Raw genomic sequence first — 127,776 nt, 5'->3', positions numbered from 1 at the left:
AGATTGCTTTTGTTTTGTTTTTTTTCCACCAGCATCATCAGTGCTATCATCATTCACAGCATGATTGTGCAAGCACTTTTAATGCTGGTTTTAGTGTAATATGTAACACGTATACGGTGATTATGTTGGATGAACCTGTGATAGTGATAGTTTACTTGGTCAAGAGATTTTGTATTTATGTCTTAGACTTACACTTCTGTGAAATCCTGTCATATCAAAAGATGTTGGAAGGAGGGATTCCCTTTGTGTTTTGGTCTTCTACTTAGAAAATACCTATGTACAGTCAGAGTTTAATTTCTCTTGGAAAATTCGTCTTTGTATTTTGGAGAGGATGAGCCTTGAATTGATCCACATAGAGGGGGCCGTAACTTCCCGACGAGCGTGTATTATTAGACAGATGAGACCCATGGTGGTTTTTCATTGTGGAGATGAATATGAAAGATGTATTTTTCTCCGATTTGGCTGTCCTTTAAAAGTGCTATAATCGTAGCCTCACCTCTGCTATCACTCCCTCTTTTCCAAAGGAAAAGAAAATGATACATTGTTTTCTGTTGCACGTTCTTCTTTTTAAATAAGAGTGACTGCAGGCACTGTGTACCTGGAATTTTACAAGGTTTCTACTTGTCTTTCTATTTAGTATGCTAGTATTTAAAAGCAATTTCAAGGTATGATGCCCCCTGTACTTTGATTGTTTTGAAAATAGAGTGGTAGAAGTAGTGAAGTAAGCTCCATGGAGTACGTTTCTGAAATTAGGAGGAGGTTGATTCAGGTTCTAAGCCTTTTGCTGTACACAAGCAGGAAGAAGTACATCTGTCAGAGACGAGAAAGCTGTGTGCTGATCAGCATGCCTCTTTGAGATACTCAGCATATAAGCTTGCTGTTGAGCTTGCCAGTGTTCTTTCTGTTAATGCGTGTTCTCTTTCATCAAAATCAGTGTGTGTGCTGTGAATAGCTCAAGACCAGTAGCTTTTGAATTCCTCGTTTAATTTACTTAACTATACATTATCTACAGCATTCTAACACTGCAAATATTACCATAAAGGGTAAAAGTAAAATTGGTCTTCTGAAAATCTGTCCTGTGCTTTTAGACTTTGAGGTTCCGCAAATACAAAATAAGTCCATTTTCATAGAAACAGCATCACTTCTAAAACCAGAAAAGTTTTTTTCTCACGTTAATATAAAGGAAAAGAAAAGATTTTTTTCCCCCTGCTTAAAAATATATAGTTATTGGATATTTCTGGCTACATTAAAAATAAAAGTATGGTTTCAAGCTGGATATTGATTTTTATCCTCCTTTTTTAGTACATGCTCTACTTGCTTTATAACATCTCTAGTGCTCATCTCTTTAAGCTAGTTACTAGTTATAATAGGCTGTAGGTTATAAAATGCTGTTAGCAAAAATCAGACCAATTGCTTCAAGTCTTCCGACTGGGTTGTAGAAAGAACTGAGCTCTATAGGGTTTTTGAGGCCGTGACCTCTTGGAAGCAGGTTGCCAGGACTTTCTTCTGAGGTACCTCTAGGTGAGATTGAACTGCCAGCCTTAACAAGGATCCCTAAAAATGTGTTAAAGTAAAATAGCTTTATTTTCAGGTAGCAGGCAATTCAAACATAGCAAGTTCAGGACTGGTTGGTAGGCCAACTTCCTGCCGTACTCAAAGGGTGATTTCCATCTCTGGGTCAGAGGTATTTGCTCCAGTGATTATCACCTAGCCTAAGGAAGCAGGGGCCAGTGAAGCATCTGCTGGAACTGTTAGTGCCCACAAGTCAATTCCAACTTGTGGCGACCTTACGTACAACAGAAAACACTGTCTGATCCTGTGCCATCCTCACAGTTGTTACGGGTCAGTCCATTGTTGCAGCCACTGAGTCAGTCTACCTCATTGAGGGTCCTCCTCTTTCGATGACCCTCTACTTTCCCAAGCATGATGTCCTTCTCCAAGGACTGGTCCCTCCTGATATGTCTAAAATATGTGAGATAAAGTCTTGCCATCCTTCTAAAGAGCATTCTGGCTATACTTTTTCTAAGACAGATTGTTCTTCAGGCAGTACACGGTATTTTCAGTGTTCTTTGCCAACACCATAATTCAAAGGCATCAATTCTTTGGTCTTCTTTATTCATTATCTAGCTGTTCACACACAGATGAGGTGTGGTCAGGCACACCTTAGTCCTTAAAGTGACATTTTTACTTTTGACCATTGAAAGATTTTTTACAGCAGATATGCCCAATGGAATGAGTGATTTCTTGCGCTTCTTCCATGGATGTTGATTGTGGATCCAAGTAAAATGAAATCCATGACAACTTCAGTCTGTTCTCCATTTATCATGGTGGTCCTTATTGGTCCAGTTGTGAAAATTTTTTTCTTTATGATGAGGTGTAATCCATACTGAAGGCTGTGGTCTTTGATCTTCATCAGTAAGTGCTTCAAGTCCTCTGTCAGCAAGCAAGGTTGTGTCATCTGCATAACGCAGGTTGTTAGTCTTCCTCCGATCTTGCTGCCCGTACTACTACATATAGTCCAGCTTCTCAGATTATTTGTTCAGCATACGGATTGAACAAGTATGGTGAAAGGATATAACCCTGACGCACACCTTTTTTGACTTTAAACCATGTGACATTCCCTCATTCTGTTCAAACAAGTGCCTTTTGATCTATGTACAGGTTCCTCATGAGCACAATTATGTGTTCTGGAATTCCCATTCTTTGCAATGTTACCCATAATTTATGATCCACACAGTCAAATACCTTCGCATAGTCAATAAAACACATGTAAACATCTTCCTGGTATTCACTGCTTTCATCCAAGATTGATCTGATAACAGCAATGATACACCTTGTTCCACGTCCTCTTCGGAATCCAGCTTGGATTTCTGGCAGTTCGCTGTTGGTGTACTGCTGAGACTGCTTTTGAATGGTTTTCAGCAAAATTTTAGTTGTGTGTGATATTAATGATACTGTTAATTTCTGCATTTTCTTGGACTTTCTTTGGAATGGGTACAAATATGGATCTCATCCAGTTGGTTGACCCAGGTAGCTGTCTTCCAAATTTCTTGGTGTAGATGAGTGATCTCTTCCAGTGCTTCATCTGTTTGTTGAAACATCAAAATGGGTATTCTGTGAATTCCTGGAGTCTTGTCTTTCGCCAATGCCTTCAGCTCAGCTTGGACTGTTGCTTCAGTACCCTTGACTCTTGATCATGTGCTACCTCCTGAAACGGTTCAATGTCAGCCAATTCTTTTTGGTACAGTGACTGTGTATTCCATCTTTTGATGCTTCTTGAATCTTTTTTTTTTCCTGTAGAATGCTTCAATATTGCAACTTGAGGCTTGAATTTTTTCTTCAGTGCTTACAGCTTGGAGAAATGCTGAGCATGTTCTTCCTTTGGGTTTTCAGACTCCAGCTCTTTGCACATTTCGTTATACTACTTTGTCTTCTTGAGCTGCCCTTTGAAATCTTCTGTTAGCTCTTTTACTTCGTTTTTTCCTTTTCCTTGAGCAACTCGATGTTCAAGAGCAAGTTTCAGAGTCTCTTCTGACATCCATTTTGGTCTTTTCTTTCTTTCCGGTCATCTTAATGACATTTTCATGTATGATGTCCTTGATGTTATTCCACAACTCGTCTGGCTTTTCAGTCATTAGTGTTCAGTGCATCAAATCTATTCTTGATTTGGTCTCTAAATTAGGTGGGATATTCTCAAGGTCATACTTTGGCTCTCATGGACTTGGTCTAATTTTCTCCCACTTCAGCAGATGGTCTGTGCTGCAGGCAGCCCCGGCCTTGTTCCCAGTGTTACTGAGCCTTTCCATGGTCTCTTTCCACAGATGCAGTCGATCTGTGATTGCTGTATACTCGGCTGGTGGGGTCCACGTGTATAGTAGCTGTTACGCTGAAAAAAGGTATTTGCAATGAAGAAGTCGTCTTGCAAAATTCTATCATGCGATCCTCTGGCATCGTTCCTATCACCAGGGCCATGTTTTCCAACCTCTGATCCTTCTTTGGTTTCAACTTTTGCATTTCAATTACCAGTAATTATCAGTACCTCTTGATTGCATGTTTGATCAATTTCAGACTGCAGCAGTTGATAAAAATCTTGAATTTCTTCCTCTTTGGCCTTAGTGGTTGGTGTGTATGTTTGAATAATGGTTGTATTTATTGGTCTTCCTTGTAGACATAGGAAACCCTGGTGGCGTAGTAGTTAAAGAGTTTGGCTGCTAACCAAAAGGTCAACAGTTGGAATACACCAGGTGCTCCTTGGCAACCCTACAGGGCAGTTCTACTCTGTTCTTTAGGGTATGAGTCAGAAGTGACTCAACGGTATGGGTTTTTTTTTTTTTTTTTTGTAGGTATATGAATATTATCACTGACAAGTGTTATACTTCAGGATATATCTTGAAATGTTCTTTTTTGATAATGAATACAGTGTTATTCTTCTTCAATTTGTCATTCCTGGCATAGTAGACCATATGGTTGTCTGATTCAGAATGGCCAATGCCAGTCTATTTCAGCTCACTAATACCTGGGATATCAATATTTATGCGTTCCACTTCGTCGTTTTTTTTTTTTGTAATTTTATTGTGCTTTAAGTGAAAGTTTACAAATCAAGTCAGTTTCTCACACCAAAACCTATATACACCTTACGACACACTCCCAATTGCTCTCCCCCTAATGAGACAACCTGCTCTCTCCCTCCACTCTCTCTTTTTGTGTCCTTTTCACCAGCTTCTAACCCCCTCCACCCTCTCATCTCCCCTCCAGGTAGGAGATGCCAACATAGTCTCAAGTGTCCACCTGATCCAAGAAGCTCACTCCTCACCAGCATCCCTCTTCAACCCATTGTCCAGTCCAATCCCTGTCTGAAGAGTTGGCTTCGGGAGTGGTTCCTGTCCTGGGCAACAGAGGGTCTGTGGGCCATGACCACCGGGGTCCTTCCAGTCTCAGTGAGACCATTAAGTCTGGTCTTAAGAGAATTTGGGGTCTGCATCCCACTGCTCTCCTGCTCCCTCAGGGGTTCTCTGTTGTGTTCCCTGTCAGGGCAGTCATCGGTTGTAGCTGTGCACCATCTAGTTCTTCTGGTCTGAGGAAGATGTAGTCTTTGGGTCATGTGGCCCTTTCTGTTTTTTGGACTCGTAATCGCCTTGTGTCCTTGATGTTCTTCATTCTCCTTTGATCCAGGTGGGTTGAGACCAATTGATCCATCTTAGATGGCTGCTTGCTAGCATTTAAGACCCCAGACGCCACTCTTCAAAGTGGGATGCAGAATGTTTTGTTGATAGGTTTTATTATGCCAATTGACTTAGATGTCCCCTGAAACCATGGTCCCCAGGCCCCTGCCCCTGCTACGCTGGCCTTCGAAGCATTCAGTTTATCCAGGAAACTTATTTGCTTTTGGTTTAGTCCAATTGTGCTGACCTCCCCTGTATTGTGTGCTGTCTTTCCCTTTACCTAAAGAGTTCTTATCTACTAATTATCCACTTCATTTTTGACACCTTCCAATTATCTCAGATTCATACTTCATACATTCTATGTTCTGATTATTAATGGATGTTTGCGGCTGTTTCTTCTAAAATTTTTAGTCGTGCCACATCAGCAAATGAAGGTCCTGAAAGCTTGTCTGCATCCACGTCATTAAAGTCGACTCTACTTGGAGGAGGCATCTCTTCCGCAGTCGTCTTTCGAGTGCCTTCCAACCTGAGGGGCTCCTCTTACCGACAATATATCAGTGTTCCACTGCTATTCATTCATAAGATTTTTGCTGGCCAGTTTTTTTTTTTTTTTTTTCCAGAAATGGACTGCTAGATTCTTCCTAGTCTTAGTCTGGAAGCTCTGCTTTAAACCTGTCCACCAAGGATCACCCAGCTGGCAGCTGAAATACCAGTGGCAGAGCTTCCAGTGTCACAGCAATACACAAGTCACTGCAGTGTGATAAACTGACAGGCACGTGGCAGTCTTCTGCAATACACTGATGGATAGAATTGATATTTCTTCTACCCATATCCTATTGGTCAGCTTTAGCATCAAGGAGAGCCGGAAAATACCCGTAGCTATGTGGTCTTGTGCCCAACAAAAAAGTTACTGAAGAAATGGAGAAAAGACTTGGGTGACAGCTAGTTGTCTGCTACACTAGGAAATAGTAGCTTGATGAGGAAGAAAGAACTTCATTTTACGGATTGTATGATGTCTGAAACTAATGCATCCGAGTAGGTATATATATCAGCAAAGTAGTACTCGTTCTGTGCCAGGCAAACTTGGGATCAATTCACAAGTATTAACTCTATTTTGGTAATGACCATGAGGGTTAGTACGCTTATCTCCATCCCATACATGAAGAAACTGAAGCTCTTAATGTAAGTAAAGTGCCCAGAATAACAGCTGATTGTGGAGCTGGGATTTTCATTCAAATATATGATGCTATAGATCTTCCTCTTAAACACTGTGCTACCCCTTTCTGTGTAAAAGTTTGCTGCTTGCACAATTAATTGTTCGTTGCTTCAAGAAATTGAAAACAATAAAAACGTACATAAGAGAGGCATTGAGTAAGTAAAGCAAGGAGTATCTTGCATCATAGCTGTGTTAATGCACATAGCCAACGTGAGTTTCTCCTAACAGTTAAGGACATAAGTGTAATTGAAGCCCTTAGTCCACTCATGTCAAGTCCAAAAATAAGGACAAGAAAAAAAAAATTTTAAAGATTGTTAGTCAAGTTAGTTTCAACTCATGGTGACCTTATGTATAACAAGAAAATGTTGCCTGGTCCTGTGCCATCCTTACGGCTGTTGGTATGTTTGGGTTCGTCCATCTCATTGAGCGTTTCACTGCCCACTATCAACCATGATGTCCTTTTCTAGCAATCGACCTTTGCTGATGAAGTGCCCAAAATAATCAAGTAATTTTAAGGGTTCAATATGTACCGATATTTGCAACCAATATAGCAAACTTAATAGAGCTTATAAATTTTGAGTAGGAAAATAGCTTTAAGTAGATAGCAACTAGACAATTAACAGAATAATAGCCTTTAGGCTTTAGTGTAAACTTACGTATGATGCTCTGAAAATCTAAGTGGCCAGTATTAGCTAGAATGTCTTAAAAGTTCACTCACCTGTATCAGAACATTTTCAGGTTGTGGCATAAGTAACCTGACTCCTAACTAGGCAAGTGTAGAAGTAACACATAATGGCCAGTCCTGGCTAGCTTCCTTTAACTCATTTGTACTGATGGCATGGATGTGCATAAAATGGTGCTAAATTTGTTATCAGGCAGACCAGTTTTTTGTGAGGCCTTATGCTTATATAACTCGGAGGACCCTATTTTAGAAAAAAATATATATACAATAACTACTTGTTAAGGAGCGTTGGTGACTCAACTGGTCAAGCACTCTGCCGCTAACCTAAAGTTTGGCAGTTTTAACCCACCCGGTGGCTCTGCCGGACAAAGACCTGAGGATCTGCTTCCGTGAAGATTACGAGAAAATCCAGAGAGGCAGTTCTCTTACATGCATTTGCCATGGGTGGATCCACTGGATGGCGCCTAACAACAATATGAATACTTGTTAGTTGCTGTCAGATCGGCTCCAATTCTAGGACCTTATGTATAACCGAACAAAACGTCGCCCAGTCCTATGCCATTTTCGTGATCATTGCTATGTTTGAATCCATCATCTTGGCCACTGTGTCACTACATCTCAGAGGGCCTCCCTCGTTTTTGCTGACCCTACCAAACATGATGTCCTTTTCTAGCTATTGGTGTTTCCTAATGATTCGTCCAAAGTAAGCAAGCCAAAGTTGCCATCCTTGCTTCTAAGGAGCATTCTTTTAAGACTGATTTGTTTGCTCTTCTGGCAGTTGGTGATATATTCAGTATTCACCAATACAACAATTTTAGTGCTTGAGTTCTTCCGTCTTCCTTTTTCATTGTCCAGCTGTTACATGCAGATGAGGTGGTTGAAAGAACCATGGCTTGGGTCAGGCACATCTTACTCATCAAAGCAACATCTTTTCTTTTTATAAAGAGATCCCTTGCAGCAAATCTGCTCAATGCAATATGTCGTTTCATTTTCTTTCTGCTGCTTCCAAGGACATTGATTGTTGATCCAAGTAAGATGAAATCATTGACAACATGAAATCATTGACAACATCAGTGAATTCTAAATTAGATATAACAACAAAAACAAAAAACCCATTGCTGTCAAGTTGATTCTGATCATAGGGACCCTATAGGACAGAGTAGAACTGCCCCATAGAGTTTCCAAGGAGCGCCTGATGGATTCGAAATGCCAACCTTTTGGTTAGCAGCTGTAGCTCTTAACCGCTACGCCACAAGGGTTTCCAAATTAGATATAGAAGTGAATATTTGTTTAGAATGAGAAAGGAAACATTTAAAAATCTGAACGATCTTAAACATCACAACTATCATTAGTTGCCATCGAGTTGGCTCCAACGCATGGCAACCTTATGTATGACAGAACAAAGTGTTGCCCAGTCCTCTGTCGCTATCCATAGTTTCGCTAATTTTCAGAAGCAGATCACCAGGCTTTTCTTCCTAGTCTGTCTTAGTCTAGAAGCTCTGCTGAAACCTGTCCACCACGGGTGACCCTGCTGGTATTTGAAATACTGGTGGCATGGCTTCCAGCATTGTAGCAACATGCAAAAAAAAAAAACCCAGCAACATGCAAGCCACCACTATATAACAAACTGACCAAAATCATAACTACAGAGATCTATTTAACTGGCTGATGTGCTTCTTACTTTTTTTTTTTTTCTTTTGCTGCATACTCTGATTCTGATATATGACGATGATTTTGTAGTGCTTTCAGTAAACTAGAAAGTAAAGAAAGGGAGGCATTAGTGGTTCCATGGTAGAATGCTCACCTTCCGTTTGGGAGACTCAGGTTTGCTTCCTGGCCGATGCAGCTCATGCGCAGCGTCCGTGGACGCTTGCATGTTGCTGTGATCCTGAACTGGTTTCAGCAGAGCTTCCAGACTAAGACAGACTAGGAAGACAGGCCAGATGACGTACTTCCAAAAATCAGCCAAAGAAAATCCTATGGATCACAACGGTCTGATCTGCAGCCAATGGTGTGGATGTCCCAGGACCAGGCAGTGTTTCTGACCACTGTACGTGGGGTCTCCATGAATCAGGGACAGATTGGGCGGCAACTTTAAATAGTTAATCAAATGGTTTCCGGCAGCTGAGATAACAGGGAAAAAAAAAAAGAACTCACAGATGTACATTCTATCTACTGCAGGTTTATGCCCAACCCCAACATGCCTAGAAATAAGAATTCTGGATATTGCATGCAATTACCATTAAGAAAGAAAAATATTCACACGGTGTGTTTATAATTGTGTGTAATGCATAATCCAGTGTATTCCTGACAAGAGAGCTTCCAGTTAGGAGTCAGTAAACTAATATCCTAAGTTTATTAGGCCCTTGCTTACCATTTTTCCAAGGACCCACTTCTGTCTCTACATTCCAGTGCCAAGATCATCTCCGTTTGACTTTCGGTCCTGTGCTTTCACGTCATGACTCCACGGGGTAGTGGAAGTATTCCTGGAAGTCATTCCTAGACAGAATGCCTAGAAGTAATTCAAACATACATATAAATATATGTCACTAAACAACTAAAAGGACCCATGGTGGTGCAGTGGTGAAGCACTCAGCTGCTAACTGAAAGGTTGGTGGTTTGAACCCACCAACCACTCCTAGGGTGAAAGATGTGGCACTCTGCTTTTGTAAAGATTATAGCCTTGGAAACCGTATGGGGCAGTTCTGTGTTGTCCTGTAGGGTCACTGAGTTGGAATCAACTCAATGGATGTGGAGTTTAAACACAACTAAGGTCCTCAGGTGGCACAAACGTTTTGCACCCAACTACCAACCTAAAGGCTGGCAGTTGGAATCCACCTAGTGGTACTGTGGGCGAAAAGGCTTGGCGATTTGCTTCTGTTAGGACTACAGCTAAGAAAACCCTATGCAGCAGTTCTACTGTGTAACACCTTGGGTTGCCATGAGTCAGAATTGAGTCAGTGGCAGCTAAGTGTGTCCCATACTCACTTTTCCCTTTCTATGTGGTCACTGCAACACCACTCTAAATGAAGGACGGTTGAAGTGGGAAAAAGATCTTAGCTGATGACAGTTAAAACATCTACAAATATTGCAAAAATATGTTCAGGTAAACACTGTGAGAAGCCCTCTCCTAGAGATTAAGTGTGATAATGGGCTTTAAACACCGAGTGTGGCATGTAGTAAGCACTCAATCAGGGATTATCACCGAGGGTATTATAGAAGAACTTACTGGTACCGAACCTGGCAAACAGCAGACAATGATGCCCCAGGAGAGAAGTACAACTGGGAGTCCATGAGCAATATTCCAAAAGATCGGCATGTCTCAAAATATGACTGCGTCAAACGGTTTGCGCTTGACTATAGACCTAAAGGTTGGAGTTTGAATCCACTCCGTGGTATCTGGGAAGGGAGGCTTGGCTAAGATTACAGCCAAAAAAACCTTACGGAGAAGTTCCACTCTGTAACACACGGGGTCGCCACGAGTCGGAATTGACTCTGACAACACGAAGTTGAATGTGATTTCTTTAATTTTATGTAGTTTGGTTATTCACTTTGCAACACGAAGTAACATTTTTTTCTCAGTATTTTTTAAAGTACGTCTACATAAATTAGCTTTTGTGATCCTCAAAGCACATGAGGTTGTTGGTACTAAGATTGTCATTTCATAAAGGAGGACGCCATCAAGGTTAATCGCCTGGGCAAGTTTGCCAACGAGTAGGTGTGGGGCGCGATTGCGGGTCCCGGGAACGCGACGGTACCGCACGCAGCCCCAGCACCCAAGCGCCAATGCCGGCTCCTTGGCCCCGGCCCCGGCCCCGGCCCCGCCCCGGCCCCGCCCCGCCCCGCGCACGCCCCAGGGGCCAATCAGCGCCCAGAGGCGTTCCCAGGCCTGCCTGACCCCTTTTCCCCGCCCCGGCGGTGGCTCTCAGTGGGAGACAATACGCGCGGAGAGCGTCCTGCGACCCGGAAGTGGTTGTCTTGTAGGAGGCTGGCGAAGCTGAGGGGGTGGGGCGTGCGGCACTCAAGCCCGGGAGTCCGTCCCGCATTCCATTCCTCTCACGCCGCAGGCTGCGGCTCCTGTGGGAGAAGTGCGGCTCCGTCAGCGGGGATCAGCGCCATGGCTTCGGTGCTGTCCTACGAGAGCCTGGTCCACGCCGTTGCCGGAGCCGTGGTGAGGCGGGGTCTTCACGCCTGGGGTGTGGGGCTTCTCCGGGGCCGGTGCTGGCTATGGATGGGGGATGGGGACGACGGGAGCGCTTGTGGGTTGAGGTCGCTTGCCGTGGTGGTGGGACAGAGAGAAGGGCCATAGGCGGAAAGTCGCTGGAAGAATTTGTTGGGGTGAGGACCGACACTCGCCTCTTGCCCGGTCACCGCTCTGTCCTCTTGGAGAGCATCTGCCTTCGGTGTGACTTCAGAGGACCACCACTAAGCGGTGGTCACACATACCCAGAGGGGAGTCAGGAAGAAGTAAATTGTATTTTTCCTGCTCCTCCTCACCGTCACCCACAAACTTTGTCTCAGTCGACTGGAGAAACTAACTGTGAAGTTGTGCTGCTTAATCATATGCTTCGCTACCGCCTATTTTCACACACTTGCCTCAGGCAGGTGGCAGTGCCTAGTAGAATATCTTGGCCAACCTTATTTGGCAGGGGAAGAGAGTCATTTTTTTTCCCCCTTTAATCAAGATCAAGGTTGCTATCTGTGGAAAGGTGTGGTATGCGCTTAGGTTTTGGGCTTCTGGAAGTCTCAGTTCCATGTGACACTGTCGACACACCCCTCCTCTCTTTTCCTTGAAACTTTCCACTCATGGCTTCGATACATCTTGTCTTCTGGTTCTCCCCTTATCTCTCTGACTGCCCTTTCTCTTACCCTTTACTAGCTGTCAACACCCACTTTTAGTAGTTGGAATCACTGTGACTTCAGAGGAACATCACTAAGTCCTCTTTTTGGCCCCCCACTGCCCCAAACTTCATTGAGAGCTCATGTTTTGTGTAGACTAGGAGCCCTGGTTGCACCGTGGTTTAGAGTTTGGCTGCTAAAGAAGTTTCCTGAATACAACAAAACGCTTTGAAGGCCAGAGTAGCAGGGAAGGGGGTCCAGGGACCATGGTTTCAGTGGACATCTAGGTCAATTGGCATAACAAAATGTATTGAAAACGTTCTGCATCCCACTTTGGTGAGTGGTGTCTGGGGCCTTAAACGCTAGCAAGTGGCCATCTAAGATGCATCAATTGGTCTCAACCTATCTGGAGCAAAGGAAAATAAAGAACACGAAAGACATATGGTAAAAATGAGCCCGAGAGACTCCATCAGTCAGAGACCAGAAGAACTAGATGGTGCCTGACTACAACGGGTGACTACCCTGACAGGGAACACAACAGAGAATCCCTGAAGGAGCAGGAGAACAGTGGGATATAGATCTCAAATTCTTATAAAAAGACCAGGCTTAATGGTCTGACTGAGACTAGAGGGACCCTGTTGGTCATGGTCCCTGGACCCTTTTTTAGCCCAAGATTGGAACCATTCCCGAAGCCAACTCTCCAGACAGGGATTGGACTGGACTATAAGATAGACGGTGATACTGGTGAGGAGTGAGCTTCTTGGTTCAAGTAAACACATGAGACTATGTGGGTAACTCCTATCTGGTGGTGAGATGAGAAGACAGAGGGGGACAAGAGCTGGTTGAATGGACACGGGGAATACAGGGTAGAGAGGAGGAATGTGCTGTCTCATTAGGAGGAGAGCAGCTAGGAGTACATAGCAAAGTATGTGTAACTTTTTGTATGAGAGACTGATTTCATTTGTAAACTTTTACCTAAAGCACAATAAATAAATAATTTGGCTGCTAACCAAAGGGTCGGTAGTTCGAATCCACCAGCAGCTCCTTGGAAACCGTGTGGAGCAGTTCTACACTGCCCTGAAAGGTAACTATGAGTCGGAATTGACTTGACAAATACAGGTTTGTTTGTCTGGTTTCATATAGATTGAACCCCAACTCTGTTATTTATTAGAGGGCTGTGAACCTCACTCTCCTAATTTGTAAAGTGAAGATAATGATACCTACCTCACAGAGTTGTGAGAAGTAGGTGACATGATATTTCATGGAAATGTCTGAATCAGAAGGCTAGATTCATTCATGTCAGCCACTGTAAAAGGCACTGAGTTGAGCACATGGCTTGACATGCTTTAGGTTGGGCATGGAGCCCTGTGTATCTAGAGTGGAGGAAACAAGGAGGCAAATAGATTTCAAGGGACGAAATTTTGTGAAGCTTTAACTCTTAGTGGGGAAGGGTGGTAGCTGTTGGAGGTTTTGAGAATGGAATGACTGATTTACATTTTAAACGTGGTGGTCGCGTTGGCTCTTCTGTTCAGAGTAGACTATGAAGGAGCAAGGATCAGGATGGTAACAGTGGAGGTGGTGAGAAGTGATCATGAACCTGGACTATAAGATAGAGCCACTAGGGGTTGATGGTAGATTGGATGTGAGGTTTAACAGAATGAGGGTTGGTTTATCCCAAGAGTTTTTTTGTGTGTTTATGTGCACTTTAGATGAAGGTTTACAGAGCAAATTGTTGTAGTTGTTAGGTGCCGTCGAGTCGATTCTGACTCGTAGTGACCCTACGCACAACAGAATGAAACACTGCCTGGTCCTGCGCCATCCTTACGATTGTCGTTATGCTCGAGCTCAATGTTGCAGACACTGTGTCAGTCCACCTCGTTGAGGGTCTTCGTCTTTTCCACTGATCCTGTACTTTGCCAAGGATAATGTTCTTCTCCAGGGACTGATCCCCCCTGACAACATGTCCAAAGTGTGTTAAGACGCAATCTCGCCATCCCTGTGTCTAAGGAGCATTCTGGTCATACTTCCTCCAAGACAGATTTATTCGTTCTTTTGGCAGTCCGTGGTATATTCAATATTCTTCGCCAACACAACAATTCAAAGGCATCAATTCTTCTTCAGTCTCCCTTATTCTTTGTCCAGCTTTCACATGCGTATGATGTGATTGAAAATACCATGGCTTGGGTCAGGCGCACTTAGTCTTCAGGGTGTCATCTTTGCTTTTCAACACTTTAAAGAAGTCCTTTGCAGCAGATTTACCCAATGCAATGCGTCGTTTGATTTCTTGACTGCTGTTTCCATGGCTGTTGATCGTGGATCCAAGTAAAATGAAATCCTTGACAGCTTCAGTCTTTTCTCCATTTATCATGATGTTGCTCATTTGTCCAGTTGTGAGGATTTTTGTTTTCTTTATGTTGAGGTGCAAGGCATACTGAAGTCTGTGGGCTGTGAGCAAATTAGTTTCTCATTAAACAATTAATACACACACTGTTTTGTGACATTGGTTGCCAACCCCGCAACATGTCAACACATTCACCTCTTTTCGACCTTGAATTCCCCATTTTCATTCATTCAGCTTTCCTGTCCCCTTATGCCCTCTTGTCCTTGCCCTGGGTTGGTGTACCCATTTAGTCTTGTATACATGGTTGAGCTTCGTGTATTATTGTTTGTTTCATGGGCCTGTCTAATCTTTGGCTAAAGGATGAACTTCAGGAGTGACCTCAGTACTGCATTAAAAGAGTGTCTGGGCCCATACTCTCAGGATTCCTCCAGTCTCTGTCACGCCAGTAAATCTGGTCTTTTTTGTGAGTTTGAATTTTGTTCTATGTTTTTCTCCAGCTCTGTCTGTCTGTTGTGATCCTTATTGACTCCTAACGTTTTTGACTTGAGCTTCTGGAAAAATAAAACCAAAAAACCAAACCCATTCTAGTCATTTCGATTCCGACTCATAGTGACCCTACAGGACAGAGTAGAACTGCCCTGTAGGGTTTCCAGAGTTTCATAATCTTCATGAAAGCAGACTGCCACATCTTTCTCCTGCAGAGTGGCTGGTGGGTTCAAAATGCCAGCCTTCTGGATAGCAACCAAGTGGTTTAACCACTGCACCACCAGGGGGCTCCTCCTGGAACAATGGTGTTCTCATTTACTGAGATGGTGAAGCCTGAAGGAGACGGTGTTGGGGGAAAGATGTGTTTGATTTTGGACTTGAGTTTGAAATGCCTAAGAATAGTCATGAGACTAGACATGCTCAGCCAGGAAGTGAGTGTAGATTGAGAGAAAAGTCTCAATGACTGATCCTTGGAACACACCAGACACTGGCATTGAGAGGTTGGGGAAATGAGATAGGATTAGCAAAGGAGATTAAGGAGGGGCCAGTAAGGTAGGAGGAGAACTGAGAGGGTATGGTGTTTGGAAAGCCATATGAAAACGTGTTTCAGGGAAGATGGTTAGACCAGCAGGATCAGATGCTGCTGATGGGTCAAGTAAAATGAGGACTGAGAATTAGCCTTTGTATTTATCAAGTTGGAGGTCATTAGTGGCCTCGAGAAGACTAATTTTGGTAGAATAGTGGGGTGAACATTTGATTGGAGTACATCTAAGAGATAATGGGAAGATGTTTGTTCTCCTTTCCTTCTCTCAGTAAATGCCATTCTTTCATTCAGCGTCTGTATTGAATGCTTTCTATGTGCCATGCACTGTTCTAGGTGCTAGGAATATAATGGAGAACAACACACTGTCAGTGTGCTGTCCACACACACACACACACACACACACACACGTCATGAAGAATATCCTTTTTTCATAAAGTTTGCATTCCAGTGGGGAAGCTGGATAATAAATAGGTAAACAAGTAAATAAAATGATTTTATTTTATGTATTAATTGTGCTTTAAGTGACAGTTTACAGCTTAAGTTAATTTCTCATGCAAAAATTTATACATATACTGTTCCGTGACATTAGTTCTAATCTCCACTATGTGACAGCACACTCCGCCTTTTCACCCAGGGTTTCTGGTGTCCACTCAACCAGCTCCTCTCCCTTCCTGCCTTCTCATCCTCCCTCTGGACAGGAGCTGCCCATTTGGTCTTGTGTATCTGATTAAACTAAGAAGTATACTTCTCACAACTATTATTTTTTCTTTATTAGTTCAGTCTTTGAAGAGTGGACTTTGGGAATGGATTTATTTCTGGGTTAACAGAGCATCCAGGGGCCATAGTTTCAGGGGTTCCTCCAGTCTCTGTGAGACCATTAAGTCTGGTCTTTTTACATGAATACAAGTTCTGCTCCGCACTTGTCTCCTGCTCCATCTGGGACTCTTCGTTGAGGTCCCTGTCAGGGCGGTCTTTGGTTGTAGCCAGGCACCATCTAGTTCTTCTGGTCTTAGACTGGTGGAGTCTCTGGTTTATGTGGACCGTTTATCTCTTGGGCTCATATTTTCCTTGTGTCTTTGGTGTTCTTCATTCTCCTTTGCTGCAAGTGGGTTGGGACCAATTAATGCATCCTAGATGGCTGCTCACTAGCTTTTAAGACCCCAGATGCCACTCACCAAAGTGGGGTGCAGAACATTTTCTTAATAAACTTTGTTATACCAGTTGACATAGATGTCTCCCCTGAAACCATGGTCTCCAGGCCCCAGCCTCAGCTACTCTGTCCTTCAAAGTGTTTGAATGTGTTCAGGAAACTTGGTAGTTCTTGCTTTGGCCCAGTTGTGCTTACTTTCTCTGTATCATGTGTTGTCCTTCCCTTCACCAAAGATGATCCTTGTCTACTATCTAGCTAGTGAATTCCCCTCCCTCTCCCTGCCTACCCTCATAATCATCAAAGATTTCCCCTGTGTCTAAACCTTTTCTTGAGTTCTTACGGTAGTGGCCTCATACAATATTTGTTCTTTTCGACTGACTAATTTCACTCAGCATAACGCCCTCCAGATTCATCCATGTCATGAGATATTTCGCAGATTCATCATTGTTCTTTATTGTTGCATAGCATTCCATTGTGTGTATATACCATAATTTATTTATCCATTCATCTGTTGATGGGCACCTAGGTTGTTTCCATCTTTATGCTGTTGTGAACAGTGCCGCAGTGAACATGGGTGTGCATGTATCTATCGGTGTGACAGCTCTGATTTCTCTGGGATATATTCCAAGGAATAAAATGATTTTAGGTAGTGTTAAGTTATATAAGAGAAATAAAATAGGGCTTGGCAAACTTCTTCTGCAGAGGGCCAGATGATAAGTATTTTAGGCTTTGCATAAGATCTTTGTCACAGCTACTCAACAATGTCATGGTATTGTGAACGCGGCCATAGACAGTGAGTAAACTAATGGGCACATCTATGTTCCCATCAAGCTATTTACAAAAACAAGCAATGGGTTGGATTTGGACCATGGGCTGACTGCTGATACAGAGTGACGGGGTAGAGGTGATACATCTGTTAATCTATGAAGACATTTCTAATTTTTCTTCTCTCCTGGTACTTGTTGCCTATTTTTCTCTTGTTAAAATTCTTCTTGAAATTATACACCCTGAATATACTATGTTTTTTCTTTCTCTCATAAGCTGTATTAGCTAAATGATATTTTCTGCATAGTAAAGCTATATTATGTCTCCATAAGCTAATATCTACTTTTGTAAGAAAACTTCTTTCCTATTGCTTTCTCTCAGGGCAGTACTTTTCTTAACACATCTGAGAGAGAAGTTGCTTTGGGTCCTGTTATCCTTTTGAACTAGCATGCTGAAAACTGGTTCTCAAACTTGTTTCGTAAACCTCTTTATTTAGGTTAAACCACACAACATGGGCCCAACTTTCTTTTGGTTGCTACCAAAGGAAAAAATTTCACCACCAAAATATGCCTACAGTCGTTGAGAGGAATGGCATTGCTTTTAAGGGTATTATACTGAGGTAGTAGCTGGTGTTTAGTCAGATTTCCCAAGCATGATGTTTAGCCAAAGCTTACAGATGATCATGGGGAGTCTACTTAGCATAGTGGTTAACAGCCTCTGAGTGCTTGAGTGCCTGATTTGAGCTGGGCAGACTGGGTTAGAACCCTGACTGTGCCTTTCTAGCCATGTGATCTTATTATGAACTCCACAGCTACCTTGAGTGTTTGCTTCTATGTAAAGGATTGTTGAATCATTGTAAGATGTTGAATTACAAACTTCGAATTGAGATTTTATGTTTGTTTATTCATTCCTTCCTAAGTTCTATACCTTCTCACATCAAGTGTGATATTTATGCATATGTACACACACATTTAAAAAATTAAAATAAATTAGTGGTTTTGGTGTTCTGTGGCATGCCTCATGCGGTACAATGGATTGCTTTTGTGTGCCCTTTCTAGCCATGGTCTTATAACTCCTACCTGAGTGATTGGGTGGAACTGTGCAAATAAGGTAATTGTGGCTCACCAAAGAGATTGGTCAGTTTTGCCATCCTGCTAGGCTTAAAATGAGCCATCCCAGATGTGAGAGGAGAGAATCTCACCACCACGAAGGAAGAAGAGCCAGGAGCGGAGCACATCCTTTGGACCTGGGATCCCTGTGCTAAGACCCTTCTAGGTCCAGGAGACGAGAGAGCTGTAACACTGAAGACAGTAAGATGCTGAGAAGCAGCAGTAAGAAACAGCAGCAAAAGAGGCAGCAGAACCAGGAGACTGGCAGGAGATGACATGTTGGGCTTCCCAGCCCACAAAGCAAGAAAGCTGAGTGCCTCTAGGCACTTGGTATAGGTAGGTTTGCCAACCCACAGAGCTAGAGTTGAGCCCTTCAGGCTGAAGCTTACTGGCAGAGTGGGGTGCCTCCAGGTACTTATCAGCAGAGCTAAAAGAGCTTTGTAGCACTTGTGTGAGCAGGGCAGAGGCCAGGGGCCAGAGAGAGGCGTGCCTGTGGACATGGCTGGGAAGAGACTGTCCTGATGATGGAAGAACTGTATCCTGAGCATACCTGAATGTGAATTGTGACCAGTTGTCGTTGTTGTTAGGTGCTGTCGAGTCGGTTCCGACTCATAGCGACCCTATGCACAACAGAATGAAACACTGCCCGGTCTTGAGCCATCCTTACAATCGTTGTTATGCTTGAGCTCATTGTTGCAGCCACTGTGTCAATCCATCTCATTGAGGGTCTTCCTCTTTTCCGCTGACCCTGTACTCTGCCAAGCATGATGTCCTTCTCCAGGGACTGATCCCTCGTGACAACATGCCCAAAGTATGTAAGACGCAGTCTCGCCATCCTTGCCTTTAAGGAGCATTCTGGCCGCACTTCTTCCAAAACAGATTTGTTCATTCTTTTGGCAGTCCATGGTATATTCAATATTCTTCACCAACGCCACAATTCGAAGGCGTCAACTCTTCTTCGGTCTTCCTTATTCACTGTCCAGCTTTCACATGCATATGATGTGATTGAAAATACCATGGCTTGGGTCAGGCACTCACCTTCGTCTTCAAGGTGCGCCTGACCCATCTTTGCTCTTCAACACTTTGAAAAGGTCCTTTGCAGCAGATTTATCCAATGCAACGTGTCTTTTGATTTCTTGACTGCTGTTTCCATGGCTGTTGATTGTGGATCCAAGTAAAATGAAATCCTTGACAACTTCAATCTTTTCTCCGTTTATCATGATGTTGCTTACTGGTCCAGTTGTGAGGATTTTTGTTTTCTTTATGTTGAGGTGCAATCCATACTGAAGGCTGTGATCTTTGATCTTCATTAGTAAGTGCTTCAAGTCCTCTTCACTTTCAGCAAGCAAGGTTCTGTCATCTGCATAACGCAGGCTGTTAATGAGTCTTCCTCCAATCCTGATGCCCCGTTCTTCATATAGTCCAGTTTCTTGGATTATTTGTTTAGCATACAGAGTAATAGGTATGCTGAAAGAATACAACCCTGATGCACACCTTTCCTGACTTTAAACCAATCAGTATCCCCTTGTTCTGTTCAAACAACTGCCTCTTGATCTATGTAAAGGTTCCTCATGAGCACAATTAAGTGTTCTGGAATTCCCATTCTTTGCAGTGTTATCCATAATTTGTTATTATCCATACGTCAAATGCCTTTGCATAGTCAATAAAACACAGGTAAACATCCTTCTGGTATTCTCTGCTTTCAGCCAGGATCCATCTGACATCAGCAATGATATCCCTGGTTCCACGTCCTCTTCTGAAACCAGCCTGAATTTCTGGCAGTTCCCTGTTGATATACTGCTGCAGCTGTTTTTGAATGATCTTCAGCAAGATTTTGCTTGTGTGTGATATTAATGATATTGTTCTATAATTTCCACATTCAGTGGGATCACCTTTCTTGGGAATAGGCATAAATAGGGATCTCTTCCAGTCAGTTGGCCAAGAAACTGTCTTCCATATTTCTTGGCATAGATGAGTGATCACCTCCAGTGCTGCATCTGTTTGTTGAAACATCTCAATTGATATTCTGTAAGTTCCCGGAGCCTTATTTTTTACCAATGCCTTCAGTGCAGTTTGGACTTCTTCCTTCAGTACCATCGGTTTCTGATCGTATGCTGCCTCTTGCAATGGTTGAATATCGACTAATTCTTTTTGATATAATGACTGTGTGTATTCCTTCCATCTTTTGATGCTTCCTGCGTCGTTTAATATTTTCCCCATGGAATCCTTCACTATTGCAACTCGAGGCTTGAATTTTTTCTTCAGTTCTTTCAGCTTGAGAAATGCCGAGCGTGTTTTTCCCTTTTGGTTTTCCATCTCCAGCTCTTTTCACAAGTCATTATAATACTTTGTCTTCTTGAGAGGCCCTTTGAAATCTTCCGTTCAGTTCTTTTACTTCATCAATTCTTCCTTTTGCTTTAGCTGCTTGACATTCGAGAGCAAGTTTCAGAGTCTCCTCTGGTATCCATCTTGGTCTTTTCTTTCTTTTCTGTCTTTTCAGTGACCTCTTGCTTTCTTCATGGATGATGTCCTTGACGTCATTCCACAACTCATGTGGTCTTCGGTCACTAGTGTTCAGTGGGTCAAATCTGTTCTTGAGATGGACTCTAAATTCAGGTGGGATATACTCAAGGTCATATTTTGGCTCTCGTGGTCTTGCTCTGATTTTCTTCAGTTTCAGCTTGAACTTGCATATGAGCAATTGATGGTCTGTTCCACAGTCGGCCCCTGGCCTTGTTCTGACTGATGATATTGAGCTTTTCCATCATCTCTTGCCACAGATGTAGTCGATTTGACTTCTGTGTGTTCCATCTGGCGAGGACCATGTGTATGTAGTCGGTATTTATGTTGGTGAAAGAAGGTATTTGCAATGAAGAAGTCATTGGTCTTGCAAAATTCTATCATTTGATCTCCGGCATTGTTTCTGTCACCAAGGCCACATTTTCCAACTACTGATCCTTCTTTGTTTCCAACTTTTGCGTTACAATCACCAGTAATTATCAGTGCATCTTGATTGCATGTTCGATTAATTTCATACTGCAGCGGCTGATAAAAATCTTCTATTTCTTCATCTTCAGCCCAAGTGGTTGCCGCATAAATTTGAATAATAGTCATATTAACCGGTCTTCCTTGTAGGTGAATAAATATTATCCTATCACTGACAGTGTTGTACTTCAGGATAGATTTTGAAACGTTCTTTTTGACGATGAATGCAACACCATTCCTCTTCAAGTTGTCATTCCCAGCATAGTAGACTATATGATTGTCTGATTCAAAATGGCCAATACCAGTCCATTTCAGCTCACTAATGCCTAGGATATCGATGCTTATGCGTTCCATTTCATTTTTGATGATTTCCAATTTTCCTGGATTCATACTTCGTACATTCCAGGTTCCAATTATTAATGGACGTTTGCAGCTGTTTCTTCTTATTTTGAGTTGTGCCACATCAGCAAATGAAGGTCCCGAAAGCTTTACTCCATCCATGTCATTAAGATCGACTCTACTTTGAGGAGGCAGCTCTTCCCGAGTTATCTTTTGAGTGCCTTCCAACCTGGGGGGCTCATCTTCCAGCACTATATCAGACCCCCACGTGTCTGTCAGTTTGTCATACTGTGGGGGCTTGCGTGTTGCAGTGATGCTGGAAGCTATGCCACCGATATTCAGATACCAGCAGGATCCACCCACTGAGGACAGGTTTCAGCTGAGCTTCCAGACTAAGACAGACTAGGAAGAAGGACCCAGCAGTCTACTTCTGAAAAGCATTAGCCAGTGAAAACCTTATAAATAGCAGCAGAACGTTGTCTGATATAGTGGTATAGTGTAACCAGTTACTTCCTTAACAAACTCCATAATCTTGAGTATTATCTGTGAGTTCTGTGTGGCCATTGCAATGAATTTTTGAACCCAGCAGAGAAGTAAGAGTGCTGAGGGAGGGACGATTGGTGTCAAAATTGGTAAAAAGGTTGGAGAATTGAGGCATCTGAACTCCGCTTCATAGGAGTCCCCCTTGGGCTGTTGATCTTGATCCCCTTTCTCCCCTGTGAAATTAGAGGAGGCCAGATGCCTCAGCCATGCCATTTTTCACCTTGGGATAATTGCAGATAATCTTCTCAAGTGTCTCAAAACCAGAATTGCACTGTCTGAGGAGAATATTATATCTCCAATTGATGACTTTTATGTGATACAATTAATAGCCTCATATATAAAAATTCCCAGAATTTTAAGTATAATTAGATTTATAATTTTATATTTTGGTTCTCATTAGATTAATTTTGAAAGATTTCATTTGTAGAAATGGGCATTTGTAATTTTAAAAGCATTTTCTTAGTCTAGAATTTGAAAAGTCTTGTTTGTTGGAATTGCCTAGGGTGGTTTTGACGTAGAAACAGACATTGGAATTGTAATGCTAATGATTAATCGGTAACTTTCAGGGGGACTCTTTTTTTCCCTTATTGTTTATACGTAATTTATATTTAAAAGAATCGCATCATTTATATTTAAAAGAATTACATGCCATTGAATACATGCTGACTATTAAAAAGTTCAGATCACACAGAAATATGAAAGAGTCCTCCTTTATCTTGCCTCCCTCCCGAGCTATCATTGGCTTGGGACTCAGGGCCCAGGCACATGGATCCTTAGAACTGTGTAACAAAGCTTACTTGGTGCACTTTTCTCCAGTTGGTACCCGAAGAGAATATTAGACTCAGCTGTCTGATTCCATAGCTGATATACTTAACACTGCCATTTAGAATTAGAAAGCAAGTACAGAAACTTGCTGATTTGCTGTGTGAAGCCTTCTGGATATCATTCACTCTTCTCACAGCAATTTTGACAGTTAGATATTAGCCCCAGTTTGACAAATGAGGAAATTGAGGCGTGGAGAGTTGAAGTTACATGCCACAACATATGTACTACAGCTGGGATCTGATTCCAACTTTGTTTTATCCCAGAGCCATGCTCTTTCCAGTAGACACTCGTATGTTATCTTACTAGGCTTTTTATTTAACTTGTATGTCTGTGTATATGTGTGAGAGTTAGCGTGATTGTTACAGCAGGAAAAATAATTAACATTCGGGGAATAACATTTTTGAATACTTAGAGTAAGTGACTTTTAATCTTGGGAATTCCAATAGCTCAAGGTCTACCACAGAAAATGTATCTTAGTTGTTTTTTTAATCATTATTTTTTATTTTGTTGTTGTTTTAATAATCTTTCTATCTATTAGTGCCGTGTACTCTATCAGGAGATGCTGGCTTTCACTGTTGCTGCTTTGACTGAACCATTTCTGGACTTTTCTCTGGAAATTGACTTTGGAACTGGCATTGCATTCTTGGCTATTTTTCATCCTTCAAGGGTGAAATTAGCATTTTGGAAACAGTCGTATTTGGTGACTAGGTTGGTAGGCCAACCCAAACATCGTTCTGTGCTTAAAAGGCATGATATTCTTATTCTGTATTTATGTGTGTCCCTGTCTACCATTCCCATAAGATTACACACCCTTAGGCGGACAAGCCTTGATCAGGTTCACCCAAGTATTTCATTCTGACTGTGGTGTTAAGTACTTCAGCCCAACTCCGTATGTGATTTGTGTTGGCGAATTAAAAAGTAGACTTGGGATGCTTATATTTTTTGCAAATAATACCCACATGCAAATAACATACCCATACATATAACGCACATAGGAAGATAATGTGCAAGGAGATTGCATGGTTGGCAGAAAAAGTATAACTTTTATGTTATTTGCATAAAAATATAGTATTGTTCTTTTATAGGAGAGATATAACCGATAAAATGAATAAACCACCTGTGTTTTGGATATGTAACCTGAAATGTAGATGCTCACATGTTCTTCAGGAATCTAGATGTTGACTGTGAAACTCTTAGCTGCAGAGAGGGAGCCAAAAATTCATGTGAACTTAGGCTGAAAACAATTTATGTGACTTTGTTCTCCATTTTTATCTCTAGTTGTGGTCTGTCTCCTAGGCCGCAGTCTGGTATTGCCAGTTGCCTAAAGATTTTTTTCCCCATTTAGTCATGTATTAATTCATTCAAAAAATGTTGGGTTCCTGCCCTTGAGATGCCCATAGTCTAGTAAGGAAGGCAAACTCATGAAAACTAAATTCAGTATAGTGGGGTTATTGCTGTAATAGAATTTTATACACAGGACACATGATACCATTAGAGCCCAGATGAGAGAGCAGTTAATTCAACTCCATCTCAAATTCACTGTGTTCCAGATTGAACTAGTAATTTCCTAAAACTAGGTCCCTCTTTTTACTTTCATATTTCCGTCAATGGTATTTCCATTCCTGCAACTCACTTCTCTCTTTTCCCTTGCAATCCATGTTCAATAAGTCAGCAAATCCTATTGATTGCCCCTTTCATATTTCTTCTGGCTGAGATCCCTTCTTTACTTTTCCAGCTACCACTCAAAACTGATTCAAGACCTTAGTGTTTCAAGCCAGATGAACTTTTGCTAAAGCAGTGTTTGTGTTTTGGTATTTCATGTCGAAAGCTCTTGAGGTTCCTGGGATGGCCCCTGAAAGTTGTTTGGTCTGTCTTTTAGTTAGATATCTGTGTACAGAGGGCCTAACTTCCAATTTCTGGGTTTTCCCCTGATTTTGTCGTAATATCCAGTGCAAAAAGGTAGCTATTTTATGCTTTTTTTTTTTTTTTTTTGCTTTTGTTTAGCATTTGTCATTCTACTAAATTAAAAAAAAAAAAATTGGTGGGGTGAGGAGGATTAAGTTCAGAATGTATTTCTTAGCTCACTCACTAAATATCCAGGGTACCTAGAAGAGTGGTGTTAGATGCAGTCAGATAATAGATTTGAAACATGAATATGTTACCACTCTGCCCTTACAGAATTTACCATGGAACAAGACAAAATAGATTAGATACAAAGAAATAAACTCAGAAAGATTTCTGATTATGTGTTTGCCAATTTAAAATACTGAAAAATATTTTAAATGGGATTTCCGTTTCTCACTAAGGAGCTAGTCAAACCTTCTGAAGACTTCGATTTATAATACAGTAAGTCCTGTGAAATTCAGAGACTATGTAAGGTAGAACCTCAGAGAAGGAAAACTCAAAAATTTTCCACTAAAACGAGTGATAGAAAAGTGGTAAGACTGCACCCTGTCAAAGGTGGAAAACCTGTGAGACCTAGGAAAATAAGGCAGACCCTTTGAGGTCCGGTTCTCACAGGTTTCACTGTGAAAGAAAACTGTGTAAAATATTTTCTAAAAACTTCTTACAACGATTAATGAGGTGGCAAGAATGTAAGGAGTTCTCAGACTAGAGACTGAATGAAGACAGGACCCAGAGGCCAGGAGAGCAGATTTCAGGAATTGTTGAACCAGGTAAACAGGAGTTTTAGAATTGTAGCTTCCAGAGGTACAGGGTAAGGACAAAGAACCCAGTCTGTCCAAGATGAGAAGTCCAGTAGATCACCACCCACCAATAAGGATGAAATATATTCTCAAGGTGAATGGGAAATAGTCTTGCTTCTCCTAAGGAAAATCTTCAACCTTGGCACTGAGCTGTAAAAAAAAAAAAAAAAAAATTGGGGGGAGGGGGCGGGGCAGGAAATCACCAGTGATTTTTTGGAACCACAAGCTTGCATCCCAGTTCTCATTACTTGCATGGTTTGTAAACCTAAAGCCAATAATTTAACTTGCAGGCATTTCAGGCTGGTAGAGTCCTGAAGCACCTGTCAGAAAGCAACCCAGTTCTTTACAAAGGTATTCATCTTTATCCCAGGTCTAAAAGAATGCCCTAAAAATAAAATTCTTAGGGAAATGAACAGCTCAGGCAAACTTAACTAAGCTCACAGAGAAACAAGGCATTGTAAAGGAAAAAAACAGGTAGCACCAACAATCCTGCATGGAATCGAAAGATGGAATTTTCAGTAGTCACAATCTAAAAAAGGCATTTGATATATATAAGAAAATAAAAGCTGGAAAATATGTGTAGGGAGCAAGAAACTAAGATTTATCAAGCACATATGAAAATTAACTAAGTAGAACATTTAGAATTGAAAAATAAAACAACTGAAATTTAAAAATTAATGCATGATAATCATGGGAACACTGAATATTGATTTAAGCAAAAAATACAAGTATTAGGAGAATAGAGAGAGGAAGCAGAAGGGATGTGGTATCAGAAAGCTAAATTCTTATGTCCCCTCCCCCAAAAATAGAAGTAGTGTCTAAAATTGATGAATCAAAATATATCAGTATAAGTTTACTGTTTAGTTACATGGATATGTGTACATTTCAAAAGAGACAATTAGAAGAATCTAAAGTAGTTGCTTCCAAAGAGGAAGACTGGGTAAAAAGGGAGTGTGTCAGGAACCACTATATTTTGTCATTCTGTCCTACATAACTTTTTGAACTATTCGCATGCTATGCTTTGATCAAATAAAGATTAAAAACTAGAACTTTTAATGCATGGCTGTGAATTGATAATTGTTGAACCTGAGTGATGGGTTCAAATTCAACAAGTTTAACAGAATATTAAGCACAACTGAAGATAGAATTAGTGAACTGAAAGATAGATCTGAAGAAATATCCATATATAGGTAAATAGAGAGGTAGAAGATCTGAAGAAGAGGGTAAAATGTAGAGGATAAAGTAAGACATTCTAACTTACGTCTAAACGGAGAGTCAGAAGAAGAGAATGAGGCAGAACTCACAAAAGGACATCAACCACAGATTCAAGAAGACTAACAAATCCCAAACAAGATAAAGCAATATGTACAACCACAGAATGCCAGAAAACACAGAGAAGATAAAGCAGTCAAAGAAAAAAGATTATTTTCAGAAGAGCCACAAATTATACTGCCACCTGATTCTTATCTGAAGTGATTGTAGTCAGAAAACTGGCATGTTCTCATTTTGCTGAGAACAAGTAACTTTCTACTTAAAATGCTGTATTCATTGAAAATATTTTTAAAACATAGGTGAAATAGAATCATTTTGAGACTACCTAAAACAGTTTGACACTAGCGAGACCCTCACTGGGAGAAATTCTGAAGGAAGTGCGTCATGTAGAAGGAAGGTGACCCCAGATGGAAGATACGCAATAGAAGAAAGAATGAAGACTGGAAAAAGTGGTAAACAGTGTATGTAGATAAATCTAAACAAATATGAACTGTGAGATAATATTGTTTTTGTAAAGATTAAAGAGAAAAGAAGTTAGAATTAAAACACTGTAGGTTAAAAGCATGATATTGAGAGGTGAAAGGAGTTAAATTTGTATTGTTTTGAAAGAGGTTAAATATTGAATATTTTTAGAATTGGTAGGTTAGGAATGTATGTTGTAATTACTAGGATAACATGTACAAAAATTTTTAGTTGCCATAGAGTCAATTCCTACTCATGGTGACCCCATGTATGCAGAGTAGAGCTGTACTGCATAGGGTTTTCAAGGCTGTGACCTTTTGGAATCAGATCGTCAGGCCTTACTTCGAGGCATCTCTGGGTGGGCTTGAACCACCAACCTTTCGGTTAGTAGTCTAGTGTTTAACCATTCGCACCACCCAGGGATACCACATCCAAGGTTAGGACCTACATATATAACTATACGTGCACTTCCAGACTAAAAAACTAGCGAAGGTAAAACTGCCAGAGTAGCAGAGGTAAAAATTTATTTAAAAAAAAAGCAAAAAACAAAACTCCAGTAAAATAAGAAAGCAGGAAAGGGCAGCAGAAAAAGAAACATAGACTAGATATGACACCTAGCACAAAATAGCTATAAATCCACATAAATGCTGATGAACTAAATGCTTTGATTACAAGAGAATGTGATAGACTGGTTTAAAAGGAGGAGAGGGTGCTGTTTATGAAAAATAAATCTAAAAGATAAGCATACAAAAAGGTTGAAAGTAAAAATATGCTTTTTAATACGCTTTTTAAAGATCTTTGCATTTGCTCACTTTAATACTTGCTTACTGTAAAAAAAAAAATTATATAGCGATACATAACGTGTGAAATGGAAGCCACCTTTAATTCCTTCCTGCCTGTATAATCACTGTTAATAGTTTCTTGTTGGCTTTTCCCAGATTTTCTTTTTTCCTTGTGGATTATGTACACTTCTTGTGAGGTGAAGAGAAGGCTAAAGTTAAAAGTCATGTGTGTCTTGATTGAAAAAGATTGAGAACTGAGGTAGAAGAATGAATAGAACTGGGAGTTAGATCTTGGTTCTTTCCCTGCCTCTGCCACTGTGTGGCTTTTGGGGACAAGCCTCTTAACCACCCTGCCCGTCTCCTCATTTCTTGGGTGAAGAGTCTTCACTGCTGAGAGTCTCTAAAGCCTTTTCCAGCTCCAAGTGCCAATGCTGGGGGAGGAATTATTTTCCCAACTTGTTATTATATGAGAGGGGGATGGTAGAATTTTGTGACTATAAATAATTTGTTCTTGATGAGATACAAGAAGGATGTTTCTCTGGAAATGGATTCTTTTTAGTTCTAGTTGTCACCAGCAGAACTCCTACTCAGATGATTAGAATTTTGTGGGACTCAGAATAAGGGGTTTATTTATATGCTTCTCTGGCACAACAGTATTGTACATTGTGGTTATCTTCTGGGTATTTTGTGCCATCTAATTTTATATAACTGAACAGACTGTCATTGCAGGGGTGGTGGGGGGGATACTGAGTATTTGTGTTAAGAGGAATTTGGTTCTAATTCTGAAAAATCATGTACTTATGCAACTGGCTTGTGTATATAATAGATATTTTGCTTCAGGTAACATCCGTTTATGAAAACAGTCATCTTTTTGCTTGGCTAGGAGACAAAAATATCAAGTTCCCACCGTACAGAATAGGTGTGTTTTAAATTTAACTTTAGGATTTCGGACACGTTTTCCCATGGATATTAAGTTTGTTTCAGGTAACAGCTGAAACAATGAATGTAGGTTCATACATTCACTTCACAGACATTTGAGGGATTATGCTGTGCCAGGCTGTATGCTGGGTTTCTAGACTAATTTGCAAAAAAAAAAAAAGACACAAAATAGGTTAGACAAAATACATTTACAATTCTGTTTGTCATTTTTTCTAAGTTTTAATTACAAAAATATAATGAATATAATGGTTAAGAGTATGTGAACTCTGGAGGCAGACTGCGTGTGTTCAGATCTTAACTCTGCCACTTACAAACTGTATGACATTAGAAAAGTTGCTGAACTGCTTGGTGTTTGTTTCCTCATCTGCAAAATGGGGAGAGTGACAGTATCTACCTTGGGTTGTTGTGTGGATTAAATGTTTTAATCTTCTCGAGTGCTTAGAACAAAACAAAAAAACCAAACCCAGTGCCGTCAAGTCGATTCTGACTCATAGTGACCCTATAGGACAGAGTAGAACTGCCCCATAGAGTTTGCAAGGAGCACCTGGCGTATTCGAACTGCCGACCCTTTGGTTAACAGCTGTAACCACTTACCACCAGGGTTTCTGCTTAGAACAAGTGGCTGGCATATAGAAATATATATGTTAGCAGCTATTGTTGTTAGGTGCCATCGAGTTGGTTCCGACTCATAGTGACCCTATGTACCACAGAATGAAACACTGTGCGGTCCTGTGCCAACTTCACAGTAGTTATGTTTGAGCCTATTGCTTCAGCCACTGCATCAATCCAGCTTGTTGAGGGTCTTTCTCTTTTTCCCTGACCCTCTACTTTACCAAGCATGATGTCCTTCTCCAGGGACAGATCCCTCCTGATAACATGTCCAAAGCATGCGAGACGTAGTCTTGCCATCCTTGCTTCTAAGGAGCGTTTTAGTCGTACTTCTTCCATGACACTTTAAAGAGGGCTTTTGCAGCGGATTTGCCCAATGCAATGTGCCTTTTGATCTCTTGACTAGCAGATGTTAGTAGTAGTGGGTACTACTCTATTTCTGCTGCTGCTACTTTTCTGGTTATTTTTTTAAAATGCCTATATTGCAGATGGGGGATTGTGTCGCTCTTGACCATTACCCTTGATCTTTGTCCATTTCTTAGAGGCAATCAGCTTGAAGTGTAATTTCCCAGACGTTTTTTGCGTATTTGCGTACACAAATGAACACATGAGAATATATAGTTCTCTGAGTTTTTAAAAATAAGTGGCTGTAAAGATCAATCCAGTAATTCTGTTAGTAGTTCTGTTCTGCATCTGTTGTGACACCAGCTGGATGTGCAGCACTTCCTCTGATCCTAAATACCTGGAGTTAGTCAGCTCTGACAAATTAAAGGACACAGCCCTCTGGGACTGCCAAGTAGGCCCAGTAGTTCAGATGGCAACCACAAGCTTGGGAGTCTCCAAGGCTCCCCTCACTTCTGACCTGCTGCTACAAATTTGGGGGTTCCCTCTACCCTCTCAGGAGACCAGCCACAAGCTCAGGGCTCCGCAGTCCCTTCACTTCTGACTTATTGGCTCCCCTTACTCCCTCAGTTTTGATAATTTGTTAGAACGACTCACGAAAGTACTATATTTACGATTACAGTTTTATTGTAGGAAAAAGGATACAAACTAGCGGCATAGGCAAGGTCTGGGAAGGTTCCCAACGTGAAGCTTTCATGCCCCAAAGGTTACCCTCCCACGTGCATTGATGTCTTTCACCAACCAGGAAGCCCATGGAGATGCCGTGTCCAGAGCCTTTACTGGGGCCTCATTACTTGCTCATGATTCATTGACTCAGCCCTCCTCCACTGAGGTCAGCTGATATCAGGAGGTGGTCTTTCTGGTCTGGCCAGCCCCCACCTGAGTCACCTAATTAGCATAAACTTTCAACTGTAATTTTGGAGTCCTTAGCAAAGACGCTTAAACTAACATTAGGGAAATTGCAAGGTTTTAGAGACTGTCTCTCAACGAGATTATTCCTCAGCAAGAGGCTGCAACAGCGGGCTCAAACGTACCAACTGTTGTGAGAATGGCACAGGACCAGGCAACCTTTGTTCTGTTATAGGTGGGGTTGCTATTAGTCAAAATTCATGGCACCTAACAACAACAACAACAAAAGATTATCTCTCAGGAACTGAGGATAAAGACCAAATTCTTTCTAAATCCCATAGTAGCATATTGTATCTACCTGGAGAAACAGACCTGGTTGCACAGTGGTTAAGAGCTACCCAAAAGGTCGACAGTTTGAATCCACCAAATGCCCCTTGGAAACCCTGTGGGACAGTTCTGCTCTGCCCCTGTAGGGTCGCTATGCATTGGAACTGACTCAACGGCAACAGGTTTGGTTTTGGTTTGGAGAAGCAGAGTTGCTGTATAGAAGGTTATACTTATTTTTAATCCTACTAGCACTGCCATATCTCCCACCATCTTTCCATTGTTTAATATCGGTCTTTTTAATTTTTGCCAATGTGATGGGTGAGAAAGATTTCTTACTGGTTTTTAAAAATGTTTTGCCGGGATATTACATTGACATAGTCCAGTGTTCAAAAGTATAAAAAAAGTGCAAGGAAAATCCCATCCACATCTTTCCCCTAGCTACATGGTTTCTTTTCCTTTAGGCAACCAATGTTACTAGTTTTTTTGAATCTTTCTAGAATTAGTTTATGTGTATACAGGCAATTTTTTATATACTTTTTTTCTCCTTTTTAACATGAGTAGTAGTATATAATGTACAGTGTTCTACACCTTTTAAAATTAACAGTATCCCTTAGAAGATAGTTCCTTATTAGTATGTAGAGTCTCTTGTTTTTTCTTTAGCAGCTACATGTTATTTCTTTGTGTGACTGTAATATAATTTATTTAATCAGTTCCCTATTGAAGGACATCTGAGTTGTTCCCTAGTTTCTACCAATACTAATAATCCTGCAGTGAGTAAGCTTTTATATATATATATATATATATAATTCCACATGATTTTATCTGAAGGACAAATTCCCAGAAGTGGAATTGCCAGGTCAGAGCAAATGTGTGTTGCAGTTTAGATAGGTATTGCCAAATTGCCCTCCACTGTAGAAGAGTACCTGTTGCCCAGTCCTCTTGCCAATACCATATTACATGCCTGAGATTGTGTGTGTGTGTGTGTGTGTGTGTGTGCGTGCGTGCACGTGAGAGAGGGGAGAGATGCTATACTTTGGGATTTATAAGGCAGTATAAAGTCAGACCCAGAACACATTTGAGGTAGGCCCTATGGTTACACATTCCTAAGGGAATTTATTTTCCCCACATAAAACTCCTAGTCTTTTTCTTTTTTTAAAGAGCAGGTGGCTTTTGTGGTGGTGGTATGGGGTGAGTGCTGCTGAGATCAGTTTTTCCCTTTGGGTGGAGGGGATGATGGTAACCTTGTTATCCCAGAGATTTGTGTCAGAACTAGATGAACAGTGCAAAAGGAGGCAAGAAGATGGGAGAAAGTTTGAAAACTTTAGGTTTCAGAAGACTGTCCAGAGGTTTATGACCCTTGGTCTCTATATGAAGGCAGAAGCAGAAAGACAGGAAGGATCAGTAAGATGAGGAGTGGTTCAAATTAAAAAACATGGTGAGAGGCTTAGATGAAGATGAGACCAACTTCTTGATGAGGTTTCTCGGCAGCAGGACCTAACAGAAAAGCAATGAAGAGAAGAACTAAAAGAAGTGAAGGAATACAGAAGTAATCTCAGGAAAGCTGGAATTTCTCCAGAAAACAAGAAGAAAATATGGAAGAAACTGGCCATGAAACCTAAAAAAAATATATATATATATATAAAACCAAAAAACCAAACCAATTGCCATCGAGTCGATTCCAACTCATAGTGACCCTATAGGACAGAGTAGAACTGCCCCAAAGGATTTCCAAGGAGCGCCTGGCGGATTCAAACTGCCGACCTTTTGGTTAGCAGCCATGGCTCTTAACCACTATGCCACCACGGTTTAGAAATCAAGAACAAGTTCTCCCAGGCAAAGCTGTTGGCAGGAGCTGTGAAGCTAAGAGCTCAGAGATGCAACAGTGTGGAGAGACTGAAACTAGACCCAGACTCAGATGAGAAGAATCTAGGGACACTGTTGTGCATAGCTCTTGGAAGCACTTTTTTGAGTGGTCCCTTCATCCCTGTGCCTTCCCTGCAGTCTGTATCGGCATCCTCCTGGGCTTAGGGCTCTTCTCTGGGAGCAGCGACTCAGAGTCCACCTCAGATGGGGGAAGGCATCATCGACACCACTGGGAAGATTGTCTCCTCCATCTTCCGAACCAATACCTTCCTTGAGGTCTCCTGTCTCCTGTCTCTACCACAGGGGCCTCTCCCTAAGAGTAGATCAGTCCACTCATTCTGCTTACAGGCATTACCTCCCACAAAAAAAAAAAAAAAAAACTGCCTCCTGTACTCACAGTGACATCTCTAACCTAGTGTAAAAATGCTCCAGAATCCACTTTGTGACTCAAATTTGTGTTTGGCTTGTTTTTCCATTCCAGTGCAGATAACCAGACCTGCTCTACTGCCTCCCACCCATGTGATAGGGTGAGGGGCAGGGCCCAGCAGAAATTCCACAAACACGCCCTGGAAGAATAGGTACCAGCTGGCTTGCAAAGGGTTATGGTTTTATTATGTTCTTTTTTATTTTTATTTTTTTTCCTTTTTTCTCCTTTAACAGCACAAAAAAGCAAGGGCAGTTAATGGACAGATTTTAAACATTCCTTTATACATGGTTTGGTCACACTGCACGTTGGAGCAGATGGGGAGGGGAGGATTAACCCAGGTGATGAGATGGAGCACTCCCTGGAACTAATTCTTTTTTTTTTTTTAAGAATATTTTATTATATTTTTGGTGAAAGTTTACACAGCAAATTTGGTTGCCCTTTAACAATTTTTGTACAGATTGTTCCATGCCATTGGTTACAGTTTTTACAAGGTGTCAACATTCTCATTATTTCCTTTTTTTTTTTTTCCTGTTTCTATTGATCTAGCTTCCTTTCCCCTACTTGTCATCTCGTCTTTGCTTTTGGGTAACGTTGACCGTTTGGTCTCATAAAGCTAATTGCTTAAGAGAGCACATTACTCACAGGTGGTATTGTTTATTTTATAAGCCAGTTCATGTGGCTGAAAGGTGACCTGCAGAAATAGCTTCAGTTCCAAGCTCAAAGAGTATCTTAGGGTGATAGTCTTGGGGGTTCCTCTAGTCTCTATCCATCTAATAGGTCTGGCCTTTTTTAGGAATTTGAATTTTGTTCTATATTTTTCTCCCATTCTATCTGGGACTTTATATTATGTCCCTGGGCAGAACAGTCAGTAGTGGTAGATGGGTACCATCTAGCTCCCCTGGTCTCAGGTTTGAAGAGGTTATGGTTCAGGTGAGCTATTAGTCCCGTGGACTAGTTTCTTCTTTGAGCCTTTAATTTCCGTCATTCTCTTTTGCTCCAGACGAGTAGAGACCAATAGTTGTTTCTTAGATGGCTGCTCACAAGCTTTTAAGACCCCAGACACTACTCACCAAACTTGGATGTAGAAGATTATCTTTGTGAACTATGTTATGCCAATTAACTAACTTGTCTCCTAAGACTGTAGTCCCAAGCCTTTTGACCCGATAAACCAATCCCACGAGTTGTTTGGGTATGTCTAGGAAGCCTCAAAACTGTGCCCCTCCCTATGTGGTCTGTTATATGTGGACATATGTGCAGCACACACAAACATGTATATACATGTGCCTACGGATACAGCCATACATGCATGTGCATTTACTCACACATGCCTTCCTATACACATATATGCATCCATATCTACCTAAATAACCACACACATATTTTTTGGTTGTTTTTACTATTATTGCAAAATTGTGTATGTTACAGCATTTACCAAATTTGTCTCTCTTTCTCGTGTACTTCTTAGTATCTTCATTTACCTTGGTCAAGTTGTGCTGACTTCACTCATATCTGGGATTGCCTTTCCATCACCAAAAGTAACAAAATGTCTATTATCTAGAAAGTGATTCCCCTTCCTTTCCCTCTCATCCTGGTAACCATCAAAGAACTTTGCTTTTTGTGTGTATATCTATTCTTGACTTTTTATAATAGTGGGACCATGCAATATTTGTCTTTTTTGTGATTGACTTATTTCACTCAGCGTAATGACTCCCAGACTCATCCATGTTATGAGATGTTTTGCGGCCTCCCCTGTCATTCTTAAGAGTTGTGTAATATTCCATTGTATGTATGTACCACAATTTATCCATTCATCCATTGAGGGGCACTGAGGTTGTTTCCATCTTTTTGTTGTTGTGAATAATGATGCAATGAACATAGGTGTACATATGTTTATTCGTGTCACTGCTCTTGTATCTCCAGGGTATATATCTAGGAGTAGGATTGCTGGATCATAAGGTATTTCTATTTCTAGCTTTTTGAGAAAGCACCATACTGTTTTCCATAGCGGTTGTACCATTTTCAGTACCACTAGTAATGTATAAGAATTCCAGTCCCCCCACAACCTCCCCAGCATTTGTTACTTTCTTTTTTTATGATCATTCCCTTTTTTGCAGAGGTAAGATGGTATCTCATTGTAGTTTTGATTTGCATCTCTCTAATGGCTAATGATTGCGAACATCTTTTCATGTATTTCTTGGCCTCCTGAGTGTAGAACTAACGAATTCTTGGTGTTGTGTGACTAAGTAAAGATTATAAAATATATCTGCAGGCACTGTCGCTTAACACTCATCATTCATTGTGAAGTATTTTCTGACTGTTGGCCATTCCTTCTCTTCCTCCTTCTATCCAGCCTCACTGATGTGGGTTGACAGAAAAGGCTCTATTGACAAGAAAATTTTGTCTTCTACTCAGGCCTTTCCTCTGAATGGCAAATTATTTTGTTTTGTTTTTAAATAAAGGACTTAGTTTAAGGCTGTAAATTTTAGAGAACCAAGAACAAAAACTCTTAGTCCTCCCCCTTTGCTGATAGCAGGATTTTTTTCTAATGTACCATGTCACTGAGTATGAACCTTTGGAAGGTCTTTACTTTATAGAAGGGATGGCGGTGCCTCATTTCATCTCCCTATTGAGGCTATCAAAACCCAAGTCCTAGAGAAATGTAAATAAAAGTCAGCAATGTGTTATTCCTCAGTATGCCACCAGAATGGCTAAATTGAAAAAGACTGATAATACGAAGCAATGACAAGGATGCAAAACATCTAGAACTCTCACATACTCTTTTAAAAAATAGTTTTTTTGTTGTCGAAAATATACAGTAAAACACGTACCAGTTCAACAGTTTCTGCATGTGCAATTGACACTGATTACATTCTTCAAATTGTGCAACCATTCTCACCCTCCTTTTCTGAGTTGTTCCTACCCCATTAACATAAACTCACTGCCCCCAAGCTTCCTATCAGCCTTTCCAGTTGCTGTTGTCAGTTTGATCCCATATAGATAGTTCTTTAAAAGAGCACAGTGATCAAGGCAGACATTCTTAACTAATTAAGCTAAACTCTTGCTTGGTTTAAAGAAGACTTCAGGGGATATTTTTGGTTTAAGGTTTACAGATTATCTCAGGGCAATAGTTTAGGGGCTCTATCCAGGCTTAATGGCTCCAGAAAGCCTAGATTCCATAAGAATTTGAAATTCTGTGGAACTCTCATATACTCTTGACAGGCATGGTAAATTGGTACTAGTTTGGCAATATTTATTACAGCCATACATGTGCTTATCTTATGACCCAGCAGTTCTACTCCAAAGTGTATACACAATAGAAGTACATACATTCACCAAAAGACATAACCAGAATACTTATAGCAATGCTTCTCATCAGAGCTGAGTCGTTAGAAACCACCGAAATGTCCATCTACAATAGAAAGGGTAAATAAGGACCTACAATGAAAACTAAAAAAGAGCAGTTCTCAAAATGTAGTTTGCAGACATTTGGGGGTCTCCAAGACCCTTTCAGAGGTTCCATGAGGGCAAAGCTATTAAAAGATAAATTTTAAAAAGGGTAAAATCATGATTCTGATGCAGATATAAGAGCATGTGTTAAAGATTCTGTTTAACTCGTTAATGCGGAATCCGGGGAGACTGTTGCAGCCAGTTTAAAGGAGAGGTCTAAACACAAATTTACATGAAGTGAAGGAATGTTGAAATGAACGTGCAAATGAAGGTAAAACTAGCTTCTTCTCTTGGGGGGGGAAGAGAGAAATCAAACTTCTGCTGGACAAGACAGAATTTGCGTTACTAGTTTGCATCCCTGTCAGTTATCTACAGCTTACAGAGTTGCAAGATAGCGCCCATAGAGTCAGAATAAATAACCTGGAGGTATATCCTCCAGACAGGGCATAATTTTCGTTGGAGCACAGATTTTCCCACACGAAACTATACTTGTAAGAATATTAACACCATTTTCTTTTTTCACTCATTCGCTCATGAATGTCTTGTTTAGCAGTGTGGTATTGTCATGGATTGAATTGTGTCCCCAAAAAGTATGTGTCCACTTCGTTAGGCCGTAATTCCCAGTAGTGTGTGGTTGTCTCCATGTCGTGATTTTCCTGTGTGTTATAAATCATAATCTCTGCCTGTGGTTAAAGAGGATTAGGGTGGGATGTAACACCCTTGCTCAGGTCACATCCCTGATCCAGTGTAATGAGAGTTTCCCTGCCCTTGCTCAGGTCACATCCTTGATCCAGTGTAATGAGAGTTTCCCTGAAGTGTGGCCTGCACCACCTTTTATCTTACAAGAGATAAAAGGAAAGAGAAGCAAGCAGAGAGTTGGGGGCCTCATACCACCAAGAAAGAAGCACTGGGAGCAGAGCACATCCTTTGGACCTGGGGTTCCTGCGTGGAGAAGTTCCTAGTCCAGGGGAAGATTGAGGAGAAGGACCTTCCTCCAGAGCCAAGAGAGAGAAAGCCTCCCCTGGAGCTGACGCTCTGAACTTGATCTTCTAGCCTCCTAGACTGTGAGAGAATAAATTTCTCTTTCTTAAAGCCCTCCACTTGTGGTATTTCTGTTAGAGCAGCACCAGATGACTAAGGTATTATAATGCTGAAGTAGATTGGAGAATTCAGCTGCTTTTTGTTAAACCTAGACATTAAAGTGATTTGTAAAAATAAAAAACAATCACTTTTCCTACTATTTCAAATTTGGGAAATACGGTTATTTTTCACAAAAACATTATTTACGTTAACATGACATAGGCTTATTGTTACTTTTAAATGAGTAAGCTGAAAATTTTCTCTCAGCTTTAATTTTTAGTACAGTAAATATAGCTGGATACGTACAGTCCACATAAACAAAGGCTCTGTAGGATCCTCAGTCGTTTCTAGGAGCGTAAAGGAACCTGAAACCAAAAACCAAGCCTGTTGCCATCAAGGTGATGCTGACTCAAGGCAACCCCACGTGTGTCACAGATTTCTGCTCCATAGGGTTTTCAATAGCTGACTTTTTGGAAGTAGATTGCCAGGCTTTTCTTCAGAGAAAGGGACCCTAGGAACATAGGATTTGAAAACTGCTGCTATAAAGCAATGAAAATGAATGAACTATAATTACATGTAATGAAATAGATTAATCTTAAAAATATAACATTGAGAGAAAGAAGCCACACTATATCTGTCTATGTATATAGAGACCATTTATATAAAATTCGAAAGAGGCAAAACTCATTTATAGAAGTCAGGTGACCTTGGGGAGGGGGTAGTGACTGGAAGGAGGTGCAGGGGGGTTCCTGGGATTTAAGTAGCCTGTGTTTTGGTCTAAGTCCTGGGCCTACTGGTGTGTGCGCTTTGTGGAATTAATTGATTTGTGCACTTTTCTGTATGTATGAATTAGATTAGAATTGACAAAAAGCCCCTTGATCACGTAGACTGGCAAAAAAATCCTCAGGTAACCAAAGCAGAAGAGCCTTCTTAACCCTTTGGGTTTCTTCCTCTTGCTGGCCCCAGTAGATTTCCTGTGCTTTCTTGTGAGCTCAGCTAAGCATTTAAAGGGGGTTTGTAGATTTTTTCAGCATTTCTAAGTAACATCTACTATATGTCTATGTAGTTGAATGGTATGTGATCGGATGTTATACGAACACCATTTTATATACAGGCTGTACCTGTGTTACCACAACCCCCGTGAAGCCTATTCTATTAAAACCTTATCGGAGTGCACTTCTAGTCGTCTCTGTTGAAGCTGCTTCCACTGTTGCTGCTGCTGGCTTTTGCTGGAGCTGCTGGCAGAGGCTGGAGAAAAGGACAGCAACAGTGGCTTAGGGGGTTACCTCGGGAGTGGAGCTAGAGGAAGTGAGTGAGGAGGCAGCAGAGCGTGCTCAGCCCTACCTGCTGTTCCTCTCACCTGAGAAGCAGGAGCAGCCAGGGCCCCCAAAGCCGCTGCCCACCTGCCGCCAGACAAAACCCAAGAGCAGGCACCCAGAGCCATGTCCTCATCTGAGGGCAGCAACCACCAGCCCAGCTAAAGCCGCACCATCCCTGCCCTTGCCATGCCCATCAGTGGGTTTGTGGTCTTTTGAAACCATTAGGCGAAATAATAAACAAAAGGAGAGCTGATTTCTCTTTAAAAAAAAAAAAGAAAGGAAAAAAAAAAAACTTATGGGACCACGAACTATATGTGGCCGGATGCTACCCAAAAGGACATTATGCGATGCTTGACTGTATTTTGTTGCAGGTTGTCTAGTCACCATATTGGTGGAATGGAAGTCCCCTGTCCACCCTTAAATATTTAATCCTTACATTTAAACTTAGCTTTAAACCATCTTCACTCAGTCTTTCCAGTTATAATAAATTTTTAAAACTCTTACTTAGTTTAACTGACTTTACAGTTTCGAGTTTAGTGCTGAGGAGGTAAGAGAACCAGTGGGCTCTTTGGGCTAACTGTTCTTTTTATCTTGATATAAGATGTGCTTCACTTTTTAAATTTCTAGGTAGATAGAGCAGGGGCTTCTAAGTTAGGAAACTTCAGGTGTTATTTAAAACTGTCAGAGCAGAGGGATGGGGGTGTCCCGGAGGTGATTCGGTTGTTGGAAAAAGTAGTTTCTAGATAAGACTTTGCTGCAGTACCACATACAGACATGTACCATGCGATGGGCAGTGAATGCCACAGACATAATGAGCCGTCTCCAGCTCTCCTGTCCGCATTTTTCTTGGAAAATGCCTGAAGAGTGAGCAAGAATGCTGAGTGCATGGATCTGTAGACTGTAAAGCTTTGTGAGTCTGGCGTTCCTTAAGACATTGAATATCTTCCAGTCCTTATTAAAAAAGAACATTTATGTATGTCATCAACAGAGCATAACCGATGGTAGAATGAATTTAATAAACATTTAATTGAGAGTCCATGATGTGCAAAGATAATGAATATTCTCACAATCTAGTGGAAGCGTTGGATCTCACCACACAAGTGCTTGTTTAGCAGTAGTAGTGGTGTCAGAATTTGTCCAGATGCCTTAGGGATAAGAACCAGGATCAGCCCAAGGCTGGTTTCTGTGAGGTGGAGGTCATACCTACCTCCACTCTTCAACCTTTTTACCAGTTCTGGTACCAGCCACTCCTCCTGCGGTACTCTCTACTTCTGTTCTGGATTTGATAATCCATTGCAGTGTCCACACAGAGCTCACAGACCATACTGACAGTTAAGTGGTTTATTAATGAAGTAACAGGGAACAGCTTCGGATCAGGATCAACAGGCTACAACTCAGGACCAGGAAGTATGTAGGCAAAGTCTGGAAGGCTCCCTCAAAGTGGAGAGCACATCCCTCCAGTGCAGGACAGCTCTCTGAGCTCCTCTTGGCTTGTGCAAGCAAGCAGGCCCTTCACTCTACCATGCACACACCCTCTCAGCCATGCAGGTCTCCTTTCAGGCCCCTCAGGACAGACCTTTTGACTGTGCACCTCCCCTCTCAGCCGTGTAGGCATCTCTGCTTTTGCCTCCCTGCTGTCAGCCCCTATTGCTAGATGACCCAGCTCACAGCCAGTGTAGCAGCTTCGTTCAGTTCTCCTAGCGGCGTTCCTAGCAGCAGGTTTCTGCTGTCACTGCCGGCTTTGCCACACGGCCCCTTCCAGGCCTCTTGTTGTTACAGCCCTTGACCCGTGTTACAGCTATTTTAGGAGTTTCCTTACCTCTCTCCCTGCTGCTGCTCTCTTCTTTTCTGTCTTGACTTTTCTCCTTTTCCCTTCTTCTTGAAACTTCTATTGCTCTGGCTGCATATATAAGCGAAGTCCTTGTCAATTTCAAGGCATGGCCCTTGTCAATTTCAAAGCAGGGCCGTGGACTGACCAATCCCCTTGGTGGACCATAGTTGCTTCGTTTGCATAGTCTGTAGTGTATTGAACAATCCCTGCAAGTTGTGTAAAATAGACCAATCACAGGGCAGGCTGCAGCTCTGGGCCAGACAAAAAGTATCAAGCCATCAAGTTGTTCATGGCTTACCCAGGAAATGTCAATCAACCTGAATGTAAGTTAAGAAACCCTCTGGGCTAGAAAACTAAGGCAAAGATAACTCCTTGAGGCTTAGGGGGAAAATCTCTCAAGCCAGTTTTCCGAGGAACCAATGCAGAAGGCCACATAAAGGAACTTGTTTCACCACAGTGCTATAAGAGAGAGAGAAACAAGTAGAATGGTAACATAGGGGAATGAACAAATAATTGCAGACTCACAGGTAGGGAGGCAATACTTAATCTGCGTTTTGAAGAATACTGATGGTACAATACACTGTTGTTCCTTGTCAAGCAGGCTAACCCATTTAAGTTGATAAGAGGCCTGGCAAATTTTTGTACATATCTTTAAAATTGACCTACTTCCCAGTTGTTATCATGATTAAAATATTGTCTGTAACCATCATGGGATCAGTAGCCTAACACTTGGATCTGCTGCCTGAGAATATACCCCAGTGGGCCTGCATCTGTGTTGAGAACTGTAAACCCAACTGTGGGTCTCGTGCATATAATTTCATCCCTAAATGTTATGTTTATAGTTTTTTATCTGTCATAGGGTCTTATGAATGCAAAGACTGGTTGTTTGCTTCTTTCCCCCTGAATAATTTTTGTTTGTCACTGTGTTATCTTGGATGAAATTTTTATAGAATTTTTAGCAAAGAGATTGTCCCTATTTTATTAAAAAGGCAAGTAAAAGTCTATTTTCAACAATAATTATTACAGTGCCCTTTCATTTTGCAGTAAATGTACTGATTAAGCACAGGGAGTAGAAGTTTGTGTCTTTCTAGTTACTGGATATTTTGATTTCTAAGTGAGCATGTTGGCAGTGGCTGACCTATAAAAGATGAAAAGCTATATACCTGCTGTCTTTGACATGTGTGGTAGGTTGCAAACCCCTAAGTTTGTCATTTCCAGGGACCTACGATACTTTCTTTTTCAAAATCAATAGAGAAGAATTTTTTTTTTCTGGGAAATTAAATATTTCTGTTGAGGTCCATACAGTAGGTGTTTGAACAATACTAATCCCAGTAGACTAAAACATCGTATGTATTTGTTCCCTGAAAAGCCGGTTTGATGCGTTGTTAATATTGCAGTCTTATTCATTTACAAGTTATGACTCGTTATTTGTGTGGTATTATAATGGCTAACAGCTTTTTAAACTTTTCAGGGAAGCATGACAGCAATGACAGTGTTTTTTCCTTTGGACACAGCTCGACTTCGACTTCAGGGTGAGTATTTATCTTTTGTAGTAATCACAATCCCGTCCACTTGGTGTCAGGAAGCAAACACGTTTTTCTATTAAACTCTAAATTAACGTAAGGGTATCGTTTCTTTAGCAACTCACAGTTGCCTGTTTTCACAGGCTTTAACGTTAGTCATCACTGCTGTCTCCTGCTTACCAGAGTCATTCACGGACGAGTCATGGCCTCAGCCATTTTCTAATCTGAGAGAACCTGAGTGGGCTGGCACTAATAATGTTGAATCCCTGCAGTTCTTTCTAATAAGCCATGTGACTTATTCTTAGGCACAAAGTGAAGAGGTTTTTTGTTTTGTTTTTGGTTGAGGGGAGGTTCTCAGAAGAGAAGGGAGAATAGGAAACATTTTTTAAAAAGCAGCTTGCGTTGAGTCGATTCCGATTCATGGTGACTCTGTGTGTGTCAGAGTAGAACTGCGCTCCATTGGGTTTTCAGTGGCTGATTTTTCAGAAGTAGATCACCAGACCTTTCTTCTGAGGTTCCTCTGGGTGAACTCTAACCTCCAACCATTTGATTAGAAGCCAAGCCTGTTAACTGTTTACACCACCCAGGGACTCTATAGGAAACATCCCCCCCCACCCCCGTTGTCATGGAGCAGATTCTGATCCTTGTATAGCAGAGTACGAAACACACCCCTGTTACCCATTGCCATCGAGTCGATTCTAACTCATATTGACCCTATAGGACAGAGTAGAACTGCCCCATAAAGTTTCCAAGGAACGCCTGGTGGATTTGAACTGCCAACCTTTGGGTTAGCAGCTGTAGCACTTAACCACTGTACCACCAGGGTTTCCGTAGTGGAGCGAAATACCCACTGTCATTGCTAATCTGGATGATATTCAGTGTTTCATTGCGAATCCAGGCACGAGTCCTGATTTGCCCCTTTAGCTTTGCAGGACTATGCAACTCTCTACTTGTTGTTTGTTTCCTCAGTATTTTTCAGCTTGAAATTATAAACCTATATCAAGCTTACATGAAGACATAAGGGTAAGGTTAGCTCTGAATAAATTAATCCCTGTGTTAAAACCCTCATGTCTACTGTTTTAAATTAATTTTAACTTTTTGAATAGGTAATACTTCAACACGATTCAAAAACAAAATATATACAAAGGTTCAGTGAAAAGTCTCACTCTTGTGTGCCCCCTTCCCCCTTCCTCTCCCCGGTGGGTAATGTTTTTATTAGTTTCTCAGATAGCCTTGCAGAGTTTCTTTAGGACATTACAAGCAAATAAGAATAAAAAAATAAGAATATATATTCTTAATTCTCTCTCTTACACAAAAAGCGTACTTTAAAGAGACAGAAAGGGCCACATGAACCAGAGACTACATCATCCTGAGACCAGAAGAACTAGATGGTGCCCAGCTACAACTGATGACTGCCCTGACAGGGAACACAACAGAGAACCCCTGAGGGAGAAGGAGAGCAGTGGGATGCAGACCCCAGATTCTCATAAAAAGACCAGACTTAATGGTCTGACTGAGACTAGAAGGACCCCGGTGGTCATGGCCCCCAGACCTTCTGTTGCCCCAGGACAGGAACCATTCCCGAAGCCAACTCTTCAGACAGGGATTGGACTGGACAATGGGTTGAAGAGGGATGCTGGTGAGGAGTGAGCTTCTTGGATCAGGTGGACACTTGAGACTATGTTGGCATCTCCTGCCTGGAGGGGAGATGAGAGGGTGGAGGGGGTTAGAAGCTGGAGAAATGGACACGAAAAGAGAGAGTGGAGGGAGAGAGTGGGCTGTCTTATTAGGGGGAGAGTAATTGGGAATGTGTAGCAAGGTGTGTATAAGTTTTTGTGTGAGAGACTGACTTGATTTGTAAACTTTCACTTAAAGCACAATAAAAATTATAAAAAAGAAAAGACATTTAAAAAAAAGCGTGCTTTACACATTGTTCTGCACCTTGTGTTTTTCATTTCTATGTTCAGATGCCTTCTCAGTCGGCGGGTTGGGAGTGTCTTCCTTTTTAGGGCTGCAGAGCTGGTGTAGATGCACCATAACCTGCTTGTAGGTTCTTGGGGTCTTTTCTGTTCTTTGGCTATTACAAACGATGATGTAAGAATAGTCTCGTTCATGTGTCACTTCGTTTCTATAAATTCTATGGGATAAATTCCCAAAAGTGGGATTGCTGGATCAAAGGGTACATGTGTTTGTAATTTTGATAGTTTTGATTGCCTTCTATTGGAGTTTACTAATTTGCCATCCCACAAGCACTACTGGTAGCAATTTTAATTCTTAGGAAATTCATTAATTTCCACACTTTTATGTTCTTCAAGTGTTTTTCATTTGTGGGTAGGAAATTTGAAGCTAGTTGGGGTGGGTTTTGTTTTTAGTGTGAGTGCCAGGAAAAGCTGAGTGCTCATCCTTTTGAGACCTTTTATTTTATAGGTTTAGGAGACAGAACACATAGCTAAAACTTAGGAAGCCTGAATTGTAATCTTGGCTTTGCTGCCAGCCAGCATGGAGCCGTTACAGCTCTTCTGTCTCTAGTGTCTTCTGTAAAAGGAAGGTAGTCATTTCTTTCCTCTCTACTTTATAAGGTATCAAGGTAAAAATGAGAATGTGTATATATATTGCTTTGGGGAAAAAAAAAATAAGAGAGCCTTATGAAATATAAGAAATACATTTCTTCTTTCATATCTTTGGGAATTAGGAATTGAATTAAAATGTTTTATGGTTCATGAATAGCAGATGAAACCTAAGGAATCTATAGTTGGGGAAGGCAGCACGTGGCTCCACAGGGGGCCCATTCAGTTCTAAGGCAAACTAGGGAGTTCAGAGAATAGGGGAGGTAAATAGCATCTCAGTGAAACTTGCTGACGCTAAAGATAATAATTCCCAGAGGATCTAGTTTGAATGTATACTCTTTGCTCTTGTAGTTGATGAGAAAAGAAAGTCTAAAACTACACACATGGTGCTGCTGGAGATCATTAAGGAAGAAGGCCTGTGAGTACGCCTCTTTTCATCTTTGTTACATAAAGCATCTTTGTAGGAGATTCACGTGCTGACAATACCCCTGTACTCTCTTTCTGTCCATTCTCATGGCCTTATAGTATTTGTTGAATAGCTTCTAATTGCCTAACTTGTAAGTACATAATTGTTTTCAATTCTTTAATGATCTGTGATTGAACATCTTGATTCTTGATCGTAAAGTCTTCCTTGAAACCAGTGCTTTGTTTTAGCTACAGTAAACCGAAGAAGGTAATACTTGTTTAGTTTGTTCTTATCAAGTGTATCCAGACAGATTGTGTACTTTCTTGTGTCGTTGTTGTTAACTTTTCATTTGGACATCATTTAAAATTTATAAAAAGTTGCAAAAATAAAATTAGTGCAAAGAATACCAGTATACCGTTTACCCAGATTCACTTGTTAGCATTTTGTGCCATTTGTACACTTCTCTCACCTTCTCCTGCCTCTCTCTGTTACACACACAGTCACATACACACATTTGTTTCTGAACTATTTGAGGATAAGTCACATATATCCAAAGCCCTTTACCCCTGTGACATGGCATTTTTTAAGAATACAGGTCGTCCCCCACTCCCCATTTTTTTAATAGAGTGTTCCTCATTTTAAGTTTACCTCCTGTTTCTTCATGATTAGATGGAGGTTATGCATTCTTGGCAAGAATAGTGCATAGCAATATTGTATCCTTCTCAGGGTATCGCATCTGGAGTCTCATATTGTCCACCTGCCTTTATCAGTGGTTATTTATGATTTCTTCGATTCAGTGTAGCCACTTTATGCTACTGTTTTTTCTTCCCAGTGACTGTGAGCAGTCTAGGGGGAGATACTTTAAGACAATGCAAATATCCTTCCCCTTATCAAAACTTCCTCCTAAATTTACCATGTAGTTTCAAAATGATGATTTCCAGCTCTGGTGTTCCCTCTGCATTTCCCAGTCCTGGCCTTACATCATAAGCAAGGTTTATTTGCTTGAGTGATGTTTTATTAACCAACAGCCGTGGGAAAATTATCTCTAGTTCTACTCAAGGAAGTTGGAAGTGAACAGTAAGTCAATTGAATTTGTGTTGTTTCCTTGGTATCCTTAATGCTAGAAGAGATTTCTTGATTTGGACATTCTCCAGGATATAAGGTGTGTTTACAGCTTGGGGCCCACTGTAGTGTGCAAATGAACGTTGAGAGTACGTAAGCGGTGACTTACCTAGGACTTTCTGTGCCTGTGTCTGTTAGCTTTTGTCCGTGATCTTTACTTTGCTTGTCGTATTTTCCCCTAGCTTGGCACCATATCGAGGGTGGTTTCCAGTTATCTCCAGTCTCTGCTGCTCCAATTTTGTCTACTTCTACACTTTTAATAGCCTCAAAGCAATCTGGGTGAAAGGTCAACGTTCTACTACTGGAAAGGATCTGGTCATTGGATTTGTTGCAGGTAACAGGGTTTTCTGAGTATAGAATGTTTTTATATTTTAGTATTTCTCTTGTAGTCCATAGATCCTCTAAGATTATTTTAGCACAAAGTAATGCAACAAAGTAGTCATTTTTCTAACTTGGTTTATATCTATCCTTGTAAGCCCAAGAGGAAGATCATTAATCCCTGTTTAGCAGCCTGTACCTAGAGTTTATGGAAGTTAAAGTCCCTTAAAAAAAAAAAAGAGGATCACAGTATCTTCTCTGCTTACTTTACAGAATTCTTTTGATTGAGGTTTAAATGAGATGTTTAACATAAACAGGACCAGCTACATAATTTGTAGGGCTCAGTGCAAAGTGAAAACGCAGGGCACCTTGTTCAAAATTTATTAAGATACCAAGATGGTACATTGGTATCTCCTGCCTGGAGGGGAGATGAGAGGGTAGAGGGGGGTTAGAAGCTGGCGAAATGGACACGAAAAGAGAAAGTGGAGGGGAGGGAGTGGGCTGTATCATTAGGGGGAGAGTAATTGGGAGTATGTAACAAGGTGTATATAAGTTTCTGTGTGAGAGACTGACTTGATTTGTAAACTTTCACTTAAAGTACAATAAGAATTATAAAAAAAAAAGTCAAGATGGTAACACCAAGAGTGTCAAACCAAGCCTGGCACAGGTCACACACCCATGATGCTGGCCCTGGATGTGAAACCATTGAGTCATATGTGGGGAAGTATTTCCGTGCATACCACAGTGTAGTTAGTATCCTGAGAACTGTTTATACTTGAGGGGTTCATAGGAGATTTGTAGAAGGAAGAGAAGTCACTCACTTTTGGCTGGAAAATACCAGCTTGTAGAAAGCAGTGGCTCTTGAATGGGGCCTTCTGGTATCAGTAGCATTTGTGAGGGGCTAGGGGACAGTTTCCCTATGCAGGGGATTGTAGGGAATTGAGAAAATGCAGGACCGTGTTTAGAACAGTAAGTTCCCTAATTTAGTAAGGTCAGTGTAGGAACATGAACAATAAGGTTGGAGTGGTAAGTAGGAGCCAGATTTTAGAGGGCTTTAGAATCCTGTCATCTGAGCATTTAGACCTCAGCTCAGGAGCACTGGGGAGCCATTAACTTCATGTTGTGAATATTTAGTTATTGTCTGTCTCCACTTAGTGAAATATGAGCTCCTTGAGAGCAGATATCTCATGTATTTCCTCCCCTCACTGCAACATTTCCACAGTGCCTGGCATGTAATAGGTGCTCAATGAATATTTGCTGAATGAACAAAATATCAGTGGAATTAAATAGTCAGGGTCTTATTAAAGAGATGGGAAGAAAGTGGATGCATTTCTTCTGATTCTTTGTGTTATCCACTTCAGCCTGTAACTAAATTAATTGCTGTAAGTGTTGCGCGTTGAGTGTTGGGAGTCCCTGAGTGGCACAGATGGTTAAGTGCCTGATCACTAGCCAGAAGGGGGTGGTTTAAACCCACCCAGAGGCACCTCGAAAAACAGGCCTGGCAGTCTGCTTCGGAAAGCCTTGACAGCTGTGGAGCATAGCTCTACTGTGCACACGTGGGGTCACCATGAGTCAGAATCAACGCAGCGGCAACTGACAACAACATTGAGTGTTAGTATTTTGGGGAATCACTCTTTGATATAGTCTTTGAAAAAATTACTGTTTGGGGGCCATATAATTGAATAATGTAAGCGTTCATTTGAAATTAAAATGATTTGATTGGAAAACAGTTACCAGACAAGGAGTATTCATGGGCTCCCAGTCCTCTTATCCACCTATACTGAGACCACCCCTCTAGTTTTTGGTTTAGTCTCTGAGCCTTTCTTCTGCTTAATACTCTCATATTAGTCTTAGGTTGATTTTGATCTAATTAACTTTCACTTGGACCAACTTTTGCATGTACAGTATAATAAACAGGATTTCATTCTCTAAGAAATGAATGAAGAGTTGTAGGTAAACAGCTCAAGATAGAAATCCGGGAGTCATCGTAGGCTATTCATGCCCTCCTGTCCTCCACATCCGTGTGGTCATCAGGAATCGTCAGTCTGTCTTGAATCTATTCCCTTTTCCCCATATCCATAGCCACTGCTGGAAATCCAGCCTCATCTCTCACTGGGCCTAGTCCCCTTGCCTCTGATGTCTTTCTCACTAATCCACGTTCTGCAGTCCTGCCCAGGCAGCTTTCAAACGGTCACAACTGAAAGAACTTAGGTTTGAGATTTGTTCACTTGAAAAAAAAAAATTAGACCAGGGTTATTCTGTAAAGAAGGAGCCTTATTTTTTACAGAATTACAATGAACAACAACCTAATATGATCTTCTGTACTGGACACCAGTTATCTGTAATATATTGATTTCTGATACATCTGAGATTACTGTAGTTTTATATGTTTTTACATATAAGGATGGCTCATTCTCAGGGACTAAGTCCTCTAGCATTCCATGAAACTTCTAAGTTGTGGAATATGTGTCTGTTATTATCCAAAGCCATTGATTTGCTGAATCTGACACCCAGATACCCACCAGGTAGACACCACCCCTTATTATTCACTTTTGCTCTCCCCTGCTTATTTCCTTTATCCCAATTTATAATTTTAGTGAATTCCTCCATATCTAACACAGCTGGGACTGGTATAGTGGTAGCGCAGTTTGTTTTAAAAGTCAGAGTACAGAATATAACTAGCCTACTTACTTTAAATATTTTAACTTACAATGTATGAATATATACTTTTCCTTTCTTTTTTAGGTGAAAATATACACAATAAGACATAGACCCATTCAACAATTTTTACATGCACAGTTCATTGGCAGTGGTTACTCTTCTCCCTACCTCTGCCCATATTCTTTTACTACCGTTAACTTAGACTCTCTGCTCCTTAGAATTCTTGTCTGTGTTTTAGAGTTACTGTTGTCTGTTTAATTTCATACAGATGTATCTCTAAAAGAGCACAGTGCTCAAGGCGAGCATTCTTTATTAAATGAGCTAAATTGTTAGTTTAAAGATGATTTCATGGGATATTTCGATTCAAGGCTTAAATTTTTTTTCAGGCAGTAGATTTGGGTGCTCCTCCGGTCTCAATGTATTCTTCCAGTTTTTTTTGCATGTACGCGGCCAAGGCTTTTCCTTGGCATATGGGTTCACTGATGGGGATCCTGGGCTTTCTTCTTCAATAACCCGTACCTATAATGCTTTGCCCACAGTGACAGATAAGCAATAGGTTTGAGAGCAGACCCTGTTCACTTTGAAGCAGAAAACTCAGTGGGGTGGGAGTAGAAGAACACGGGCATCTAGAGAGGAGCCCACAGGACACAGGCACTCTGGGCACTGTGGGCATCCGAAAGTGTGTCTTATAAAGGGAAAGAAGAACACGAGTCTGTCTGGTGAGTCCACTATATGGAGCTGGTTAAAGAGATCTCACTGTAAAATCATTCTCATTCACTCACATCCTGAAATGTTCTCTTAAGTGTGTGAGGGAAAGGTGGAATTACAGCTGACATGCAGGGAGAGCCCATGGGTCTTTGTTGAACTTAGGACCATCATCTATTGCATGTTTTGTCAGAGAAATGTTTGAGAACTGCTATTCTAAAACCCAAACCTGATTGTGTTATCCATGCTCGAAACCCTTCAGCATCTGCCTCTTGTGCATGGGATAGAGCTATGGCACCCCTTAACATTCAAGGGCCTGAACGATACAGGATGGAGCATGGCATACAAAGTCCGTTGTGATATGCTGACCTCTCTCGCTTTATCTTTACTGGTCCCATCCTCTAGGCCAAACTGTTGGTGATTCCTTGAATGGACCAAGCCATTTATAGCTCTGTGCCTCTGCAGCCACTGTTGTCAGTCTGAAATGGTCTTACTGCTTTTTTCATCTGATTAACTCCCATTCATCCTTTTGTTCTCAGCTCAGGCAACCTTCAGGAAGCCATCTGTTTTCCATACCAGATTTCGTCCTGGGTTAGGTGCCCTTCATCTGTGCTCCAGCATGGTCCATACCTGTGTTAGTGGTTACTGTCCTGTCTAATAGTAGTCTGCATATTTTCCTTTTTCTTTTACTAGACAGTGAGCTCCTTAAAGGCAGAGATTATATTCTTGTTATGTCTACATTCCCAGTATTTTAACACAGTGTCTGGTACATAGAAAACCAAAAAAAACCAAACCCAGTGCCGTTGAGTCGATTCCGACTCATAGCGACCCTAGAAGGTGCTCATAAATGTTCAACAAATGAATTAAATTTAAAGGCCTGCTCCCCTGGAGTCTTCCCCATTTTATTGAATGGCAATTCTAGTCTTCCTGTTGCCCTACCAAAAATCTTGGATTTATCCCTTTTCTCTCTGACCACACCTTCAATCTGTGAGCACTTGTCTCCTTCCTCATACTGTATCCAGAATTCCAGTGCTACTCCCTTTCACCATCACCCGCTGAATCCAAAGCACCACCAGATCTTACCTAGATGACCTTCAAGGTTCCCTAACTGATCTCTTGCTTCCTCCTTTGTCCCCTTCAGTCTGTACTGAGCACAGCAGCCGGTGAGAACATGCCACTTCTCTGTTCAGAGCCCTCCACTTGCTTCTCATCTCACTCAGAGTAAAAGCCGAAGTTCTTACCTTGTCCTGCAAAGAGAGCCCTATGTGACCTGGCACTCCCATTTTCTTCTCTCACCTGGCTGCAGCCATGCTGGCCTCTTTTCTACTCCCTGGACATTGCTGTGCTGCTGCCTCAGCACCTGGGCATCTGCTGTTTCCTGGGCCTGCTAACTGCACGGATGGCTCCCTCGCTGCCTGTGAGGTCTTCCCTAATGGCCACGCTCTCTATCCCCCAACATCCTCTGCCTCCCTTCTTTGCTTAAATTCTCTCCCTAACACTTATCCCCTAACCTCCTGTGTGTTTTACTAATTTATCTTGTTTACTGTCTGTCCTTTGCCACTAGAACTTAAGCTTCATGAGAATAAGGATTTTTGTCTTTATTTACTGCTGCATCAGCGTCTAGAACAGGGCTTAGCACATATGAGACACACAGTATATATTTGATGAGCAGTACACGGATGAATGACTTGTCAAAAAGGGACTAGGCTTGTGCTGTGAACCCAAAGCCAGGTTCACAATACATTTAGTTACCCTATGATCCATATAAAGTCATTCAGAATTGCTAATTCATGCCTCTGTTAAAAAATGCCTACTGATTAGAGTTTCATGTTTGCTTCCAGCTACTTGAAGAAGGTAAATTTAATATAAAAAAAAAAAAATGAAATTACTAACAGCTATTGGACAAAATGGGCTGTTGGAGTGAGAATAAATTCCTGTCTTTTGAGATTTTCAAAAATAATTTCTTTAGATGGAACACAGGGCATTTTTAGGGCAGTGAAACTATTCTGTAGGATGCTCTAATGATGAACACATGACATTAAGCATTTTTGAGAACCCACAGGATTATACAACACAAAGAGTGAACCCTAATGTGAACTGTGGACTTTAGCTAATAATTATATGTCAACATTAGTTCATCAATTGTAACAGATACACCACAGGAATGCAAGATGTTAATAAGAGAAACAGTGTGCCAGGGAGAAGGGATAAATGGAAACTCAGTACTGTCTGCATAGTTTTTTGTAAACCTAAAACTGCTCTTAAAAATAAAAATTAAAAAAAAAATCATGCAAGATAATATTATACCATATAATATCATGCAATAGAATAGAAGCAAGATCCAATATACAAAAACAAACGAAGTAAAAAGTGCATTAAACTTCCATCGTTTCTGGAGTGAGTATCCACTTGGTGAATGGATTAGAGCAGTGGCTGTCAGCCGGGGGTGACTTGGACCCACAGGGACTGTAACGGCAGTGTCTGGAGACATTTTTGGGTGGTGGTACTAGCGTCTGGTGAGTTGAGGCCACGGGTGCTGCTAACCATCCTACGCAGCAGCAGCCCCCCAGACAAAGAATTATTCAGTCCAAAGTGTCAGGAGTATCATGTTTGAGAGCCCTGGATTGATGAATTTTGCATTCCTGTATAATGCTGGAATTCTGTAATTATAGGTCTTTTCTTTTTCTGACGGAGAATTCCGTAGAAATTAAATTTTGTGAACTTTCCTCTTCTCCTGATAACAGGTTTTTATGTCTTAATACTTACACATTCTTGTAATAGTTAGAACTGCTTTTTCTCTTTCTGCTGCGCGTCCTGTCACAGTATTACAATTACTGTAAAATCAAGTTTCACTGTCTCCAAAGACAACTAGCATTATTGTTATTGAGATTTTGCACAAACTCAGAAATGTATTATTTATTGTATCTCCACTGAAAAAAAGTCCATAAAGCATAATACACTGGGGAAGAATTTGGGAACAGAACCTTACAGATAAATGAAGAAGACACTTGCTATTTTTATGAAATTGGAGTTTTTACCAATAAATTTTTAAAATGTCAATGATATTAGTAGGAGCACTGGAGGCACACTGCTAACCAAAAGGTCGGTGGTTCGAAACCACCAGCTCTTCTGAGGGAGAAAGATCTGGTGGTCTGCTTCTGTAGAAATTTACAGCCTTGGAAACCCTGTGGGGTCACTATGAGTGGGAATTGAAGGCAGTGGGTTTGGTTTTTAATGGTTTTATCGTTGTTGTCATAGTTCAAAATCCATTTCCAGCCGTCAGGCATTAAATCTAGTAAAGCAGGTTTGTTCCCGGTGTATATCAAGATGCGTTCCTATGTAGAGTGTCAAATGGTTAGATTTGTGGCTTTGATCTGCCATTTTCTTGTAGCTGTGGTCAGTGCATATACTTCCCAGAAGTACATACCCCGTTAACATGCATCATTTTTATTTTTGTCCATAACAAAGGAGACTTACTGCTGATGAAACTATTGGTTTTCAAGATTTCGGAATAACTGTGTTCCAATTATTTCTTGAACTGGTGAATAATTTTAGCCAGTGTGTTCAGTTACTGCTCTTCATCTCTTAATTTTGGTTCTGTTTTCATGGATATGATCTGTTACCCCAAAAAGAAATAAAATAGAACCATAGACATTAAAATTAGAAGAAAAAACCAATCTCCTCCTCTTACCTAGGTAAAGTGTTAGTATTTCCTTCTGAAGTAACAGAGCCATAGCGTGGAACTGCAGAACAGTTTTTTACGAGGTTCATAAAGGAGCGGACGGCTGTCTTTATCCTTTGGGCCTATCAGGAGTTATTTAAGAGTTGGAATCAATAATCATGATGCTTTGTGGCACATTTCTCCTCAGTGGAATGTTATTTTTTGCTTGATTATATAGAATGCAAGTTTTATTAAAGTTTGGATCCCAAGTATTTTCAGTGCCTCTTTATCTAGAGTAGTAAAAAGATACTTCTTCATCAGTTTTGGCTTAGAGGATGAAAAAGTACTTGAACTTCTCAGATAAAAAGCTTTGAAATGTAAAATATTTTTACAAGGACATTGTATTTTCTTATTTAGAATAATGTCATGCAATTTTGTACTTGAGGTTGCCCTTAGAATCTTCTCGGTCTTTCAGCTTGTATTAATAATGGGGAGATGAAGCAGAATCAGAAATAACGGTTAAATCATAGTTGGGGCTGCATTGCCTCTCAGGAGTGTTGTGTGTGCCTGTCTCTTGACTAGAATATGAAGGAAACGTTGATTTCTAAAGAATTAATTGAATGAGTGTATGTGCGCTGTACCCTTCAGTGCCCAAGGGAGCTTGTGTTCTCTGGTTCTGAGCTCTCTCATGTTCCTTTTCATCATTAAAAAAAAAAAAAAGGCATTAGACTGCTCAGTAGCCCTTTTTAGTCTGATTTTTCCTGGCTGTTGATTTTCCTCCATTGAGTGATGTGTACATTGCATTGAATAGGAATACATTCTACAGTCTGGGCAAATGGACAGGTATTGATATTTTCAGATTATGATCAGTGCCCCAAGTGGCAACATGTGACTATCTTAAGTTATAATTAAAGATGGCTCTTTGTGGTTACATAAATCCATAAAAATATAACAAATACTTTTCATAAAGTTATTTGGTAATATCTTTTATTTTGAGAAATGTCTTCTTTTAATGTACTTAAGAGATGGGTAGGTAGTAAAATATCTTAGTTTTGCAACTGTATGCAACAAATGAGAAAGTAGAATTTGAATCTCTTGGCTGTTCCACTAAGTTTATCCTTAGTTAGACTGTATTTTCTACATAGTATGTTTTGAGATTCCTTAAATCAAGACATTCTTTCTCCAGTTGTGTTTAAATGACTTTTAGTATAAGAAGATTTCTCTGCCTTCAGGTTGTACCTGTTGGTTTTTCAGGGCATGACTGGAGCCAGACAGCTCTGTGCATGCTTGTTGGCTGAGTTTGCTCCATTATTTATTTAACAAATATCTGTATAGTGTATACTACGTGTCAGTTACTTTTTTACAACTCTGTCTGGTTTGTTTTTTTTTTAATCATTTCAGGACTGTTGAGGAGTATTTTAATATCTCAAGATGATGTTTAATTGGGATCATGTATTTTCAAAAAAGAAGTACCTGGCTCATTGTATTGTTCCACTCTGAGGCAACCTTGGGGGACCACGATCCCCACCCTTAAGCTTGTAAGGATCTTGGTGCTTGTGAGACTGTTCCAGGTGTTTGTGACTGCTTGTAGCTGCTGCTTGCCACCTGCCTGTCCTCGTTTCCTCAGTGACGGGGGACTCCTCTGCAGCTTCTCGGCCCTGGTGAAACACTGCTGAGATTTCATCATTTCCTCCCACCTGTCTGTCACTCGTTTTACCAGATCCGTCCTCACTCAAAACTTTATGAGCTACTTACATGAAAGCTGTAAATTGTGTGTTTTATCTGGTGTTGTCATGAACTGAGCATGTGGTCGATAATCCACTGCCCCCTCTGCAGCTGTTGTACTTACAAATTGTACTTAAAACTCTGTCAGAATTGCTACCTTGGATGCTCTATAAAATGGCAAGTAGATTGTCTACTACTCTGCAAATGTGTAAATTTATTACTCTTTTCATGTTCAGAGGTGCTGCTGTCAGCCATTTTGCTATCAGAAAGGCTTGTGAATTGCTTCTGACAGTAGTGGCTTGTGTTGTACCTTGGCACAAAGAGCCGCTTTATCATAAGTCTCCTAGTAGACCACTGCCAGAAGTATAAATGGAACACTGGTATGTGAAAGCTGTAACATAAGACAGTAATGCTTAAAGGATTACATTTTGCTTTCCTTTTGTCTCTCCCTCTTTCTTTTTAAAGGAGTGGTGAATGTGTTGCTAACAACTCCACTCTGGGTGGTAAATACCAGACTGAAGCTCCAAGGGGCAAAATTCAGGAATGAAGACATTGTACCAACCAACTACAAAGGTATCATCGGTAAGTGTCTTGGGTGAGTTCTTGTTTAAAGGTTTTCTTTTCTCTTTGTATCTGGAATTATTGCCACGATAATGCTGCATAACAACTTCAAGTCTCAGTGTTTATACAGTATTTCTTTAGCTTGTGTATCTATGGATGGACAGCCTAGATTTGACTATCCTAGGCTGACATGTCTCTTGTCCTCTCTGTGGGACCAGCCAGAGCATGTTGTTCTCATGGTGATGGCAAAACAAGAGGATACGCTCACTTGTATCAGCATGTACAAGCCCCTGGTTGCGTCTTACCTGCTAACATCCTACTGGCCAGGGCGTGTTACATGGCCAGGTCCAAAAACAAGGGGTAGAGAAGTATACTGCTCCCATGGAGTGGAGAGAAAGGGCTGAATATTTTTTAAGCTACTATGTGTTTTTTCTAGAGTTGTCTTTGGATAAACGTACCAGGTTAATATCTGATACCTTTGAGCTTCTACTTTTTTTTTTTTTCACTTTTTTTAGTATCCTTTATTTTGAAACAAAGAAAGAGTACAAAGGTTCCTAGGTGCAGACCCTAGTGTTAAATATATTTTTATAGTTTTTTACCCTTTACTTATAAAACAAGGAATAAAACAATATTTTTAGATGATAAAAATGTCAGAAACCTGGAGTTTATACAAGTTACTGTGTAATCATAAATTTCTGCAAACATCAGTAGGTTTGAAAGTTCAGAGTTTGAGGAGTGCCTGGCTTAAGTCTGCAGAATAATGTTTTATCTTTAAGAAATAATGGTTAATGTATTTTAAGGATCCCTAGAAGATGATAGTTAAAATAAGCTATTTCTCACTTATTTAGAGCTTCTACTTTTTAATAGTACCACATTGTCAGTTTCTCCTTTGCCACGTTTCTGTCTTTGTATATTAAAGCAATGTAGGGATAACTTTTGGGAATGAGAGCAATGGTTTTCTTGTAAGGCAGATACCATGTAGTGGACTCATCTTTTGTTGTACTGTGTTGTAAAACATGTGGCCTATCAGCTCACAGCCCTCTGTAATACAGAGTTTCTGCTGGTGGTGATGATTAGTTAGGAAAACTTGACATTCTGACCTCAGATTCTCAGGAAGACCTTGCCTGTGCTTGAAGTTGATCTCTCAGTAACTTCGTGACTGTCAGTGTCTGACTATTAAAAAAAAAAAATTAACTGATGAACTTACCTCTAAAATACCATTGAAGGAAGGAAGTTTTGATAGAACCAGTATGGTTTATGTTCTGGGTACATTTCAATAGAATTCACATGTCTTCTCTAGTTAAGGGATTTTTGTCATGCTTTTCAAAAGCCCCTGATTTCTTGCTTAGATGCTTTTCGCCAGATAATTCGAGATGAAGGAATCTTGGCTTTGTGGAATGGCACATTTCCTTCCTTGCTGTTGGTCTTCAATCCTGCTCTCCAATTCATGTTCTACGAAGGTTTAAAACGGCAGCTTTTAAAGAAACGGACGAAGGTAATCCTATTTTGAAAGCACCAAAATAATAATCTGGTGGTACAGTTGGTAAGCACTTGGCTGCTAACCGAAAGGTTGACAGTTCAAACCCACCAGCTACTCCGCGGGAGAAAGAGTGGCAGTCTGCTTCCGTAAAGGTTATAGCCAGAAAACTCTGTGGGGCAGTCCTACTCTGTCCTATAGGATCACCGTGAGTCAATCAGCTCGATGGCACACGACGACACCGTCTTGTTAGGATTGACATGCTTCCTTCCGTCTTCCTTTGCTCTCCAGCTTTCTTCTTTGGATGTGTTCATCATTGGTGCGATAGCCAAAGCGATTGCCACCACGGTTACCTATCCCATGCAGACTGTACAATCGATTCTGAGGGTGAGTATGGGGTTCTCCCTGCATTTAGTCAAACAATATCCTACAATACGGCCTCTCTCTATCTAAAAGCCCCAACTCCCTTAAGAAAAGTTAATAAAGCAATAAAGTAATCAGTTGGTAGGCTATAGTATTCCTCATCCGTTTTCTATTTGTTCGATATTCTGCTAACCAGGCTGGCTATCAGTTGGTTTCTTAAGTGATTTGGAATGAAGTTTGAATTTGCAATTTCTTAGGTAACATAGTGTCTCCGAAAACCCAAACATGGAGGAACGTTCCTTAAGGACCTCAGGAAAGCATAAGTGTTGTTCTTTCTCATTCCAGTTGGTTTACTTAGTGCCCTAGGGCACGTTATCCTCTACAAACTCAGAGGTTAATTCTTTCATTTCACTCAGGAGGAATAAATGATTTAGCTTGCCTAAAGCACTTCCAGATTTCTCTTTTAGCATTCCTTCAGTGAAATATTTATTAAACACACGGTGTGGTACACAGTGGTGAATGAAAGTGCAACCTCTGCCCCCATGGAGCTAGTTGAGGAGACAGTGAACAGGTAAACAAGTGAAGTAAATATGTAGTTACAGATCGAGAAGGGAAGAAGTGAACAGCACTGTGATTTAGTAGAGAGGGGCAGGGTGGGGCATTTCTTAGTTGGATAACTGGGAGTGGGTTTCTCCGAGGAGGCATATTTAAAGAAAGAAAAGAACTCAGCTCTGCAAAGAGTAGAAGAACACTTTAGATAGTAAGAACATGATGTGCTGAGAGCTTGGTGAGTTTCAGGGACCAAAAACAGGGCACTGTGACTGGGGAGTGGCCCAGGATGAGGTTGGAAAAGTAAGCAGGGGACTGTAGGTGAGGATTCTAGATTTTATTCTCACCACAGTGGGAAGCCTTTGAAGGGCTTTAAGCAGGGAGTACCATGATCTGACTTAGGATTCTCAAGGATTACTGCGGCTTTTATGAATTGGTCAAAGGTCTGAGAGGGGTAGTCAGGTAGGAGGCCATTTAGAAATGCAGGTGAGAGGTGACGGTAGTCTAGATTAGGGCAGTAACAGTGGAGAGGAGAGAGAAGCTGTGAGCAGACGCAAGATCTGTTTTGGAGGAAAAATTCATAGGACTCATTTCAGCATAAATGGGGGGTGGTAGTAGAAGTTTTTCAGTTTAAAAAATTATTATTTTCTGTTAAAAGTATAAGGAGCCCTGGTGGCTTAGTGGTTAAGTGCTGGGCTGGTAACAGAAAGGTTGGCAGTTCAAACCACCAGCCATTCTGCAGGAGAAAGTTGTGGCAGTCTGTTTCCCTAAAGATTTACAGCCTTGGAAGCCCTATGGGGCAGTTCTTCTCCGTCCTGTAGGGTCACTATGAGTCAGAATCAACCCGATGGCAGTGGGTTTATTTTGGGTTTGAGTTAAAAGTATTCTTACTAACATGTTTTAAAACCAAACCAAAAAAACCCCGGTGCTGTTGAGTCGATTCCAACTCATAGCAACCCTGTAGAACAGAGTAGAACTGCTTCGTAGGGTTTTCAAGGCTGTAAGTCTTTACAGAAGCAGACTGCCACATCTTTCTCCCGTGGCGCAGTTGGTGGGTTTGAACTGCTGACCTTTTGGTTAGCAGCTGAGCGTGTTAAACACTGTACCATCAGGGGTCCTTTATTTTAAAACAGTGGCATTCAAATAAATGTATTTTAACATTTTTATATAGTAAACATATAATACGAAGAGCTTGGACTGCAGAGTTGCTAACTGATAAGTGTTTATCAGAATTTTATAAAGAAGTAGAAGTTAAAGCCGTACCACCAATGTCTAAATCACCATCCTGACTTTTTTTTTTTTTGAAGTAGAATTTCCTTCATAATTCTGTGACAATGAAAATTTTTATGCCTGCCTTACACTTACTTCATTAAGAATAGAGAAATAATGAAATCTGTGGTACTTCTTAGATATTTTCATTATGCGTTGTAAGACCTTACTCTAACACAATTTCCTCTCCAGGTAGAAATTAAGATAAAGAAAACAGTAACAGGCATTATTTATGCTTTTTCCTTCTTCCCCAGTTTGGGCGTCACAGTCTAAACCCAGAAAACAGAACGTTGGGGAGCCTTCGGAATGTTCTCTATCATCTGCACCAACGAGTAAGGTGAGCTTTATAGATTATGCACATTCTGTCCTCTCTTTCAGCAGTCAGCTCTGTCAGGCAGTGGCTGGACTTCCTTTCCTTGCCCTACTGCCTTAGCTTCTGGCAGCCTAGAAAACTTCGTCCTTGTGTGCTATGCTCAGACATTTCTCGTTTTAGGAGCTTAGAGCGATATGACAACATTTGGGGAAGTTATGGAAAAGTTCAGATCCTTATTCTTTGTTAAATACAAATATACAGAACTTCTTTAGAAAGGGAACCCTCCTGTAATATAATATAGAGAATGTTCTGCCTGGGTGTAGTTTCCATTAATGACCTATCCTATGACCCCTCTTGTCGATAAGAATAAGCAGATGTTATTTTATAGAGTAGTAATAGTGGGAAGAGGGCCGGAGGGAGTCAGAAGAGTAATAACAGTTATGATGATGATGATGGTGGTGATGATGATGAGAGTAGTGTCTTAGGCTGGATTCTCTAGAGAAGCAAAACCAGTGACGTGTATATATTTAGAGAAAGAGAGAGATTTATCTCAAAGAAATGGCTTCAAATGGCTTATGCAGTTGTAGAGGCTGGCAAGTCCAAAGCCTGTGGGTCGGGCATCAGGCTGGAGGTGTCTCCCAACTCATAGCTGCAGGGGCTGAAGAATCCAGTATCGGCAGGTAAGATAACAGGCTGCTGGCTCGCAGACTACAGAGGCTGACGAACCCCAGGATCAGCAGGCTGCTGGCTCAAGTCCCAAGAACCAGAGTTCAGATGATGATGAGCTGGATGCAGGATCCAGAGCGAGCAGAAGCCAGCAAGCTTTTGCCAGAATATCCATATATATAGGATGTAGGCCACATCCCTGAGGAAACTCCCCTTACAACTGACTGGCTGATCACATCAGATCATGTCACAGAGGTGATTCCATTATATCACAAAATGAGGGATAACTACATCATTACATAACTGCCAAACCACTGAGAGTCATGGCCCAGCCAGGTTGACACACAACCTTAACCATCACAGTCCACCCCTTGTCACTTGTTCCCTGTACACATCTCATTAAACCATGCACAGTCTCTAAACAAAGACAGATACAAAGTCATACTTGGACCTTACATGATACAACTAAAATGTACATGCGTACAATTGTAAATGTACTGGCCCCGTTTACATCTTATGTTTGTATGTGTTAAGAAAGTCAAGCAGTTCATTTGGAGTGTAGTGTACCTCCTCCTGGGTCACACTTCATATTTCACCTTTTGGAAGGTAGATGAGACTTAAGTCCAGTTATAGGTCTAGAAGCAAAAGTGTGTGGTGGGGATGTGTTTTGAAAACATTCGGCAATGTCTTGTATCTGCCTCAGGCAGTACATCACACAATGACTCAGACACCGCCCCAGGCAATGACTCAGACAAAGACTGTTCATACACAGCTGGGTTAATCTCATCTGATGTTTGAGGGGATCAGTCATCAATCAATCATCTCATCAGATGATGGAGGGGATGGATGTTGGTTTTACTGGGGAGGGTGGCTTATCAGACAAAGATGAAGTAATTTCTTGAGATGGAAGTGAGAGGGCTGGTTCCATAGGCAGGAGTGATTCAATGGAATTTAGGGGCTCAGTGTCCTCAGCTTCCTGATTATCTGCCCATATCTCTTCATCCCAAGTTTCGTGATCCCATTTCTTCCCAATCAATGCCCTCACGTGAACCTCAGACACCATTAGAGATTGGAAATTGAATTGGCGCTGTAATTCAGCCACTGTTACAGTAAGACTCTGGGTTTGGTTTTCAGCAATATCAGCTCTGTTACTACAAGAAATAAGGCTTTCAGGGCACAAGTGGCAACTTTGAGATTGTTTATGCAGCGCTTGAGCTGTGACTCTGAAGCCCTGAGTTCACTTCTTTCATTCCCTGCTTTGTCTGGCAAAAGTAGGACCAACGAACGAGCTTCCTCATACTTCTCATTCTGACAAAATCATTGAAAAATATCAATCATGTGCTCGCCCAGAGCCTTGCCTCTCACCAATACTTGATCTCTTGGTGGTGATATTTTGCATGTTTAAATTGCCACCTCATGTCATGGATTAGCAGTGCCCTCTTTACTCCTGGAAGCAGAGTCATCAACATCTTTAAGACTAACCAGACTTGAGAACTAATTTAGAAAGCTCATCCTCACAAGTTTGTTTCTCTAGAACCATTTTCAGTTCCAAAAGTCTTATGCTGATTTCTCTAGAGAAACAAAAGAATCCAGTAAAGTTTATGTATATACATACACATATAGAGGAGAGAAGGAGAGAGAGAGAGACTTATCTCAAGGAAATGGCTCAGTGTAAAGTCTGACAAGTCCCAAGTCTGTGGGTCAGTCGTCGGACTGGAGTCTTCTCTTGACTTACACATAGCTGCAGGGGCTGATGAATCAGATGTCTGCAGGTAAGACAGTAGGCTGCTGGCTCATAGGTTGCAGAGGCCAACACATCCCAAGATTGGCAGGCAGTATGGCAGGCTGCTGGCTCAAGACCCAAGAACTGAAGGTCAGATGTTGACAGGATCCAGAGCAAACAAAAGCCAGCAATCTTTGCCAGAACGTCCATATATATTGGGTGCAGGCCACATCGCCAAGGAAACTCCCCTTACAACTGATTGATCACATCAGATCACGTCATCGAGGTGATTATATCAGGAAATGGAAAATAACCACATCATTACATAACTGCCAGATTACATCAGTACATAACTGCCAAACCAGTGAGAATCATGGCCCAATCAAATTGACAACCTTAACCATCATAAGTAGCTAACATTTTTGAGTGCTTGCTCTGTGCCAGACATTGAGCTAGATGCCTTATATGGTTAATCTCACTTAGTCCTAACAGTTCCCCTATGAAGCAGGTAGTATTGTCATTTCCCTGTGTGACTCAAAGAAACTGACCCTTTAAGATGTCAAATAAGGCAGGGGTCTCCTTTGAAGCAAAAGATGCCATAACTTTATTACTGTGCCTAGATACAAGGTACTTTTAAAATAAATAAGTTTATTATAAAAATAGATAGGCTTGGGACTAAAAATAAAACCAAAGACAAGTAATTGGTATAAAATGAAAAATACTCACATAACCAAGTGTTGGTGAGGATGTGGAGCAGCTAGAACTTTCTTACACTGCTGATGGGAGTAGAAATGGTACAACCACTTTGGAAAGCCAGCTGGCATTTACTTAAAAAGTTAAATTTATACCCACCGTAGGACTCAGTTATTCTACTCTGAAGTAATTTACCCAGGAGAAATGAAAGCGTATGTCTACACAAAAACTTGTACACAAATATAAATAGCAGCTTTATTTGCAACAGTCAAAAACTGGAAGCAATCTAGATGTCCATCAGTGGGTAAATAGATTCACAAGGTGTTGTATATCTTACAATGGAATGCTCATTCCGTTGAGTCGATTCCAACTCATAGCAACTCCAAAGGACAGAGTAGAACTGCCCCATAGGGTTTCCAGGGAGCGCCTAGTGGATTTGAACTGCCGACCTTTTGGTTAGCAGCTGTAGCTCTCAACTGCTAGCCAGCAGGGTTTCCTAGAGTGGACTACTACTCAAATAAAAAGTAAGGAATGATTGATATATGCAACAACATGGACAAATCTGAGAATAATTATGCCGACTGAAAGAAGCCAGATGAAAAAGATTCATACCGTATGATTCTATTTATATAAAATTCTGGAAAATGCAAACTAATTGATAGTGACAGCAGAACAGTGGATACTTGGGGGCTGGGGCAAGCAGGGGAGGAGACATGAGGATACTTCTGGGGGTGATGGATGTGTTCACTGTCCTGAGTGTAGTGATGGTTGTAGGGGAGTATACATAAGTCAGAACTTATCCAATTGAAGTCAGTAAACTTGAGTAAAGCTATAAATAAATACATCCGTACATACTCCCTGTTTTCTCTCTCTCCTTATCCCTTTTCCGAAATGTTCTCACAGTTAAGTGTATTTGCAAAATATTATATAAAACATCTTTTTTGTGTGTTCATTTTTATACTAATGGAATCATGTGGTAATACTGTTCTATAATGTGCTTCTTTTTTAAACATAATATCACAAACAGCTCTTCACATCAACATCTATAAATATATTCTTTGTAGTGATGCCCAGCTTTGTGTTATATAATATACCATGATTTATTTACTAGCATACTTACTGATGAGTATTTAGATTTTTTCCAGGTTTTTGCCCTCGCATACGTTGCCGAATGAACAACCCATAAATTTAGCTTTGTACACCTGAGTGGATAGAGTTATAGACAGAATTTCTTGAGTTGGAATTACATGTTCAAGAGGTTTGAACATATAAATTTATAGACGTTGCCAAGTTCACCCAGAAAGTGACACCAGTTTCTGTCCTACGTTCTTCCTTGCAGTGTGAGAGCTAAGGAACATTGTTGACAGGAAAGTTAGTACAGTTAAATTGAGATCGATAGGGTTACACAAGTTCTCAAATCCAGTGTATTTTTACATCTTTTGTCTTGTTTAGGTCTCACACAGCCTTGTGAATGCGGAAGCATGGTAACATTCACATTTTTGCAGCATAGGAAAAAGATTAAGAGAAAGCAAGCAGCTTGCCCAATACCAGACAGATAAGAGGCAGAGCGGATGTTCAAACTCAGATGCTTGGTCAGCACTTGGTGACTATTGAATGAAGAGTTTCATTCTGTCCATTCCTGTACGATGAGAGAAATATCTGTGCTGTCCAGTAGGGTTGCCACTAACCACACGTGGCTGTGCAGCACTTGAAATAGGACCGGTGCCACTGAGAAACTGAATTTTTAATTGAATTTAATTTTAATTGCCACATGTGGCCGTTGTTGCCGTTAGGTGCTGTCGAGTCAGTTCTGATTCATCGAGGTGCTATGTACAACAGAACAAGACACTGCCGGGTTCTGCACCATCCTCACAATCGTTGTTATGCTTGAGCCCATTGTTGCAGCCACTGTGTCAATCCATCTTCTTGAGGGTCTTCCTCTTTTTCACTGACCCTCTACTTTACCAAGCATGATGTCCTTCTCCAGGGACAGATTCCTCCTGATAACACATCCCAAGTGTGTGAGATGAAGCCTCGCCATCCTTGCTTTCAAGGAGCATTCTGACTGTACTTCTTCCAAGGCAGATTTGTTCATTCTTTTGGGAGTCTGTGGTATATTCAGTATTCAAAGGTGTCAATTCTTCTTCGGCCTTCCTTAGTCATTGCCCAGCTTTTGCATGCATAGGAGGTGATTGAAAACACCATGACTTGGGTCAGGCCCACCTTAGTCCTTAAAGTGACATCTTTGTTTTTTAACACTTTAAAGAGGTCTTTTGCAGCAGATTTGGCCAATGCAATGTATCGTTTGATTTCTTGACTGCTGCTTCCATGGATGTTGATTGTGGATCTAAGTAAAATGAAACCCTTGACAACTTCAGTCTTTTCTCCGTTTGTCATGATGTTGCTTATCGGTCTATTTATGAGGATTTTTGTTTTCTTTATGTTGAGGTATAATCCATACTGAAGGCTGTAGTCTTTGATCTTCATCAGTAAATGCTTCAGGTCCTCTTCACTTTAAGCAAGCAAGGTTGTGTCATCTGCATAACTGACGTTGTTAATGAGTCTTCCTCCAGTCTTGATGCCGCGTTCTCCATATAGTGCAGTATACCATACTAGATCTCTCCAAACTTTTCTGTGGCTAAGAATCACCTGAGGTGCTTGTTAAAATGTGGATTCAAGCCTCCCCTCTGGTGTGGGGCTGGCAGGCTACATTTCTAAACTAACCCTGATGATTCTGTTGTGGGTGGACCTTACTCTGAGAAACAGTGAGGTGGACTTTCTTGGGTTAACGTAATTCAAGTTAGTCAATGAACTAGAAATTCATGGGTCAAGGCTTTTTGTTCCTATTTATCACATGATTTGTCCCAAATAGGCTTTTCACACATAGCAAATATGTACAGTGAGACCTGTGAGAGGCGGAACTCGACGAGACTGCCTTAATTTGCCAAGTCTTGCAAATTTTCCACCTTTGACACAGGCAGTCACCACTTTTCTGTCACTCTCTATTTAGTGGAAAATACTTGCGTTTACCTTCTCTGACAGGTTTCTGCCCTCTTCAGGTTCCAGCTTTTGCAGATTTTACTGTAAAATACACAGGTGATCGTGACTTATGACAGGGCTCCATTCCAACAGCTTCGTCATAAGTCGATTCCAACGTAAGTCGAATACCTCTGGGTTTTTTTTTTTTTTTTTTAGTTTTCATTGTTATTGCCTTTTTTAATCAGTATCTTTATAAATCTGATCTTTGTCTTTGGGGGTTGGAAAGATTACATATAAACTTACATGTATATTTTAATACATACATTAAAAAAAAAGCCAAACCGTTTCCATTGAGTCAATTCTGAGTTACAGCAACTCTATAGGGCAGAGTAGAGCTACCTCATAGGGTTTCCAAGGAGCAGCTGGTGGATTCAAACTGCTGAACTTTTGCTTAGCAGCTGTAGCTTTTAACCATTGTGCCACCAGTGCTCCAATACATATATATATACATTAAAAAAATACACAAATTATAAAATCATAAAAATTTACTCCAACAATGAAATTAACGACTGATGGTTCTGCTGGTGTGAAACACCAAATAAGGTCAAGCTACAGACCTGTGGTCTGTAATGAAGTCAGCGTCAGTATCATAACAATGAAGCCAGAGTCCTAATGACTGTTGGGCACATGCACAGTTCACTTGTCATATGTCGTTAGAATTGACTGTTGCCCAACTTTCTATCCGTGAAGACTCCCGACACCAACTTCATTGTAGACAGACCATAGCCTGCTATACAGCAGTGTTTCGAACAGTAAATCATAACTTGAACATCTGAGAATGATAACACCAAATTAGGTGCTGCAACATTATATGTAGAACATATTACTAACAATAAAATATACAAAAAAAGTCATAAGTGTGGTTCATCATAACTAGAATATGTCATAAATTGGGGACGACCTGTAGTAATAACTTCTGAATGGAGCTCTTGATCAGCTTTAGCATCTCAATCTGCATGCTGTCCTATCGCCCTAGAGTTGCTGATGAAATACCATATGAGATTAATTCACTCTCCACAAGTAGCTTTGGCGAGATCATTACTCTGAACTCCTGGTTCTAGCTGAAGCACTCTTCTCTGATGTTAGAGTCGTTGTTCTCAAGGGGTGGTCCCCAGACTGGCATCTTCATCCTCACCTGGGAGCTTGTTAGAAATGCAAACTCTCCCTCCCCACCCTAGATTTAATGAATCAGAAATGCTGGGATGGGACCTGTCATGGGTTGAATTGTGTCCCCTAAAAATATCTGTCAACTTGGCTAGGTCATGATTCCCAGTATTGTATGACTTTCTACCATTTTGTCATCTGATGTGATTTCCCTGTGTGTTGTAAATCCTGTCACTATGGTGGATTAGCGGTAGTTATTCTGGTGAGATCTACAAGATAAGGTAGTGTCTTAAGCCTGTCTCTTTTGAGATATAAAAGAGAGAAGTGAGCAGAGAGACAGGGGGACCTCACACCACCAAGAAAGCAGCACTGGGAGCAGAGCACGTCCTTTGGACCTGGGTTCCTGAGTGGAGAAAGAAGCTCCTAGTCCAAGGGAAGACTGATGACAAGGACTTTGCACCAGAGCCAACAGAGAGACTGCCTTCCCCTAGAGCTGATATCCTGAATTTGTACTTGTAGCCTACTAGACTGTGAGAGAATAAATTTCTCTTTGTTAAAGCCATCCACTTGTGGTATTTCTGTTATAGCAGCACTAGATGACCAAGACAGGACCCAACAATCTGTGGTTTAACAAGCCCTTCAGGTGATTCTGATGAATCCTGCACCTTGAGATCCAAACTTCGGGTTAGAGGACCAAATGTGTGGGAAGACTGAGACTCTGATAGCCTTTCATTTCTATCTCATTCTCTAGTTTTATTGAGGCTAAAATGATCTAAACCAGTTGGCAACCTAGAGACTATTAAATTGAAATAACTGAGTTGGCACCTGGAGCAACAGAGGAAGAAGGAGAGTCAGGAATAAGAGGAAGAAATGGAGTGTGTAGCTAATTGTCTCCATGAACAGCTGTCTCCTTTGCCATGAGACCAGAACTGATGGTGCCCGGCTACCATTACTGAACATTTTGATCAAAGATTCTTTAGAAGAATCCTGTTCAAAAGGGGAAAATGCAGCACAGAATCTCAAATTCTTATGGACTCCACAGTCTTTCTGGAGCCACGGTGGCTGGATTAACCCCTAAAACTATTGCCATGAGATCATCTTTACATCTTCAACCAGAAATATCCCCTGAAGTCTTCTTAAAACCAAACAATAGTTTAGCTTAACTAGTAAAAAATACCTTCCTTGAGCATTATGCTCTTCTGAGAGCTATGGGATCAAATTGACAACAGCAACTAAAAGGATTTCATGGGAACCTTAGGGGACAGTGAGTTTATGTTAATGGGGCAGGAACAACTCAGAAAAGGAGGGTGAGAATGGTTGCACAACTTGAAGAATGTTATCAGTGTCATTGAATTGTACATTATAAACTGTCGAATTGGGGGATGTTTTGCTGTGTTTATTCTCAACAATAAAATAACATTTACAAATAAACAAGGAATTGGTTGAGTCGGGAGAGTGTTAATAAAGACCTAAAAGTCTTTGGTTAGATCTCAGATTTGAGTACTATAATATTTTAGGAGGGTTTAGGACCTGCATCCTATCGTGGGGTACTGTTGGCATTCTGCTAATGAATGGCTATAAAAACAACAAAGCATTGGTGGCTCAGGAACACGAAACTTTCATCAGCCTTCAAATATCTTTAAAAATAAGGACTTTGACAACAAAAGTCTGTGCTGAAACCTAAAACCTCCAGTGCTTGTTTTGATCCCTTGTTTTTGCAAAGTAGCTGTCAAAGTAGCGTCTTTCTCTGATACAAGAATTGACTTTTATAAAGAAAACTTTTCATTTTTTTAAACCTCTCTCCTTTTAGACGCTTTGGAATAATGGGACTCTACAAAGGCCTGGAAGCCAAACTGTTGCAAACAGTCCTCACCGCTGCGCTCATGCTCCTTGTTTATGAGAAACTGACAGCTGCTACCTTCACTGTGATGGGGGTGAAGAATGCACGCAAGCACTGAGATGCCTTACCTGGAAACGTGCGGAAAGAGGCTCAAGATGGAGGGTTTCCTTCTGAAAGATAGCTGAGTGAAAAGAGCTAGTGTGCTTTTTATACTCTTGCCCCTTCCACCGTGAATTTACTCCCATTGGCTTGAAAAGCGTGTAAGGGTAGACATGAAGGAGAGCCCGGTGGACCTATCACCAACTTAAATTTTATGATGGTTGGTTGGATTTTTGTGGGGGAGGTTGGGCTAATGATCACAGAAAGAAAACATTATTAAAAACCTAAGAATGAATACTTGTGGGGGGTTATTGGTTTCCTTAAGGGTAGGGGAGTGTTGCTATGATGTGTAATCTTTTCCATTTAAATTTATCAGCTGGTTTCTTTCCCTGAGTCCTTCCCCAGCTCCTCCGAAAACTGAGTAAAATTTAACCCTGCTCATAAATTTGTGTATGTCTTAGTGTTGCTCTTTTCCTCACTGAAACAATTCATTCTTTTTGTTGTTTTTTTTTTTTTCCTCCTGCTTAAGGAGAAGTGTCTTCTTTAGTACATGTGCTATTTATTTTGTGGGGGGAAATGAAAATTATCAATCCCAGATGATTTTCTTATAAACTACTTGTAAACATCGCTTAATTCATTAGCCTTTCACATGTTTTTGTTAGAAGTATTTGTTTTGAATCAACTCTTTGATTCAAGGATTTAAGGGTTTTGTATCCATACAAGCCCCAGTCAATCAAGCACCAATAAATTGTCAGCACAAGACATTCTTGAAAGTTGCTCTTTATTAAGATATTATGTTGGGTTTGCAACCAGATGGTAAAAGTCACAAAAAAGAGGTGGATACTTTGTTTGGGCTCTAGAATATTCTCTCCCTTCATAAACTCTTGGTGGGGGCTATATATTTTGAGAATAAACATCTGATCGAGATTATTCCTGTTTGGAAGTGTTCCTTAGAGTCCTGCTACTCAAAGTGTGGCCTGTTGAGCATTAACGTTGACATCACCTGGGAGTTTGTTGGACACGCAGCCTCTCAGTCCCCACCCCCACCTTCTGAATCATATTGCGCAGTTGAACAATATCTCCAGGTGATTCACATTAAAGTTCAAGAGACCTTAGAGGCTTCTCTCCCTCCTTCCTGGTCCATCTGACAGGTAATTTGTTTCAATTACAGAAACCAAGACAGATTTTCTCCAAGGAAAGGCTGGCTGACACATAAAAACAACCTCTGAAAGAACTAGGATTCCTATGTAAAGCACCCTTTGCTCCCTTTGCACAGCCCATTGCTCAGATGGGAGGATGTTTATTATGTAGCTAGGAGTAAATTTACGTTACGATGGTTGGGTTCTTGTGGGGGAGCTTGGACTAATGGTCACAGAAAGAAGACATTATTAAAAAACTAAGAATGACCGTTTGTGGGGGGGTTATTGGTTTTCTTTTCTAACATGATAAACGGAAAAATATTGGAGTTGTCAAGGGTTTCATTTTACTTTTATCCACAATCAATGCCCATTGAAACAGAAGTCAAGAAATCAAAGGATGCATTGCATTGGGCAAATCTGCTGCAAAAAGACCTTCTTACAGTGTTAAAAAGCAGAGATGTCACTTTGAGGACTAAGGTGCACCTGACACAAGCCATGGTATTTTCGGTCACCTCATATGCATGTGAAAGCTGGGCAGTGAATAAGGAAGACTGAACAAGAATTGATGTCTTTGAATTATGGTATTGGCAAACAAAATATTGAATATACTGTGGACTGCCAGAACAATGAACGGATCTGTCATATGAGAAGTCCAGCCAGAATGCTCCTTAGAAGCACAGGTGGTGAGACTTCATCTCATGTACTTTGGACGTGTCGGGACAGACCAGTCCCTGTAGAAGGACATCGTGCTTGGTAAAGTAGAGGGTCAGCAAAAAAGAGGAAGACCCTCAAGGAGATGGATTGACACAGTGGCAGCAACAATGGGTTCAAGCAATGATTGTGAGGATAGCACAGGACCCAGCTGTGTTTCTTCTGTTGTAAATAGGATCTCTGTGAGTCTGAACCAACTTGACAGCACCTCAAAACAACAACCAAAAAAAAAAACCAAACCCACTGCTATCGAGTCGATTCTGACTCATAGCGACCCTGTAACAAAACAACAACAGCAGGAGTGAATTTAGACATCTCAAGCCACTCAAGAAGCAGATTCTCTTGTGACGTTAGTAGAACAACTCTGGGTTCCTGTGACTTAGTTTTTGTCTAACAAAATGACAGGTTTTGCACTTAGGAATCCGTAATGCAGTTAGAGTCAGGGACTAATGGTGAAGTATCTATGGACTCAAGTACTTAGCTCACTTTTGAGAGTGGAAATTTCTTTCTTTCCCTTATTTCCCCTCTTTGGTCTCTGTGGTAATTTCAGAATGTGTGATTATCAAGCTGGTGATAATTGAAAGATCATTTTGTTGTTCTAGAAAACACAAATTAGAAGACACTAATAATCTGGGAACTAGACCGAACGTGCGTTCCCCATTTAAGCCAGAGACTTGAAGACAGAAATGGCCCCATACTACTTTCTGTTTTACTTTAAAGTTTGCGTGTTTCTGGCAGTGCATGGGTGGAAAGCACGCAGCTGTTACTTGAAGTTGATTCAGGAGAAGAAGGATCATAAAGGAGCCACATGTGTTTCTGTTGTTTTAATTATACTGTTAGCTTTGAAGCTTGAATTTTGAGCTCAGGGTATTGTGGGTTGTTAAGTGAGGAACATTTAGAAGTCAACTTGTATAACTGTGTTAGGTATTTATCATGTGAGAATGTAGTCGATCCTTTTTTCCTCTGGTTTTATGAAGGGCCAACTTAATAAGTGAAGTTTGATGTTCCTTGTGGAAGCTTATAACTCACTAGTTGAAGCAAGGTAATGGCTCAGCCAGTTTTGTAATCTTTGATTAACAAGTTGTTTGAGAAAACTAAAAAACTGAAGTCTATCCTAGGGAAATGGAAATTTTTTTCTTTCTGATTCTGTTTTCTGTAGAATATGAGGATTAAGAACCTTAGACATCAGTGTTGCTGTGGTAGAAAATCTAATTTCTGAAGGTGTTTAATCTGTGTTTTGAAGCAAACACTGCAATAATGATACCTTGTCTGTTTTTACAATTAAGTTTGAAATGCAAAAATAGGATTTTGTCATAAGAACATAAACAATGGGAGTTAGAAATCTTTGGTTTTATCCCCAGCTCTGCCACTGAATGGCAAATGGCGTCATCTCCTTGTGCTTCAGCTTTTTGATAAGTGGAGATAATAATACTACCCACTTCAGAGGATGTTTGAGAGCTAATGATGTCAGCTAAATCCCTTTATGATCGTGAGATCAAGAAGATCTGAGTGAAGCTTGTGACAACGCCTTAGATTTATATAGCAATTTCCTTTAAAGCTTACACACTTTGTCAATTTATAATCTCAAAAATATCTCTGTGAGATAGGGACAAGTAACAGTATCTCCATTTAATTAACAAGGAAATTGAGACAGAGCTATCAAGTAACTTGCCTGGTGGGAGCCAGGTCTAGAATTTTGTTTCCTGCAGTCTAGCCTAATGGTTAAGAGGATGGGTCCTGGAATAGACAGACTTAGGTTCAAACTGTGGCCCTGCTCCCTACCTGCTGTGAGAACAAAGCAGTTACTGAACTCTTACAAAACTCAGTTTCCTCAACTGTAAAATGGAGATTTTGATAAACCTACCTCATAGAGTGATTGTGAGGGTCATGTCATATACATGAATTGCTCAGCACTGTGCTTGCCACATGAGAAGAGCTAAATAAATGTTAATGACAACTACAAAAGACCTGTTTAAAGTGCTGAAAAACAAAGATGTCACTTTGAGGACTAAGGTGGGCCTGACCCAAGCCATGATATTTTCAATCACCTCATATGCATGTCAAAGCTGTACAGTGAATAAGGAAGACCGAAGAAGAACTGATGCCTTTGAATTATGGTGTTGGTGAAGAATGTTGAATATACCATGAACTGCCAGAAGAACAAACAAATCTGTCTTGGAAGAAGTACAGGCAAAATGCTCCTTAGAATCAAGGATGGTGAGACTTTGTCTCAGATACTTTGGACATGTTATCAGGAGGGACCAGTCCCTGGAGAAGGACGTCATGCTCGGTAGAGGGTCAGCGAAAAAGAGGAAGACCCTCAACGAGATGGATTGACAAAAGTGGCTGCAACAACGAGCTCAAACATAGCAACGATGGTGCAGGACCGGGCAGCGTTTTATAAGGTCTCTATGAGTTGGAACTGATTCAATGGCACCTAACAACAACAACTCATGTTATTATCAATTAGAGTATGGCTATTTGAATAGATACAACCGGGGTTCAGTGGAAAGCACTCTGGATTTTGACCTAGACCTGAGTTCAAATTTTCACTCTCTCACCTTAATAATAGCACTGTGACCACAGACAAGCTACTTAATATTTCTGAGCCCCAGTGTCCTCATCTGTCAAATAGAAATGCTTAAGTCACAAGACTATTCTGAGGATTAAATAAAAGAGATATATGAAGGCATCTGGCACAGTATGTGATGTAAATACGAGCTTAATACATGCTTTATGAACCAAGAAAATCAACTAGGTTTTACATGGGGCAGCTTTCCCTCTTGACATTTTTGAAATTGTGAACATTTCATTTCTATCAGCCTTTCAGGGTGTCGCCTCAGAAGAGAAGCCAAATCTAGTAGTTTTATGTTTTATTCGGTATTCAAATGAGGCCCACCCAACATTTAACTGAATTAGGAAAATAAGAACTGGTTCAGTAGCAGAAAGTCATCACTGAGCTGCTCGCTCACCTTGGCTCTCTGGAAAAGCTAAAGAATAGTGACTTCATGGAGCCAGATGCCATATATCTAAGGAGACTGCCCTGTCTGGGGCGGTAAGTTACTTACCTGGCAGTGTTGAATATCGTCAGAATACCAGTCACACATGAAGACTCAATTGTAGAATGTTTATGTATGCAGCAAGTGTGGCTGACTGAGAACGACAGGGATTTTTACCACTATGTAAATGAAGGGCCTTGCATAGTGCTGATCTTTGTAGAGCACCCGGTGGCCCTGAAAATTATGTTCTTTGGGACTTAATGAGCAAGAAAAAAAAGTTTTCCAGACACTGGGTTTGAGGAGAAAAGAAAGAAAATTACTACTTAAAGACAGAGAGTGGAAAGGAAGTTAGGGTGAGAGCTAGGGGAGGGAGGGCACAGGCACCAGCCCCTGGCACGGTGCTCAGAGAAGAGATGCTCAGAAAATGTGTAATGCTATGCAGACTGGGCCGGGAACTGTTGTTGTCATGTGTCGTCGAGTTAATTCGAACTCACAGCGACCCTGCAGAACAGAGTAGACCTACCCAACAGGGTTTCCAAGGCTGTAATCTTTACGGAAGCAAACTGCTGCATCCTTCTCCCGAGGAGCCACTGGTGGGTTCGAACTGGCGACCTTTTTGGTTAGCAGCAGAGCTCTTAACCACTGTGCCACCAGGGCTCCTCCATGCATTGACTGCTCTACATACATCTTGATATCCTTGTAATAACTCTAAGTCTGTGGAGTTCATTCCCAGTAATGGATGACATATCTGAGGCTTGGATAACTTATCCAAAGTCATGCACCTCACAAGTGGAAGTCAGGATTCAAAATGAAGGCTGACTTCAAAACTTTCTACGCTGCCACACTGTCCCCCTCAGATGTCTCTAACAGTGAGCCATCCCAGCCAGAGCATGGTTCCATTTTAGAACCCAGAGAGGAGTGTAATGAACTATCTGTTCCCTGTAGCCTCTCTATCCCAGGATGGCTCCTTGAATCTGCTGTTTCTTGCCTCAGTGCCTTTGTGCCTTTCTGATCTGTCGGGAATCCCCTTCTACTGCTGGTGTTAGCTGTTAAGTTGGCCCCCAACTCATGGCAACCCCTGTACAATGGGATCAGACTGTTGTGATCCATAGGGTTTTTATTGACTGTTTTTTCAGAAGGTAGATCTCCATGCCTTTCTTCCCAGTGTTGGTCTGGAGCCTCCACTGACAGGTGGGCGGGTGGTGGCTGCTCTTGATGTGCGCCAGCTGGGGAATCAAGCCTGGGTCTCCCCCACAGATGGTGAGAATTCTACCACTGAACCACCACTGTCCCCTTTCCCTCTACTACTCCGAGTGAATCAGGCAACAGCTCTTCTCGGAAGCCGTTCTAGAGCCTCGCTTTCACACACCTGCCCACCCATCCTCAAAGGTCTTTGTATTTCCCAAATGCTTTTTGCGTATGTCTATCATTGTACCTACCACAGTGAAACCTGTGAGAGCTGGAACTCCACAGGACTGCCTTTTTTCCAGGTCTGGAAAATTTCCCACTTTTGACAAGGTACAGTCTTACCACTTTCCTTTTTTTTAAAAAAACTTTTATTGTGCTTTAAGTGAAAGTTTACAAATTGAGTCAGTCTCTCACACAAAAACTTATATACACCTTGCTGAAAAAAAAACTTATATACACCTTGCTACATACTCCCAATTGCTCTCCCCCTAATGAGACACCCTGCTCCCTCCCTCCACTCTCTCTTTTCATGTCCATTTCACCAGCTTCTAACCCCCACTACCCTCTCATCTCCCCTCCAGGCAGGAGATGTCAACATGGTCTCAAGTGTCCACCTGATCCAAGAAGCTCACTCCTCACCAGCATCCCTCTCCAACCCATTGTCCAGTCCAATCCCTGTCTGAAGAGTTGGCTTTGGGAATGTCGTACCGCTTTTCTAATGCTCGTTTTAGTGGGACATATTTGCATATTCCTTCTCTTGACAGGTTTCCGCCTTCCACAGATTCCAGCTTTTGCAGGTTTCACTGTACATTGTATTTTGAATTGCAGCAGTCTTGTCGGTATCTGTCTTCACCTGGACACAAGTCTTTAAGTCAGGAAATGGGTCTTCAATTCTCAGTGAAAGGTCTCACTCACATTAGGTACCTAGCTGTTGAATGAGTATTTTCAACTCAAGACAGTACTGACCTTTACCCAGCCAAACTGGCCTGTTTGAAAATTAAGAGTTTATCTGTTTTGACAGTTCTTGCATCCTGGTGTTTTCTCAGTTGTTGGTTACCAGTTTTTCAGCTTTCTTTTCTTTAGATTAATTAGTTCACAGTTTTTTAAAGGATAATTTATTCTCCTTATCAGTTGACTCTCTTAACTTTTAGAGATTCATTATTTGCTTTAACTGGAGTTCCCAAAATGATCTACCTTGATGGTGTCATTTATATAATTCTTTCATGTGTACCAAATTCTTCTTTTGTGTTAGTTTCTGTAGAACCTGTTGGCGGAGTGGGTGACCAGCCAAGTGGGTGATTACTATGTGGGTGTCGTACAGAGCATCTCTTAAATTGCAAATTCCTGTTCTAGGATTAACATTCTATTTATTCAAGAAATAGTGTCTGATCGCCTACCAAAGTCAAGCAGTATGCCAGTTGCTGGGGCTTTACAGATGAATAACACTCAGCCTCTGCCCTCATGGAGCTCATCGTTCAGTGAGGCAGACAGGCAAAAAACAACTTAGGATTCACCACAGAGGATATCTGTTGAGAACTTAAGTGTTCAGGAGTTGCTCTAGGACCAGAGGGAGGAGCTGCCTAAACCTGTCTTGAACTGTGGTCAGAAGGCCTTCTAGAGAAGGTGATGTTTAAACTAGGAACTCCTGAAGTAGCGGGAGAGGGTTTAAACTAGGAACTCCTGAAGTAGCGGGAGAGGGTGTTCTTGACAGAGGAAACAGCATTTGCGAAGTAGAAGGAGGAAGTGAAAGAGCGTGATACTTTATGTTACATTAGTTTGAATTAGATCCAGAACCTTCCATCCTAGACCACTGGTTGAATAAACACTGGACTGTGGGAGGGGGAAGAGCACCAGGTCACAAAGCACCTGCGACAAAGAAGAGACGACCAAGACCCCCTTTTTCAGTTTTGTCTATAACTAGACTTGGGTTTAAAGAAAGAAGATAAGGTCCCTGTACTCTTTAAGAATTTAAAGTCTAATTTTAAACATACTTGAAATATTAGACATAACATGAATAGTTTCATTCTGCCTCTGTAATGGCCAGCAAGAGCAGTTTGACCTTACTGTGATTTGCTATCACCGTCAAGTTCTAGAATTGTGTTTTACTTTGATCAGTGTGGAAATGTTTACTGGGAAAATAGTTCAGGGCCTAGCTGAAGCTAGAATCATGAGTACCTTCTCTTTCATTTGTTAGTGTATTAAAAATTATAAAAGCAGTGAAGACTTGTGGGGAAGGGAAATTTAAAAATTGAGAAAGCCTTTATTTCTTTTTGTTTGCAACCAGCACTTACAGATTTTCTTTCTAGTACACTCATTCTCATTTTATTTCGGTATTGTGAGGTTTATTTTAAATGCTTTTATACTGTATAGATGGAGAAATTGAGACACAGATTTGCCTCAGGGTACACCAAAGGACTAACCCATTGCCATCGAGTCGATTGCAACTCGCAGCAACCCCATATATGACAGAATAGAGCTGCCCCATGGGGTTTCCTAGGCTGTAACCTTTACAGGAGCAGATCACTAGGTCTTTCTGCCGCAAAGCAGCTGGTGGGTTCGAACTGCGGACCTTTCAGCTAGCAGCCAAGTGCTTAAGCACTGCACCACCAGGGTTCCTAGCAAAGGTTGGAGAGGTGAGGGATCTAAACAGGAATTCAGATATCTTGATGTTCTACCCAGTCATTGGCTCCTGCTACCTGGAGGAACCTGTATCTGTATTTTTCTATTCTGGTTTAAATGTTTTGTTTTAGCTTTAGACTTTTTTTTCTTATAAAGGCATAATACACATTGTGAAATTTCAGAAAGTATAGAAAAGAATAAAGACAATGAAGATTACTTATATTGCTACCACCTAGAGATCACTGCTAATATAAAATATATCTATTTTCAGACTTGTTTAAATGTATTCATAAACAAAGATATATTTACAGGTAGTTTTTTTCTTAACAGAAAACAGGGTTAAACTATGCCTAGTTTTGTAACTTTTTCATGTCAAATATTATTTAATGTCAATTAATATCTGTCATTTTAATTGCTACATAGGGTTGCATGGTATGAATGTACCATAATTTATTTAGTTAGACTCCTATTCATGGACTTCTAAGTTATTTCTAATTTTTTGCTATTTTTAGTAATGCCATGATGAAGTCCTTAATATATACGTCTTTTTATACTTTTCTGATTATTTCTTTAAGAAAAACTTCCTGGAATCCAATCACTTGGTCAAAGGGTATGCCTATCGTGATCATTCTGTTATTAATTGAAGACTTTATCCAACGTCTTTGTGTTCACTATCACCGTCTTAGTCATCTAGTGCTGCTGTAACAGAAATAATACAAGTGGATGGCTTTAACAAAGAGAAATTTATTTCCTCACAATAAAGTAGGCTAAAAGTCCAAATTCAGGGTGTCAGCTCCAGGGGAAGGCTTTCTCACTGTCGGCTCTGGAGGAAGGTCCTTGTCCTGCGTCTTTCCCTGGTCGAGGAGCTTCTCAGGCGCAGAGACCCCAAGTCTAAAAGATGCACTCTGCTCCCAGTGCTGCTTTCTTGGTGGTATGAGGTCCCCCTGTTTCTCTGCTCACTTCTCTCTTTTATATCTCAAAAGATATTGCCTCAAGACATAATCCAATCTTGTAGAGTCCTGCCTCACTAACACAACTGCTGCCCATCCCCCCTCATTAACATCATAAAAACCCATTGAGTCAATTCCAACTCGTAAATAGAGGGAGAATTTACAGTACATAGGAAAATAACATCAGATGGCAAAATGGTGGACCATCACACAATACCGGGAATTATGGCCCAGCCAAATTGATGCACACAATTTGGGGGGAACATAATTCAATCCATGACAGTCACTTTGGACTATGTAAATGTTCTTTCATCCTTTCTTTACCTCCATTTTGGCAAGCTGCAGAAGAAATACATTCTGAGTGTGACAGGAAAGAAAGCCTGTTGTATGCCAGGGACTGGGCTGAGTGCTTTACGTTTTCATTTCATTCTTACGACAGTTCTTACTAAATACAGGGTTAAAGTGCTATAGGAGTTTAGAGTTGAAAGTTATATTTCTTCCACTACATAAAAAAACCAAAGCAAACCCACTGCTGTAGAGTCGACTCCGACTCGTAGTGACCCTATAGGACAGAGTAGAACTGCCCCATAGAGTTTCCAAGGAGTGCCTGATGGATTCGAACTGCCGACCTTTTGGTTAGCAGCCGTAGCTCTTAACCACTATGGCACCGGGGTTTCCAGTACATGGAGATCATGGAATACCACATACTAAAATATGATAATAATACCAAAAAAACCCAAACCAGTTGCTGTCAGATCAATCCCCATTCGTGGTGACCCCATATGTGTCATAATAGAACTGTACTCCATAGAATTTTCAATGGCTGTAATCTTTTAGCTCTCTAGACCTTCCTTCTGAGGCACCTCTAGATGGATTCAAACTGCCCACTTTTTGGTCAGTAGCCAAGTGCTTAACTGTTTGTGCCACCCAGGGACTCCTATAATAAAAATCCAAATCCCGTTGTCGCTGAGTGGATTCCGACTCTTAAAGACCCTATAGGACAGAGTAGAACTGTTCCATAGGGTTTCTAAGAAACAGCTGGTAGATTCAGCCATTTATTGAGCACCTACTATGTGCTGGTTGCCATTCTAGTTGCATGCCTATATGATGTGATATAATCTTCCTACAAAGACTCCAAAGCCTGTGGACTTGCCACAGTCCTCCCCTCCGGGCTTTGGTTCCATGTCTGTCATGGCCCCCTAGTTCAGGTGCACGGGTGCCCTTGTTAGTTCTGGAGGGCAAGAACTTCTTGTTAATCTTGGCGTTACATTGGGTGAGTGCTTCTGTAGAAATGCTTTAAGACTATGATTGTTATGGAAATCAAGACTTTTATAATTTATCTTTACTGACTTTTTAATTTCTAAATAACCTGTCATTTGATAGAAAATGGCTGCTTTTTTGTGTTTTGGTTTGTTGATTTTGCAAAATCTAGATAGGAAGGGGGAAACCCTGGTGGTGTAGTGGTTAAGTGCTACAGCTGCTAACCCAAAAGTTGGCAGTTCAGATCCGCCAGGTGCTCCTTGGAAACCCTACGGAGCAGTTCTACTCTGTCCTATAGCGTAGCTATGAGTCGGAATTGACTCGACGGCAGTGGGTCAGTGTGTTTAGATAGGAAGGAATCTTACAAGCCACCAGAGGGCAGTTGCAGACTGCCTCCTCTGTCACTGTCATAACTCACCACTGTCACAGATACCCAGTGAAATTTGTTCCCAATTAAACCAGAGAAAGAAGCATTCTTCTCCTTGATGAGCGCTCTGAATAGGAGCTACAACTTGAACTTGGGGGAACATTGCCATGAAGCACCCTCTTTATAAAAGCAAAGAATGGAGTAGGTTGTACTTTGCTGAAATTGTATTCTTTTACTTTTTGCTTTCCCCAAGCATAGTCCAAACTTTTAATTTGCTACTTATAATTAATAATCTTTTTTTTTTCTTTTGCCAGAGGATAAAGGCAGTAGCTCTCAGTATCAGTAAAAATTGAAGTAGTCCCCGCCTCCATAATGGCCTCTATTGGCACTAATAAAAAATGTTTTTGCAAAATCTAGTGATCCACGGTTGAGTAACTCCTTTTCTGTTCATCTGGTGGAAGTGCCAAGAGGCAGAAAAACGACCGAAAGGCAGAGCAAGAGGGAGAAGAGGTAAAAGGCATTTTGACAACCCATGAATTTAAAAATCAATTCCAGGCCTTACTAACCAAGTGATTTTGATGTAAATAGGTAAGTCTTCCCAAATCATTTGCAATAAACTTGGTAACTGTTGATGCTTCTACGTTGTAGCTGACTACATCTGGCTCTCATTGACCTGTACTTCATTGAGGTTTTTATTTCAAAAACATTTATTGAGTAAATCTGTACCAGGCACTTACTGACTACTGGCATACAGATATGAATAATAATAACTGATCTTTATATCCACCACCTGTCTGTCAGCTTGTCGTACTGTGGTGGCTTGCATGTTGGCTGTGATATTGGAAGCTTTGCCACCAGTATTTCGAATACCAGCAGGGTCACCCTCGGTGGACAGGTTTCAGCTGAGTTTCCAGACGAGGACAGACTAGGAAGAAGGGCCTGGCAGTCTCCTTCTAGAAAAATTGACCAGTGAAAACCTTATGAATAGCAGTGGAACATTGATATAGTGCCGGAACATGAGCCCCTCAGGTTGGAAGACACTCAAAAGACGACTGGGGAAGAGCTGCTTCCTCAAAGTAGTGTTGACCTTAATGACGTGAATGAAGTCAAGCTTTCAGGGCCTTCATTTGCTGATATGGCATGACTCAAAATGAGAAGAAACAGCTGCAAACATCCATTAATAATTGGAATATGGAATTATGAAGTATGAATCTAGGAAAATTGGAAGTCGTCAAAAATGAAATGGAAGATATAAAGATTGGTATCCTAGGCATTAATGAACTGGTGAAGAGGACTTGAAGCACTTACTGATGAAGATCAAAGACTGCAGCCTTCAGTATGGATTATACCTCAACATAAAGACAACAAAAATCCTCACAACTGAACCAATAAGCAACATCATGATAAACGGAGAAAAGATTGAAGTTGTCAAGGATTTCATTTTACTTGCATCCACAATCATTGCCCATGGAAGCAGCGGTCAAGAAATCAAAGGATGCATTGCACTGGGCAAATCTGCTGCAAAAAAGACTTCTTTAAAGTGTTAAAAAGCAAAGATGTCACTTTAAGAACTAAGGTGTGCCCGACCCAAGCCATGGTGTTTTCAATAGCCTCATGTGCATATAAAAACTGGATAATACATAACGAAGTCTGGAGAAAATTTGATGCCTTCGAATTATGGTGTTGGCAGAGAATACTGAATATACCACGGACTTGCAGAAGAATGAACAAATCTGTCTTAGAAGAAGTACAGCCAGAATGCTCCTTAGAAGCAACAATAGCGAGACTTTGTCTCCTCTGCTTTGGACATGTTATCAGGAGGGACCAGTTCCTGGAGAAGGACATCATGCTTGGTACAGTAGAAGGTCAGCAAAGAGGAAGACCCTCAACGAGATGGATTGACACAGTGGCTACAACAAGGGGCTCAAGCACGACAACAATTTTTAGGATGGCGCAGGACCAGGCAGTGTTTCGTTCTGTTGTACACAGGGTCTCTATGACTCAGAACCAACTCGATGGCACCTAACAACAGCAATCTTTATGTATTTCTTTGGAATCCCTGGGTCGTGCAAATAGTTAACATGCTCAGCTGCTAACTGAAAGGTTGGAAGTACAAATCCACCCGGAGGTACCTCGGAAGAAAGACATAGCCATCTGCTTCTAAAAACTCAGCACAGTTTTACTCTGACACATATGGAGTCGCCATGAGTCAGAGTCGACTCATCGGCAACGGATTTCACTGGATATATCACTTTATAGTTTCTATAACAGTCTGGCATGTACTATCTTATTTGGCATTCACTTCAACCTTCAGATAGATTGGACAGATGATATCTCTATAGATGTGGAGACAGGTTCAGAGTGTTTAAATGACTCATTCACTGTCACACAGCCAGTAAGTAAGTGACAGAACAGGACTCAAACAGAGGTCTTTTGACGCCAAATCCTATCCTTTTCCACAAAGACCATGCTGTTTTCCTAAAAAAGATGAGCCTATTTCTCTCCAACATGAGCTTGAGAAACATGGCGAAGTACCCAAGGTTAGAAATAGATATGTTGTTACAGCCACTCAGTGGGTTTGACTGTTCAGTTCAACAAGCAACAGCAAACAAGCTTAAAGGCTCACCAATCCTATTTCTCTTTAGTTCAAAGATAGAAGGTAGATCCAATGTATGTCATTGCTGTTAGGTGCCATCAAGTTGATTCTGACTTACAGTGATGTTACATACAACAGACAACGGCCCAGCACCATCCTCATAACCGTTGCTATGGTTGAACCCATTGTTGCAGCCTTTGTGTCAGTCCATCTCATTGAGGGTCTCACTTTTTTTTCCTGACCCTCTATTTTACCAAGCATGATGTCCTTCTCCAGAGATCTGTCCGTCCTGATAACATGTCCAAAGTACGTGAGGTGATGTCTTGTCATCCTTGCTTCCAAGGAACACTCTGGCTGTATTTCTTCTCAGACAGAACTGTTTGTTCTTCTGGCAGTCCATGGTACATTCAATATTCTTCACCAACACTGTAATTCATAAGCATCAATTCTTCTTCGGTCTTCCTTATTCATTGTCCAGCTTTCGCGTGTATATGAGGCAATTGAAAATACCATGGCTTCGGTCAGGCATACCTTAGTCCTCAAAGTGACATCTTTGCTTCTTAACACTTTAAAGAAGTCTTTTTTGCAGCAGATTTGCCCAATGCAATGTGTACTTTGATTTTTTGACTGCTGCTTCCATGGGAATCGATTGTGGATCCAAGTAAAATGAAATCCTTGACAACTTCAATCTTTTCTCCGTTTATCATGATGTGGCTTATTGGTTCAGTTGTGATGATTTTTGTTTTCTTTATGATGAGGTGTAATCCATACTGAAGGCTGTGGTCTTTGATTTTCATCAGTAAGTGCTTCAAGTGCTCCTCACTTTCAGCAAGCAAGGTTGTGTCATCTGTGTATTGCAGATTGTTAATGAGTCTTCGTCCAATCCTGATGCTCTGTTCTTCTTCATATAGTCCAGCTTCTCAGATTATTTTCTCAGCATACAGACTGAATATGTACGGTGAAAGGATACAACCCTGACACACACCTTTCCTGATTTTAAACCACGCAGTATCCCCTTGTTGTGTTCAAACAACTGCATGTTTCACATAAGCACAATTAAGTGTTCTGGAATTCCCATTCTTCGCAATGTTATCCATAGTTTGTTATGATCCACACAGTCGAATGCCTTTGCGTAGTCAATAAAACACAGGTAAACATCTTTCTGGTATTCTCTGCTTTTAGCCAAGATGCATCTGTTATCAGGAATGGTATCCCTTGTTCCACATCTTCTGATTCTGGCTCGAATTTCTGGCAGTTCCCTGTCTATGCACTGCTGCAGCTGTGTTTGAATTATCTTCAAAATTTTACTTGTGTGTGATATCAGTGATATTGTTTGATAATTTCTGCATTCTGTCAGATCACATTTCTTTGGAATGGGCACGTATATGGATCTCTTCCAGCTGTTTGGCTAGGTAGCTGTCTTCCATATTTCTTGGCATAGACAAGTGAGTACTTCTAGTGTTGCAGCCATTCGTTGAAACATCTCAACTGGTTCCTGGGGCCTTGGTTTTCGCTAATACCTTTAGTGCTGCTTGGACTTCTTCCTTCAAGACCATCAGTCCTTGATCCTATGCTACTTCCTGAAATAGTTGAATATTGACTAATTCTTTTTTGGTACAGTGACTCTGTGTATTCCTTCCATCTGCTTTTGATACTTCCTGTGTCATTCAATATCATGCCTATAGAATCTTTCAGTATTGCAACTTGAGGCTTGAATTCTTTCTTCAGTTCTTTCAGCTTGAGAAATGCTGAGCATGTTCTTCCCTTTGGTTTTCTAACTCTAGGTCTTTGCACATTTTATAATAGTTTGTCTTCTCGAATTGCCCTTTGAAATCTTCTGTTCAATTCTTTTACATCATCATTTCTTTCGTTTGCTTTAGCTACTCTACATTCAAGAGCACGTTTCAGAGTCTCTTCTGACATCCATTTTGGTCTTTCTTTCCTGTCTTTTTAAGGACCTTTTGCTTTCTTCATGTATGATGTTGTTGATGTTATCCCACAACTTGTCTGGTCTTTGGTCATTAGTGTTCAGTGCATCGAATCTGTTGTTGAGATAGTCTCTAAATTCAGGTAGGATATACGCAAGGTCATACTTTGGCTCTCGTGGACTTGTTTTAAGCAGAGAAAAGACTGAAGCTGTCAAGGATTTCATTTTACTTGGATCCACAATCGATTCCCATGGAAGCAGCAGTCAAAAAATCAAAGTACACATTGCATTGGGCAAATCTGCTGCAAAAAAGACTTCTTTAAAGTGTTAAGAAGCAAAGATGTCACTTTGAGGACTAAGGTATGCCTGACCGAAGCCATGGTATTTTCAATTGCCTCATATACACGCGAAAGCTGGACAATGAATAAGGAAGACCGAAGAAGAATTGATGCTTATGAATTACAGTGTTGGCGAAGAATATTGAATGTACCATGGACTGCCAGAAGAACAAACAGTTCTGTCTGAGAAGAAATACAGCCAGAGTGTTCCTTGGAAGCAAGGATGACAAGACATCACCTCACGTACTTTGGACATGTTATCAGGACGGACAGATCTCTGGAGAAGGACATCATGCTTGGTAAAATAGAGGGTCAGGAAAAAAAAGTGAGACCCTCAATGAGATGGACTGACACAAAGGCTGCAACAATGGGTTCAACCATAGCAACGGTTATGAGGATGGTGCTGGGCCGTTGTCTGTTGTATGTAACATCACTGTAAGTCAGAATCAACTTGATGGCACCTAACAGCAATGACATACATTGGATCTACCTTCTATCTTTGAACTAAAGAGAAATAGGATTGGTGAGCCTTTAAGCTTGTTTGCTGTTGCTTGTTGAACTGAACAGTCAAACCCACTGAGTGGCTGTAACAACATATCTATTTCTAACCTTGGGTACTTCGCCATGTTTCTCAAGCTCATGTTGGAGAGAAATAGGCTCATCTTTTTTAGGAAAACAGCATGGTCTTTGTGGAAAAGGATAGGATTTGGCGTCAAAAGACCTCTGTTTGAGTCCTGTTCTGTCACTTACTTACTGGCTGTGTGACAGTGAATGAGTCATTTAAACACTCTGAACCTGTCTCCACATCTATAGAGATATCATCTGTCCAATCTATCTGAAGGTTGAAGTGAATGCCAAATAAGATAGTACATGCCAGACTGTTATAGAAACTATAAAGTGATATATCCAGTGAAATCCGTTGCCGATGAGTCGACTCTGACTCATGGCGACTCCATATGTGTCAGAGTAAAACTGTGCTGAGTTTTTAGAAGCAGATGGCTATGTCTTTCTTCCGAGGTACCTCCGGGTGGATTTGTACTTCCAACCTTTCAGTTAGCAGCTGAGCATGTTAACTATTTGCACGACCCAGGGATTCCAAAGAAATACATAAAGATTGCTGTTGTTAGGTGCCATCGAGTTGGTTCTGAGTCATAGAGACCCTGTGTACAACAGAACGAAACACTGCCTGGTCCTGTGCCATCCTAAAAATTGTTGTCGTGCTTGAGCCCCTTGTTGTAGCCACTGTGTCAATCCATCTTGTTGAGAATCTTCCTCTTTGCTGACCTTCTACTGTACCAAGCATGATGTCCTTCTCCAGGAACTGGTCCCTCCTGATAACATGTCCAAAATACACGAAACAAAGTGGCATAGCTTCCAACATGACTGCAACATGCAAGGCACAACAGTATGACAAATGGACAGACGATGTTCATTGCCACTGTATAAAAATATAACCAATTTTTGAAATATTGATACTGTATCCTGCAACCTTGCTCAACTTGTTTATTAGTTCTAATAGTTTTTTAATGGATTATTGGGAGTTTTCTATGTACAAGATCGTGTCATCTGCAAATTGAAGAGTTTTTACTTCTTCATTTTCAACCTGGATGTCTTTTATTTCTTTTTCTTGCCTAATTGTCCTCCCTGCTACAATCTCCAGTACAATGCTGAATTGAAATTGTGAGAGGGGACACCCAGTCCTTCACCCTTAAGTATGGTTTTAGCTGAGGGGTTTTCATCAATGGCCTCTATTGTTTCCTTGCTTGCAGTCAGTCAGTTAACTAGGACTGGGTACCTCCTTACTCTGTACTGAGCATTTTCAGACATTCTCAGGAATATGTGAATAGTATCCTTAGACACTGTTTTTCTGACATCATTTGCTAGACTACTTCTTTATGTACTGAAATATTTTGATTTATGGCTTTGTTTTGTTTTAACGTGTTCAACATTCCTAGCCACTTTTAAACACAATGGAATAAATATGATTCAACTGTTGTTTTAGAAGCGGGACGTCACTGTGATGTGTCACTGTGCTGGCTAACAATGGGCTATGCCTTTGGGGGATCATTGGTGGCTTGTCGCTTCACAGAATCACACCACACTGTGTTCACGTTTCTACCTCTGCCTTTTGCGAATGCAGATTGTCCTGTCCTTAGCTGTTAATTGACACTTTGTGACTTTAAGGTGCCTGCCTCTGAGGACATTCTCTTCTATTATGCAATGTTTAACTTGCTGACAACCAGGCTGCCAAAGAACCAAAGTACTTAGTGCTCCTGCAAAATAAGAGTAAATAAACTGAGAAAGAAATTCTCCTGTGAATAGGTGCATGGGCTTTACGTACTTTTTTTGGCTACTTAGATGCTTCTTATTTCCTAGGTTTTCAGCTCTGTTCTGGATGGATCACTGTTAGGTATGAGATCTTACTATATCACAAATAAAATTACTATTTTTTTAAATTAATAGTTTACTTTTTGTTGTTGTTGAGAAAATACGCGGCAAAAACACCAATTCACCAGTTTTCTACATGTACAATTCAGTGACATTGATTACATTCTTGGAGTTGTGCAACCACTCTCACCCTCCTTTTCTGAGTTGTTCCTCCCCCACTAACATAAACTCACTGCCTCCTAAGATTCCTATCTAATCTTTCAAGTTGCTGTTGCCAGTCTGATCCCATATAGATAGTTCCTGGAGCCCCGGTGGCGCTACGGCTGTTAAGCAAAAGGTAGGCAGTTTGAATCCTCCAGCTGCTCCTTGAAAACCCTGTGGGGCAGTTCTACTCTGTCCTGTGGATCGCTATGAGTCGGAATGAACTTGATGGCAGTGAGTTTGGTTTTTTGTTAGACAGTTCCTAAAAGAGCATCATGCTCAAGGCAGACATTTTTTTACTAGTTAAGCTCAACTATTATTTGGTTTTAAGATGACTTCAGGAGATATTTTTGGTTTAAGACTTAAAGATTATCTTAGAGCAATAATTTCGGGGGTTCATTCAGTCTCTATGGCTCTACAAAGGCTGGATTCCATGAGAATTTGAAATTTTGTTCTGCATTTTCCCCTTATTGATCAGGATTCTTCTGTAGAATCTTTAATGGAAATGTTCAGTAATGGTAGCCTGACACCATCCAAATTAGCCACTCGTTCCATACCCTTCCTCTATTCCTGACTCTCCTTCCTCTCTTGGTCCAGGCAAATAGAGACCAATTGTTGTGCCTTGGATGGCCACTTGCAAGCTTTTAAGACCCCAGGCACTATGCAATGAACTAGGAGGTAGAGTAGAAGCACTAAGAACATGGTATTAAGCCAGTTAACTGGGATATCCCATGAACCAATGACCCTAAACCTCCAAACAAGGAACCAAATCCCATGAGGTGTTTAGTTGTACATAAACAGCCTCAGCAGCTACTCTTTCTATTTTTATAAATCTGTCTATCACATAACTTTTGATAATTCATCTTTTTACAGGTGTACGACTTATTGATAGCAATTACATTAATCGGCTGTGCAACCCTATCTTGAATCAGTGCGGTTTTTCTATCATCATAAACCAAAATTCAGTGCTCCATTAGCAGCAGCCCTGCCCCCTTCCCGCCACCCCTGGTAATCACTGACGATTTGGGTTTCTATGTGCTTGCATGTTCTTGTTTTTTCATATAAGTGAGGTCCCACAATATTTGTATTATTTCACTTGGCATAATGTCTTCAAGCTCCATACGTATTGCAGTATGTACGAAGACTTCATCTCTCTTACTGGCTGAGTAGTATTCCATGATACGTATGTACCATGTTTTGTTTATCCATTCATCTGTTGATGGGCCTTCTACCTTTTGCCTATTGTTAATAGTGCTGCAGTGAACATTGGTGTACAAAATTACTATTTTTAAAGCTTGTTCTAGTCCCCTTTACCTCACCCCCACTCCCAGTGCCTTCATTAGTTGAGCTCTTCCTATTCTATTAGTCCTACACTACATGAATATTCATAGCAGTATTATTCCTAAAAGCAGAGAAAATCAAAACAGCCTAATGTTGAATAAATAGAAGTTGCCAGAGTATAAAGTGGAATACTATACAGCAGTGAAGGTGAATGAACTAGAACTATATGCAACAATAAGGATGAACCACACAATGTTGAGTGAGAGAAGCCAGACATAAAACGTTCCTTTCTGTATGATTTAATTTATATAAATTTCAAATACAGCACTGAAAGTCAAGACAGTGGTTACCTTTGAGGAGGAGGATAGGGGCAGTAAGACACAACTACAACAATTCGGAAAGACAGAAAGTAAAGAAATGGAAATAGACACCAAGGAAATGCTAACCAGAGAAAAGCTAGTTCATATTAAAGTGGAAAGCATTTCTGGAGATAAGAAAGGTCATGAGATAAAATGGATCATTTGCCAGGAAGAGATAAAAATCCTGAACCTCAATACATCTAATAATGTAGACTCAAATGCATAATAAAAAGCGATTCAAATCACAAAAAGAAATGGACAAAACCAACAATCCTATGGAAGATCTTAACACACCTCTTTCTGACAATTGGATAGGCTAAACACTACTTGAAGAATATCTCATAATCATTCCTCCCAAAATTAGAAAATACATTTTCAAGCACACTTAGAACATTTGCAACAATTTACCATCTATATTGAGTTAGAATCTGCCTTTCTGAGATTTCTATCCTCTAGTCCTACTTCTGTCCATTAAAGGCACAGTGAACTTGTTACTTTTCCAGTGAAAACCTTGCTCATTTTTAAAGACAGCTACCATGGGCCCAGTAAGTCCTTCCTTCTTCAGATTAAGCATTCCCATTTTTCCTTCTGTTCCTTGAAAGACATGGATTCATCTTCTCTCGCCTCCAGGTTCTTCTCTGAATATGTCCAGCCAGTAGCTGTCTATATAGGGCCCACCTTTTGCTTTAGGTGAAATTAACTCTGTGCTAAACGCTTTATAAATATTGCCTCATTTAACCTTTATAGTAATCTTACGGGGCCAAACCTGTTGCCGTTGAGTCGATTCTGACTCATATCGACCCTATAGGACAGAGTAGAACTGCCTTATAGGGTTTCCAAGGAGTACCTGGTGGATTTGAACTGCCAACCTTTTGGTTAGCAGCGGTAGCTCTTAACCACTATGCCACCAGGGTTTCCAATCTTATGGGGCAGGTGATGATATTTTTATTTCACAGATATGGAAAATTAGGCTTAGAGAAGTTAACTTTCCCAGTGTCAAACATCTGGTATTGACCAAATAGGAGCAATTGAAGGAGGACTGCCACATCTGGGTGGCTGGTGGTGCCATTTATTGAAAAAGAAAACATTGGTGATGGTGGTGGGGCAGGAGACAAAGATCTCCCCTTGGATGTCTAGCAGACGTCTCAAACTGTTTAACATGTCCAAAGCTGGACTCTATTCCTATGCAGAAATCAGCCCTCCTCCCAGTGTTCTTCATCTTCCTAAGTGACATCACCATTCACTCAGTTGTTCAACCAAAAACCTTGGAATTTTTCTTTCTCCCTCACTCCACTGTTAGTGAATTCTTCCAGAATATATTGCAAATCCTACCACTTCTCACTTTCTCCTCCTCTACCACCAAGCCTCCATTGCTCTTATCTAGACCACTAAAAGGAGTCCTGGTGGCACCGTGGTTAAGAGCTACGGCAAACTACGGCTACTAATCTAAAGGCCGGCAATTTGAATCCACCAGCTGCTCCTTTAAAACCCTGTGGAGCAGCTCTACTCTGTCCTAGTCGAAATCTACTGGACTGCACCAGAGTTTTTTTAGATCACTAAAATAGCTTCCTAACTCATCTTCCTGCTTCTAATGCCCCTCCCCGTCCCCCCACCACCACATTCTTTCCTCCACGCTGGAATCAGAATGATCCTTTTATATGTAAACTAAATCCCAGATCTCACACACTCTCACTCCTACAGTGTCTTCCAACAAATTTAGAACAAAATTCAGACCCTTTTCATGGCCTCCCAGGTCCTTCATGATCTGACCCCTAGCTACTTCTTGAACCTCTTCATTCCCTAACATATACACTCTCAACCCTGGTCATGTTGGCCGTGTTCATCAGACTCAAGCACGTTCCTGACTCAGGGCCTTTGCACTTTTCCTTTCCTCTACCACACCCCACATACTCTCATTTCACTCAGGTACTTCTCAGGTATCACCTCTTCGGAGGCCTGCCTTGACGGCCCTACCTAAACTAAACTAAAAAAGCACCAATTATTCCCTATTCCCTTCAAAAAAAATCCAAACCCAGTGCCGTCGAGTTGATTCAGACTCATAGTGACCCTATAGGAGAAAGTAGAACTGCCCCATAGAGTTTCCAAGGAGCGCCTGGAGGATTTGAACAGCCGACCCTTTGGTTAGCTGCTGTAGCACTTAACCACTATGCCGCCAGGGTTGCTTAATTTTTCTGCATGGCACTTACTGCTGGTTGCCATTTTATTATATATTTGTTTATCTGTTTGTGATCTAGTTCCTCTAGCCTTAGCTCTTTGAGCACAAGATCTTGTTTCGTTCACCACTGTATCCAGAACAGCGCCTGCCATATAGAAGACACTGTAGATATATGAGTGACAGTGTATTCCTTCAAAGGCTTTCCATTGCCTATAGCAGGGTTTCTCAGCAGCGGCACTATTGACATGTTGGGCTGGGTAATTCTTTGTTGCAGGGGGACTTCCTTGTGCATTGTAAGGTGTTTATTTTAGCAATACTCTGGCCTCTACCCACTACATGTTAGTAGTCCCTTCCCACACCCAGTCATGACGATAAAAATGTCTCTGAAAATTGCCAAACGTTCCCTGGGAGGCAAAATTGCCTCCAGTTGAGAATCACTGGCCTAGAACAAACCAATCTCTAAATCAGATTCACCTGAAGAGCTTTAAAAAAAAATAAAAAAGCAAATCCCAAACCTTGTCAGAGGCTTGTTGATTCACAATCTTTTAGGCTTAGGCCTAAAGTGTCAGATCAGCAGGTCCAACCCATTGCCATCGAGTCGATTCCAACCCATAGTGACCCTACAGGACAGAGTAGAACTGCCCCATAGGGTTTCCAAGGCCGTAATCTTTATGGAAGCAGACTGCCATACCTTTCTCCCTTGGAACAGCTAGTGGATTCCAACCACCAACCTTTTAGTTAGCAGCCAAGCACTTAACCACTGCACCACCAGGGCTCCTTAGATTAACAGACAGAAGGGATAAACCCAGAGCCCTTCATCATCTGGACCTCCAGCCTCTCCCAGCATTGCTTCTTTTCGTCACCTAACCCTGCAGCCAAACCCTGCTGCTTTGGGTCTCCCTTCGCTGCAAGTGTTCCTTATTCCCTGGAGCAGAGATGCTTAGTTGCTTAATAATATCCCTTCCTCCTTTCTCCATTAGGAGCAGAATCTCTATATTGTTGGGTCATGACAATGCACCCACTTAGAAAACCTATTTCCCAATCTTCTTTACAGATAAAATGCCCTTTTCCTTTCTTCTCCCCCTCCTCTTTTAACAACATGAATACATTCTGGATGTTGTTGTTAGTTGCCATCCAGTTGATTCCCATGTGTACAGAGTTGAACTGCTCCATAGGGTCTCAGAGCTGTGACCTTTCAGAAGCAGATTGCTAGGCCTGTCTTCGGCGCCTCTGGGTGGGTTCAAATTTGTACAGTGTTCAAACAATACAAATGTGCACCTTTTACCTAACCTCCATTCAGAAATGCCTCCATCAATAGTTTGTTATATAATCTTCCAGGCCCCTTCTACGAATTTAAATCTTTTTATTTCCTACCTAGTCATCCCTGTATTTTTTATTTCTTATTTCCTAAATAATAGTCATCTAGCCTTTTTTGGAGCCAGATAGTGCAGTGGTTAAGAGCTCAGCTGCTAACCAAAAGGTCAGCAGTTCAAATCCACCAGCCGCATCCCTGTATTTTTTATTTCTTATTTCCTAAATAATAGTCATCTAGCCTTTTTTGGAGCCAGATAGTGCAGTGGTTAAGAGCTCAGCTGCTAACCAAAAGGTCAGCAGTTCAAATCCACCAGCCGCTCCTTGGAAACCCTATAGGGCAGTTCTCCTCTGTCCTACAGGGTCACTATGAGTTGGAATTGGCTCAACAGCAACGGGTTTGGTTTGGTTTAGCCTTTTTTTATGGAGGAATTTCAAGGTACATTGTTGCTTGTTAGCTGCCCTTGTGCCGGCTCTCAACTTATGGTGACCCCAGGTGCAACAGAACAGAACGATGCCTAGTCCTCTGCCATCCCCATGATAGGTTGCAGATCAGACCATTGTGATCTATAGGGTTTTTATAGAATAATTTTCCAGAGTAGACTGCCAGGCCTTTCTTCCCAGTCCCTCTTAGTCTGGAAGCTCTGCTGAAACCTGTTCAGCATCTTAGCAACATACAAACCTCCACTGACGGATGGTAACTGCGCATGAGGTACCTTGGCTGGGAAGGTAACCTGGGTCTCCCATATGAAAGGCGAGAATTCTACCACTGAATCACCATTGCGCCTCAAAGCACATTATAGTCATTTCTTAAATATCCCTTTCTAAAAAAGGAAATTGTGAAATTTTATATTAGAAAATTGTTTTACGCTGGGTTCTGTAGAAGAGCAAAACCAGTGAAGCATATAAATATATAAATGTACATAGAGAGATTTATTTCAAGGAAATAACTCACACAGTTGTGGAGGATGGCAAGTCCCAAATCCAGGGGTCAGATGTCAGGCTGGAGGCTTCTCCTGACTCACATGGTTGCAGGAGCTGAGTAACCCAAAACTGGCAGGTCGGACTGCTGGCTGCTGGCTCGTGGGGCTGTGGGAGCTGGCAAATCCCAAAATCTGCAGGTCAGGTGACAGGCTGCTGGTTCAAGTCCCAAGAACTGGAGGTCAGAGGATGATGAGTCGGTTGCAGGATCGAGAGAGAGCGACGTTTGCCAGAACATCTATCTATAACTGGATGCAGACCACACCCCCAAGGAAACACAAAATGAAGGAGGATTATATAATATCTGCCAAACCGCTGAGAACCATGGCCTATTCAAGTTGACACATAACCTTAACCATCACAAAGATCCTTGTGGAATTCATTGCTCTTTTAACTTCAATCTGGTCTCTCCTGAGCTTGAGTTGTTGTTAGTTGTCTTTCAGCTGGTTCCTACTCATAGTGACCCTATGTACAACAGAACAAAACACTGCCCAGTCCTGTACCATCCTCACAATCATTGTTATACTTGAGCCCGTTGCTGCAGCTACTGTATAAATCCATCTCATTGAGGGTCTTCCTCATCGTTTGAGTTATTGTTCTCCAAATAGTGGTGAAAGTCCATTTTCCTCTTGACCCCCAGTAACTAGGTTAAAATTATGTCATCTTGATGGCTTGTTTACAGTATCCTCTTCAGTGAGGAAGAACCTCACATTTCTTATGATAGAGGTACCCGCTGGCTTGTAGGAAACAGGGCTGTGGATTTAGGGGTGATACATCATTTCCAGTTTAAAAGGTTTACCAAATATAGAGCATTACTGTATTCAAGGCATTTTGGAAACACTGAGGGCTGTGGTAAAAAATACAGAGCAATCCTTGCCCTCTAAGAGGCTTGCAGTTTATTTTGGAAGGTAACCAGCAATACAAGATTGTTTACTTCTATGTACTTAAAATGTAGTATCTATAAATCTTCTGTCTGGATTGAATTATGTCCCCCCCCCCAAAAAAATGTGTGTATCAACTTGGTTAGGCCATGTGTGTTTGTCCTTCATTTTGTGATTGTAATTTTATGTTGAGAGGATTAGGGTGGGATTGTAACACCACCCTTACTCGGGTCACCTCCTTGATCCAAGGTAAAGGGAGTTTCCCTGGGGTGTGGCCTGCACCACCTTTTATCTCTCAAGAGTTAAAAGGAAAGGGAAGCAAGCAGAGTTGGGGACCTCATTCTACCAAGAAAGAAGCACTGTGAGCAGATCGCCTCTTTTAGAACCACAGTTCCTGCGCGGACAAGCTCCTAGTCCAGGGGAAGATTAACGAGAAAGACCTTCCTCCAGAGCTGACAGAGAGAGAAAGTCTTCCCTTGGAGCTGACACCCTGAATTTGGACTTTTAGCCTACTTTACCATGAGAAAATAAACTTCTCTTTGTTAAAAGCCATCCACTTGTGGTATTTCTGTTATGGCAGCGCTAGATGACTAAGACATCTGATTATTGTTATTTCTTCATGTGTAAATAAATAGCAGTGCAGCTGAATTGGAAGCTCCACAAGAACAAGCCTGTGTTTCACTGTATATTCCAACATGGAAGGTTCTGTTTTGGTGAAAGATGATACTGAGTTCTAGAATGATATTGCCCTTGAGTTTGAGTCCATCTCTGTGCTGAACCATGAACTTATGTGGAAATTGTAAAGAAGAGATTCATGAAGCCCCCTTGACCAAAAGTAAAAATGACTGCACTAACCTAGGCCCCTGCTGCTTTCAACAAAATTAGATTGGGACTTTAACAATGCCTGACCTTTGGACTCTATCTGGCTAGCAACCATGGGTAGCTAAAGAGATGTTTTCTCTGCAGTCAAGCCAGGATGTGGAAGGAATGCACTCCAAGGAGGGAGTCATGACACAAATACACTTGTGAAAGATGGCCTTAAGAAATATTCCTGCCTTGATATGGATGTAGAAACAAAGTCTCAGGAAAAGGATTTGGCACTAAATGGTTATCTGAGTTTCCCAGGCAACTAAAAGAATTTTTGCTTTTCTAAGGAAGGGTACTGTCTTAGGCTGGGTTCTCTAGGGAAGCAAAACAAGTAAAGCGTATAAATATAGAGAGAGAGAGAGGGAGATTTATATCAAGGAAACAGCTGACGCAATTGTAGAGGACTGATCAGGATAGAGGCTTCTCCTGATTCATGTAGCCACAGGGGCTGACAAACCCAAGATTGGCAGGTCAGAGAGCAGGACTCTTGATCACAGGCTGTGAAGATCAATGAATCCCAAGATTGTTAGGCAAGATCACAAGGCTTCTCCTGATTCACGTAACTGCAGGGGCTGGCAGACCTAAGATCGGCAGGTAATCTCGTAGCTCAAGTACCAAGAACCAGAGGTCAGACAAACAAGAGGCATCTCCAGGATCCAGAACAAGCGAAAAACCTTGGCAAGGCAAGCAGGAAGGATGTAGGCAGCAAAAGGTGGAAAGATGAAGAAGGCTTGAGGGGATGGTGAGCTGCCACAGGCTCGGCCCTTGCGGGTACCACTCAGCAGATTCCATCATGGGGGTGATCGCATATCAAATTTCAACAGGGAAGTGATCACAACATTATACAACTGCCAAAACACTGAGAATCATGGCCCAGCCAAGTTGGCACACAATTTTAACCATCACAGGGACCCTGGCACCAATGCTTATCACAAGCCTTGGTATATCCCAAGAAATGTTTTACATTAAAAAAGACGTTTTTACAGCCTGCTCCGGAAAGTATGTATTGTAAGCATCCTATTACTGTGATTGTAATCTCTGTGCCTGCGCTCACTTCTGTAATTAACCCTAGTAACCAATTAATGTAGCCCACCTATGCATATGTATCCAGTGGAAGCTTCTTCCCCCACTTCACTTGATGCACCGTCTTCTGACCTCAGTGAATGTCTAACCAGTCAATGATTTTTGTTTTAACTTCCTCTTCTAGCCCTATAACTGTTCCTGCCCAAGAGAGACTCTTTCTTTGGAACTCGTTAGTTTTCACTTGTGTGAGCTGGTGATTTTCCCCATTCAAGTGTATCTTTAGTGCTGACTTGTCAGTTGTTAGGTACCGTCAAGTTGGTTCATACTCATAGTGACCCTATGTACAACAGAGCAAAACACTGCCTGGTCCTATGCCGTTGTTGTAGTCACTGTGTCAGTCCATCTCGTGGAGGGTATTCTTCTTTTTTGCTGACCCTCTACCAAGCATGATGTCCTTCTCCAGGGACTGATCCCTTCTGATAACATGTCCAAAGTATGTGAGACGACATCTCGCCATCTTTGCTTCTAAGGAGCATTCTGGCTGTATTTCTTTCAAGACAGATTTATTTGTTCTTCTGGCAATGGTATATTCAATATTCTTCGCCAACACCATAATTCAAAGGCATCAATTCTTCTTTGGTCTTCATTATCCATCGTCCAGGTTTCACATGCATATGAGGTAATTGAAAACACCATGGCTTGAGTGAGGTGCACCTTAGTTCTTAAAGTCAAATCTTTGCTTTTTAACACTTTAAAGAGATCTTTTGCAGCAGATTTGTCCAATGCAATGTGTCTAATGCTGAATAAATCCTCCGAATTTTCATTTGAGATCTGAGTGGTTCCTTGCTATGACAAAATGAAATAGCACCAAGGTGTCAGCGATTTAATACGAGGACTTTTGTGACCTGTCAGGAGGCGTTATTGACAGAGCGTGGCCAACATCTTGTGTTCTTCCTCTTCCCTTCCCTCTGGCTCCAGTCAAAAGGGGGGAACGACATATGGCAGCAGAAATATGAAGATGAAAAATTTGGATTCAGCCATGAGAGTCAGAGGTGTGCTCTGTCAGTGACTTGTTTGAACCACCTTCTCTCAGCATGTTTAACTCCATGCAAAAAGGAAGATGGACTTCCCAGACTTACCTGGGATTGTGGTTAACACGACACCTGGCTATACCACTGAGGTCGCTATCATCCACGGAATGATTAAACCATTTTGAATACTCTCTGAGTTAAAGGGTGGTGAAGGTCCCTGGACAGTGCAAACGGTTTGCGCTCAACTACTAACTTAAATGTTGGTGGTTTAAACCCACCCAGCAGCAACACAGAATATAGGCCTGGTGATCTGCTTCTATAAAGATTCCAGCCAAGAAAACCCTATGGAGCAGTTCTACTCTGTAACATGAGTTGAAATCAACTCAAGGGCAATGGTTTTTTTTGTGTGTGGGGGGTGGGGGAGAGGGCTGGCAGGGATGGTGGGGGATGAGAATGAGGGTTGTATGCACCCCTCTCATCCGTTATTACTCTTTTTTCCAACGCTTTCCCACCTATCTAATGCTAAGTTGTGCAACCAATCCATTTACAGCCATCTGAGCTTTGAAAGATTTTCTAGCCCATACTCCTTTTACTCCTTACTACCAAGCAAGTTTTGCCTGAATTACTCCCAATTGTGATGTGATTTAAAATTGTATGCCCTTATTATAATAGTTTCCTCATTGAAGAAAACTTGGGGAAACAGATAAATGGATGAAGAAAAATATCACTCAGAGTTCTACCACCCCCAAACACCGTTGTTAAAATTTTGGTGTGTTTCTGATTTCTTGTGTCTGTGCATAAGTGTGTGTGCATGAACTCTGAGATTTATATAATTATGGTTTTAAATCATACTGTTCTATGCGATTTTGCATCCTTTTTTTGGTACTCTACGTCAGATTACCTAGTTCCTGGTGTCATGATGGAAACCCTGGTGGTGTAGTGGTTAAGAGCTATGGCTGCTAACCAGAAGGTCAGCAGTTTCCAAGCGCTCCTTGGAAACTACAGGGACAGTTCTACTCTGTCCTATAGGGTTGCTTTGAGTCGGAATCGACTCAATGGCAATGGGTTTGGTTTTTATTTTAGTTGATATCATGACATGGTTTTGTGAAATTTAGTTTTTTATGGCTCGCTCCATTGTCAATGTACCGCAATGAATGCCGGGGACCTCTACATCTCACAAATCAGGAGCCAATGAGGAGGAGGAGAGAAAACCCAGAAGTCTTCTGTCCAAACTTCTCCCCCAAGGAAAAGTCAGAGTTGTCTCAAATTCATCCAGTGGTTAAAAGCATGCATTGACCCCAAGATGTACAGGCTCAGATCTCAGCCCCTCCACTTACTAGCTGTGTGACCTCCAGTGACCTTCTTTGCCTTAGATTTCCCATCTGTAAAGTCAAGATGGTAATGGTTCCTTCCCCCTAGTGCTTTTGAGAGGATTAAATGAGTTAATTTATGTAAAGTGCTTAGAACAATGCCTGGCATATCCTAAGTGCTTTATCAGTGTTAGTTGTTTATCCTGGCTATGGGCAGAGGTCCTTCAGTGAGGTTGGGACACTGTAATGTTTTTATTTTGTGTGCCTCTACAATTTAACAGTTTTCCTCTCTTTAGATGGGATCTTTATATAACTTAGAAACAAACATGTTGCTTCAATATTAGCATCAGGATTTAATTTAACTCAGAAGGAAAGGAAATGGATTCAGAAAAAAAAAAAGTCCGCTCATAAATTTCGCATAGCATTAATTTTTTTTCCCCCTTAAAAATGTCAAGAGCCTGATCCCTCTTGATAAATACTCCACAGCGTTTTCCTAGAGCTGGGAGGTACCGTTTGTAAAACCTCATCATGTGGCTCTGGATGTGATGGTCTCCGTGATCATGTCCGTCTCCAAATGTCTCTGTTTCTTGTAAATTACTTCATCTCAGTTGTTCTCCAAGAGTCAGACAGGAAAACAAGTTATCTCTTAAATCGTCACATGAGTACAGCAGAAAATGTACTGGATTTAGGGTCAGAAGATCTGTGTTCAAGCTCTAGGTTCCTGGTTCCTTAGTTCTTTCACAGACTGACTGACTGGCTCTCGGAAGCTCACATCATGGCTTTGAATCTTGGTTTTCTTTTCTATAAACGGGAGTGGGTGTTTCATATAACAACCTCAGGTGGATGTTAGAGGGTCAGATTAGATCCAATAACTTGCAAGAAAGTGTATTATAAATTAAAAGGCCCTGTCTGCATATAGGAAAGCTTGGTGGTATAGTGGTTAAGAGCTATGGCTGCTAACCAAAAGGTCAGCAGTTTGAATCCACCAGGCACTCCTTGGAAACCACATAGGGCAGTTCTACTCTAGGGTTGCTATGCATCAGAATTGACTAGACAACAACAGGTTTGGTTTTTGGTTTTTGTCTGCATATAACTCATTATTAAATGTTGCTGTTGTTGTTAGGTGCTGTCGAATAGAACTGCCCCATAGGATTTTCTTGGCTGCAATCTTTGTGGAAGCAGATCACCAGGTCTTTCTCCTGTGGGACTGCCGAGTGGGTTCGATCCTCCAACCTTTTGATTAGCAGCTGAGCATTTAACCATTTGCGCCACTAAAAAAACCATTTGCGCCACAAGGACCCCTTTATTATTAAATGTTGTTGTTATTTTTGGTAACTGCCGTTGAGTTGATTCTGACTCATAGTGACCCTGTGCACAACAGAATGAAACACTGCCCAGTCCTGCGCCATCCTCACAGTCATTATGCTTGAGCCCATTGTTGCAGCCACTGTGTCAATCCACCTCGTTGAGGGTCTTCTTCTTTTTCCCTGACCCTCTACTTTACCAACCATGATGTCCTTCTCCAGGGACTGATCTGATAACATGTCCAAAGTAAGTGAGATGAAGTCTCACCATCCTTGCTTCTAAGGAACATTCTGGTTGTACTTCTTCCAAGACAGATGTGCTTGTTCTTCTGGCAGTCCGTGGTGTATTCAATATTCTTCGCCCACAGCATAATTCAAAGGCATCAAGGCTTCTTCCATCTTCCTTATTCAAAACACTATGGCTTGGGTCAGACGCACCTTAGTCTTTAAGGCGACATCTTTGCTTTTTAACTCTTGAAAGAGGCATCTTCAGCAGATTTGCCCAGTGCAAATAGAGTCACATAAATCTGTGGCTCTGATCTCCTGTCTGAAAGACGTTTTGTTTTTTTGAGTCTGCAACAAATCTCCTGCGAGCGCCTTCAGGAAGCATGCCATGTTCCTTAGCTGAAGATGCATTGCATTGAACAGTTAATTGTAGGGTCAGGCCTTGTTTTTCCTATTGGCTCTCACACTGGGCCAGCCTGTTTATTTCCAGAGGAGGGAAGCAGGCCCGTTATTTTTATTGTCTCCGTTCTGTCATGTTCGCACCACTGTGTGTCACTTTATTAATTATAAGTTCCAAGGGAAAACGTCTCTGTTTAGGCAGAGTGCTACATCTCATGACTAATGTGGCCTTTTTGGGAAGACCACTACGTGATGTTAGAGACGGGCTTGTAGCTACAGTAACTGAAGCCTCAGCCATGCCCACGGGGTGGATAAGGCAGGGGCAGTGCTGACCAGGTTGATTTCTCTCTTCTTCACTGTGGCTCAACCACCACCACCACCCCCCCACCCCGGGGACATTCGTGAGATTAGTGAGAGCGGATTTTTCCCCCAACTATGTCTTTTGCCCTTTTAGCATTCGATGTAACACTAAAGAAGATACAACATGGAGAATTACATATTTTAATACCCTTTAGTTAAGATTAAGGAGCCCTGGTGGCTCATTGCTTAAGCACTCAGCTGCTAACCAAAAGGTCAGTAGTTCGAACCCACCAGCCGCTCTGCGGGAGAAAGATGTGGCAGTCTGCTTCCACACAGATTTCAGCCTTCGAAACCCTATGGGGCAGTTCTACCCTGTCCTATAAGGGTCACTATGAAGTGGAATCGGCTCAGGGCAATGGGTTTTTTTTTCTTGGTGGGGGAAGCCATAATTATCTGTAGCCCTGAGTCAAGTGCCCACACATTACGGGAATCAGGATATAGTTATTCATTTGTTCCAAAAACATTTATTGAATGGATGGTGTTTAGATAATATGAACGTATTTATAAAAAAAAAAATGTTTTCAGGTTCTTTTCAGTGCTGATATTACTTGCGCACTGACAGTAGAATATGCGCTTGGGGGTTTTACGGTGAAGCTGGGAGTAGCATGGTGATGTCTGCCCCTCTCTTGCCGAGCCCGCCTTGTGAGCTGCAAGGAGTTGCCAAGAGGCTGGTAGAACTCAGGAGTTAGGGGTGAAGTCCACAGCTCTTGAGCAGAGCTTGTTCAGAGTGTGAAGTTAATAAACCCACACTGGGATCAAATTTGAACTTGAACCCAGTGTAATTTGGTCAGCATTTATTATATGTCCTTATTATGTGCCTGGCATATGCTAAGTGCTGGGAATATAGACATAAACAGGACGTGGTCTCTGCCTGTGCTCACAGTTCAGTGGGGGGATACAGACACGGGGCAAGTGACTTGAAGGAGTTTGATCAGGGCAATAACAGATCGCTGGCAAAACAGAAGGGTCCTGGGTGGCCCATACAGCTAATCACTGGGTTGCTAACCAAAAGGTTGATGGTTCAAATCCACCCAGTGGCACCACAGAAAAAAGGCCTGGAGTTCTGTTTCCATGAAGATTATGGCCAAGAAAACCCTATGGAGCAGCTCTACTCTGCAGCACATGGGGTTGACATGAGTAGAAATCAACTCAATGGCAAGGGGTTTGGTTTTCTGGCGGGGGGGGGGAAGAGACAGCCACCACCTAGCCTGCAAGGCATACACTTCCACGCCCCTCCTTCTGTGCCTGCTGCCCCCTGCCTCTGTGCTCCTCCACCTGGAAGCCCCACACTTGTTTTTCCAAATTGGGCTCGAAGGTCACCTTCTCTGGGAAGCTTTCCTGATATGTCACCCACCCCCAAATCCCAGTTTTCTCACCACCCAGCATTAATTTGCTGATTTACTTGTCTGTTCAGTTCGGCAAACAGTTTTTTGACTATGTGCTATATGTGTTTAGCACTATGCTTTGCACAAAATTAGTTTGGCCCTTGAGGACTGATTCACCTCAATCAGACTCACAAGAATCTAACACAGTAACCAAGGATCTTTTACTAATTTCCTGGGGAGGAAGGACACAGAGGGAGACCCGAGGGAGGAGACACACCTTTCCAAGGTCTCCTGGTCCAGGGCCCCCTCCTGTCCAGTGCACACCTCTTACAAGGGTTAATGTTATGTGTCAGCTTGGCTAGGCTCTGATTCTTAGTGACTTGGCAGACACTATGTAATCATCTCCCGTTTTGTGATCTACGTGTGAGCAGCCAATCAGCTGGAAGCAGAGTTTCCTTGGGTGTGGGCTGCCTCTAGTATATAAATGGATGTTCTGGCAAAGCTTGCACTCTCTCTCCGGACCCTGTACTCTTCTTGTCATCTGAGCTCCAGTTCTCGGAACGTTAGCCAGCAGAGGCCTCCAGCCTGTTGTCTGAATGTGCAGATTTTGGGCTCGTCAGCCCCTGCAACCACTTGAGCGAGCAGAGCTCTTCAGCCTATCACCTGATGAGGTTAGAGCCACATCTTTGGGGACATGGCATCTTCTAAATAGAAGAAGGACGTGGCTGGAATTAATTATGGTTACAGGACTGCTGTCTCAGAGCTACAGGAGGGAATGTGAAAGGAGGCTAGGCTGCAATAAGTTATACAGGCAAGACTGTGCCCAGAGGGAACTCGTCTACTTGCACTTTAGAAAAAGGACAGAAAAGAGAAACAAATTAGCAGTGATTATCCAGTAAGGATGATGTGGATCATAACAAATTATAGATAACATTGCGAGGAATGGGAATTTCACAATATTTAATTGTGCTCATGCAGAACCTGTACGTAGTCCAAGAGACAGTCGTTTGAACAGAACAAAGGGATGCTGCCTGGTTTAAAATCAGGAACGGTTTGTGTCAGGGTTATATCCTTTCACCACACCTATTCAATCTGTATGCTGAGCAAATAATCCGAGAAGCTGGTCTATATGAAGAAGAATTTAGCATCAGGATTGGAGGAAGACTTATTAACAACCTGCGTTATGCAGATGACACAACCTTGCTTGCTGAAAGTAAAGAGGACTTGAAGGACTTAATGATTAAGATCAGAGACTACAGCCTTCAGTAGGGATTATACCTCAACATAAAGAAAACAAAAATCCTCACAGCTGTACCAATAAACAACATGACAAATGGAGAAAAGATTGAAGTTGTCAAGGATTTCATTTTATTTGGATCCACAATCAATGCCCATGGAAGCAGCAGTCCAGAAATTAAGCAACGGATTGCATTGGGCAAATCTGCTGCAAAAGACCTCTTTAAAGTGTTAAAAAGCAAACATGTCACTTTAAGGACTAAGGCGCACCTGACCCAAGCCATGGTATTTTTAGTTGCTTTTCATATGCATGTGAAAACTGGACAATGAATAAAGAAAACCAAAGAACTGATGCCTTTGAATTATGGTGTTGGTGAAGAACATTGAATTTACTGTGGACTACCAGAAGAATGAACAAATCTCTCTTGAAAGAAGCACAGCCAGAATGCTCATTAGAAGCAAGGATGGAGAGACTTATCTCACATACTTTGGAAATGTTATCAAGAGTGACCAGTCCCTGGAGAAGGGCATCATGCTTGATAAGGTAGAGCATAAGCAAAAAAGAGTAAGACCCTCAAGGAGACGGATTGACACAGAGGCTGCAACAATGGGCTCAAACAGAACAATAATTGTGAGGATGGTGCAGGAGCGGGCAATGTTTCATTCTGTTGTACATGTGGTCGCTATGAGTTGGTACTGACTCGACAGCACCTGACAGTAACAAAGCCAGCACGATCTAAGGGCAAAGGTCCCTGCAAGGCACAAACAGTTTGCTCTTGACTAGTAGCCTTTCCATTGGCACTTCGAACACACCCAGTGGCACTGCAAAAGAAAAGGCCTGGTGATCTACTTCCATAGAGATCACAGCCAAGAAAATCGGTTCTACTGTGTCACATGGGTCGCCATGAGTAGAAATTGACTTGAGGGCCATTAACAACAACAGCTTCTAAGGGAGGGGTACCTGGGTGGTGCAAATGCACTCGGCTGTAAGTTCGGATGGTTAAGTCCACCCAGAGGTGCCTTGGAGGAAAGGCCTGGTGATCCACTTCTGAAAAACCAGCCAGTGAAAGCTCTGTGAAATGCAGTTCTACTCTGACACACATGGGGTCGCCATGAGACCAGAGTCAACTTGACAGTAACTGGTTTTAGCTAAACCCCAAAGCCCCAAACCCGTTGCTGTCGTGTTGGTTCCGACTCAGCAACCCTACAGGGAGGGAAAACACCAGATTTGGTGGACAAGGATATTGTGATCATTACTTGGTGGAGGGATATTCATTGACTCATTTATTCAGCAAACATCTTTCAAGCGCACATAGTGTACCAGGTACTGTGTACCAGGTCCTCGGAGTTGTGTTACAGAGTAGAACTGCTCCGGAGGGTTTTCTTGGCTGTAATCTTTACAGAAGTAGACTGCCAGGCCTTTCTTCTGCAGTATCACTGGGTGGGATCGAACCACCAACCTTTGGGTTTGTTCAAACCCAGGGACCTTTAATTGATCAGATGTCATTCATTTTTGCTGGGCTTTGGGAGTCAGTGTTCTAGCCCGGACTTGTCCCATGAGAGACACTTAACATAAGAATTTTTAAAATAGTAATAAACCAAAAAAACCAAACCTGTTGCCATGGAGTCTGTTCTGACCCGTAGCGACCCTAAGTCTTCTGCTGTGTTGATTCTTGTTACAACTTTTTTGAAATATGATTTATATATCATTACACAAGGATTCTAAAAACCAAAATTTTATAATAAATTTTCCAGCCTCCTCTCAATAGCTGCCCCATTCCATCATCCTGGAAACTCAGATAAAAACACCCCCACCCCGCCACCACTTCCACCACCGCCATCCCTCATGCAAAGGAAAATATGATATTCTGCCTCATATAACAATTTCTTATGAGTTTTGTTTGTGTGGGTTTGATTGGTGTGAATTGGGTGACTCAGTCTCTAAGAACCTGATCAGTTTTGAACGCACTAGCAAAGTTGTTTCTTCATTCATTCATTTATTTGACAGACATTGACTGAGCACCTATGGTGGGGGCAGACCCTGTTCTAGGTGCCCAGAATACAGAGATGAATAAGACACAGGCTTTGTCCTCAAGGACTCACAGTTGAAAGGGATCCATATATCAAGTAAAGAAACGAACTGGTAAACTTTTAAAGTTCCTTCTATAATGATAGGTTCTGAGATTTTCTAAAAATCACAGCTTCTTGGTGCTGACAAACCCCACCCTCCCCAGGTCTGAATCCTGCTGTCACTTGTCTTCTCTTGCCCAGTGGCCCCAGAAGTGTCAACTTGTCTTGTCAAGGCAAGTGACAAAGGAGCAAGGTCGGGTGGTCCTGAAGACAATTACTTTTCTCATTGATAAAAGGGGGAAAGCAGAATTTACATATTGACTTTGACCTTCCAACCAAGTTTGCCAGGACATCGAGAGACTCTTACAGTTGTTAGAACAACATATGGTTAATTTAATTTTTGTGTTGTGGTTATCTTTTACCTCAAGTCCTTTCATTGGTTTGCTAGAGAGCTACCTAATTGTTATAATTTCCAGGTGCAACGCTTAACCTTTTTTATTTCATTTTTGGCTGACCCACACTTCTCCATAATGACGTAGCAAAAAGCTGCAAGGAGAGAACCTGAGGCTTGCTACTAGACAGCAAGGAGGACAGGGAGCTGCCCAGACCAGAACCTGGGCCCTGGGGCTAAAGGCTAGCAGGAGAAAGGCTCCGGAGTCCAGCCCACCTGAGGTGGAATCCTGCCCCTGCTCCTTTTATTAGTGGGTGACTTTGACCAAGTTAGCCGATGTTCCTGAACCTCCAGTTCCTCATGTGTGAAATGAAGGAAGTGTCAAAAAGTGTTACAAAGCGAAGATGTCACTTGGAGGGCGAAGGTGCACCTGATCCAAGCCATGGTATTTTCAGTTGCCTTGTATGCGTGCAAAAGCTAGACAATGAATAAGGAAGACTGAAGAAGAATTGATGCATTTGAATTATGTCATTGACGAAGAAAATTGAATATAGCATGGACTGCCAGAAGAACAAACAAATATGTCTTGGAAGAAGTCCAACCAGAATGCTCCTTAGAAGCAAGGATGTTTTGATGTGTTATCAACAGGGACCAGTCCTTGGAGAAGGACATCATGCTTGGTAAAGTAGAGGGTCAGTGACAAAGAGGAAGACCCTCAAAAGATGGATTGACACAATGGCTACAATAATGGGTTCAAACATAGCAACGATTGTGAGGATGGCGCAGGACCCAGCAGTGTTTCGTTCTGTTGTACATAGGATCACTATGAGTTGGACTGACTCAACAGCACCTAACAACAACAACATACATTTTCCAGTCAGATTCTGGAGTTCCTGCTCTTAGAAACTGGCTGCACATAAGAAATTCTTTAAAAGAGCCCAATGCCTAAGGTGAAATGATCTCCATTAAGATGCTTACTAGGCTATTGTTTGATTTGAAGGTGACTTTTAGGAAGGAAACCCTGGTGGCATAGTGGCTGAGTGAACCAAAGGGTCTGCAGTTCAAATCCTCCAGGCACTCCTTGGAAACTCTATGGGACAGTTCTATTCTGTCCTATAGGGTCACTACAAGTCGGAATCGACTCGACAGTGATGGGTTTTTTTTAGTTAGGAAGGAAACCTGGTGGCATAGTGGTTAGGAGCTACGGCTGCTAACTAAAAGGTTGGCAATTCGAATCCACCAGGTGCCCCTTGGAAACTCTGTGGGGCAGTTCTACTCTGTCCTATAGAGTCGACAATGAGTCAAAATTGACTCAATGGCAATGGGTTTTGTTTTGTTTTTTTTTTTTTTGTTAGGAAAGCATTTTCTAAAAGGCTCAAGGTTCAAAAGGACACCTAAGATCAGATGGCCTGGGTGGGTCACCCTGATTCCATGAACCCAGAAATCTGGGTTCCAGGAGAATCAAAATATTTTGGCATGGTCATGAGTCCAGTTTTGTTCATGTCTAGATTTTTAAGTTATTATCACTTGTCATTCATTTGCCTCATTATGCTTTTTAGGCCCTTAAAATGGAGGAAATGTCACTCTGAAAACTTTGAACAAGTTAAGCGCTGTGGGGTTTCACCAGATAGCCACAGTTAATGATCGGGAAAGTCAAAAGTCCATGCAATTAGCAGACTAGAAAGACTATAAACCTGGTTTCACTAATAAGCAGTTCACTACTGCATGGCTTCTAAACCGACTCCTTCTCCAGTCTTCCCTCTGGAATGTGTATTTAAAACTGAGAGCAGAAAAGAGCATAAATAATTTAATTCGTTTTCAAAATAATGGACTTGGTGTTGACAGGCACTTGTATGCCTGGTTTGCGGTGGCAGTGGATCTCTGGGAGAAGAAAGGGTTGTTAGGTTTAAGGAAACCTCCGATAATCCCATTTTCCGAATTTCAAAGACCACATTTGTTTTTCAGACAATCCGTGCCTCCTTTTCTTCAAAGGAATTTAAGGTAGATCTTAGCTTAAAAATCCCTGAGTCAGAGTAGCTCATCAGCTTTTTCACTTATGTTACTTCCTTCTCCAGACTCTGGCAATTTCAGAAAGCGGTTTGTTTAATAGTATAACTGGGTCTCGAGGGAGCTCCTTTGCATTGCGTTAGTCAGCGGAATGTCCCTAAATCTCTGCCCAGCTAAGGGCCTGCTCACCTTGGTATTGGCTGTGTCTTTTCTCTTTCACTGTCTCTCCTTTATATAAGGGGGAAAGGAGGGAAGGGTAGATATGTCTGCTTCCCAAGCTGATATCTTTACCATATTTCCAAAATCAAGAATCTCCTGACTCATGGTATGCCTTGCATGGTTGTGTTGTTGTTGTTAGGTGCCATCAAGTCGGTCCTGACTCATAGCGACCCTATGCACGACAGAACGAAACATTGCCTGGTCCTATACCATCCTCAGAATTGTTGCTATGCTTGAGCCCATTGTTGCAGCCACTGTGTCAATCCATCTTGCTGAGGGTCTTCCTCTTTTTCACTGACTCTCTACTTTACCAAGCATGATGTCCTTCTCCAGGGACTGATCCCTCCTGACAACATGTCCAAAGTATGTGAGACGTAGTCTTACCATCCTTGCTTCTAAGGAGCATTCTAGTTGTACTTCTAAGGCAAATTTGTTCATTCTTTTGGTAGTCCATTGTAAATTCAATATTCTTTGCCAACACCACAATTCAAAGGCGTCAATTCTTCTTCAGTCTTCCATATTCATTGTCCAGCTGTCACATGCATATGAGGCAATTGAAAACACCATGGCTTGGGTCAGGCACATGTTAGTCCTCTAGGTGACATTTTGCTTTTCAGCACTTTAAAGAGGTCCTTTACAGTAGATTTGCCCAGTGCAGTGCATCTTTTGATTTCTTGACTGCTGCATCCATGAGCGTTGCTTGTGGATCCAAGTAAAATGAGATCCTTGACAACCTCAATCTTTCCTCTGTTTATCATGACGTTGCTTATTGGTCCAGTTGTGAGGATTTTTGTTTTCTTTATGTTGAGGTGTAATCCACACTGAAGGCTGTGGCCTTGGATCTTCATCAGTAAGTGCTTCAAGTCCTCTTCACTTTCAGCAAGAAAGATTGTGTCATCTGCATGTCTCAGGCTGTTGATGAGTCTTACACCAATCCTGATGGCATGTTCTTCTTCATATAGTCCAGCTTCTTGGATGATTTGCTCAGCACACAGATTGAATAAGTATGGTTGAAAGGATGCAACCCTAATAACACGCAGTATCCCCTTGTTCTTCTCAAATGACTGCATCTTGGTCTGCATACAGGTTCCTTATTAGCACAATTAAGTGTTCTGGAATTCCCATTCTTTGCAATGTTATCCGTAATTTATTATGATCCACACAGTGGAATGCCTTTGCATAGTCAATAAAACAGAGATAAACATCTTTCTAATATTCTCTGCTTTCAGAGAAGATCCATCTGACATCAGGTCTACAGAATGTTTGCATTGAGCAAGATGCCCGGTGATTAGTTTGCTCATTAAAGCTTGGGAAGCACCGATGACTGATGAGAAGCTTCAGCAAGGTGAAGGGGCAGGAGGGCTGACATTTCAAGTTGGTCTTTTCACAGACTTTGTTTTGGTGAGCTTGGCGTGAGGAGACGGCCGGTCGACATGACCCACAGACATCCTAGCATGAATAAAATCACTGCAATCTTTGAGACTTAGATCAGGAAGAGAAATGACTATTCTGGAAATGGCTGACAAATTTCAGGTTGATGCTGTGTTTTGGGGGATAAGGCAGACAGATGCCAGGATATGTCAGCCAAAGCACCTGTCACAGCATTGATTAAGAGAGCCGCGGCACACTCATTCTTTGTGGGAGCCCAGTGTGAAGGGGGAGCGCGGGGGTCGAGAGGGTGAGGAGGTAGTGAGATGGGAGACAGATCCGTCCTGGCAGCAGGAAATTGCCTTGAGAAGATTGATTGGCTCATAGTGCAAAGTCATTGTTAGACCCAAAGGGGCTGCGTGTTGTGCCGGCTCTGCTCACCCAGGTTGTTCCATCCAGTATGTACTTAGGCCTCATTGCTCATAGGATCCACACAGGCAGTGGTGCTTACATAATGGACCCCTAAGCCTAACTCTCTGCAATGCTCCGCTTATCTTTTACGGGTGTAAAATAGATCTCTAGGGGAGAACTAAGCTCTCCCACAGAGACTTCAGTGCAAAGGCTGGAGTGTGGGCACTGGAATGAGAACCTTTGGGGACCCGAGAGATTGCTGCTGAGTGAGGCCTCACTAGGGGGGAGGAAGCTGCTATTCATTGACCTTTTACGTCCATGTGCCGGGCACCATGGTGGAAACTGTACATACATGACCCCACTCCATCTGTCCTCCAGCCCTATTATCCTGTTTAGTCATCTAGTGCTGCTATAACAGAAATACCACAAGTGGATGGCTTTAACAAAGACAAATTTATTCTCTCACAGTCTAGGAGGTTACAATTCCAAGTACAGGGTGCCAGCTCCAGGGGACGGCTTTCTCTTTCTGTCAGCTCTAGAGGAAAATTCCTTGTCATCAATCTTCCCCTGGCTGAGGAGCTTCTCAGGTGCAGGGACCTCAGGTCCAAAAGACGTGCTCCACTCCCAGTGCTTCTTTCTTGGTGGTATGAACTCCCCAACTCTCTGCTTGCTTCCCTTTCCTTTATTCTCTTGAGAGATAGGTGGTGCAAGCCACACCCTAGGGAAACTCCCTTTACTTTGGATCAGGGATGTGACCTGGTAAGGGTGTTACAATCCCACCCTAATCCTCTTTAACATAAAATTACAATCACAAAAATGGAGGAAAACCACAGAATACTGGGAATCATGGCCTAACCAAGTTGATAACACACATTTTTGGGGGAACATAATTCAATCCATGACACAGCCCATATTCTCGTTCCTACAATTAAGAAGCTGGAGCAGAAAGGGGTGAAGTGACCAAGGCATCCCACAGCTAGCAAATGGCAGAGATGGGATTCAGACTTCGGTGTGTCAGGCTTCAACAAGCATGGTGTTCCCATGACGTCACCCTGCAGACATGATGGCAATGGGCCACTTCGGATGCTTGGATCAATGGTGTCCACACTCACACGCCTGCTCTAGGCCCCTCCTGAGCACGTGGTGAGATGGTGGTCAGCAGTCGGGGTAGGCAAGGGTGAATACTGCGTGGAGAGCTGTCAAGGTGGTGCAGACAACTGAAATGGAGACAGGATCATTGTGCAAGGGATTTGTTAAGGGAGGACTCCAGGCAGTGGTGTTCAGTGGTTGAATTCTTGCCTTCCCTGTGGAAGACATGGGTTCGATTCCTGGCCAAGGCACCTCATACTCTCCCATATCAGTAGAGGCTTTTGTGCTGCTATAATGCTGGACAGGTTTCACCAAAGACAGACTAGGAAGAAAGGCCTCGTAATCTACTTCCAAAAAAAAATCAGCCACTGAAAACCCTGTGGATCACAGTGGTCTGATCTCATTGTGCATGGGGTTGCCATGAGTCAGGGGCTGAAGACAGCTAACAACAGTTCAGGGAAAACCTGCAAAGGTGTGAGGGAAACAGAAGAAGGAGCTGAAAAGATGTGGTTTCAAGGGAAGTCTAGCCTAGCCCCACCCTAATCCCACAGGGAGCTCCAGGGCATTCACTGCCCCAGCATCTGCTCCCATTGAGAATAGTTCAGTGAAAGGAGTCCTGGCTCTGCCCCCTACTGGCTGTATTAGCTTCCTACAGCTGCTGTAATGAAGTACCACAAACTGGGTGGCTTATAAGAACAGAAATTTATTGTCTCACAGTTCTGGAAGCTAATAGCCTGAATTCAGGGTGTCAGCAAGGCTATGTTCTCTCCAAAGGCTCTAGGGGAAGATTCTTTCTTGTCTCTCCCAGCTTCTGGTAGCCCCAGGTGTTCCTTGGCTTGAAGCTGCAGCATCACTCACATCTCTGCCTCCGGCTTCCCAAGTCTTCCCTGTGTGTCTCTCTGTGTCTCTTTTCTACTTTTCTAATTACCACTCCCAGTGGATTAGGACCCACCCTGCTCCAGTCTGACCTCACATTAACTGATAATATCCTCAAAGACCCTATTTCTAAATAAGGTCACAGTCACAGGTCCCGGAGGTTAGGACTTCAACATATCTTTTTGAGGGACACAGTTCAGCCCACAACAGTCACCAGACAGCATTCAGGCTGTTTCATTGTCTGCACATGCTGGTAGGGGGTGGGGTTGTCTTTGTTTCTTAGTGCTGCCATTAACAGAAACAACACAAGGGGGTGGCCTTAACAAACAGAAAGCTATTTTCTCACAGTTTAGGAGGTTGGAAGTCTGAATTCAGGGTACTGGATCTAGGGGAAGGCTTTCTCTGTTAGCTATGGGGAAGGTCTTTGTCTTTTTTTAGCTTCTGTTCCTTGGTTCCTTGGGGATCTTCACCTGGCATTTATCCTCCCTCATCTGTGCTTCCTTGCCTCTGTGCCTAATCTTTTTATATATCAAAAATGATTGGTTTAAGGTCCACACTACACCAATATGGTCTCATTAACATAACAAAAGAAAACCGGTTTCCCAAATGGGATTACATCCATAGGTGGTGGCAGTGGTGTTGGGTGTTGTCAGTCGATTCCAATTCACTGTGACCCCACGTAACAGAGTAGAACTACCCTGTATGGTTTTCTAGGCCGAAATCTTTATAGGAGCAGATCACCAGGTCTTTTCTTGTGAGGAGCTGCTGGTGGGTTCAAACCTTTTGGTTAGCAGCCAAGGGCTTAAACTTTGTGCCAGCACGGCTCCTGTCCACAGGAATAGAGGTTAGGATTTACAACACATATTTTGGGGAGACACACCTCAATCCGTAACAGAGGTGGTAAGAACTAACTAGAGGGTAATCAAGCCTCTTCTTTTTCTTATGTGACTCTTGAGGAATGGCGTGGGGGCGGGGGGTGGTGGTGGTGGTAATAATGAAAGATAGTGCTGGCAGAATTTCTCATTGTTTAATGACCAGTGTTCCAAGTACAACACATTGCCTTTGACTTCTTCCTCCTCTGAAGCTCATTATCTAAAAGGGATTTGGGTCTAAAAATCGGAATAGGTTAAAAAAAAAAAAAAATGAAAAGATTTGGATCAATTAGTAGGTGCAGCTTCTCTTTGTAAGTCACGAGGGTCCAGGGCTATGTGGAGTAGGTTACCAACCCTCTGGAATGATGTAATGCCCTCTTTGTCCCCTGGCCCTATCCTCAAAAATGAAACCACACAAAATGAAGCCTCCTTGGTTCTACCATCAAGGATAAAATGGTGGGCTCAGCCCCTTTTGCTGTCAGAAGCCAGCGCCGTGGGGTGCAGCTGCAGGAGCAGGGGAGGAGAGATGGCTCTCTCCACGGTGCAGGAAATTACCATGGGGACACACAAGTGCGGGGGACTGCAGAGTCGACTGCTGTGCCCAGCCAGGCTGCTCACTCTGCAGTCCCCAGATGGAGCTGGCAGCTTTCTTCAGGGCTGGCGTGGCGTGGGGCCCCTTGTCCCTGCTTATTCATCTGCTCTTGCCTGCTTTCTACACCTTCACACCATCCAGGGAGCCAGCCAGCTTCTGCTGTCAGCTCGCTGAGAGTGGGAAAATGTGGCTGGCCATAGACAAATGGACAGAGTGCTGGCCAAGCCCCTTGGCTCCCTCGCTGTGCCCCCTCCACAGGCTCTTCACACTCCCTCTCCTCACCCTGCAAGTCTTCAGCCTCCATTCTTCCCCACTCCCCTGACTCCTTTACCTGCATGAAAACTAGCCAGAACCCAGAGCCAGTCATTCACGCTAAGGTGTGCATGGCTAAACCTAGTCTGGCGTTCCTCTCCCTCAGGGGGTTCGTTTCTTTACACAGCATTAAACCGGAAAGTGAAACTCCCTGGGGAAGAATGCTAGGCCCCGGGCAGTGAGCAGCAGAGATGGAAGGTGGCGGTGGGGAGGATCAGCTTTTCTGGCATCTCTCCAACCACTCCTTGGCATGAATTCATCTCACGGTGTTTATTGAGCCCGACATGGGGCCAGGGTATAAAGAGAGAACCAGCAAAATTTTATTGATATTTTAAACAGATCACTCAGGAGAGCTCCTGCTCTGTCTGTATGTTGGGCTGGGCCTGAATGAGTGTGTGTATGTCTTTGTGGTATACATGGCATGTATCTGTGTGTGTGATGTGTGTGGGGGGGTTATATGGTGTGTGGTATAGTATGTGTGTGTGTGGTATGTGTGGTGTGTGTCTGTGTGGTATATATGGGATGTATCTGTGTGTGTGATGTGTGAGATGTGTGGTGGGGGTTACGCGGTGTGTGGTATAGTATGTGTGTGTGTCTGTGAGCCATGTGATATGTGTGTGTGGGTATGTGCTATGCATATGATATGAGTGATGTATGTTTGTGGTGTGCATTGTGTGTAGGGTGGGATGCACATGGTGTGTGTTTGTGGTGTGTGGTATGTGTTTGCAGTGTGTGATGTGTGTGGTGTGTGTGATACGTGGTGTGTGTGTATGTGGTGTGCAGTGTATGGAATGAGCATGCTATGTGTTTGTGTTGCGTGGTATGTGTTTGGTGTGTTATATGCAAGGATGGAATAGTGTGTGCGTGCGAGTGTGTGTGGTGTGTGTGGCGGGGGAGTATGTACGTGTCTATGGAAGGACCTTCCCGGGCACTCCAGCTGGCATAGGAGACTCACCTCTGCTTATCCCCGGTGCCCTCGGCCCAGCTCCACCTTCTTTCCTGAGCAGCAGTAGGAAGACAGGGCCAAACGGCGGGAGCGGGAGGAGAATCAATCTCTCAGCACGTATTTATTGAATCTCTGCTCCAGGTCAAAGATGTCTTTAAATGAGCCATTCCAGGCAATCTGACACAGCATAGGATACAGGCATCTCACAAACCCCAAAGACCTCAGCAGGGAGGAAGGCCAGAGAGAGGGCAACAGGGGAAGCTCCTAAATTTTCCAGTTGACGGGAAAGCAGTGGCTCTGAATCAGTGCCGTGGGTCATCTGCCCACCAGAGCCTCAGCAGAGGGTACACCAGGTGAGCGACTTCCATGGATGATTGCTTAAGGGATGTGCAAGCCTCCCACTCTCTTGGGTGATCTAAATATTGTCCTTTGGTCAACCTAACCCTAAAAGAGCTGTCTATTTAGAGCCCCTTGTATTAATGGTTTACATAATACACTCCAATGGTATAAAATTCAGAAGGTACAACAGGCTGTATATGAAAAGTCAATCCCTCATTTCTGTGGCTCTCGCCCAGTTCCCTACCCCAGAAGTAACTGTTGGTTCCTGTTACTTGTTGTTCCTTCCAGAAATAGTCTGTGGTATATACAAGCACTTAAGTATATACAAGCATTGTGTATAAAAACACTGTTCCACTCCTTGCTTTTATCACTTCCCAATGTATCTTGGAGAGTGTTTCATATGACTACCTAAATTGCTTCCGTTTCTTTTTAATAGCTGTGTAATACTGTGCTGGACAGTTGTATCACAATGTATCTGATGGACATTTAGACCATTCCCAACTTCTGCTATTACAAAAGGGGTCGAAATTAATATTAGGATTACTCTATGAATAAATTCCATTACTCTATAAATGAATGACATTCAGTGCCGTGGCTCCCACTGAAGGACATTATGAGAAATGGTTGTTATTCTACCTGTTGTCAGGTGCTGTTGAGGTCCTCCAGCACCAGCACACCTGAGGGTTGTCTTTAGGTGGACCCACAGAGGAATTCTTCCCAAGAGTCAGTATCAACATAAGGTGGTGCTTCTCCTGCGAAGTTCGGGTTTTTTTTTTATGTTTTTGTTTTTATCTTATAGACACTGTGGTTCGTGTATTTGATTGTTGTTCACTCTTTGCTTTGGCCAGTAGGGTTCTCGGATCCAATTTTTTGGCCATGTTAGCAACTCTCCAGGACTACTTGTTATGCATTTATGAATGCTAACCTTACTCCTAGTTTCATTACTTCCCCTCCCTTTATTTCTCTTCGTTTCAATTCCCAAAGCTATTTGTTTCAACCCCTTAACATCTTGGCTGTAGTCTTTATGGACGCAGATTGCCAAGCCTTTCTTCTGTGGCACCTGCTGGGTGAGTTCGAACCACCAACCTTTAGCTTAAGTAGTGGAGAAAAAACCATTTGCTCCCCATCCCACCACCACCACATACGTACATATATCCATCCACAAGGGAATAAAATACGAATTGAATGGAGTGGAGGGCCCAGAGGTAGACTTGACCTCTCAGCTCCCTGCCCTGCCCAGAGTGATATACCTGCTTCCGCCTCCCCTGAGCTGTTTGTAGGGTCCCCTCTGCCACTTCTTTTCTGCCTGCCCCTGGGCCTCGGAGCGGCACTTTCTGGTTGCTGCAGGAGATAGTCCAAGCCTTCAAAATGCTTCCAGTAGCCCCCCCGAAAAGGCACTGCCCCCAACTCTGCACCAGACAAAGGCTGAGGACAAAGTCTGACCTTGACTCTCACTTTCTGCAAAGCCTTTGCCAAGAGCTGCGGCAAGGGGAGGGCTGGGAAAGGGGAGAGAAGGAGGAGAGAATTCTGGGAGACTACTGCCTCCCACCTGCCCAGTGCCGCAGCAGGGACCCAGCTCAGGTGTCCCGTTGTTTTTATTTGTTTGTTTAAAATATTTTATTGTGATTTCAGAGATAATTTGCATAGCAAATTAGGTTCTCATTTAACAATTTTTGTACTTATTATTCGGAGCCCTGGTGGTGCAGTGGTTAAGAGCTACAGTGAGCTATGGCTGCTAACCAAAAGGTCCACAGTTTAAACCCAGCAGCAGCTCCTTAGAAACCCCATGGGGCAGTTCTACTCTGTCCTGTAGGGTAGCTGTGAGTCAGATTCTCTTCGATGGGAACGGGTTTGTTTGGTTTTTAACACTTATTATTCAGTGACATTTGGTTACACTTTTCACAATGTGTCAGCATTCCCATTATTTCCATTCTGGTTGTTCTGTTTCCATTAATTTAGCTTCCTTTTCCCCTCTTACCTTCTCATCTTTGGTCTAATGTAAATGTTGACCACTAGGCCTCATTTAGGTGATTGTTTAGAGGCACACCGAACTCACGGGTGATATTTATTTTATGAGCCGCTCTGTCTTTTGGCTGATACTTGATCACTGGGACTGGTTTGAGTTCCAAGTTTAAAGGATATCTCAGGACAATAGTCTTGGGGGTTCCTCTAGTCTCTACTGGTCCAGTAATTCTGACCTTTTCTAGGAATTTGAGTTTTGTTCTACATTGTTTGCCAATTCTATCATGGACCATCTATTGCGTCCCTAGTTGGAATAGTCGGTAGTGGTAGCTGGGTACCATCTAGTTCCTCTGGTCTCAAGGTAGGTGAGAGCATGGTTCATTTAGACAATTAGTCCTGCAGACTAGTTTCTTCTTCGAGTTTTTGGTTCCCTTCTTTCTTTTTTGCTCCAGATGCATAGAGACCAATAGCTGTATCTTAGATGGCCGCTTGCAAGCGTTTAAGACCCAGGATGCTACTCATCAAACTAGGATGTAGAACATTATGGTTATGACCTATGTTATACCAAGTGACCATATTACCCACTGCCCCCAGACTGTGGTCCTAAGCCCTCAAACCCACTAACCCAATCCCACAAGATGTTTGATTATATCTAGGAAGTATCTGTAACTGTGCCCCCTGTGTTTTTTTTTTTTTAATATGAATATATATGCAGCACACACAAACATGTATATACATTTGCCTACAGAAACACCTACACATGCATATCGGGGGCCCTGCTCTTGCAGCCTCTTAGGCCCCCGTCACCGCCATCCACCTGTCAGTGCTCTGCCTACTCATGAGAAAGCAGTCTGCATCCAGCCAGCAAGATTAAGGAAGACAGATGGAGGTAGCCCTACTTTCTCACCTCAGAACCCCCTTTGATGTTGCGGGGGCAGCTGAGCGTGGGGTGGACAGTGTAGGTTTGTTTTACTGTGGCCCTGGCAGGCTGGGATTCAGATTTGTGGTTTATCTGCTTGGAGGTGTTTGGGAGGGTACAGCTGAGGCTGCATCCGAAGGTCAAATGCACTTGAAGCCTCCAGCTCTTAAATCACAGGAAGGGGGACCAGGCTTGTTTGCAATGCCTGGAGCAGGCGTGGGGCACCTGGGGTGTTTGCATGAGCTATGGGAAATGGGACTCAGGATTCAGGAGAGAGTCTGAGTGTTGCTTTCTCAGGGGGTGTATTCTTTGGTATGGAAAGGTGTCAGAGCAGAGAAGTAAACTAAGCATGGACTTTCTCATCCGCAGTGTGTTTACCTACAAAATGGGCATATTTAATATTACTGTGCTCATTAGCTGGTAAAGAATGTCTGCCTTGAGCATTGTGCTCTTTTAAAATCTATCCATATGGGGTCGAAAGGAACCCTGGTGGTGCAGTGGGTAAACACTAGGCTGTTAACTGCAAGGTTGGCAGTTCGAACCCACCAATTTCTCCATGGGACAAAAATGTGGCAGTCTGCTCCTGTAAAGATTACAGCCCTGGAAACCCTGTGGGCAGTTCTGCTCTGTTCTATACGGTCACTACGAGTTGGAATTAACTTGACAGCAACGAGTCAAATGGGATCAAATTGACAACACCAATCTGAAAGATTAGATAGGAACCTTAGGGGGCTGTGATGGTTAAGATTGTGTGTCACCTTGGCCGAGCCATGATTCTCAGGGTTTTGGCAGTTGTATAACGTTGTGATCGCTTCCCTGTTGAAATTTGGTATATGATCACCCCCATGATGGAATCCGCTGAGTGGTACTGGTGGGGATGGGGCCTGTGGCGATTCACCTCCCCCTCAGCTCTCATCTGTCCACCTTCGCCACCCACTGCTTTCTGCTCACCTTGCAAAAGTTGTTGGCTTGTTCTGGATCCAGCAGCTATCTCTTGTCTGACCTCTGGTTCTTAGGATGTGAGCTAGCAACTTACTTGTCCATCTTGGGATTTGCCAATCTTCACGGCCTGTGAGCAAGGGTCCTGGCCCCCAACCTGCCTATCTTGGGTTCGGCAGCCCCAGCAGGTACCTGACTCAGGAGAAACCTTGCGGTCTTGCCTGCTGACCTTGGGGATTCCTTGACCATCACAACCTGTGAGCAGAATCCCTGCTCTCCAACCTGCTCATCTTGGGTTCACCAGCTTCTGCAGCTCCGTGAATTGGGAAAGGACTCCATCCTGATCCAGGGATTTGCGACATTCCAACCCCTACAATCCTGTGAGCTGTTTCCTTAATATAAATCTCTCTATGTATATTTATATACATTATTGGTTTTGCTTCTCTAGAGAACCCAGCCTAAGACAGGGGCAGTTTGTTCATGTCAATGGGGGAGAAACAATCCAGAAGAGGAGGGTGAGAATAGTTGTACAACTTGAAGAATGTAATTGATGTCACTGAATTGCACATATAGAAATTGTTGAATTGGTGTATATTTTGCTATGTATATTCTCAAAAACAACAAAAATAAAATAAATTACAAAAAACATATTACTGAGCATACAGAGTTTACTTTAGGCTGGGTTCTCTAAACAAGCAAAACGAGTAAAGCATATAAATGTATAGAGAGAGAGAGAGAGAGAGAGATTTATATCAAGAGAATGGCTCACACAGTTATAGAAGCTGGAATGTCCCAAGTGTGTGGGACAGGATAGAGGCTTCTCCTGATTCATGTAGCCACAGGAGTTGGTGAACCCAAGATCGGCAGGTCAGAGAGCAGGACTCTTGCTCACAGGCTGTGAAGATCAACAAATTCCAAGATCGGCAGGCAAGACCTCAGATAAGCTGCTGGCTCAAGTCCCAAGAACCAGAGATCAGATGAATAGGAGGCAGCTGCAGGATCCAGAATGAGCGAAAGCCCACAGGCCTTGCCAGAAAGTCCACTTATATTCAATGCAGGTCACAAGCCCAAGGAAACTCCCTTTCAACTGATGTCTACTCACAGCTGATCCCATCATGGAGGTGATCACATCAAATCTTGTTGTGGAACTGACTATATGATCATACAAATACCAAACTGCATCATAACCGACAAACCATTGAGAACCACGACCCAGATAAGTTGATACACGTCCTTAACAATCACAGTTGTTGTGAGGATTAAATAATAGTAGCTAGTGCTTTTATGGGAAACCCTGGTGGTGTAGTGGTTAAGTACTACAGCTGCTACCCAAGAGGTCAGCAGTTCAAATCCGCCAGGCACTCCTTGGGGAAACTCTATGGGGCAGTTCTACTCTGTCCTATAGGGTCTCTATGAGTCGGAATCGACTCGACAGCAGTGGGTTGTTGTTGTCATAGCGCTTTTATAGCTCTCATTACATGCCAGTCATTGTTCTAAGTGCTTCACCTATAGTAACTCATTTGATCTGTACAACACCGTTACTGTCGTTAGGTGCTGTTGAGTGGGTTCTGACTCATAGCGACCCTATGTACAACAGAACGAAACACTGCCCCATTCTGCACCATCCTCATAATTGTTGTTATGCCTGAATCCATTGTTGCAGCCACGGTGTCAATCCATCTTGTAGAGGGGCTTCCTCTTTTTCAGTGACCCTCTACCTTACCAAGCATGATGTCCTTCTCCAAGGACTGGACCCTCCTGATAACATATCCAAAGTACATGAGATGAAGTCTCACCATCCTCACTTCCAAAGAACACTCTGGCAGTACTTCTTCCAAGACAGACTTGTTTGTTCTTCTGGCAGTCCATGGTATATTCAATACTCACCATTTATATTGTTGAAAAAGGTATTTACAATGAATATGTCATTGGTCTCAGAAAATTCCATCATTCGATCTCCAGCATCATTTCTAACACCAAAGCCGTATTTTCCAACTACTGCTCCTTCTTCGTTTCCAGCTTTGGCATTCCAATCACCGGTAATTATCAATGCATCTTGATTGCATGTTTGATCAATTTCAGACTGCAGAAGTTGATAAAAATCTTCAATTTTCTCATCCAAAGATGAGAATTAGTGGTTGGTGTATAAATTTGAACAATAGTTGTATTCACTGATCTTCCTTGTAGGCATACGGATATTATCCTATCACTGACAGCATTGCATTTCAGAATAGATTTGAAGTGTTCTTTTCGACGACTCTACTCTGTCCTATAGGGTCGCTATGAGTTGGAATTGACTCAACAGCAATGGGTTTGGTTTTGGGTTTTTTGAGTTTGGGGGTATCTGAGCCACTGAGCCAGTCCCCCCACCATCCCCTTCCCACGTTGGGGCTCCTTCTGGGCCCTGCCAGGTGCCTCCATGGATGCACTGAGCACCTGGGATTGGATTACAGCTCTATTTAGTCTCTGCCTCCCCTGCTATCCTGCAAGCGACTCTTCCTTCCTGTATCTTCAGCACCTAACATGGTTCTTGGTGTATAATAGGTGCTTGGTGTTTATTTAAAGATTGTGTCTTCTTCGTTTTGAACTGGACCCCTGAGATTTCCTGAGGGCTTGGTGAGCCCGTGGCTGAGTGATGCCCAGGGCAGCTCAAGGCGTCACTTTCTAACCCGCTCTTTTCGGCTTTGTCTGTTCATGTCTCAAGCAGACCTTAAAAATATCTTTATAACTGCCTTTCTTATTTTTCTCCAGCACAAAAGCAAATCATGCTTTACAAAAAAATGGATTTGAATGTTACCAAAACTTTGGAAAGGAAATTCTCCATGATCCTGCTATCAGTGTCAGCATCACCCAGGAGCTTGTTGGAAATGCAGAATCCCAGGCCCCACCCCAGACCTGAGTCAGAATCTGCATTTAACAAGATCCCACTGACATACAGCTTACACTTTGAAGAAAAAAAGCCAAACCCCATGCTATCAAGTCATTTCTGACTCATAGTGACCCTATAGGGCAGAGCAGAACCGCTCCAAAGGGTTTCCAAGGAGCGCCTGGTGGATTTGAACTGCTGACCTTTTGGTTGGCAGCCATAGCTCTTCACCACTGTGACACCAGGGCTCCACAGTTTGAAGAGCTGGTCCTAAACACCCTCCCCTCTGCTCCCAGCTAAGATAACAAGTGCCACCAGTTTTGTATGTGTTTGAGAGCCTTTTAAAAGCTCACTTGTCTAACCCCTTTCAGTAATTACCTGCAATTTTCTAACCTCATCTAAACCCCAAATCCTTGTCAGCATCATTCAGCAGGAAGCTAATAAAGACATCATTACTGTTTCTCTGCTTCCACTCTTGCCCCATCCCTAGCCCCTTCTCTGACAGCACCCACAGAGATCTTTTAAAAACACAAATCAGGTCTTGTCACTCTCCTGCTTAGAACCCTTCAGGGCTTTCCACGGCCTCCAGGAGCACCCCTGGCCTCCTCACTACACTGGGAGCATACCTGGCCTCTCCATGGCCCTGCAAACACCCCCAACCTCCCCAGGAGTACACCCCAGCCTTCCTCACCACCCCAGGAGCACCCCCAGCCTCCCCACAGCCCCATGAGCACACCCCTGTCTCCTCACCACTCTGGGAGCACCCCCAGCCTCCTCACAGCCCCAAGAGTTCACCTCGGCCTTCCCATGGCCCTGGCAGCACCCCCAGGCTCCCTATGGCCCCAGGTGTACACCCCAGCCTTCCCATGGCCCTGGCAGCACCCCCAGCCTTCCCATGGCCCTGGGAGCACACCCTGGCCTCCTCACTACAGCTTATTCTTCCTGCCCACCACTCCAGCCACACTGGCATTCTCTTGGTGTCTGAAACAGGTCAAGTTCTTCTCACGCCTCTGGGTCTTTGCAGTTGTCCTTCCTGTGCCTGGCATGCCCTTCTCTTTTTCTTCCCCGGGCTGGTTCCTTTTCATCCTGTAGGTTTCAGTGGAAATGTCACCTCCTCAGAGGTGCTGGAAGAAACGCGCACCCTGGATGAAGCACTCTAGCCTGCCACTGTTCTCTCTCTACCAGCATCCCGTGTGTGTCCTTACAGCTCTGTCACCAGCTGTAGGTATTGCTCATTCGCTTATTGACCTGTTTAATGGCTGTCTCCCGGTAAGAACATCAGCTCGGTGAGGGCAGAAACAATCAGCCTCACTCTCCATTATATCCTTAGCACTTAGCACAATGCCTTGTACATGGCAGCTTAAGACTCAATACATATTTGTTGAATTAATCCCTGCTTGCTGTAGATCGGAGTCCCTGGGTGGTACCATTAATTCTCTAGGCTGCTAACCGATAAATGTTGTCTGTTCAAACCCACCTGGAGGCACCTCAGAAGAAAGGCCTGGCACTCTGCTTCTGAAAGGTCACAGCCACGAAAACCCTATGGGGCAGTTCTACTCTGACGCATATGGGGCCACCGTGAATCGGAATCAACTTGATGGCAGCTAGTTTTTCTATTGTTGTTGTTACTCTGTAAATCAGACATATTAATTTCATCTCCTTGTTTTTATTGGTTATTTGAAATTCTAAAGGTAATAGATACCAATTATATAAACAAAAAGCCAAAACTCTCCAGAAGGGAATAAAATTAAAAGTAGCATCCTTTCTTCCCCGACTCCTCCCAACCCAGGAGCAACAGCTGATAACAGCTTCTTTTGTCTCCTTCTAGAATGGTATGGCCCTTAAAAAAAAAAAAAAAAAAAATACACACACGCCAAGAAGGGCATGATCTAAGTATTAATTCTATTCTGCAACTTTTTTTTTAACTTAACAGCACGTCTCTGCATACGGGTACGCCAGATCTAGCTTCTTATCCTGCAGCCGCAGGGTATTCTCCAGTGGGCTGAGCTGGTGTTTAACCAGGCTCCTAACCCACGTCCAATGATGTGTAGGTTATTTCTAGATTTTTTTTTTTTTTGCAATTACCAACAATGCTGCAATGCCAGGGTACCACTGGGTTGAGTTCCCAAAACTCTTGGGTCCAAGGAATGTGCTTCCATCTTGAAACGTTGCCAAATGGTTCCTCAAAGAAGTTGTCCCAGTCCCCCCTCCCACCAGCAGAGCACAAGAGAGCTCATTTCTATACACACACACACACACACACACACACACACACACACTCTTACACACAGCCAGGTTACAGCAGTCATTTCCAGGTTGTGGGTATAATGCACACACACACACACACACAACACAGACAGACAGACAGACAGACAGACACACACACGGGCTGGCTTATTCCCAGTGTAAACCACCAGGTAAATATTGTGCCATCCCAGGGACCCATGGGACCCGCCTTGAAAGGAGGGGTCAGTGGCTCCCTTCTGTGGTGACTTCTCTGGGAGAAGCTTGGGAGATGAGCTGGTGGGAACACGGGAATCAAAGCTGCTGGATGTAGACACAGGAGGAAGTCTGATTCAAAAGCCATATAATGAGTGGACTTGGAAAGGAGCTGGTTGCTGTGGTAACCCTATTCCCCTGCTGCCAAGAGCGGGTTTTCTTCTTTCTTCTGCACCTGACAGGGCTCTGCTCCCCCTCGACATTGCTAGAAGAAGAAAGGCAGAGTCTGCGTTCTTTTACTGAGGGCAGTGCACGGTTTCTGAGTGTGATGAACCTGTCACAGGCAGAGAATGAGTGTGGATGCCCTCGTCAGAGGAGGAGCTGGCTGAGCCCCATCCTCAGAAGGCACCTGGCTGTCTCACCTAAAAGTTGGATGTGAGGGACCACACCACTGGTGCTGTCTTCTGATTCTCCCTGTAAGTGCCAGGTGGGCTACCTGCTCCCCCTAGGAGACTGTTCTGATTGTTTCACAAGCAAAGCTTTTCCAGATTTTTTTAAAGAACATCAGAGGTCAAGGTTGAGGTAAGCTTGCGTGAGCAGCCCTTTTCAATGAGTTCAGGGTTCTAAGCCATTTTGCTCTTTCCCCATCCAGGGTATTTAACCCTGAAAATGCTGATTGAAAGGGAATTGGGGGAGAGGAGAGACAGATGGGCCGAATTAAAATTCTCTCGCATGTTCCCTGAGCTAGGCATGATGCTAGGCCCACAGTTTATATTCCTTATCTAATCCTTTTATTGGCTCGGTAATGTGGGAATTTTCATCCCTGTTTTTGTAAGGGAGGGCACTGCTAATTGGAGGGTAGGATTCTGCCCTTCCATGCGGGAGACGCAGGTTTAATTCCTGGCCAATGCACTTCCTGCACAACCACCACCCTTCTGTCAGTGATGCTGAACAAACTATGACAGACTAGGAAGAAAGGCCTGGTGATCTACGTGCAAAAATCAGCCAACGGAAACCCTGTGAATCACAATGGTCAGATCCACAAATAATCATGGGGATGGTGTGGGCCTGAGCCATGTTGAATTCCATTGCAAATAGCATTGCCAAGGGTCGGGAGCCACTTGACAGAGGCTAACAACATTTTTCTAAGAATGAAATCTGAAGCTCTCAGCCAGCTTAAGTGACTTGCCCAAGATCTTGGCCCAGGAATATGAGCCTGGGTCTGCCTGGCCCTCAAGGTCATGGTCTTCCCCCCGCCTCCCTCAGTGAGATAATCTGGATATGTAAGACCTGATGTTAGTGGCCTTCAGTCGATTTGCACTCATGGCGACCCCATGCGTGTAGAATAGAACTGCTCCTTAGGGTTTGCAAGGCTGTGACCTTTGAGAAGCAGATCATTAGGCCTGTCTTACGTAGAAGCCGAGTGTTATACGTGTAAAGATACAGTAATAGGCATTATGGGGGTTGGTTTATAACTACAGTTGTATGTAAGTGAGATGTTCGTAAACCTGGGTTACAAACCGGGAAGGGGGGAGTGGAAAGGAACCCTAATTTGCCAATTCATGGGACTACAGCTATTCAAGCTTAAATATCCTGGATGACTCAGTCCCTAGGGTAACTGCTTCTTTGAAATTTCCTCTCTCCTGCTGTTGCTGTCAGTGATGATGGTGGCCAGGGAGAAAAGGCCTAGCATCCACAAGACCACCGGTGGGCCTTTTGAAGTGCCCTGCGGACACTCATTGCTTCACCCATGGCCTAGTCATAAAATCCCACATCTAGTGACCTCTTGTTCCTGAGCTGGGAATCTGATAGCCTCCAGTCCCTGTAACACCACCAAGTCCCCTTGCCAAATCCTAGAGAAATCTCAGGGTCCCCTGGAGCCATGGGGAGCCAGATCAATGCCCAGGGTCATTTATCTAGCCTTTTCTTTCCTTCTGTATTGACTTTGACCCCTATTCCTTGCTAGCCGCAGTAGCTAACCCCATGTGGGTTTCTCCTAGGGTTCCAAATAGCAGAGGGCCAAGGACCCTGTGCTTCCAACTCTGCCTTCAACCCTTCTGTTATGGATTGAATTGTGTCCCCCAAAAATGGATGTCAACTTGGCTCGGCCACGATTCCCAGTATTGTGTGGTTGTCTACCATTTTGTGATCTGATGTGATTATCTTACGTGTTGTAAATCCTAACCTCTAGGATGTTAAATGGGAGCCCTGGTGGTCCAGTGGTTAACCAAGAGGTCGGCAGTTCAAATTACTAGCTGTTCCTTGGAAACCCTATGGGGCAGTTCTACTCTGTCCTATAGGGCCGCTCTGGGTCGGAATCGACTTGAGGGATATGATGTTAATGAGGCAGGATTAGAGATAGTTAATGTTCGTGAGGCAGGACTCAATCTACAAGATTAGGTTGTATTTCGAGTCAATGTCTTTTGAGATATAAAAGGTATAGGGGTTAGGATTTACAACACATATTTTTAGAGGACATAATTCAATCCGTAACCTTTTACATGGACTATAATCTTTTTTTTTTTTAATAATCTATTCATCTCTTCTGTTATTGAGTTGTTTGAGATGTTTTCCACTTACAGAAAGCAAAGACTTTCAAACACATTTGCAGGTTTAAAGACTAAAGAGAAGGCATCAGTGGAGAAAGATAGGTGGAAAATACTAGAGAAGAGAGAGAAGCAAGGTCCCTTGGTGCCTAGGTAACTAGAATCACAGCCCAAATG

General features: G+C 42.2%; 1 protein-coding gene and 1 pseudogene across 2 annotated transcripts; both read left to right on the top strand.

The window, feature by feature from the left end:
- The first annotated feature begins 11,057 nt into the window (after positions 1–11,057).
- SLC25A17 (solute carrier family 25 member 17) lies at positions 11,058–71,084 on the top strand. Of its 2 annotated transcripts, XM_049885210.1 has the most exons (10): positions 11,058–11,231; positions 37,847–38,134; positions 42,772–42,832; positions 45,742–45,808; positions 47,101–47,252; positions 56,454–56,570; positions 57,899–58,044; positions 58,318–58,413; positions 60,462–60,544; positions 69,556–71,084. In XM_049885210.1, exons 3-10 carry the CDS (start codon positions 42,778–42,780, stop codon positions 69,701–69,703), a joined length of 864 nt encoding a protein of 287 aa, XP_049741167.1. In that variant the 5' UTR covers positions 11,058–11,231; positions 37,847–38,134; positions 42,772–42,777; the 3' UTR covers positions 69,704–71,084. The 2 variants fall into 2 exon arrangements, with proteins under 2 accessions (XP_049741167.1, XP_049741166.1); XM_049885209.1 differs by lacking the exon at positions 37,847–38,134 and having other exon boundaries at positions 69,556–71,080.
- On the top strand, positions 30,468–33,845 carry LOC126074807 (PSME3-interacting protein-like; annotated as a pseudogene).
- Positions 71,085–127,776: the final 56,692 nt, after the last annotated feature.

Source organism: Elephas maximus, chromosome 4, assembly GCF_024166365.1.
Source record: "Elephas maximus indicus isolate mEleMax1 chromosome 4, mEleMax1 primary haplotype, whole genome shotgun sequence".
Taxonomy (NCBI): Eukaryota; Metazoa; Chordata; class Mammalia; order Proboscidea; family Elephantidae; genus Elephas; species Elephas maximus.
The sequence above is the reverse complement of the archived record's forward strand: the minus strand, read 5'-3'. Positions and strand labels throughout refer to the sequence as shown.

Excerpts from the sequence above, each read along its gene's own strand:
- SLC25A17 (XM_049885209.1), top strand. The coding sequence starts at position 11,178 with ATGGCTTCGGTGCTGTCCTACGAGAGCCTGGTCCACGCCGTTGCCGGA. Across the intron at positions 42,833-45,741 it reads AGCTCGACTTCGACTTCAGG|TTGATGAGAAAAGAAAGTCT; the intron begins GTGAGTATTTAT and ends TTGCTCTTGTAG. Across the intron at positions 58,414-60,461 it reads CTGTACAATCGATTCTGAGG|TTTGGGCGTCACAGTCTAAA; the intron begins GTGAGTATGGGG and ends CTTCTTCCCCAG.